This window comes from Pyxicephalus adspersus, chromosome 5 (assembly GCF_032062135.1).
Source record: "Pyxicephalus adspersus chromosome 5, UCB_Pads_2.0, whole genome shotgun sequence".
Classification (NCBI taxonomy): Eukaryota; Metazoa; Chordata; class Amphibia; order Anura; family Pyxicephalidae; genus Pyxicephalus; species Pyxicephalus adspersus.
Genome location: NC_092862.1, coordinates 36,164,466 through 36,297,863, shown reverse-complemented (window position 1 = coordinate 36,297,863; position 133,398 = coordinate 36,164,466). Strand labels below are relative to the sequence as shown.

Here is a 133,398-nt window from a genome sequence, read left to right as displayed (position 1 = left end):
AGTATTACTTACCCAAAAGAAGATGAAGCATTAAAGATTCTAATTGACCTGTAAAGGACTGTAGATACGCACAGAACAGAGAGCAGGTGTGCGCTAATTATTTGCCATGATCTCACCAGTGATAGCTTAACAGATTCTCCTTAATCGCGCAGCTGAAATCTAATTGCCTTAATTGGCAGATTCGCGACCCCTATTGCTCATTATTATCAAAGCAGGAATCCGGCTGGCAGTGAGGAGGCGAGTGTACGAGCGCACTTGACTCCGGAAACCGGCTCGCTGGAAGCGTGAATGTACGCGCGACCAGCGAGCGCGGATTTCATTGATAAATTAGGCCCACTGTGCCTAGGCCTATGCAAATACAGACTTTCAGAAAGACAGTTCTTGCAGTGCCTTTGGCAAAAAAACACATGAACTATATTTACCTGGATAGTTTTATTTTCTCAATACTGCTGCATTATAATGCTATATATATATATATATATATATATATATATATATATATATATATTTGTATAACTTAGAGAAAAGAGATACACATTTAGGAATTTAGGATGTGTGTATATATACATATATATATATATATATATATATATATATATATATAATTTCTATGTATATCTTTTTCTTTAAATCCTTCATACAACATTTATTAAATATTATGTGAAATATAAATATACCCAGTTGAGCTTGCTGTATATGGAGCTACGGAAATTAGAAAAATAGCAAGTAATAAGAACCCACCAAGAAAATATTATTACTTAGAGAAAAAGTTATACAGACTGACAATAGAGCATTTGTTGGAACTCACTGTATTCGTTCTTTGCACAGATGGTTTGGTAGCTAAATGGATGCTGTCAAAGCCCACATTATAAATTACTACACCATATTAAAAGTTCCAAAAACCTTAATATAAATTATTTAACGATGCTAGCATTACTTTGTGTACTGTGTGAGTTCAATAGCAAGTCTTTATTTCTGCAGAAAAAGTGTTTGGCTATGGAGCAGACAGGAATTAATTTACCATTCACAAAAGTACTGAAATGAAAAATAACTTTATTTTATGAAGCAGGCAAAGGAGATATATAATCAATTAATAAAATGATAAACTTCCATTCTTGCTGCCATCAGTCTTGTGTGATTCAAGGCATAGCTGCTATAAAAGTTAAAAGACACATAAACTTAAAATACAAGTTCTATTACAAAAATGCACTTCTAGTATAATTTATAAATATGCATTGAATATTTACCACACCAGTACTGATTTTAAGATATTTAAAATAAGGAGATCCTCTCCTCCCACTGAAGCACCACCAAACTCCTTTAAAAAAAAATCTAAATGCAAAACTTTTTTCCAAGTGTCACTGGTTTGGTTGTATTATATCACTGCTCTTTTGACACTCTACTTTTGTACGAAAGTGAGCACCCCTAAGTGTCTCAAGGATGCACTTAGAGGGAGCAGATTCTTCAAAACTTGGGCTCACCGAAAGTGGGTTGAGTGATGCTAAGTATGATTAAGGAGGACCTGTGATGGATTGCAGATCTGTGAGTCTATGAGGAACAGCACCAGAGAGGGAGTTATTATAGTATGGTTGAAACCAACATGGGCCCATTTTATTAAGCAAATAATTCACTAAAATTGAGCACTATAGAAAACTAGAGGAGGAGATAAATACAAGACCAGTCACCTGGAGCTAAGACAGGGAATCAGAGATTGGTCTCTTTTGCAGCAAGTCCTGCTCAATGGCAGAATTTCTGGCTGGATTACTGAGCAGATCTGGAAGAAATATACAAAGTAGAACAAGAATAAACACACACTAAGTATACATGCACCTCTTATATTAAGACTTTATTTGCTTATATAGGAGTTGTTCTTTCATAAAATGATAGCTCCTAATCTAGCACCACCATACACCTCTAAAGTCCCCCAGAAGCAAGCATGGGCATTGTGCTAGGGTATGAAAAACTGCTTGCTCGCAATAGCGTTTCTTATAAATTGATTTAGAAATTTTAAAATTTGTCTCCACTACATTTTAGAGGAAAACAGGTATGGACATAAGGCAGGAATGCAACACCTTTGTATGCATGCAAAATCTACAAGATACAACAGACAAAAATTTGGTGGTAATTGCTATGAGGATTCTTGCAACCCATCCATCCAAAGCAATAAGAGTGAACAATTTGTTGCTGTAGCAGTCTTGAATAACTTCCACAATTATGTTTTCTACATGTCATATTACTTTGTGTCCTCCCCAACATTTTCTTGAAGCACCTAACTGTTTTGACTTTCTGATATTGCTTCCAGCCTCCAGAACCCATGTTCTGATATGCCTATATTGAAACAGTCTACTGTGGAAAACAAGAAAACTGTGAACTGGGGCCAGGAATAATTCCTCTACCCTGATCTTATAAACTAAACCGGCCAACATTTCCATTGTGTACCTATAGAACCTTTTCTAGATCTGTAAGTTTACATCTGCTTTATCATCACAATAATCCAAAGACTTAACATACACAGATGTACAAAGGCATTGTGGAGCATGGATATCTACCAAACTACAGAGATCAGAATGTCAGAGGGACTTTGCATAAGAGTCATTACTTACCATAGATGTGACCAAAACAGCTTCATCACCCTGAAAAGTGGGCTTAATATCTGAATCTGGTCATATTTGCATTCTGTAATTTTGTTAGAGGATTACATTGATATTGACTAATAATGGTTTTTCAGATACATTTGAATAAAATAGTTATTTTGGTCACAAAAGTGATGAAATGGGGACTAGGTTCATGGTATTTCATGTTCAATAAAGAAAATTATACCCAATTTCATTCACTGATCCCTTACTGTCTAATTCAGTGTTTCTCAATTAGGGTTATGTGAACCTTACAGTTCCTCCAGAGTTTTTTTGCGGTTCCTAGCAGTGAGAAGTTTGTGACTCTCAAACTTTGTGTCTATCTGTATGGGTGGAAGCCTTCCTCCTGGACAGCAATGTAGGAGGCAATCATCCTACTAACGATGAGTTGTGGATGTAGTAATCATATAAGGGGTTCCCTAAAGACCTGAATATATTTCAAGGTGTTCCCTCATCTTAAAAAGATCAAGAAACACTGGCCCAATTGATTTACCAAATCTGTTCCTGACAATAATCCTAATCTGAGGAGAACAACCCTGGACTCACAGAAGATGTCAGATCTTACTAAAAGGGATACTTGCTTTAGGGTAACACTTTTGTTAACAGTATAATATAATGTTTTAAATTAGCACGATTGGTGCATAGCTGTAATGGGAAGTTTTATTCACCAGTGGAGGGGCTCGGAAAACTGATAAGAGGCAGAGACAGGCTTCTGACCCACTTATCTTTAGGTTAATATGAAGTATTCTGTATTGACAGTGCTCAACTGGGTAAATACTCTATATGACACTTTGAGTTGAAATGTTGGTCTGAATTTTTACAAGGCCACCTGTATTTTAATGTTTGTGCTAATAAAATGCTAACTAACATTTCTTTAACATAATGTTATATGCTGGAACCACAATACAACTTACTGTCTAGTATTATGAAAGTAAATGGTTGTGTTTAGTTTATCATACTTTGTTTAAAATCATAACCAATGTTACATTATTAATACAAAAGAAATGAAGCAATCTATCTTTCCTTTAAGCAAAATGTGCAGCAAAGTAACCACTGGGAACTACAAAAGTCATATCCAATTTTATACACCCACTGCATACAGTAAATAGATATACCACATATCACTTCCTATCAGCCCAAACACAAATGTATGAGCTTATATTGAATGTGATAAGGAATAAGTTGATTACCAAAAATAACCAGATGAAAAGTTGAAAGTATTAACTGCTTAACAGGATGTAAAGTTATATCTGGTAGAAGGTAAAGATTGCCTAATACATTTCCATCTTTTAGCTTCTAAAAACATAATTATATTCCATAAATGGCATAGCAATAACATAATTATAAATTATGTATAATAATTCAAAACCAGCTGAATAAAATTCACCGTTTGTTTTAATTCTTGTTGTCTTATATTGTATCACTAATGAACATGCTTTCTTTCAAAGCAGAAATAAACTCTATATGCCTTTTTTGGCATACAAGTATTTTATTTATTGATACATTATTGTTTATTTTAGCGTAGAATTGTATTTTTACCTACTAAACATTTTATTATATTTGACCCCCAAATATATAAAGAACTGGCTCTGTGGAAGTTTCATGATCCTCAAAGCAGTGCATGTTAGGATATGTTTAGTGATGAGCAAAAGATTTTGGTCTTGTGGGGTGGGCAGGGTAGTGCCAATGTTACCCTGGATTCCTCTATCAAGCAGCAGCTCTTCACTGACTGAGGAATGTGAAATAATTCAAAATTTTACACAGGTAATAGGCAGTTGAGGAAAGAAGAAAGGAAGGATTTGGTTGCATCTTTAAAAGATGAACTGGAAAATCCAGCTGTAATAATTTTACGGGGTACCAAAGGAAATCCCTATATGCCAGAAAAAAACAATAATAAATTTGTTTGGCTAGACTTAAAACATCAAAAATGTTAAAACAGCTAAATGTTTAAATCTAAACAAACCCATCACAGAACCAAAACCATCTCCGGTAAACAAAAACGTTTAGTATGCTGGTACTGAACAGTTAATAATGCATGTTTAATATCATTAGGATTATGTTCAGATTGACAACAAGGTAGCAATTCAGTTACTGCTTCCTCACTCCTGCATGTGGTGCCTGCGATTGAATACTACATGTAATATCTCAGCTTTAGCAACCCATAAAGAATGAATAGGAGTAGTAATGAGCAGTTCGCTGTTAAATTTCCAAACACTGGATCATTGAGGGCCAGTGTAGCTGCTGGGGCCTTGAATTGCCTTACTCCACCAAACTTGGCATTTTTTTTTGTTTTGTTTTTATGTATGTATGCTAAATAGCAAAAAGAAAACAGGTATGTGTATAGTATATTTTTCTCTGTTTTCATTATTTAAATGTTGTCCTCTGTTCTCTATGAGGATCTATGACAAACAGAATTAAAGATGGTTAATCTGTTGGAGAACCATAGACTCTGTTATACTTATGTTAGGTTAGCACATAGTTATATTTAGTTAGCACCTTAGTGCATCTGCTATGCTTTTAATAAAATCATCCGCAATATCTGGCTGCTCTATTTTCAAAGCTTCAAATTCTCTTTACATAAATAATCATTTCTTAGCGAATAAAGATTCTGTTAATCACAGGCTTTGAAAAATGTAATAAAGTTATCTCTGTCTAACAAAGCAGGAAGACATTAATGAGACATACAGTATACTCATCTAACAAGGGAACTTTTGTAGCATTAATAATAACTGCATTACAAATATCATTAATATTGAATGAACACAAGACTTGGAAAACAATAAGTCATTTTGACAGTTATTTGAAAAATGCTTCTAAATATTATGTCTACTCCAACAGCCAAACATTCTAACAATCACAGAGGCAATAGACATTTAAGGACTAATCAATAGAGATTTTCTATTACAAACAATGGCTAATGGAGCACAACTTTGTTGCTTTGTTAATGATGGCATTCCAACTATACTTTTTTTTTAAAATTAAACTAATTAGCAATATGTGCAATTTATACATATTATAAGACCATCTAGCAAGAGATAAACTGAAGTATAAGGTTTTAATGAGATTGTAAATGTGCTTTCAAAGCTAAATTGAGCTAAATATGCAGCTCAATCTAAGTATGTGATTACCTTTTTAAAGAAAATTCACAAAGGTATTTGTTTATTATGCTAATAAGAGCTATAATTTTATACTCTCAAGACATAATCACTAATTAAGTTACGCTGCACTATAAAATGAAGATTGAATTGTTGTTAAGTACATTTTTCCCCCTGTCTTCAAGGAGCTTTAAAATACAGTGCTCACTGACTTCATTACTAGCTGCATGGCGGGATTTATAATACACAAGTCATCTAACAAATCATATAACTGTAAAACTATTACAAATTACCCATATATTTTAATGAATAATAATTGCAGCTGGTTTGAAGTTACTAAAATCACAAAATTTGGAAGTAAAAAAATATGTATATATCTGTAATCAAAATTTCCACTTTCACTGCATTGACTTTAGTATCCTGCAGTCTGATTGTTGGACAATACAAGGCTTCCCAGCACACTTACTAGCCCAAAAAAATCCCAAAACAGAATAGAAAGTCAGAATTCCCAAATAATTAGGAATTTGGGTGTTCTGATCATCCATAACACTGAGCTTTGCATGTCCTAACATAACTGGCTCCTGGAAATGAATAAACTCCCATGGACATGCTCAGAAGTTGCTTCATTCTGGTCTAGTCAATCAAGATAGCTAATCCTAAATCTGTAAGAGGACTGGATGAAGATTTACCTCTCTGTTATTTCTGGGGAACCCCTCTCTCTTTTGAAGATTTCACTTAACTTCCTTTTGTATCTATAGGACAGCAATTTTAGAGAATCTTTTGTAATAGTTTACAAACAGCAGATAAATGCCTGACAGGTGTTTTAGCCTTTCCCTACTTGATCCAAAAATCAAAAAGTGTTGAGCTATTCATAGGCTTCAATTTGTTTAACAACCAATACATGTATGGTAATGCATCCCAAAAATTAAGAGGAAAGGAGGATGTAGGTGGTTCTAATAGATGCCTCTCGGGTTCCACCTGTTATTCTGCAGATTAAATAAAGGTTAACATGTGGTTTCATATTAAGGCTAAAATTCCAAATTATACATGAGCCCCATTGTTTAGAATACTCAATTTTTTTATACATTTCTCTTTGTGTTCTGTTTCCTTTCACTGTATATATGATGATGTAATTGCATTAAATATTTTGGCAAATGTACAGTAACTGGGTTATATAAACTCTGTCACAGTTCTTTAAGTTAGACCTATAATCCCAGTCATTTTTACAGAAAATACTGTAAATGTTCTTCCTCTATAATGAACAATGAGGGAATTAACCAATAAACTGTGTCACATGATACAAACAAGATCCTCAATTTAATTAGTGTACCTTTTTACAAGCTGCCTTTCTGATTTTCTTGTGTAATGAGGAAAGCATTTCAAGCACATGTGCACAGCAGAGTAATTGTGTTTCCTTGTTTGAAAGAGAGCTATTTATATATACAATCATAATATAAATAATAAACAAATAAACTTTAAAAATTTACTTTTACCTGCATGATCTGAAACACCTGAGCTCAAGGTCCCCCCATTCCCAATGTTTGATAATTATTGCGGTTTGTTATGTGTTAAAGTAAGAAGCATTATCTGGTCATTCAAAATGCACTGGTTTCTATGACTAAATGTAGTCATGACATCACATACTTAAGTGAAATGCACACATTCACAGATAACTTGGACCACATAAAAACCAGAAGCTATGGCTAACCACTTATAGACATATTTGGGTAATGCAACTCAAAAAATGTATAGGAAAGGAGGAAGGTAGGTTGGACACCATAATAATAGGAGGGTTGATTTCTTTATTTATCTGTGCCTGTGTACATACAGACACAGTCTTTCATATACTATTTAAATAGACTCTAGTAGGTAGTCAACGCTAAATGTACGTATTATGAAGTTCAGCATGCTTAGCTATCTGAGTGTCATTGGTCCATTTTGTCAACGTTGTTTAATCGTGACAAAAAAATATATTATATGTGTTTAAATATATATTAAAATCAATCTACAAACAAATAAAAAAAACAAAAAAAACAAAATGCATTTTAAATGCATTACCCCAATTTAATGCTTGAATACACCTAATAACTGTAAAATCCACATGTTAAATATTTGTAAGTATATGTTTTTTTTGGCAACCACCGCATGTGCTTGTCATGAAGAAGGATGATTGGAATTATCTGTACTTAATCTGCTTTATGCAAAGAAGAAAAAGGACCAAGAATTTAAAAAAATAATTTCTAAAGATGAGAAAAAAGTTACCATGGTTTACTAAAACCTTTTTCCCCTCTGAGAACATTGTTATGAGGTTTTTTTGTTTGATAAAAGCTTTAAAGCAAACTCCATTTCTTTGTAAATAATGTTCTGCTTTCTTCAAAGACATGTAAACTTTGATGAACTGACCTTTTTCATTGTTATAAATTATATCGCAAAACAGATGAAAATGCTACAGAAAATGGTATGACAAAATAAGATGAAAGATTTTAGACACAAAGGAGATTGTTTTATTAATGGATTTTTGTCAAATATATGAGAAATGAGTTTCTTTTAAATGGTCATGGGGACCTCTTTCATAAAATTGAAATGCTACTGTATAATACTGTTATCAGAAAATGTAATATTTAATCACAATATATTCATTGCTATTACTAACCTTTATATATATAAACATACTTGACTGGAAGTTTTACTTTCAATAAAGTTTCAGACGCAACACATATGCAAAAAATATTGTGCAGTTATTATTCTTTTGCAGTATATCTTATATACTCAAAAAGTAATTTTAAAGTTAGCATTGATATCAGAGATTATAGAAGTATTAAACCTTGGATTATATAGTATACAGTTTAACTAAATGAGAGTTTAAACCAGGTTTGAGTGAGTATGTTACTAAGCATATTTAAAGCCTAACTCAACTGTTTTTTATCAATGAATAGTATGGTAAAGAGTTAAAAGAGTTGTCTGAGGGTTTTTTCTTGTCTGTGACCTCTTTTTGGCAATTTTACCTATTTTTCTATCCCTGTGACACATATGCATGAAATTGGGCTTGTATTGTCATCTAAATAAAATACAGATACTATAGATGAAATAAATATGAACATTGTTTTGTTCTAACCCTTTCCCCACACATGTAAAATGTGTTTTTTTTTAATCTGAGTCTCCATTATAGATGTTTTTCATCACTTTTGTTTTCTTGATAAGATATAAAATATTGCCAAAAGAAATTGAACCGTGCTCTTTCATTAGGTTTATTTGATCCATGACCTGCCTCATCTCTCCCTTTTACACTAAGACCTTAACAAGCTGCCTATGTACTATCCAGGCACTGTAAAATATGTGTGGCTATTGTCTTTAACAAGTACATTCTAATTTCTTTTGCAAGATGAAACCTGCTTTGATAAAACAACCTTATGCGTATTGTTACTCAAATTATATACTTTGATATCTGTTTCAAGATAAAATCTGCCCTCTGCTTCTTACATTGCATCTACACAGACTGCATACATTCTGTCCAGCCACTGGACTGTATTTGTAGCTATTGTCTCACCAATAATGCTCTTTATTTATGTTATTGCAAGATAAACCCTGCTTGTTGTTGCCTTTCCAAATGCAATGTCCTATGCTCATGCTAGCCAGTTTATGAAGCACATAGCTGAAATCTATTTTTTGCAGAATATTTTGGAAAACGAGATTTGTTTGAGGTTTGAGGAATGTGGGATTGTAGTCTGTTTTACCACATCTAATATAGTGCAAATAAATAAATAAATAACCTCGCTGTTATTTATTTTCTATAAACCTGTTTTGCCAATAAACAGTTTGTAGTTGACGGATTTAGCTTTTTTTTTTTAGCTTCAACTGACCAATTCAGCCCTATTACCATTTGCATTAAAAAAATTTGTCTTACAGCCAAAGCTAACTAAAAAGCAACATTTAAAAATGTAAATTAGATAGGAGTGTTGTAGTATTTAAACCAAGATAAATCAAAAAGTTGTTACCTGTATCCTGTGGTAGTACCCAACTCCCCATGTCTACATTTTCTATTAGCCAAAATAACCAACAGAATGCATCAACATCCACAACCTATATCCAAGCAGAGAAGTTGCAGTGTATGCATCTCTTTAGTAGACAATCCTTTGGGTGTTTCTGAATAAAAAAATCTATTTTGGGGGACAACTAAAGTTTTGCTTGTTTTTCAGTGCAAATGTATGAGAAAATCAGTCAGCCAGTTTGGTCAACCAATCACAGAAGCAGTATGTTAGGACTCTTTGGGCCTACAATCCCAGGCGGTGCCCCACCAGGGAGCTTCTCAGGCAATGAAACTGGGTTCAACAGGAGTGGTGGCTGCCACAGCAGGACCAGAGTCTTGTCTCTGAAACTCCTGCACAGTTACTCGCTGTGCCCATTGGTTTATTGCACCCTTCAGGATCAGTACTTGCTCTTGTAAATCCTTCATGATATGGGAAGGTATTTTAGGTTTTTTAGGCCAGTTGTAATGTAAGGCCCTGATCAGCACCAGTCCTCACCAGACACCAGTCTTCCAAGGGATGGTGTTTGAGGAAGGGCTGGCAGCAAGCCATGAACCTACAGATAAAACAGTACCAAGATTCCAACAGAGACAAGTCAAGAATATAGAGCAGAGGTCATACACAGAATATCCGTCCACCAAACGAAGTACACAAGGGAAAAACACAAGCAGAGTCAGGGTAACAGGCAAAAGGTCGGTCCAGGCTGTGTACAAACGATAGGTTAGGAACAGGCAAGGTGAGGAACGGTAAATTACATGAAAACACACCAGCAGCAAGTCAGCCTAACTTAACGCTACAGCAGGCACAGAAGACTGAAAGCAGAGAGAGAGGCTCCTTAGAGAGGCTCTAAAGCCACAGCAGCCAATTACAGCATGGGATTACACAGGAACCACTCTGCCAAATCAACTGCAGCACAGCTCCAAATTCCAGTGCAGGGGATGCTGAGAGGAAAAAAACATCTGCAGGGAGAAAAGGATGCTGCAACCGACAGACCACTAATCCTAAAACTCCTCTGCTATTGTGAGCGCAGCCACCGGATGGAAAAGGCCGAGCATGCCCTCCTGCAGTGGGGCACTGCCTGGGATTGTAGGCCTAAAGAGTGCCTCCTAACACAGTAAATGACATTTTCTGGGTTATTTCATACACCAAAAATTATACTAAATTATTTATATTCATAAATAGAAATTTTATATGTAAATTCAATTTAGTTTTCCCTAGCAGTTAGAACTTAGGTTTACCACTAGCCAGTCGAAACTGTTTTAAAATGGACACAAATGAACAACCTGTGCAATTGTTTAAGCAGTTACCATCTTCTCATTTCAAGTTGCCATAAATCCAGATGCACTTTAAAAAATATCACTGCAGGATAATTTAGGAGAATATTGCAGGTAGCAATGTAACATATATCCATGTAGAAAAAAGGAAATCTGAACTGTGGAAGACAATCAAAGAGCACGTGACGAATCACCAGTATTGTCTGTAGACTGCCTATAGCTAAATTTCTTAATCACTTACCATGCCCTTTTCTTTACTATTTCTGTGGAGAAAGCTATCCTGGTAATGTAGAAGCCTTTGCTACCTCATGTCAGAGTTGACCCTGATAACTGGTGATCTGATGACAAATGAGAGAAGATATAAAAAGTCACAGTAAAGATTTTAAAAAATCAACCAATGAATGAAGCAGGGAAATCCTTTACCTTCAAGTTCTGGGTACAATTTTCTCTATAGCAAGCAACAAAGTTGTGACATTACCAGATGTTATTTATATTCTCATGGGACTAGTAGTCCCTCCATTGCAGATACAAGTCTATAAGGTACATGTGTGCCTAGGCACAGAAGCGTGCTATTTTCTTCAGGAAAAAATTCCGAATATTCACAAAAATTCAGAATATGTCCTGGGCACAATCAGCATTTGTAAATGTTCCTTGGTAAATATTTTTGAGTTTAGGTCCACTTCTCTAGAGCTGTAAGTATTTTATCCGTATTCAACTAATATTTGTCTTATATACGGGTCCTAATAAATTTAATCACCCACATGCCTTTTTGGGATTATTTTATTTGCTGTACTAACTGTATATAAATTTAAACAGGGAACTCTGTGAAGTTATCACAGCACTGAGATATATGAAGCTAGTGGGGGTTTCATTCCTGTTAATGTAAAACATTAGTTAATACCCAATTTGGATAAACTTTTTAAGTTTAGTTAGCAATGGTCAATTTTTTATTGTATATTTTTGCAGCTTTATTGGTATGTGGTTAAAATTTTATTTACTAAAATAGCTAGCATCCTAAATACACAACATTTGCATGGCAGTGGTTGAATGAGTTGACTTAGAGAGTCTTGCTTAGTTTGTTTATTATGCTTTTCCCTTTCAAATTACATTCACAAACAAAAGGAGCAAACATGGAAGGAAAAATAAATCCTGCACAGATAACGCTTTACAATACGCCTGTATATGTGTATAACAGATAACATTATTATTATTATTACCAGTTGAGCTTTTATTACTTCAACAATATTTTAGAAGTCCATGAAGTTTTTTTCCTTGTTTTCTTATAACAAATAGCATCTAATATAATCATGCAGCAGTTGTTTGCGGTCTGAAAATGCATAATAAAAGATATTGTGTAATAACAATAGAGATTGCAAAATCAATTCAATGAGCACAATGCATGTATTTTTAGAATAATCCCAAGACACTGCTCAAATGATAAATTATTTGCAGATGTACCTACAACATCAATATCCAAGAAAAGGATTATGATACCAATGGTTTAACTATAATTTGATTTTCATTTAAAAAAGTAACAATTCAATGTCATTTTTATAATTTTAAAAAATGATTTATAATATTTATTGTTAAAGAAAATATATTTCAGTTTACAAGAATGTATTTGCTAAATCCATTTATAACTTAAATGATTACCAAACTTTGAACACAAGTAGGGTTTATAATTTCCTATGAGCGTTACAAATTATCAAGATTTCAGTAATGAACACGACATAATCGACATTAGCTTTATTGTACTTGCTGATGTCAAAAAGGCCATAATGTATGTTAGTCTAACTGATATGAAAGTTTTATTAACAGTACTTAATATACCTTGTACATGCATCATAAGCAGAGGTTTCCAAATTTCATAAAAAGCTGTTTACTTTCTGTTGGCTATTATGATCTATATCAACACTCATTAAGATGTAGACTAATATCTACACAAAAGAAAGAAGAGGAAAAAACAGAGAGGAAAGTGTCATGAGCTCTTCAGGCAGCAGCTTCTCTATCACTGTACATTTACCGTCTGGGGCAGTGCTTCTCAAACGGTTCCATGGAACCCCAGGGTTCCTCCAGAAGTTGCTAGGGATTCCTTAAGCAATGATATATTTGAGACTTTTAGGTTTAACTGACACCAATGATCTTTTTGACTATTTCAAGGGATGATGTTCTGTCGACTGGCCAGCATTTTAAGTGGTACTCTTCCTATTAAACATCAAGCTAATATACTGTGAGCTGCGGATATAATAATTATAGCAAGGGGTTCCTTAGGACCTAAAAATTCTCGTAAGGGTTCCCCCATGTAGAAAAGGTCAAGAAACATTGGTAGAAGGACAAGACTTGTAAGTGTTACTTATCTTCAGCAGAGCAAAATAAGATCTCCTACCCTGCCAAAAAGGGCTTTGCTTAGGCCTATCATTAGTGGCACTTCAGAGAGATTTTCCTGAGAAGAGATGAGCCTGAGACACAATGCAAGAACACACTGAGGAAAATTCAGGCAGATATTGTCAGCAATGAGGGGTCTGTCAGGATAGACATTGCTACTTACTAGTGTAGAAAAAGGTTTTCCCAACTCCCCAAATAGGCTGTCTACTTTCCTGCATGGAGTAGTCAGCCAGGATGAAAAGGTAAGCCAAATGGAGAGACCAGCCAGAATAGAGAAGTCAAACACGATGGAGGAGGTTTTAATTGAGATAGATATGTCACGCAAGATAGAGGAGGGCTAAGCAGGAATGATAGAGGTTTATAGCCAGGGAAGAGAGGTCATCTGGGAAGGAAGACATCACAGCTAGGATGTTGAGGTCAGCCAGGAGAGAGAAATCAACCAGGATAAATCTATCACAGTTAAGATGGAAGAAATCATAGTTAAATGAAAGGGTAAACCAAATTGGAAGAGTTACCCCAGGATGGAAAAATAGTACCCAGGTAGAGGGTTCACAGCCAAGATGGAGGAGTAAGAGCTAGAATGGCGGGTTCAAAGCCAAGAGTAATTACAGCTAGGATGGAGGGGTTAACAGCTTGGAGGAGGGGTTAACTGCCATGACAGAAGGTTCACAGCCAGAATACAGGAATCAGTGTCAGTGCCCAAAATAACCTGGTATGTCAGCATTGGTGTTCAGTGGGCTACATTACCTTAGTAGCCTAGTACCCACTAATAATTAATCTCTTTTGCAATTCCACAATCTGTATTCTGCAATTTTCACTTTTGTATACTTTTGTGTACTTTTGCCTACTTACTTTATTCTTCTTTTTTATTTGGAATTACCTTCAGTGACCAAAATATTTTTTTTAACATGTCACCCAAGTGTGTAATCAAATTCCCCATTCCTAAATGTTCACACTGTCACTGAAACTAAATATACATAGCTAAATATATTTACATTTTTGATGGGTGAAGAAATAGTATTTTCAAACACCCAACCTAAATGTGGAATCAAATTCCTCATTCACAAATGTACACACTGTTGCTAAAACTAAAAATACATAAGTTAAAATATTTTAATTCTTGGTAGGTAAACAGAAATACCAGTGGCTAAAATTGCTTTTTCAAACACATCACCTAAATATGCAATGAGCTTCTTTATTCACAATTGTACATACTGTTTTAGGAAATAGATGTACACATTCAGACATGTTTGCATTTTTGGGGGAGAAAAATCAGTAATGCTAAATGGATTTTCCATTACAAACATATCATCAACATTTTCCAATATTACAATTTCCCATTCACAAACTTTCACCATGTTAGTGGAATTAGCTATACAGATGTACTTGAATTTTTTTTAACTCTCCAAAACTAGGACCACTGCTATTTCTAACACTGCTAGTACTGAACAGGTTCAAAGAGGTTAGAACAAATATGTATTATTGTCAGCACCGGAATAGATGAAGTAATTAATACCAGTTCAGAGTGATCCTACCTGCCTGCAATACTTCCCAATCTTCCAATAATACACAGATCTGCTCTCTCACACACACTTAATCCCAACACAACACTTCCAGTACCCACTGCACCCCTAGCACATAGCGTTTTCTATCCAATAGCACCAGTAGGGTCCCTCCTAATGATTTGAATTATTACAAAATTGTCTCCTGGAGTTTGTCCCTGTGTTTTATATAGTCCGATGGGGCAAACACACCTGCCAGGCTGTCAGCACCAAACATGGTTTCATGATTCTCTCTCTTCCTCAATTGCTCAGTGTTCCTCTATGTCATTGGGATGTCTAGCTGACATTTTTATTCAGGTGTAGCCAAACCAAACTGAATGTCCAATATTTGGGTGGATTTCATAATCACTTTAATTATGACAGCAATATTACTTCACATTGTCCATATAACAAGGTGGATAGATATGAGAAAAAACATGTGATTAGGAAAAAAAATATGACTAGTTCCAGTCACAATGCAAGTTTAGACGTTTGCACAACATCAGAGACAACATACCTCAAAATTTCTGTCAATAACATAAATTTATATGCGAAAATAAGTTCAAAAATCTCCTTGTAGGTCCCTATACAATAATTTAGGCACCATGTCAGTCACACTCTAACAAAAACAAATATATAATTAGCAATTCAAAGTGTTAAAGTGTAAAAAAATAAGTTAAAATATGTATATTGTTCACTCCCTAGGTATGGCCTCTTAAAAATCAAAATTTATGCAATTGTGTATAGCAAATAGAATTATCATTGTCTAGGACATAAACCATAATGATTAGTTATGGCTGTGGTCTAATGCTGTTGACATAATTAGTCCTTCCAAGCCATACACCATAATGAGATTTTCATCATTATTCACTGTATGTATGCTCTAATGTTCTAGAAAGATGCATTACATTTAATGTTTAATGATAAGAATTGCTTAATTCAGTTTATGCATTTACACTACATTATGCCTTAAACAGAGTGCTCATTTGTTTTATTGATGACTTTTTGTTTCTCAGATTGTTGCATATTTTCAAGGAATGCAATTTTTCTTAGCTACTGAGCACTTAAACAAGCAACAGCCCATCTATACTTTATATAAATGAACTTGATTTGCATGTAATACTAGACTGGATTGTTTATTTGCTTTAATATAATAGGGCATAACATAAGAGCCTCAGTAGTCTTTTTTACAGCAACAATGACTTACATATGTTATTCATAAACCCACATAAACAATGAATGTGTGCACAGTTGCAGGGACAAGTTTTACATTTTTCCACTTATATATTTATTGCATAAATACTGTTTTTTATAACTTTGCAGTATTGTACTACTTTTTCAAACCTAAATACTATTATGATGCTTGTAATTTAGACACCAAGACATTTTATTTTTTGTCACACCATTGCTAAATTCTCCTCTTTTACAATCATGTGTCTTGAACTAATCTTTGTTAAAAAAATTTTAAAGTGGAATATTTAATATAAAATTATTTTCATTTTTTGCATGACTTGAAGATGCACATATAAAAAAGAGCCAGTTTGAGCATACCCATGAAATTAATCAAACAATATAGCTAACCTATTACATGTAATATCATTCTTTTTCTTGAACCGCATTATTGTTGTATGTTTTAAACTTTATGTTCAAAATCCTCCTTGTACAGAATATACAGTTTTGTAGAACTGCATTTGAACAGTATTTGAAGATATAATGTGAAAATTTGCTTCCTGTAGCTCATTTCTGAGTTGGAATTGGATTGCATGGGTATTTTTCTCTGACCTCATGTTCAAGCTCTTTCTAATTTAGAAATTTACTTTTGATTGTTTTCCTCCTGCATGCTGAAATTTGCACCTATGATTTGCAGACCTTGGGGTATGGCCCTAAAGTAGACTTATACCATAATTTTACCTTTGAAATCAACCTAATATTTTTTTTCTTTTCCTTCAAAACATCTCACAGTTAGATTCACAAGTCCATAATACTCTTTTCTGATTTTTTATCAGAATGTTTCATATATGGTTTCTAGTCCTTAGAATACACTAGGTAAACAATGTTATTTAGGAAATCACTCAGATGATGACCTGTAATATACTGTAAGGTATTGATTCCTAAAAGTGCAGATTGTGAGCTCCTTTTAAATTTTCTGTAGTGAGCAGTCTGCTTCTTCTTCTGCCCTGAATAAATCCAGTTCGCCCATCTTCCTTCAAGACAGCAGTAGACACAGTTTTAATAAATTTTTACTCTTCATGAAGATGATCTTAAAACCCTTAATTTTCCAAATAGCAGCTGACTCACAGCTTTTGTTTTGTTGCCATTTTGAACCCTGAAAATTGCCTGCAGCAATATCAAAATCTTGAAACTCAGGGATACATGTTACTTGACTTTTTAAACATAAAATAGTTCATACATAGTTAATACATTCTTTTCAACAGAATTTTCAAGTCTTGTCCTTTAGGACATTGGAAAAATTGTGGAAAGATAATGAACTTTGCTAATATATGTGAATAATACTCTGTAAATTAGTAATTCGCTTATTGAATCTAAACCCTAAGATATATATATATATATATATATATATATATATATATATATAATATATATATATATATATAATTGTATACTATATGTTATCTGTATAATGTAAAAATGTATGCATAATCAAAAGATTCACTAAAAACATCATATCAGCTAGAAATGCTTAAACAAAGAACATAATTTTAATTAGTGTTCATTTAGTCTACACATTGTTAAAATTGTGGTCTCAATACCAGAAAACATGACCTATTTTGCCTCTTACATTCAATTACTCTGAATGAATACCTATTCATCGTCTTCTAAAACTATTTGTAGTTATAGGACAATTGCCAACAACGCACTTTCTATGCTATTAAGAAACATAATTCAAGCCTTGTTTGCAGGAAAATTGCTTAAGAAAACATTTTGCTGAAACAGAGCTTGATTCCTTTCAAACTTTTAGGGTTAATTCTTATTTTTATCTGCAATTAATGTTAAACAGCAGCCATCAATCATTTTAATACAAGTTATATTCAAACTCACATGGGGAAAATCCAAAAGACAAATAACTGGGTTATATAAAGTTGAGCACAAGGTCAGTCCAAATAATCCACAGGAAACATTTACAAGTAGTTAAATTTGCTTGTAATTTGTCAGAATGTCTTGTAAGCAGTGTGCTGTTTGCAATATATACTTTAGTTATAATTAAGTGTAAAATAGTACTTGATTCAGTGGGACAAGGTTTGAGTGATCAAATTGAGAAATAATCATATAAGGTAATATTAAGAGAATTTGGGCAGTGAATATAGGCGTAACACTATAACGTTCCTTTCTTTCTTGGTAATGTCAAGGGTATATTATGTAATTCAAACTCAATAAAATTTTAATTTGGTCCAGGGGTACTATAGTTCTGAAAAAACACCCAAAATTGAAGCTGACAAAGTTTACTCTATTGGTTGAAACCCTGTTGAAGGATTATTTCAAGAAGTCCTAATACATCTAAAAATTTCGGGGTTTTTGCTGGCAGTGTAACTATTTAGCGATTTATATTATTTCTCAGTATCTTAAGCCTCTAGACCACCTAAATCATTTTCACCACCCATCTGGTCTAGGTTTTATGTCTTCACCACTCAATTCTGAATTGAATATGTACAAAAAAAGAGTGGAAATACTTCTTTCCTTTACTAAAAATGTAAATAATAGGATCTTTCAAACATTTAACCACAATGCTATTCTTGGTAATACTATGTCCTGTCCTTTATAGTCCAAAACTCTATAAAAAAAAAAGAAATGAAAGCAGAATAATTTTTCCTATAGCTTCATTTTGCTGTATGTTGGTGAGACTTTATTTGCAATCAGGATTGGGTGGCAGGTCTGTTAGCCAAACAAACTAAACTTAATATTTATGTTCTTTTATGTTTTACCCAGCCAAACAATCAAATATATAGTTATAATATACCTATCAAGTATAAAAACATATTTTTTTATACATACATTTTTATTGAGAATTGATCATACAATTACAACTGACGCAAGAGTGAGTATTTATACCTTTTTCTAGACATATTGGAAACATGAAGAAGACCCAACCCTGCTCTACTTGTTACGTCAATGCCCGTTAGTTTGTGTATAATTTCAGCTACTTTTTTCCAATAACTCGCCAACACTGGACACTCCCAAAAAGTGTCCAGAAGCATGCCCACAGCTGCTTTACATCTCCAACACCTATCATCCTATTCTAGGGTATATCTTCGCAAGTTTAGTGGGTGTTCTGCACCAGCAGCTCAGCAGTTTGTAGTTCGTCACTTGGTACTTGTTACTTATAGCAGCCTTATGTCGAAAAAGCAGCATTGTCTCTCTTTGTTCATCCGTGAATAAAACAACTAAGTCTTCCTCCCATTTAGAGACAAATCTAGAGGTTGACTGTGCCTGTGCATTCAACAATGTTCTGTAAGCGTACGAGAGAGTACCCCTGGACTCTGTTGCCTTAACACACACAGATTCCAAAGGGAGTAGCTGACGTACAACTTGCATTGGTGGGGAAAGAGATCTAAGCAGGTAAGCTAATTGTATATCCCGCCAAGGGCCTAGTTCAGGTAGTTCTTTGTCTATTTCTAGTTGCACAGTGTGAACCCATGTGTTATCAACTGGAAAGTGTGGAGCACGATATATGCCCTTATCCTGCCATAACCTAAATGTTGGACCAGAAGGAAAGTCTGGATGACCAAGCACTGGTGACAGAGGAGATGGATATGTGGGAGAGGAAAAAGATTTGAAATATTTAGAAACAGTTAGCAATGTAGGACCTATTACCTTACCTATAGTAGGTACAATGCACTCACAAAAATATTTTACAAAATTTAAGTTATATAAATAATATGTTTTTTTATTAGCAGCAATGTGACGCATAAGGAATAAGTAAGTAGTAGGTGTAAATTGGTATATTTCCTCACCTAAATTATCTAACCTAAATGATCTAACTTAATTATAATTTATATTTACCATAAATAAGTCCTCATTTCTATTCAGTTTAGTAACAGTGAGTAAATATGATTTACCTATTTACTTGTCTATACTCACCTGTCCCCGTTCCATCGGAGGCACCGCTGTCTTCTGCATCCCTCTCTCTCTTGTTTTGACCTTTAACCATCTTGATTGGCTGGACTGGTGCAACATAACTTTCCCATCTTCCTGTCTGAGCCCCCCCCCCCCCCCCAAGTGCTCTCATACTCCTCCACCTTTTCCACTCTGATGACCAATCTCTTTCCAAATGTTCCCATCCACCCCTATGCACGACTCTTATGTTTGGCAGCCAGGGGACCTGTCAACAACATACTGTACCTGTTGAGCTGCACTATCTGTAGCTCCTTTTAATCATTGGAAGCACTGACTCCAACAGAGGAACAGAAAACATTATAACACCAAGCTCCATACCCTTTTCTCCCCGCACAGGTAGACTGCAGGACAAAAAGAGTATTCTTAATCCATCTGCAAGAATGCTAGCACTGAAGAGGAAGCTAGATTGTAATTGCATGTATAATGCAGGCATGTTTGTTTGTATGTTTATGTATAAAATACCGCACTGTGTTTAACATTGTATATTGTATATAATGTAAAGCCTGGATGTAATATGCATATTTGTGTGTGTTTGTGTATAATGTCAACATTGTATGTTTGTATGTATTGTGAAGCTTGTACATATGTGTGATTGTAATGTGCAGACTACATGTGTTTGTGTGTTTATGTGAGGACTATGCATGTGTAAGGAACTTACCCGCCCTGCGAGCCCGTGGTGTCCCTGGGGTTCCCAGCCACAGAGGGAGACGCCGCAGTAGCAGGCAGCATGGCCGAGGCTGCTTCCCTGCCCGCAGCTTGTCTGTCTCTGCAGGCGGAGGGATCCGTCCTGGCCAAACTACTGTTCAGCCAGGCTGCAGCCCTTGCATCCCTTTAGATGTGGTTAATGATGTTCATGCTCTCAGCACTCCTTTGCAACAAGTGCAAAGTAGTGCACGTCCTAGGGGTGCTGTAGGAAGAGGTGCGCGTGTTACTATGCGTCCCTCTTGTACCCCCCGAGGGTGTGGCACTCGGCTGCCTCGCCCGGGGGCAGGACATAGTTAGTTTGAATTCCCTGCGGCCAATCAGCCGCAGGGGATTTACCCAGTCTCCTATCAGACGGTGCCAGGTGGCGCAAGGTCATTGGTCATCCTGGCCATTTAAGGAGAGCCTGTCCTTTACACCATTGCCCGATATAGCCTCTGTTACCACAGTGTGCTTGGGTGTGTCTTTGTGTATGTTAAACGTTATCTGCTTGTCATCTCCTCAGTGACCTGGTCTGAAATTAACTCTGATTGAACTCTGCCAGCCCTGACCTCGGATTGTTATTGACCATTCTGCCTGCTGCCAGCCCTGACCTCGGATTGTTACTGACCTGCATTTGCCTTATCCTTCTGTACCTTGCTTGATTGAAATTAACCCTTGCTGTGCTGTGCTGTTTTGAATAAACCTGATTCAAGGATATCTGGAGTTGGTTGTGGTTTGTGTGCCCAGGCGCATTACAGCATGTGTGTGTGTGTAATGTACAAGCTGTGCATATGTGTGTAATGTACAGAGTGTGTGTATGTGTGTAATATGCAGAATATGCATATGTGTGTGTGCACTGTGCCTATGTCTGTACATGTAATGTGCAGTGTTTGAAATGTTCTTGGCAGAACTATGTGCATGTTTTTGTGGGTGTGTGGTAAAAGTTTTATGCATATTCATGTGTGTTTTATAACAGGACAAATATTCACACTAAAATCAGTGCTAATACCCCCCTGAATAGATTGGCAAAATTTAAGTTAGGAACCTCACCCCTATGTTTCATGCAATGTGCAGCTACAGGCTCCCTCTACCATATTTGGTGGATTTGTCCTCAAATCAGACGTTTCTGGATTGAGGTGTATTAAATAGTTTATACTCATCTAGGGAGAAGCATTAGTAAAGACCCTTTTGAGGCCTTACTGCTGAAACCCCAAGACTGTATGAAACACCAAGTTAAACTCCCTAATTTGGTGTTTATATCCGCTAAACAAGATTACTTGGTTCTTCTCTAATGAACTCATGGCAGCTAATCCTAATAATTCCTTAGAAACATTTTGGAATGTTTGAACACCCTGGATCGCCTATTATTTAAGGACTGATTTAAAGGTAGACATGTCCTCTATTTGATGCCTTTATTCCCTCCTGTGCATGTCGACAGAATTTGATCAATAGTGATGACAGGTCCCAGATGCTGTACCCCTGTGCCTCTCTTTTCCATCCCCCTACTATATTTGTTGTTTCTTTCCCTTCGATTCCCTCTTTTTCTGCTGGTTTTGTCCCCTCTTCTCTAGTCTGTGTCCTACAATGTATATACTTTGGCTGGATATAGAATGGGTTTCAGCTTTTTTCTGCACACAGTAATATGAATCTGGTACATTAAACCTGAATATTCAAAATTAGGTTAATTTATTATGTTATTATATTATCATATTATATTTTATCTATCTTTTATCTTATCTATTATCCAGTGCCATTCATCCCTCTTTTACACAGTACATCATGTCTTGATCCACATGTCCTTTACAATTTGACCCTTATAAAACAGGCACAATTTTGTTAGTTACTTTATTTTTCATATAAAAAGAAAACAAAGATATTCAAGCAGGTTAAGTTACAAGAGTTCAAAAACAATATTAAAAAATTTAAAGAATAATATTTTGTAATAAAAAAAAATACATTGTATAAAAAATACACACAGCTCGTTAGTTTGCCCCTTTTTTCCTGCCCCCTAATCCTGATCCACTTGCACCCTTACAATTGCCACACAAGCGATTTTGTATTTTATTGGTAATAAATTTGACCTTTCTATTTCAATCTGCAGCCACAGTATTGTTTTATAAACTGAAAAATAATCTAATCCAATATTGCAACCTAGACACAGGGCGTGTGTATGTCCCTATACCCCACTATAGCTCTCCTTATTGCACTTGTCAGCAATCCTGGCCATTATTCCTCGCTCCTGTTCTCTTCCTTGTGCTTGTAAGCAAATCCTAGTTCTTAAAATGAGAGCAGGGAGTTGCTGTGTAAGGCCTTGTTCCTATCAGAAAGTGCATGGCTGTCCATTGAGTGGCTGTCCATTTTGATCCTGATCCCATGCATTACACGAAATCGAGCAGAATACAAAAATGTACAGAAATGTGTGCAGCAGTGTCAATGTTGCCTTATTAAAGAGTAGAAACTGGGGGGGAAAGCCTTTCTTTCGGTTGTAATTGACTTGCAATGTGATGAACCAAAATCATCCATTGATACCATTTTGAAAATTTAAAAACAAAATGATTTTTAAAAATAAAAATGTGTTGTATACAAAATCCAAATAGAAAATTATTATCAAAAAATATTTTAAATATTCTAGACATTTTTCTAGACAATATCACCAAAACAAAGCTTTCTTTGTTCAAAGAAAACAAAATACATATATATATTTGCTATCTTCCATAGAAAGTCCATAGGGGATGTACATGGGTGAATTGGTGGAATATTAGTTTTAAATGTGCTCATTTTATTGATTTCTGGTGATGTGCCCTATGAGAGTTGTGGAGATAGCTTCAGAGTTTACAACAATTTTAAGGCTGCAGTTCTAAAAAAATAATACTATTGTTCGGCCATTCTTACATTCAATTAGACAAGCCACCAACAAAACTTTTAACAGCAAATATAAGTATTTAACAGTTTAATAAAGACCATTTGTGTTGTACTCTTTAATATTTTTTTAACTCTTCTACTCCAATTCCAATTAAAATGTTATAGTTTGCATACAATAAACAGTCAAACTGCAATACTTTTTGTGTCATCCAAAGCCAATCACAGTCACTATTGCACAATCATCTTCTAAGTCAGGTCTCAAGAATAGAGGGTTGTTAAGATTTTTCACTAATGGGCCTGATTTACTAATGTTCTCAAAAACTGGAGAACAAAGACCTAGTTTCATTGGTGAAACTAGGTGATCCATCAAACCTGGAATGGATTTCTTCAAAATTATTTGCTATTAGGTAGCAAATGATTTCATTCTTTGACCAGGTCAGAGCAGATAGTAGTGAAAATTACTGAAAGTACAACACTATTGCATTTGTGCAAATACAGTTTTCAAAACAAATCATTTTCTAAAAATCTGTTTCAGGTTTGTTGGATCACCAAGATTCCGAGGTCTATATTCTCCAGTCTTGGGGAATTTTTGATCTGATATATAAGAACACTTGCACATTATTCAAATGATTGTTGCACAGCTGTTGGTAAGATCATACACCACAGTTCATATGATACTGTGAAGATATCATATTTCAAATCCATGGAGTAACATTACAGCCATGCTCTTATAACACACACCAGTGTGCCCCTTGGAATAAGTATATTTTTTTTACACAAATGTCTTATGTTGCCTCCAAACTATCTTGAAACTTACTAAGACAGAAAAATAACCGTTTAAAAACGTGTTCATATATACAGCATTTGGCTGTGTTGAGACAACTTAATAATATAGCAATTTGCCTTCTGTCCTATGGTTTTAGTTCATGCCATGCACATGTTATTAATATTACACAGTATTTATATAGCACCAACATATTATGCAGCACTGTACAAGGTCTATAGTTATGTCACTAGCTGTCTCTCAAAGGGGCGCGCAATCTAATGTCCCTACCTCAGTCATATGTCCCTAATACAGTCTAAGGTAAATTTTGGGGGGAAGCTAATTAACCTAACTGCATGTTTTTGGAATGTGGGAGAAAACCTGCAAACTCCAAGGAGATAGTGTCCTGAATGAGATTTTAACTTGGGATCTAGTGCTGCTAAGGGCAGAGTGCTAACCTCTGAGCCACTGTGCTGCCCATAGTGAATTTTTGCACTGCATGATCTAAAACACTGTAACACATCACAATGTGATACATAAAAAAAAATAAAGGTAAGAGAGTAGTTGCCTTCCCAATTACCATATAATGTAGGTATGTGTTGGTTCAGCCGTTCCTCTTAGTAAACATATAATTTAAGAGTGAATAGAGAGAAGAGAGGGACTTTCAGCTTATGTTTCAAGAATTATATTATTCAAAAGGCAGTGTTCATAATATGGTATCATACATCAGTACATTAATACATGGTGCCATTCATCAGTGCATATGTATATTACATTGTAAGACCATTCCCCATTGTATAGTCATGGGGTGGAAAATCACTGAGCTAGACAGATGAGTTCTGATTTAGATAGATTGCTTGTCACATATGGTGAATAATTGTAAAGAAATGTCTTGTTACTGACGCATTTCGCCAAAAAGGCTTTCTCAGGGGCATTCAACAAATCAACTGTGTGTATGAAACAGAGTATAGATAGAAAATAGTTATACACTATCCATGGTGTATTGTGAATAGTGACATAGTATACAACATATACAAATATAAATACCAGATTTAAAGATGCCATTATGTTAGGACAATCACAAAAGTATCTTATGCAGTATAACATATGGTGTACTGGTATATCATAATTTTGAATAGTATTATAGGGCATTTTTATAAAACGAAGCAAAAGGTGATTGTGTGTTTTGTAACAAGGCAATAAAGTGATATGTCATATCATGGTGTTAGGTAAGTCATAGTGTGGTACTATAGGATATTTTTGAAAGGTATACAGTACAAAGGTAGAGTTTGTTGAGTGTAGTGGTATGACTAAATATATATGTAAAGATGTTTACATATACATAATACATGCATAATTGTTATATAATTATATATACATATGAGAATGGTAGTTGTACTTACAGTTGGTGCCTAAAGTTATGGTGAAGTAAAAACAGTGTTTTCATGTCTTTGGTATATAAAATACCTGTAGAAAAGGATTTTGAATTAAACAATCAATCCCTTTCTACAGGTATTTTATGTCCTTGATTAACACACATGTACACTTCAGAAGTGTTTCAGGCTCTCCCGTTGCAAAAACCAGCAATAGTCGCCCATCATGTTGGGGTTGCACCAGCCTTAATATCTTGTTTCCATAACAGAAATGTCCTGGTGGAACCTCCCCCCTTGTTCATCAGTGGGAAGAAGTCCAGGTGGGAATGTAAGAAATGAATTTTAGGTGACATTCGGTAGCCAAGTTGATGGTATGCTGTTCACATGTTGTTCAGCATGGTTTTAAGCTCTCTGATTGCCCCGAAAGTTTTGTGCAACTAGCACAAATGAATCCCAAGCAGCAAGTGGGTTGAGTTTGTCTCTGAATGTGGCATCACACATCAAATTGCAGATTTGGGGACCAACAAAAATGCCTGCTTTCACTTCAGCACCTGTTATAACTTTTCCAAACTTGTCCTTCAGATACTAAAAACCCATACCATCACGATCCATTGCAATGACAACCTTCTAATTAACCCAAGTTTAATATGAAGTGGCGGAAGGTAAACTTTTTGTGGATCAATGAGTGATTTATGCTTCACGTTGTACTGGCACAGAAAGCACACATGTTTTGTATATCCCAGTTGCAGGGCAAGAAGGAGTGCCAGGTCACCACAATCGTTCCACTTGTCTTCTAAATAGTTAATCAATTTCAAAATGACCTCCATGGATTTGTATGTCTCTTTCATTCCCTCGGCATAAACAAGAGGAACCTTACCTTTATGCAGCAATACAGCTTTCAAACTTGTTTTGCTCGAGTCTATAAACAATCTCCACTGCTCTGGTATGTATTTGCAACCTAACTCTATCATCAGACCACTGACGTCGGTACAGAAGCAAATGTCGTTTTCCAGCTTGTAATAACCTGCAAACTTTGTGTGACGATCATGAAAATGTGAAGTTGTCTTTCCTTTTTGTAGCAAATTCCACTCCTTTTATTATGGAGGCTAACAGTTCAGACTTCTCCTTTGAAAAAAGACAGGTCCCTTACTAGATCATCTAAATCTGGTTGGCTTATAAAATGTGGCTTACCCTCTTCAAATTGGGGTTCATAACATTCATTAACATCGACATCATCCTCCTGTTCCTCATCCGACATGTTACCGTCAGTAACAACAGATGTTGGAGGGACTGGAACTGTATTCTCTGCATCATGTGGCACTGGCTTCAGAACAGATTTACAGTCATGATAGATTATTTTTTGACTTAGTCTTCTTTGAAAACCCAGAAATTCACGCCAAACCATAGGCACAGCAAAAGACATTTTATTCCAGCAGATATGAGATGCCCAGCTTTTATCCTGATCTCCAATTTCACATCCAAAGTAATATTTGTAAGCAAATCTCACCTTCTTGGTTAGGTTCTTGCTTTGATTACACGGGGTATATTTGCCACAAATGCAGCAAAAATTGTCCGGTTTATTACCAAAGCTGCGCCTACTCATCTTTAGCTCAAAACAGATTCACTATGGCCTAGCTGTACTATCCAATAGGATGGTTTTGCACTAGAGACAAGGCCTTGGTCCATCTCCCCCTATATACCTATTTCTGACGTCAGCTCACTGACTTGCCCAGACATGCCCAGCTGCTGCTGGAATATTCATGCCACCAGGGGACGAGGCGGCAGCAGGCAGTGGTAGCTGCAACTGTTATAGTATTCCAGGGCCTGTCACTTTCACCTACGCAACATCTCCAAAATCTGCCTCTACCTGTCCCCTGAGACCACCAAACTCCTTGTACATGCTTTTATCATCTCTCGTCCAGACTACTGTAACATCCTCCTCTCTGGTATTCCACTAACCCGACTCCCTCCTCTACAATCTATTATGAATGCTGCAGCCAGACTCATCCATCCTTCCCACTGCTCCTCTTCTGCTGCATCTCTTTGCAGATCTCTACACTGGCTTCCATTTCACCTTAAAATCAAATTCAAGCTTTGTGCTTTGCCTTCAAATCCCTCCACAGTTATAGTCCCACTTACATTTCTGACCTGGTAAAAAAATTCTCCACTAGCCGCTCTCTCCGCTCCTCAAATGACCTACTACTGACTTCCTCACTCATAACCTCATCACACGCACAGATACAAGACTTTTCTAGAGCTGCCCCAACTCTCTAGAATGGTCTTCCTCGTCCTATTCGGCTTGCTCTTACTTTCTGCTCATTTAAAAGAGCACTCAAAACCTATTTTTTCAAACTTGCCTACCCATCTTCTTCTGTCTTTTGAAACCATCACTACTTCCCACCACTACATATCTCCCATCCTATTGTGTGTAAATTCCCCCACCTACTAGATTGTAAACTCTTTGGGGCAGGGTCCTCTCCTCCTGTATCACTGTCTGTATTAGTCTGTATTAGTCTGTCATTTGCAACCCCTATTTTTTGTACAGCACTGCGTAATATGTTGGCGCTATATAAATCCAGTTTATTATTATTATTATTATTATTATTAATAATAATAATAATATTAATAGTAATGTTCCCATGTATAAATACATTACCCAATTACCGACCATTTGAAGAGCTATAGCACGCCTATAACTTAAAATCTGTACGTGATTTCAAATTCTAAATTCAGATTTGGAATCAGCACACTTGATATCATGTAAACCACATGTGTTATTACCGAGAGCAAAATCGTTTTTGTGCAGTGTTATTGTCAAAATGCCAATAGTGTCAATCTTCATAAATAAAGGAGTAAACATGATAGATCAGCAAGGTAAATAGTAATATAGAAGAGAAAGACTGGACCATCCTTTGGTTAATTAATAAATGAAAATGATCCAGTAACAACCGAAAAGTTAGATAAAGGGAATTATAGGGACTATATATTTTGGATGTTAAATCGTATAGCATGTCTCAAATAAACATATGTGATAAATTAGACAGGATATAAAGTAGATATAATTATAAACATAGAAAATGGTATGGGGTATTTACTTCACAATACTGGTGTTGAGAGGTATTTAAATCTAAAGAGATGCTTGTACCTAATCAATCGTGAAAGAACAGTTTATGGCTAAAGACATATTTAAGTCCCTGTTACTTAGTTGAATACTTCACACTTGTTACCTGCGTGGGAAGGGCAAAAAAAGATAGACCTGGCACTTGGCTAACTGGATCTATCAGAGTGTATTTAGAGGTTTTATGATATCTAAGTTCCTGGATCCTTCCCCTGCCTTGGAAAATAATGATCCTGGGAACTTTTCTTCGGAAAGGGGGATGAAAGTTGCGTATGTAGAACATCTGATGTGGTTCTAGTTAGTTCCTTGGGTATAGCCCCAAAGGTAAATAAAGGCTTTGTGATTGGTATGCCCAAGGGGGCTATAGTGGATGCTGCTGCACCCTCAGTTTCCGTCGGGTGTTCAGGGTCAACTATATCTTGAAGTATGGTAAAAGTATTTACAGAGATATTGCTATTAGGTGGAGGTTGAAGGGTAGTGTTACCTGGGACTGGGTCATTATTTCTTAATGGAGTTCTTTTTGGATCCTGGCCTAGGTCCTGATAGTAACTTTTATATTGTTTCTTTCCTTTATAAGTAAAGTTAGATTCTGTCATTTGTTGAGATAGGACAGGTGCAAGCTGTTTTGAAAGAAACAGAGAGAGAGCCATTGCTTGTTGTGTATCAGCCAGTGAGTTAGGGCAAGAGGATATGGGCGGAACGATCTTCAGATTAATCTTTAGCACATGCCTGGGCATCACCCCTCACGTTGACACCACGCCCCTATCAACACGCTTCCTCTATCCCTCATATGAGAACAGGCTTACCTTCATACCTCTTTTCAGTGAACTGCTTCACATTCATCAATGCCCTGATCTGACGGTCTAAGTATACCTTACAGCCATCTAGGCATTTGGTAAGTCATACTTTCTCATATATATATATATATATATATATATATATATAAATAGTTTTAAAATACCTTAGTTATACCTTTAATTTTACTATGTTAGAATGCTGACAAAGTTTATTAACCAACATTCATTAGTTACCACCTTCACCCCTTCTGTTTCTGATTAGTGTTTAATTGAACTATGACTATCCTATATTACTACTTCCACTATATGAACCTTAATTTCTTTTAGAGTAATTCTGAAATGAATTCTGACTTAAAGGAATGCTTGAACACTACTAATGAACCATCCTATTGTATGTCTCTTTGATTCTCTATTTTTTTCTCTAAGTTTTTTTTGGTTGCCTGTATTACCTGCATATTAGACTTGTACATATCTTATGTTTTCCTCTGTACTTTTTAAGGTATTATAACTATCTATCACCACCAATATTCATTATGTGTTTTAAGCATTGGTATTTGTGAATATATCACTAACCGTGATATATTAATATAATAATATGTATTTTCTAATCTTGTATATTATATGCGATTGCCTAAACATGCAATTTTACTCTGCTTTATTATATAGTCGTTTCAAAAGTCTCTACATGTTTCTTGAGGAAGCCTAATGGGCAAAACACGTCGGAATTGAGACAATTATCATTCCTACGAATAATATTTAGTCAGGTGGCTTTTGTTTAGTAAACCTGGCATTGTCCTTTGTGTCTTCGCACAGGGGAGCCAACCTTATATTACCTGTTTATTATATCATCACTGTAAATATTGTATCACCTTACTCATATGGAATATAAACATTCATACTAATTATATTTTGAAGTTTAGCAACTCAATACCCCTGAGGAAGCCTTTTTGGCAAAACGCATCGAGTAACAAGACATTTCTTTACAATTATCCACCATACATGACAAGCATCTATCTAAACTAGAACTCATCTGTCTAGCTCAGTGATTTTCCACCCAATGACTTTACAATGGGGAATGGTCTTAAAATGTTATATACATATGCACTGATGTATGATACCATATTATGAGCACTGCCTTTTGAATATAATATAATTCTTCAAACATGAGCTGGAAGTCACTCTCTTTTTTCTTTATTTACTTTTTTTTAAAAAATAAAGAAAATAGGTTTAAATGCACTACAACGTGTGTACAAAATACATTTTCACCCGGAGCAATTTAAAAACATACACTGCATGTGTATTTACCACAGGCTAAAGAATTTTCTATGGAGTGAAGAAGCACTTTAGGCAAAACAAAAGTAGAAAAGAAAAAACAAAAAGTCACTAGGAGGTAGATGTTTTTGGCGGAGATGAGAAAAGTCTTGCTATAAGAACATTTTCCCTGGTCTCTTGGTAGCTTTTTATGTGTGCCTACACTGCACGGCGCATGCTTTATATGCAGTACAGCCACAACTGGACCCAGGTTCTATAGACAATGTAATACCTGCGCATATGCAGAAAATACATCATCAGTGGCCGTCCAATGGCTGAAGAAGAATGCCATGTACGAGGAAGAGTCAATGGCACAGATAGCAGCTTTGGGGGATGCAGTGTTGTATCCTGGAACTGTCTTTGCTTCAAGGTGCCTACAAAAATGTGTGCCATAATCAGCAAATATGCACAGTATACTTGCTGATTATGGCACCCTTCCAATAAAAATGTAGTTCTTTAATGAGTAAATGTACCAAAGGTGCCAAAGTGAAGACTTTTGCTGTGGTAAACTGAAAAATGTCATGGATTATTGTGCTAATTCAATATCATCTTTCAGTGCCATTTTACAGTTGATCAACACTTTGTCACTGCAAAAAAATCAATACCCCTTCTTGTTAAAGAGCCATGCCAACATCACAGAATCGATGATCTTCTTAATAAACACCAGAGTCGGCAAAAAAGGGGCTATAGCACTCTCTTATGCAACCTAATGGGCTTTAATTGAGAATTACAGACTCCTGTACATACTGCATGTTGGTCAATTTTCATTACCTTTTATATATCACCTTTGTCAGCCTAGCTGCTTAGGCAAATACAGAGAGGTGTAAAGCAGAGAAATGCTGCAATATAGTTATTGTGGGATGCCCAATACACTGCAATTGACAATTTTATCTTATACCACATCCCACTGCAATGTAACATCTTGTGAAACAGACTAAATAAATTACCCCTGTTAGTTTTTCAGTTGTCAGTCTTGTGCAGAATATAAAAGGAAGTAACTGAAAAACAATATTATCTATCAATACTATGTTTAATATTTTTCAGCCGGATGGCATTACCAGTCAGCATTTGCTTTGTGTTGATTAACTTTCAGTAAATTCAAATAATTTTTGAATAATTACTAATCTGTATTTTTTATTATTTGTAATCTTCTGGTTGTGGATAAACTATTTTTGTGGCTTAAAAAATATATAAACATATGATTTTGTGTTCAGGTATCAGCTTTAAATAAATATTTTTTGGGGAATCTGGCTGTCCAGCTTTTTGTTCATACTAGCCTTAGGCATGTGCCTAATGATGAAAGCATCTTTGGAGAGTATCTGTTATCAGCATGGTAAGTCAGTCATCAAACCTGTGACTTCTTTCCTCTGATCCTTTAGAGCTGTCCCTAGACAAACATGCAAATGTATTTGGTTCTCTAATGACTACAGTCTTAAAGTACAGAAAGTGATGAATGGAACAAATACATACCTTACAAACAGAAGTACATGTGACACTTGCAGTAATAGTATAATAAAAATAGGGATTGTGAGGACTGTTAAAATTTGAATGCTGATTAGAATAATTTAGGACACTTCCATAGGATGCTTAATAATTCTTTTATTTACAAAGTTCTTTAAAAATAAAATATTTAATATTAAACATAAAAAACAAGACCTTGCAGTCTTAATACCCTCTGATCCACAACTAAGATCCAAGGTGTCAAAAAAAATCAATACTGTAATGTATAGGCATATATATTGAACCAATGTAGATAAATATATGTACAAAAGATGGGCATCCACAATACTTCAACATCAATACAAGTAACAAACCGAATCTCTTTAGAACATATATTTATTCATAAAAACAATGTACAATTGTATCTTCCATCCAATATTAAACCAATATATATAGAAGATATGTCTGTTGAATAGCTTCTGTGGGTCAATTTTCTAAACCATCCCATTAATGTGTTTCACAGATTAATTATCTGCTTCCCCAAGGGGTATTACAAGACAGAAAAACCATTGATATTTGTCAATCTTGTCAAAACCACACATCAAAAAAGTAAATATCAACCATATTTAAGTTACATATGATGGAAGTTATGTTAACCAAAGAGATCAATATGATTCCTTTCAATCAGACCATGTGCATTCAATGACAGGGCATGGATGGGGAAAGAGAGCATGGCAAACACCAAAATAGATGATAAAACAATATTTCTAATATCTGAAAACATGTCTACATATTGCTACAATACAATTTCTATTGAACACTTTCAAGCATCTTTGTATCCAATGGGGTTATTAATTGCTTTCTATTCAATCTGCAGTTACCTGGGATAGAACACAGTAAAGGAAGATTACTAAAGGTTTGTCCATGTCTGTTGAAGGTAAGATCTTTGTTGTCAATACGGTTCTAGGTTGGCATATATATATATATATATATATATATATATATATATATATATTGCGATATGAATTGTATCATATCTTTTTTCTTCTGATGAATCCCATCCATGAAATGTGTTACTACATTCTGACTTAAACTGAAACATGACAGATTTGATTTCAGACTATCTACATTGACTAACACCCTAAGCGGTAACCCTGAGTGTGACTCGAGGTAGAAAAAAGATGCTGGAAGCGGTAACCCCTGAGTCACATTCAGGGTTGCTAAACCTATGGGAAAAGATAGCAAATCGAGTCTTACCTGATCGGCCGGCATCCTCTGTCCTCCTCCGTCGTCCTTCTTCTCTTCTTTCTTCCTTCGGACCGTGTTCTCTGCACCTGATGAGTTCCCGGTGAAGTCGGTACGTGCGGACATGCTGTCCGGGGCAGGAAATTCAAATCTATATAAATTTACAAAATAACTCTATTGAATGCAATACAGTAGATTTATATGTGTAAAAGCGGCACATTGTCTTTCATGAAAATTTATTTTACAGTATAATATAATAGTATGAGAATTATATTTATTTTTTTTAAAAAGTTTTTTAAAATTAAAAAAAATTACAAAAATGTGTTTCAAACATAATTATGCTCACACTATTATAATATATTATACTGTAAAATAAATTTTTATGAAAAACAATGTACTGCTTTTAGACTTTTAGAACCGGACAGAAATGATGGAGAGATATATGCTTATACATTACTGTATTGACAAAAACTATGGTTTGTTTTTAATATATTTTAGATCTTTATGTGTGGATCAGAGGTTATTGAGACTTGTTTGAAATATTTTTTTATAAAAATGTTTTTACCAGAGTTTATATGACTAAAATATTTATTGCAGATCCTATGAGGATATATAAAACTATTCTGGTAAACAAATAGAATTTGTCTTTTCATTGTTACTCCCCCCTCCTATATCATATGTATCCTCAGCGTATATCTGAATTGCTGACTTTCACTTCAAAGGTGCAGCTATCCAAGTAGTACAACCTAGGGAAAATGTGTAATGAAACCTGAGCTTCTAAAACGCATGAGAATTTACGAGTTAAATGTTGTATAACACAATTTGTCAGTATGACATTTCTGCTTTTTTAATAGTAACCACAGAATGCAGATACTACAGATATTTCATTATTAATTTATAGAAATTTTCCTTTTGGCACACAACTAGGATTTTTTTTAATATATAACTTCATTACACATACTTGATACATGTAAGCCAAAATCCAGCTATGTTTAGCTATGTTTAATGATTTGGAAGCTGTTAAATTGTAAAAAAGTTTTTTCTTTTTTTTTAAAACCATTTCTTGCTGAAATGTAGCCAAATGTACAAGAAAAAAGACATTTCTGCATCTTTGAGCAGTGAAGAAAAATGAAACTCCACAATTACATATGTATTACTTGAGTCATCTGGTTTCATTCTATTAATGACCTTTAACATCTGCAAAAATATTGTGAGAAGCTAATTTTGTTTGTACTATGGTGGTGTAGAACTGTTCCTGGCTGTCAGTCTAGGATGTGCTATAAAATGAAAATCTCCTTTAGGGAGCTGTACAAGAACCTACTGTATAACCAGAGTTTATTGACAAAAGCCAGAAATGAAAAGAAAACAAGCTTTATGACATGCCAACACACAAAACAAGAGGTGGAAAGAGCCACTGTATTATGCAAGCAAGATTACACGGCATTTAAATATTACACTTTGTGATTTATAGTTATTTTAAAATAATTGCAGGCTCCAAGTAGGTGTGGTGACTGCTTAGACATTCAGTCAGATTGTCACAGTTTCTTCCACGGTTTTATTTATTACAGTGTGAGCACAGGCTTAGTTTGCCAAGTGGGAAATAAGAGTACATTTTTGCTTTTTTTTTCTTAATTTTGTGGAAACTATTTTCATGACATTTTTCAAATCGGTCACACAGTCTGTGGTTATGCTTTTCATAGTATAATGAGCTCGTAGCTTTCAATATCATCTCAATATCATACAAATAAAAAACAATATAAATATTTGTTCTTCTTATAAAATAAATTAGCTTTTGCTTATTGTGGATCCAACAGTCTCATAGAAGGATAGTCTGCGCAACTTTTTGTAACCCTTTTTTAGCCTAATAGGACATTGTTTCAGCCTCTGGTAAGCTTTAATGGCACAGGGCAACAGGGTGTAGTTTTATTTATAGATATAAAACCTAGATACAAATATCCTATGTTTTAAAAACATATTAAAACTTTACAAGTAACTGTGATGTTAAATGATAAAATCAAGGCTAAACATACATTGCCTGGCAAAAATGTCAGTGTTATTATCTCTGGGGGAGTGGTATTATCTTGGATTGCTTCAGTTGTTCAAGTCTAGGTTCAGCAACCTTGGGTCTGATTCTCCAAGACTGGACAAGAGAGACTATCAAAGGAGAACCAGGGTGATCCAACAAACCTGAACAAGGGGAGACAATCATAGCAGCATAAGAACATAAAAATGTCAGATTACCTTTGTACATACAATGGAGCTGTAGAGTATTAAACCAGCTAAATAATATGTTTAACAGGAGTGAAACTTATCACAGGGAGCTAATTTGGGGTGGAGAAGGGGTCATCTGGTCCTTGGGGAAAAATGTACCAACAGGTGAGTGTGTGAACCACAGTTCCCATATGATCATTTTGAATTTTGTGAGTTTATCATTAAGTGAGTTTATCATTAACCTCCCTAGCGGTAACCCTGAGTGTGACTCGGGGTAGAAAAAACTTGCTGAAAGTGGTAACCCTGAGTCACTCTCGGGGTAGGTAAACCTATGGAAGTAATAATAAATACAGCCTTACCTAATCCGCCGGCGTCCCGCGACATCCATCGCCACGATCTCTTTCTTTCTGTTCTTTCTTCTTCCTCCGGCCGGCTTCTGCACCCGATGAGTCACAGGGGAGTTCCCAGTGACTTGGGTGCGTGTGTACGTTGCCGACGGGGCGGGGCGGGAAATTCAAAAACCATTTGTATTGCATTCAATGCAAAATAACAGTATTGAAGGCAATACATTGGATTTATATGTGTAAAATCAGTACATTGTTTTCAAGAACATTTATTTTACAGTATATATATTAGTATGAGTATAATATGTTTTTTTTGTTTTTATTTTTATGAAAAACAATGTACCGCTTTTAGACATAGAAAACCGGAAGGAAATGAACCGCTATAGAGGTTAAACATGATCCATTTAAATTTTGTAATAATGCCTGCCAGAGAGAGGGTCTTGGCCTGCCAGGCTTTTACTAGGGTGGTTCTAGCTGCCAGTAACATATACGATAGGAGGCCGCTGCGTACCTTAAAAAACAAACACACAGAAATTTTACTCCACATAAAAGGGTTGTCTACCCTTTTATGTAAAGTGAAAATTGTGAGTTTAGGTATGCTTTAAATGTCAGATTTCCTTAATAGTCCAGGCAGGGGGTAATTGGCACTGTGGTGCCTAATACTAAAGAGATATGATTAAAGACATATCTCTAGTAATGGGCAGTCCCACCACATATGAACCATAATTGTCTTTTGTCCAGAGTACTGAAAACATAGTGGTGATGTTGAAGGTTGAATATGCTGCAGTCTGTCTGGAACTAGATACCATCTCATTGTTGTATTATCAGTTTAATAGATATTTGAGATAATCTAAAGGCTGTATTTTGCCATTCTTCCAGCTCCCAAGAGAAGTCCAAGTCATGTTCCCAAACTACCCGGTAGCATATATGACAGTTTCCTCCTGGGAGATGAAAGAATATTGCAGATTGCTAAAAAAAGGCATTTGGGCCTGTGTGATAGACTTGCTAAAGCTCTCAAATGAGGTTATACGGTGCTTGGCCATAGCATAGCTTAGCACAAATAAAAGAGGCTATTTAATTATGGTGAAACAGCTGAAGAAATCATGGCTTTCTCTAAGGAAGAATACAGTGGAATCTCTTGTTTGTTCACCATTAAAAACTGATGTATTGTAGGCCTGGGGGAAAATCCAGATTGCCCCATAATGGGGAGATTGGGTGGTGTTTTGAGCAGAAACCCTCTACATGGTGGACCCAGCCCCACACTGTAAGGAAGTGAGCATCTGATGCGGTCAATGTGATCTTGAAGACCATATTATTGCTTCCATCTTTACTGTTGGCCAGGACAGGCCCTCTAGTTTCACCCATTGGGACTTCAGGCTTGGAAAGCTGGTCTAGGTGGTTAAATAGGCCAACTGGGCTGCCTTTAAACTTTTAATATATAAAGTAAATTAGGTAAACAAAATATTGTTAATATATAGTATCAAAATAAAACTCCAGTTAGAATTAAACAGCCAGTAAAACTTGATACCAGGCAATGCACAAGGGGCTAATTTATGTGCAATAATAACTGCACTATTAACATCTCCCTGTTAGTAAAATGGTTGATCATCTGATATGATCATTACTTTTGTGAATGATTATCAGTTCACAAATAAATTGGCAACTACTACTATTTACCAGCAGTTTTATTACTATTTCCAAATTTATGATATGATCACCAGTTTACCGATTGCCAGATTGTAAGGAGATCACAATGGAGATCTGTGCTGTTTGTGTTACTTTCAAATACTATAATCGGTTAATAAATTCAGTTAGTTAAGTTTCTAATTGCTAAGGTATGTTAATTGGGGTACAACATCCTGATCCCCCTTTTAAAAATGTGCCAAGCAAAGAACTGCCAATCTGTTATCAGATCATCTCCTCTTTATAAATGTGTGCAGCAACTGAAGACATTTCAATAAATCTAATAAATTATAAAGCAACTAATTCTGTACTGGTTCAACAAAACCGAAATGTGAGGCAGGATAATACAGTATCTGATAAGAATTATTTCCTCTTTCACATTTTTATCTCCAAAAGCAAAAATCAGACACAGATAAATCACCTTGGACTTCAAATTATGTTTCTGTTTTTTCCCTCCAGTTCTCCTTTAAGGGACAAAAAAATTCTACCCAACACTTTGGTACATATTTCAGCTTGTATTTATTACTTCTTCTTCTATCTTTTTGTTTACTTTAATATTACATTGAGATACTGTAAATAAATGTGATATTGCAAAATGGCTGCCAAATCTTTAACTTTCTACTCATTTTCCTACTGTAATGCTTCTAATGCTGTAATTATTCATTGGGATTGACTGGCATGTTTGCTGAGTAGCGATAACTGAATAAAGTGTAGTGCTGTGAACATAGATACTGTTGCCAAAATCAATGTCTCACTTACAGTAGGTTTCATTTTCTTGGAGTACGTAGCCCCTATGACAGAGAACACACTGTTTTAGGATCACTGAGACCTATTTCTGCACAGTGTTCATTGGCATGGAGTCTCCTATTCACAGAACACTTCAGATTATTCATAGTTTTACATCCATTCTCCGTACAATGCAGAATAAACTAAAATTTAGAGGGAAAAAGGAGATGAATTAACAAAAACATTTACTGTGCATATTTTATTAACATATACTTACACAACTGCAACGAATGTACTGAACTTTATTCATCTCCAAGCTTCTTATATAACTAAAACAATTACAGAGAAACATGAACCAATGCTATGAAAAATAACACATTACTGTTTGTGGTATTGGTACTGTTGGCTCTGTGATGATGCAATGGTGGGGTTGCATACAAGCACAGCATGCCTTCCAGCAACTCCCGACATTTAGCAGGGTGGACACAGACAATATATTATTATGGGTGTCTGGTTTCCTGGTTCAGGTAATTTGCTCACAGGTTCAAATCTTAAAATCAAATATGTAGTTTATATTGTAAAATTTGCCATTTGTAAAAGTCATATTTTTGACAAGTATTTTGACAAAGGACAAAGTAATACATTTTGATCATAGACCATATACCCTTTTTACATCTAAAATTGTATATTGGGTGCATTTATTTTTATATATATATATATATATATATATATATATATATATATATATATATATAGTGGTACCTTGGTATAAGTCCTTAATCCGTTCCAGATGCTTGGATTTATACCAATCAGGACTTATACCAAACAAATTTTTCCCATAAGAAATAAAAAGAAAATGATTAATCCATTCCCATGAAAAAAATCCTATTGTTATTGGCATATTATACATTGATGGGGCTGTATAAAATAATTTAAACACTGCTTAATACTAAAATACATAAATACAGTAGCAATTAAATGAAATAAATGAAAATTTAACCTCACTTTACCTTGCTGAGAAGAGTTGATTGTCTACTAGGATGGTGCTGAGAAGGGAGGAGGAGGAGATGTTATGTAATTCACATGGAGTTATAGAGCGGGATGTTCACTGAATGGTAGCAACTGGCGTACTGATGCTCGTGGGCAATAGTAGTTTTGTCTCGTGGGAGGTAAATAACGGTAGCGTGCGGTTTTACGAATCGTTTGACCCATACAAGTTCTAGCACAAAGGTTGTATACCAAGCAAAATTTTATGTGTCCAAACAGGACTTTTACCAAGTTGGACTTGGATTCCAAAGCGGACTTATACCGAGGTACCGCTGTATATATATATATATATATATATATAATATATAAATATATATATATATATATATATATATATATATATATATATATTTATATATATATATATCAGCCACTAAGATCAGTATGAAACTAGCAGCAAAAAACCAAATAATGCAAAAGTGGTCAGAGACATTTTTTAGCATTTCAAGCAAGTAAAAACAAGTATCTAAATGTCTTTGGGATTTTGTTGCATACATTTGAAAACACATGTAGAAGCCACACTGCCAGTCCATGCAGTTCTGCAAATTTTGATCCCTTACTCCAGACTATTTGATTCCCTTACTACAAGGCATATATAATCTATTCAGATAGTGCTTTCTCCTTCAAGGCTGGCTTTTGCACTTTTTTACTTTTTATTCATTTCAAACTGAGTGAGTAATCAGAGGTTAGGTTAGAGAGGTTGAATGTAAGAATCTGGTTGAATCTGCAATAAAATTACTTACAAGCCTGTTTGACATTTTTTTTAAATACTCTCACCTATCCTCACTCTGTCACAGGGGCTGCCATCTTCATCTGGTCTTTTTCCGATTTCAAGTCTTCGGCCCTCTAAATTGGCTGGGCCAGAATGGTTTAATGGTAGTAAGTAGATTTCCAGGATACCTTTCATTGTACAATGACCTGTGCATGTGCAACTCAGTTTACATTCCAGAAAAGATTACGAACAGGCAAGTAATTATGTTTAATTGCAGAAGGAACATCTCCTATCTGTTCTGCAATACACAATCTGATTGCTTGCAACTTTTTTTTTGTGTATACTTCTTACCTAAGATTACTGAATTTCCTGTGTGGGTATACTATAGATGATGGAGTATGCTTCTGACACAAGAACTAAAGAAACTTAGGTGAAAACTACTTAGATGAGTAGTGAAACATATTTAGCAGTATCAAATAACTAATTAGGATTTCTTGAATGTGACGAATTACTACTAGCAATAATAACTGCCATATTGTCTTTTTTAAGCATCTTTATATTTTCATGGGTCCTAATAAACCTGAAAATATAGAAATGCTTTAAATCGATAAACAGCCAACAACAAGATAAAATATAGATCCTGGTTGTTGGCTGTTTACAGCTAATTTGCTTCTTTACAGATTTCCTTCTATCTATTTTGATACACTTCACATTACTTCACTGTTATTCAGATCTTAAGCCATCATAAAATCTAGATCAAATTATTTGCTAATAATACCGTATTAGTTAGTGTGATGTTAGGAAAGTAGATTCCCTTCACTCTACAACATCTTTCAAAAATAGCCAAAACCACCACTCACTCCCATAGTGTGAATTGACAAATAATGATTATATTGCTGAGAAAGAAAGGCTAGAACAAAGAAATGTTTTTTTGGCAACTCGTTATGTGTTAGTTTCATACACATTACAGATTACAAGTGATCAATACAAAGCAATAATTAACAAACAATGGTTCCACAATTACAGTAGATTGGTCTAGCCCCAATATTAGATTTGGGGTATTGACCAAGAACTTTACATCATTCTTATTAGTTTAACAGCATTATAAAGAAAGAGCTAAATGATTCTTTTGTTTACCCGATGCGTTTCTCCGATTGGCTTCCTCAAGGGTATGATGCAGAACTCATTTAGCTGATACTGCAGACATAGAAAAGGAGAGAGGTATAAAAGCAATTTAGAAAAAGAACATATCAATAGATGCACATTAAATACCTTGAAACATGAGTGAATATAGAAAACTTCTTTGTGTACAGTGTATAGATCTTAGAGCATCATAACATTAGATCAAATTATTTGCTAATATTATCAGTTAGTGTGATGTTAGGAAACAACAGGCTGAATATGTCATTGTTGCTAGGTATTTTTCCTAATATAATGTTAAAAAACAATGTAACATGATTTATAGTAAACATATTACTAAACAATATATGTATTAAGTACAAGAAAAAACTTTTGATAAAACGAAACTCTAAATAACCTACATCAAGAAGAAGCAATGTCGAATGAATTTATTTTTTTAAAGAAAGGAAATAATGTATGGTAAAGTGCTTTCATGTGTTTTTCTTCCTTTACTATAATATATGTTCTTGTAGATTTTGTCTTATGCTGTACAGCACTTTCATTTCCTGATTCTATTATAAAGTAAGTGGCCACCTGAACCTGGCAATGAACTTGTTCTATTGTGTTTTCCTATTTTAATCCCATAAGAGTAAACACATTTCTCATCGGATGTGTTGCAGACTTGTGCATGTTGGTGAGATTTATGAAAGTGCCATTGGGTTATTACAGTGCCATTCATTTAGAAATAACTGTCCAAACTGAAAGAAAACTATGAATGATAACACCATTTTTATCTTTCTACAGATTCATATTATACAATATATCCTCTTTATTTATATATCCTGTGGTTTGCTGTTAGTCAGTTGGTCTAATTTTGAAATGATTTATTTTCGTCTATTCCAAATATCTTACATATTAATGCATACTGAGGTGCAGTATTCCAGATACATCATGATATATGCTAGGTAATATTACAATTAGAGGTATGGAGATGCAAAAACTAAACTAATCTAGAGTTTACTGAAAGTTTATGGCAGTAAAATTCATTAGATCCAAGTTGATGTATAAAACTGCTAAATAATATATTGATTCTACAGCCCAACAACTGAATAGTAACTTACTAAAGAAGAATTATTTGTCACCTGGCAAAAATCAAGCGAACTATGCCGTTGTCATGAAATATGTAATCTCACATATCATTTGACAAAGTATCTCAAATAGTTGAGAAACCACTGTAGAGAGAAACATAGGTACACAGATCCACAGTGTGGCCTGGATTCAATCAAAAGACTTATTGGTAATGTAATTATTGTCTTGTGGTTTGATTGAAAACCTCAGCTGATTCCAGGTGACTCAAGTAGCTTTCTAGTTTAAGGTGAAATCAGGGTTTTTTGTTAGTTTTAATGAGCAAAAGTGCATGTTCTGCATTAGGTGGATTTGAGAACATTGTACTGTACCTAGCGTCCATGTTCTTGATAAACTGATATGTTACTGTGCTTGGACTCATTGCTGTGTTTGGTACCTGATCTTGGCTTGTCCCTGGTTACTGAAGTAGGTCCCTGAATGGCTGATAAGGGGCCATATTTGATTGACTAAATAAACAAACATTGAAACCACTGTATTTTTACCTTCAGCATTGATTCCAATGAATTTTACCAAAATAGTAAAAACTCCTAAAAATACATTTACTACATATGTTTTTCTACACCAAAAATATTGAGCTAACACTTTGAGTTCTATTTATAAAACAGGGAATCAAACATTCCCTGGTGGGAATCTTCCAGATCCCTGTGTTTTTTTTAATACTTTTTATTAAGAATTTTTTACAGAATTAAACAAAAAAATAAAATAATACAAAATATAAATTTTTTGCATTATTTTGTTACTATTGGTATCCAATGCCATGTAATTCTCAAAAATGATAGTGCATTAATACATACAGAATCACCTGAAGGTACCCGTGTTTTAATGGCAGTAATTGATTCCCAAAAGGTAATGTTTAAGGCAATGTCAGATTTACATTGGGTTGTATGTTACATATTTCTAACCACTGGATTCTGTATACTGTGCTGTAAATTACATACCTGCTATACTCCCAGCATACATGTGGTGAGAATTATGTATCATATACCTCAGTATAAAGAGTTCAGGACTCAATAAATTATGTATATCACAAGACACAGTATGCAGTGCTCAGGAATATGTAATGTAGATGCCATAAATATGTTACATAAAAAAGTAAGAGATTTGCAACTGCTCTGCATTCAGGGTATGGCAGTCAGGATTATGTGGACTATGGAACGTTACATAATTCTGATGTGCACTCTGTATGGTGTGCCATAAATGATATACTTCTGAGCACTGCAATCTGTAAGCATTGCTGTAAATTGCACACTTTGGATTACTGCACTTCCAGCATTAAGAGTGCATAGTGTATGGGTACTTATGCAAAGCTCAGAGTGCTAGCTGGCATTTAGGAAAAAAAATTCCAGAAAAAAACTACTACTTCTACTGCTACTTCCTTACCCACCAAACATTTTTTTTTCTGTACCAAAAATCTCCCAAATCAAAAAACCCTTCCTACTTCCCAGTAAGCTTGCTCAAAACCTACCACATACCTCCACATTGTTTTGCCACCTCTGGATTTGTGCTGCTTGCTAATAGGGGCCAAGCTTTGCATTTCACTTTCACTGCTCAGTTCTGCTCCCCACTTGCACAGCTTAGCTTTGTGCCTAAATTGCAATGATCAGTTCTGCATTTACATTGGATCATTCAGCATTTCCTCCTTCTTCAATCGCTTAGTTCTGCACCTACTTGGTGTGCCAAACTTCCCATTTCGATTGCACCCATCAGTACTTTACCTCCCTTGAAACACCCAGTTCTGCACCCCTTTACTCAGCTCTGCATATACCTTGCATAAATAGATAATGCAGCTACTTTAGCAGAGACCATGTGGCCAATGTTCTGAAACCAGCCACATGGCCACACTGGAAAGGCCTTTAGTACCAATTTAAGTTTTATTTAGAGGAAATTACATAAACAAATGTATATTCTATATTTACAATAAACAGGTTCATCTAGAGTAAAGTAAAAGTATATATAAATATTTTACCTGATTCATTTATTCAAGCAGGAAAAGTTCTTAATTAAACTATTGCAAAGTGCAGTAACCATAGCAATCAATCACAGTTGTGATTACTGCAGTCAGAAAACTGAAGCTGATTTACAGTTGGTTTTTATACATTACTATGCTTTGTAATTCATTATTTGCCTTTTTGAGTAAGCCAGAATGTGTCCTGTTGCTAGATAAAATGTTCTATTAATGCCACAGTAGTACACTACAATGAAAAGCACTTAGGTCCTACAAAAAATTTACAGGCCATAAACTTTTTTCCAGTTTTTGCAAAGGTTAACTTTTACTAAATTAAATTTTGAAATAATAGCTAGTTAGAATTTCATTATGACATTTTGGTTTGTAACATATTATACATTTTCTGCATATTTTTATAAAATGTTCCTTGCACTGATGCATTCATCATATTAACCACAATTGCTGAAATGACTAATGTTTAAATTTTAAAGACAATTTATGTCATTATTACGAATCATTATATGGAAAAAAATATGTGGGTGTAATTGTGGTTTAATGGTTTTGTAATTTGCTTTACCTTTTCAATGTAGTTTTCTGTTACATTAACTGAATCATTTCATTTTATAGTTGTAAAGAAAAAGAACAAAAACATGCCCATTAGCGGAGGGATTGTAAATGCACATAGCTAATGGAAACTATTTTGACATTTGTAGCTGATTCCATGGTACAGATACTTGAATCATTCCAGTGGTGCATTTATAGAAAATGTTATATTTTATTTTTCCAGTAAAATACAAGTAATAGACTTTAAAATTACCTTAGCACTAAAAGTATTAGGTTTCAGAAATGGAAAAGCATTTTGCATTGTTATGAACAATATATCAGAGAAATGAAGCAATGTACTATGGAGAGAACTATGAAAAACAGCCACAAAGAAAATAAACAGTGCACACTAAAAATATAAAAATAAAAAATATAAATACAAAAAACTTTTAAAAAAAGGTCTTAGCATAAATTGATGCCGATCGACTAAGAAAAAAAAAATAAAGAAAATGCAAGTGTTCTGTTGATGCCTGCAATTGTAATTTTGTTTTAATGTTTCCATCTGTTTGAAAGTCAATGAAAACAGAAATGTCAAGCCTTCAAATTTGTTTTTATGATATATTAAACAAGAATCAGCATTGATTAAGGACCTAGTACAATACCACCGTCTCCAAATCATTCCAGTACTTTTTAGCATGTCTTTCAGGACATTCTTTGTGAGTACACACACACACACACACACACACACACACACATATATATATATATATATATATATATATATATATATATATCTTCATAAAGCTCATAACCAGACATAATGTGATTTATTTCTTCATACATTACAAATAGAGAGAGTTATAACTGGCAAAGAGATGGCATTTCTCAGAGTGCGATACTTCCTAAAATGTTGGGATTTGTTTGCATCAGCATTCTACTCATTTTAAAGTATGAAAATGTTATCTCTATATATTAATATATATATGCATATATGCAAATAAGCTTTAGGAAGAGCAGACAGAATAAGAAGAATTACATAAAGACTTCTTTAACAAATGATCCCTAGCATGTTTTGTCTTCCCCATGTTTTTGCACAGTTAGCTCTTTTGGAACTCATGTCATGTAGAAAGTATTAGGAAAAGAAGAAGACAATCTCCTTATTTTAATATGTTACTTAAAGTGTTTTTGATAAAGTAGGAAAACTAACTGTCATATATGTGTTGCTATCTGTGTCATATTAGGCAAATACTTCATAATACTAATATTTGGCAAATTGCAATGTTTATAGCCACATACGTCCATTGTTCACATATGTGGAAACGCTGGAGCGCTTTTAAAAGTTCCCCAAAAGATTAGTATAATTAGAATAACTGAAAGGAATGGTCCATGGCAATCTAAAAACCCATGGTTTAGAGTATTTTATTATTTTCATATATTTTTAAATTTTCTATTTATTTGTCACACAGGTATCCAGAAGACAATAGTACAATTGGTCATAGGAACATGGAAGAAAAGGGGCTTGATGTCCTAAAGAGGTTTAAACAGCTTGTGGTGATTTACTAAGCTTAGTGACAGAGGGTTTCCAGAAGCATGCAGGTACAAGAGGGTGCTTAGAAGTTCCTGGCTTTGCCCAGAAAGAAGAGAGCCAGAGTTATGAAATAACACTTTTGTTCAACATATCCCCCCCTGAGACTGATGCACTTGGTACAGCGTAGTTGCAGCATTTCTAGACCACTCAAATAAAAGTCCTTTGGCCGCGGGGACCCGCTGTGGCGCCATTCCTTTGACTGTTCTTTGGTTTCAGGATCAAAGATGTGGAGCCAGGTTTCATCCTCAGTCACTAACCTAGCCAAAAAGTCCTGTGCAGCTTCAAAATTTGCTAAAACGGCTTTGGATGCTTCAACTCGTTCCTTTTTCTGATCACTGTTTAAACATTTCGGCACCCACTTTGCTGAAAGCTTGGGCATGTCTGGGATAGCGGTGATAACAAACCCAACACGCTCCCGTGAGATGTCAAATATCTGGGCTATCTTTTTTGCAGATATTCACCAGTCTTGAAATGAGATATCCAGGTTTTGCCAGTGCTGTAGGAAGGACACTTCTCCCCCAGTGTTTGTGACATCTCAGTGTGAATGTCCTTTGCTGAATTTCCCTGGTGAAACAAAGACTCTATGACGGCCCGTAACTCAAAAGACTGAGTTTTGCTTGTACCTCTGCCATCACAGCTTCTCAACTAAAAGAAATAAACAGTTTTAAGAATTGCAAAGACCTGATATTTGCACAGTTACGTACTAAGATATTAGGCTGTCATATGTCCCCACACTTTCGATTTCATCTGGAAGGGGGCAAAACCAGGAACTTCTCAGCACCCTCTCGTATATGGGACTTGTCATTTTATTGGCCATGGTACTATATGACTCTAGTTTAAATTTATATATTTCAAAAATATACCCTAAAGAATAGTAACACTGGGATTTTGAAGTTGGTGAAACTGAATTTTTTTCTTTTTATTGTGTACAGCAGGTTTATGCGAGGGCTAGGATATTATAAAAAGAATGGAATAATAATAATGTGATAAATGAGATCATCACATTAGACTTTCTCTCCATTATTATTATTGCCTTTATGATTATTATTATTAACATTATTATTATTATTATTATTATTAATAATAATATTAATAGCACAACCCCTTCTAAGAGAAAATTTATAAACACATTATCCTGGCAGCACAGGACGACTTCAATATTGGATTACCTCAACTTTTCAAATAAAAAAAGGATGATTTATACAAAAAATTTTCTGATTGCAGTTGTATAATGTTGATTTGTAATAACAAAAGCTGAATAAGGTATTAACGTTTCCTAATTCTATCCAAAACAAAAGGACTGATGTTTTACTTTAATCCATTGCCCTTTCTGTAAATGTTCTGACATTGAAAATCATTGGGGATCTTTATGTATGTATTAAGGCATGCAATTCCGGATAAAGAATTTTGGGGATACTTACTTTACAATATTATAGTTTTAGTAGTATTTACCCTTATAACAGTACGTACCACCTTCCTTCCTTGTGATCAGCACTGAGAAGCTGTGCCTCTGCCGTCACAGCTTCTCACTAAAAGAAATAAACAGTTTTAGGAATCGCAAAGACCTGATATTTGCACAGTTACGTACTAAGATATTAGGCTGTCATAGATCCCCACACTCATTTTTCCATTTCATCTGGAAGGGGGCAAAACCAGGAACTTCTCAGCACCCCTTTGTATATGGGACTTGTAATTTTATTGGCCATGGTACTATATGACTCTAATTTAAATTTAAATATTTCAAAAATATACCTAAAGAATAGTAACACTGGGATTTTGAAGTTGGTGAAACTGAATTTTTTTCTTTTTATTGTGTACAGCAGGTTTATGCGAGGGCTAGGATATTATAAATAGAATGTAATAATAATAATGTGATAAATGAGAGAGTCACATTAGATTTTCTCTTCATTATTATTATTATTATAACTCAACCTTTCAAATAAAAAAAGGATGATTTATACAAAAAAAATGTCTGATTGCGGTTATATAATATTGATTTATAATAACAAAAGCTGAATAAGGTATTAACATTTCCTAATTCTATCCAAAACAAAATGACTGATGTTTTACTTTAATTTATTGCCCTTTCTGTAAATGTTCTGACATTGAAAATCATTGGGGATCTTTATGTATGCATTAAGGCATGCAATTCAGGATAAAGAATTTTGGGAATACTCTACAATAATATAGTTTTAGTAATATTTCCCCTTATAACAGTACGTACCACCTTCCTTCCTTGTGATCAGCACTGACTACTAACATACCTAAAAAGCACTTCCTGTTAACATTTGTGCTGTTTTTCACTGGAAAGTTCCCATTTCTACAAAGCATTAGCAAGAGCAGTAGCTGGTAATATTTTTTTTTATTTCAAAGCCAAATTTGATAACAAATTTGATTAGGCCCATTCTGTTGTGGGTGACAACAGTCTTTTTACTCTCCTATCTCCTAATTGTCCTAATCCTGTCCCATAGGCTTGCACTAAGAGGCAACAAAGAATAACAAAGTATTCTAAGTAAAAAGGTCTACATTAACAGTGCAGTAATGAACTAGCCATCCAAAGGATTGAAGTACTATGCATCTACTTATCACCTGCAGGTTGCAAAGAGTAACTGTTAGTGTAATGCTTTAAAGCATAAAATATATATTTATTATTTTGGAAATCATAAAAAATACAGATTTCAAATTTAACTAAAATGTGGTTATTTGCCAATGAAAATAGTCTATGGTGATAAGACTGCCTAGGAAAATGTTTAAATGACGAGTAAAAAAATACAATGGAAAATAGTTTATTTTAAAGCCAAAACAAAAACTACAACTACAAGAGTTGCGATTGGTAAAACAGGGTTAATCTTTAAATACTGAAAGGAGTTAAAATGAAGAAAAATATAAAACATAATGTATAACAGGTTCAGGATATGGTTTCTAAATGATTTGAACATCAATCTAGGGATTTATGAGAACGCCAATTGGAAACAAAATGGAATATTTTCTTTATTAAGGCAAAACGGATAATGCATTATAACAGCTTGTTACTTGAAATGTGCAAACTATGCAGATACTTTCACATTTTGAAAAGTTTTTTGGCTGTTCTTTGTAAAAATAGCATTGACAAGTATTGCATCTACCCATTCCAATTACAAGTCCACCAGATTGGGAACACATTGATCTTCAAAAACCTAGACAAGTTTTACTGCACATAATCATTTATTCCTTCCAAGTCTCTATTTAACAATGGCTCTTAAAGCTACCATCTCTCATGTTGGTGTATTGTTCATTTGTTGTGAACGCTAACAAATGCATCTTGCCTGCAGCTTCCTTTGTTGGTGGTATATTAATCAAGTGTCCGATGCTTTTGGTGTATGAATGTGAAAGATCTTCAGCTGCACAAGTTTTTATATATTATGTATTGCTGTATCCTTATGGGCCTGATTTAATAAAGGCTCTAAGGCTCTCTAAGGCTGCAGAGGATACACTTTTACCAGTAAAGCTGGGTGATCCATCAAACCTGGAATGGATTTCTTCAAAGTCATTTGCTAGTTGCTACCAAATGTTTTGAATCCTGGACCAGATCCATTCCAGGTTTGCTGGATCAAGTCTATCCTCTTCAGCCTTGGTGAGTTTTATTAAATTAGGCCTTATGTGCTTATAGGATACTCTTTAGTTAAGCTTGGTGTCACAGTGGATCCCTTGCTATATGTTCCAGTATGGTGGTTATAAAGAATAAAACCACACTATACAGAAGCACATTGACATGGTTGTGTGATTCCATCTTGCAGATGCTTATCTGGGTCTGAGCAAAATGGCACGCAAACACAGTGGGCCTGATTTATTAAACCAAAAAAAAGACTAGAGAGGATACACTTTCATCAGTGAACCTGGGAGATCCAGCAAACCTGGAATAGATTTCTTAAAGGTCATTTGCTATTTTTTAGCAAATGTTTTCAATCCTGGACCAGATCTATTCCAGGTTTTTTGGACCACCCAGCTTTACTGATGAAGGTGTAACTTTATTAGAGCTTAATAAATCAGGCCCATTGTGTTTTGTGTAGGTGCATCTCTGAAGCCTCCTAAAAAGGCAACCAGATTTGGGTCAACTGTAGCATGAACAAAGACATGCAAATCATCTTTACAAATAGTAGCATATTTATAACAAGTGTTGGTGATGCTATAGTTTCAGAATGAAGCCAGCCTCCTGTCCAGTTGAAGTGTTGATTGTAATGAAAATGCACCAGTTTGCAATATTTTTCTCTTTTTGTAAGACACATACAGCTTAGAAACACCTATCAATCCCCCGAACCACTTCAGCATAAACAACAATGGTCAATGCTGATCACATGACTAGGCTTTTGTAGAAGCCCAGATCACAGTTTTCTGCAGGAAAGGTAAGTATATCACATACTTTTTTAGCCAGTTAGGAATTTTATGGAGTGAAAGAGTAGCTGGGGGTTGTTATTCCAGTATGGCTTTGGTTTAATAGCTTTTTAGATTTTAATTTAAAAATGTATACTGTACAAGATATTTTCTTGAAGACTGGTATTTATAATATTCTCAGGATACACTATCAGAATGTTCATTCCACCAAAGTATTTCCTATAGCTCTGCAATTTTAAAACCACTCAGTGCCTTTAATGCTGAACTCATATACCAAGGGAAATTAATTTGTTTTGGATTTAAAGTCATTTTCAACAATAATTTAAAAATGATATCAATGTAATATACCAAGTGACTTGTGATAGCTTAGGAGTAATTGGAATATGTCAGCAGTAGCCAAAGAACATTGACTTTAGATTTTTCCATGTTCTATTCATTGACTTACTCAAAAACAAACACATTTTTTCTTGATTTTAACAAGCATTTATCTGGGCTTCAAATTTCCTAAATTAGTGTTAAGACCTACAGTGGTACAGTGGTCATATGTTATGCTTTTCTGAATGCTATTGTTTTTGTACTTGTGCACTTTATTTTTGTTTAAATATTTCAATGTCAATGTTATTTCAAAAATAATAACTACAGGGACAAATGACCGCAGAATATAATTGAGAACAATATATTTATATTACTAAGCTCAATCGTTTTATTAAAAAAAAAAAAAATCTTCCAAATATAAAATTTAAACCTTCCTGAGTTTACAAAATATTTTATTGTAGGCAGTGCTGGCATCTAAAAATAGAGAGGGTGAAGAACATTTCATGGTGAACCTAAGTAGAAAACCTAATGTTTATGAGGGAAATTATGGCAGTAGAGAAAAAGAGCACTGGAATCCCTTGTGGAAACATGATTAAGCTTGTTCATGGTCATGCATCTTTATCATTATTCAGTATTTATATAGCGCTGAAATATTACGCAGCGCTTCACAAAGTCCATAGTCATGTAACCAGCTGTCCCTCAAAGGAACTCACAATCTAATCTCCCTACCTCAGTCATATGTCATTACCACAGTCTAAGGTCAATTTTACAGGGAAGCCAATTAATCGAATTGCATGTTTTTGGAAAGAGGGAAGAAACCAGAGTACCCTGGGGAAACCCACGCAAACACAGGGAAAACCTGAAAACTCTATGCAGATAGTGTTGTTGCAGAGATTTGTACCTGGGATCTAGCTCTGCAAAGGCCAGGGTGCTAGCTACTAGGCCAACCATGTGATATTATAAATACGATTAATTCCTGATCTTCCTTTTAAATATAAAATTGTCTTATTTTAAAATGCTTTTGTCTGGAAATTTTCTCTCTAGCAGACTAGGATCATAAATTTCCTTTTATCAGGTATTTTTTTATCTGACACCTGGGGTCCTTCCAGACCCACCAAGGCAGGGGTGCCCAACAGGTGGATCGCAATCTACTGGTAGATTGCAAAGGCAACACGAGTAGATCCCGGAGCCCTGCCATTCAAAATAAACTCTACTGCGCACAGAAGTTTTTAAGTTTTTATTGTTGGTAGATCATTTTGACTTTTTAAAAGTAGCTTGCAAGTCAAAAAAGTGTGGGTACCCCTGCTCTAAGGCTTGGTCTACACGGACGTTTTCCCCAGCTTTTAACCTGAGGCTTTTAAAGCTCATTTGAAATCCTTATGCATTCCATTCTACACTATGACGTTTCCTTGCCGTACGCTTATGAGCTTTACGTTTGCTTGCAACATTTAAAAAATTAAAGTGCTGGGTTAAAGCTGGAAAACACCCCAAAACGTGGAAAACGTGGCTAAACCCTTTCGTTGATTTCAGTTGGATGTTTACCTGCATTTTTAAGCACTAAAAACATAAAGACAATAAAAACGCGAGAAAATGTGGTAAAAACACGAAAAACACGGCACATGCATTTTCCAGCGTTTTAAAGGCAAGCTTTAAAATGCTAATAAAAAGTGTTTTAAAATGCATACAAACGCAATAGGAACATGTACATGTGTTTTAAAAATATCTGTGTGGACCCAGTTAGGTCACAACACCTGTTGCGTCTGGTTTTTGTGTCTTGCAAGACTCAAAGAATTCAGATTCATTTTGAGACCAAGAATTAGTCTCCTAGGCCTGAGGAAAGCCTGGAATCCATATTTAGCCTGGTCTTGTGACCCATAAGTCCCAGACATGCCTAGTTTGGTCTCTGTGAAAACCTTATTTTGTGGTGATTAATAATCTGGGGGTTGGTATTTCATAAAACCTGTACTTATGAAATTATTAATAATGGTCAGAACAAGGGCCCTTTGGGAGTGTCTACAAGCATCCTAATCTATGCCCCTCAGACAGCCCCCACCCTGCTGTCATTGGATGGTCCTATTAGTCCCACCTCTGTTGTTGGCATAGAAAAAGCCATGTAAGTCTATCAGAGCTCAGCTCTCACATATACCTTCTTGTTACTAAGGACAAAGGCATTGCCACATTGAGCACTGCAGAAAGCCCAGTGACTCTGGCTAATAACTTGGACTTTACACAGCAACCTGGACCAAGAAAAAACAACTCTACCTAAGTATTATTTCAACATTTTCTCTTTTATTATATGCTGTTGCTATAGTTCTGGTATTTCTCTTTGATTAGTCTTTATTTTTCTGTATTTATTTATGCACTGTTTTTGTATGTTTTTACCTAATAAACACTATAAAAAAATGTAGGCTGAATATCTGAATGCTCTACGTAAAAATAGTGTAACTTTCTAACCTGAAGGCACTACTATAAACATTGTGATTACTGAGACATCCCTGTCTGGAGTGGCAGTGGAGTGGGCACAGAGTAGAATCATAACTGTGGTTGCCAAGGGTAACGGTGCATCTAAGAACATGGTGGCAGCGTACCTGTGATGGTGTGTGTGGCAAGGGGTACCAGAGTGGTTAACTTTGCCCCGTGACGGCCCTTTTCATCCTGCTGGTGCGTGGACTGTTGCTGAGCATGCTTAAAAGTTCATGCACAGGGGTGCGGACTGAAAGGGCGTTCGTCACAAACCGCTGCTCATCCATCTTAACAATGGATGTTTAAAAACAAGGAAAAAATAAATGACCAGGTAGTTCTTGACAGGTACTCAGTAATGGTGGCAAAAATAAAGGGGTGTTTTATGACAAGATCATTAGGAAGAGGTATGTTTCTTTTTGTTTCCTGTTATAAAGTCTACTTGTACACTTCCCACAAAATTGTGTGCCCCTCTACCCCAGAAAAGCTAACTTCCCACAAAAGTCAACTATTACACACTGTATTTACTATGCTTATAGTGAATATTTTCTCAGTATAATGATTTCCTTGTATCAACTTTATTATTTAAAAGTCATATTCTTCTGCTTTGTTTGTTTTTATTTTATATGCACGCATGAGTCTGACCTTGATAGGGAAATTGACATTCCCTTTACTAGGATGTGATGTGTGTTGCACAGGTTTATTACAAATTTCACTAAGACTAGATTTACTACAATGACTGAATGAAAAAAACACAATGAGGTTGATCCATTTAAAAAGCAGTAAGCGTTAACATCACAAAATGTTTTTTCACATAACGTCTTTTATGTAAAAAAATGTAGTCAAAATTTTCCTAAAAATATTCAGTCACATGCAAGGAAAGATAAAAAAAATAAAAAAAACTGATTTTTGCTTGCTTATGATTGGATAATGATTGGATGATGGATCACAACAAAGCTTCACATCATAAACTAGGGGGGAAATTACCTTGCGTGTAGAAAATTCACTTTGCTAAATGCACAGTCTCTTTCAGTGAATCAGTCTTATAAATGTATATAATCTTGGAGATTTTTCCTATTCGCAAGGTAAAGTTTACCTTTCTGGGGCAAATTTTAGTTGCAAAACTTGCATATCACCTGCAGAGAAAATTCCAGTTTTTGTTCATCTCTATTCCTGGATCCAATAGTATAAAAAAATTAAATTACTTCTAGACAAACTGACAATGCTTTTCAAGTATTCATCTAAAAATTACAGCTTCCTAATAATGAACATTATCATAGATAATTACTTTGGGAAACCAAGTTTCCAAATGAATAGTTTTGATAGATTAATGTCAAGATATATTTAACATATTTCTGCAAAATAATTGAATCTACAATGTTGTTCTTTTTATCTGTAACACAAAATAACAGCTTTCTTTTAAAATATTATAATTAGTTTTTTCTTTATTTCCAGATTTGGTTGACTTATGATGATATTGCATCCATAAAATTAAATACCAGAATAAATATATTGTCCCAGTAATTATCTAATGCAATGAATAAAAGCTAAAGAGAAATATTATACGATTAACCAATTCAGTTATTCAACCCTTTTTACCCATATGGATCAAGACTATTTTAACATGTTAACTATGGACCTACGGATCTGCTTACGGTTCTACCATAAACGTTTTCCCTTGGTGATATTGTCTTCCATTAATTCAGTGATGTTCTATATTAATTTATTATTAAGTAAAAAATAAAATACAAACATTTACTAATTTTAGAAGTTATCCAGTTGAATAAAAACTATTGTTACTGAAGGCACAATATTCAAATTGTACTTTACAAATAGTCCTATTTATCGTGATAAATATTAGTTTCGCTAAGGTATTTCAAATTAAATGTAGTTTTTGTTTGTGTTTTAATGTTTTTTTTTTATTATATCAACTTCTGTAAACAGCAAAATACCTTCATTAATTATTCAGAGGTTCTTTAATAGCTAAGGTTAACTATTGGTTTGTTTGGCATTAAAAACAGAAAAGCTCACAGATGGCTGCTGGGTACGAAATTCTATGCACATGCACAGAAGATACGTTATTCTAGCCTGGCCAATCAAAATGGCCAAGGATCCCAAATCCAGGAAAGGACTTGAATGAAGATGCCAGCACTGGCAAGCGAGTGGACAGGAAAACTAAGTTAAAGTATTGCAAACATACCAGTAAGTTTATCTTACTGCAGAAGAAACATTGACGATCCCTTCTACAATACAGACTCTGCCTTCTCACAATTTTTCTTTTTTAACATTTTTATTTTTTTTTGAAAAAAGAATGGAAAAAATGGAAGAACAAAGAAGTCACACAAAAGGTAAGCACATCAAATTCAATTTTATAACTGACATCTGGGATCTTGATTTATTAAAGCTCTCCAAGACCGCAGAAGTTAGACTATCGTGGGAAAACCTTACTGATCCATCTTGAAAACATTTCCAACTATTAGAAAATGATTTTTAAGAAATCCATTACAAGTTTGTTGGATCACCCAGGTTCTCCCCCAAAAAGAAACAGCAGACTGATGAGTTCTTCCCACTGTTCTGTTTGCTGTTTTCTCAGTTAGTACATGTGCATGTAGCGTAATGAACAGGTCCTTGTACTTGCTCTCCCACTGGGATTTTGTCTGTTAGAGAATTACTGCAGCTTAATATAAAAAAAAGATTAGGAAAAGGAACAGGTTCCACCTGAAATGATAATATTAAATATGTTTTACTGCAGATGCAGATTGCAAAACATACAATGTTAAATATTTGATTTTTCAATTTATTTTTATTACACAGCTGACTGTAATCTTTCAACTTTGTCCTTGTATATACATGTCTGCTAGCAATGTCTTTATTTCTAAGAAATATGAATACATCCTCCAAAACATGTCAACTGTACATTGTATAACTTTGAATGAACTAATTATAGGCTTATTATTCTTTGGAAAATTAGGTAGAGTGCCATTGTACATTTAATTCCTAAAATGGATTTGCCTTAGTAGAAGAGGCTCAAAGAGTCACTGGTTCTATGCTCTCTTTATCCTTTGTAACATTCATCCTATAGTTGTTTACTGTTGCAGTATTTCTGAAGTGAGCGTATATCTGTGGTGTGGGTATGTCACAGCTTTGCACTCATTCAGTACAGATTAAATTGGGATCAGTGCTTCATGTAAATTACTTATTTATTGTATGGCCCTGGTCCAGCACCAGTGCCACCTATAGCAAGACACTGCTCTGCCTTTAGGAGGTCAATTACACCGTCCCAGCACATGGTCTTCTTCCCAGGACTTCTGTGCACAAGGGATGGTGTCTGAGGAAGGACAGACAGAGGACTCGGGAGCCCACAGATAATGCAGTACCAAGATTCCAGCAGATAGAGTTCCAGAATATAGAGCCAGAGGTCATACAGGAAATCAATCCACTCTCCCTTGCTGACGTAAACGATGACATCGCAGAGAATAAACAAGGTGTGATGAACCTGTCTCCTAACATGTATATCCTGTCTTTACTTGTGGTAAAGTTTAGGGCAATCATTAAATCGGCCCGAACATTGCACATTTGGTTTGCTTCTGCTAGAACTGAAAATGTTTCAGCAAATTTTGCTTTCAGTGAGTGCTTCTTCATAAAGCCCCAGTGACTTTAGGCAGGTTGCTTAAGGTAGGTTGTAGAGTTATATTTCTCATTTGAATGTTATTTCTCATTTGATCATTATATCTACTAAGTGAAGAAAAAGAGAAATGGTCATGAGGGAACTTTTAGGATAAAAGACAAAAACATTTTTTATTGAAGATGTAATCTCTTTGAGTGCCATATTAAAAGCCTTCTGTCCCGTTTCTCTTTTTTTTTTCTTTTTTTTTTTTCTTTACGAGCATTATATCTACTAGTCAGGTCACTGCTGCAGTGATCAGGTGCTAAGAAAGACACTTCACATTTTTTTACTCTTTACAGTGGAAACTGTGTTTGAATTGGCAGTTATCTATTATATTTCGGTCACCTGGCCCACTTACAAATTCACAATTGGGTATCTATTGCAACTTAGTCTGCATCTGTTTGTAATTTCATGTTTTTTGTACATATGTGAGTATTTTTGCAAAAAGACTCAGGCCATGTGTTTTAAAAAACACTGTCACTAATCCTAAAAAGGAACTAAACTTTAAAAACAAAAAATTGCAAGCAGACACCTCTGTATTGCAGAAGGAACATGTTCCGCCCTTTCTGTAATAAAACAAACATACCTTCCTGTTCACAATCTTCTATCAAATGTATCAAACTACCCTGCATACCACAGTGTCAGGAATTATTAAAATTTCCACTCACATGACCTCTTAGACAGTTAATACATTTGTGAAATAGAAATTGTATTTCTTATTTGGGTGACGTGTTATAATTGTTAAATCCACCTGTACACAGTTTGTACTTTTGTAAATCGAGAATTAAATATTTTGTCACTGTTGTTGTTAATTTCCCCCAAAAAATTAAGAGTAACATGGGTAGAATGAAAGGAAGAGGTAGTGGCACTATGCATAGGATGGTAGAGGATAGGTTGACATGGCTTATATACTGCAAAAGTAAAACGCCTGCCATTTGTGAAAGGTAGTGCTGTCTGTTCTTTACAACTGCAGAATGTTACAAATTAAATGAATATAGAATAGAATTATTATAGAATATATAGAATTATATGAATAAAGATATGGATGATGGGGTAATATTATGGGCACTTAATCCCAATTTGGTATATGGTATAGGCTATGGAGTTAACATGTTTATTTCATTGTTGAAGAAAGATATTCCCCTTTTGGAATTGAATAAGGATTTCAAAATTGTTATTTGAATACACTTTGGTGGATTGAATATACAAAGAAATGTTGGTTCCTCCACTGGGTTAGATCTTACTGCTTCTAATATTGGAGTGCATAAAAAGCTTTTTAAATACCGAAAATTATAATATACCAAATTGGAAAGTAAAAATTATCTTCCTATTTTGGTAAAAAAAAATTAAGCGTAGATGGATTGCTAAATCACAGTATGGTTGACTTTTTGACATTTACAACCAGTAAACAAAAAAAAAATGTTTTCTATCCTTTTTATTTGGCTCAGAAATATTCATGGAGGCCTAACAATGTTCTTCTAATGAAGCTTGTTCGGCGAAAAGCATCAAGAACAGAGTCGTATTGTTTGCTATAACTGTAATAGAGAAAAAGGTGTTCATGCTTATGTTAATTTGGTATTATTGAATTGATTGTAAAGAATGAACTGTTCTTAAATATTTACTTTGTGAATAAATTGTGGTTTTATATATATTTATTGGAGTGTGAAATCATAATAGGTACCTGAAAAGTCCCTTTAAAAAAAATCACCCTTAAGGGAGTTTGTAAACAAGCATATCTTTTGAATTTACCTAAAATCATTCTGTGATGATATGCATTGCAAGCAGTTATTATAGCCCATATAACTGGTTAGTATATAGAACCAACACTATACATAGCTGCTGGGTGGTAAAGCTGACAGTCAAAGACAGCTCTAAAATCAGTTGAAATTGATCCTGGTCATTTAATATTATCTGTGACACAGTGATCACATGCAGACTGCAGCATCATGAACAAAATTAAACTTTCAGCCTTTAGTGTGCTCTATTTATTACCGTTATTGTCAGATACAATTACAATATTACAGTCAGACTTTTAGTCTTTATTACAGCACAGCTGCAAAAAACAAACATTTTGTTGTTGAACAAGCGCATATATTTATTTCATAACCTCAATAAAATTCACAAAGTCACTATAACCAATTTTCAACATGTCAATGTAATATCAAGAAGAATTTTCAGTGTTTCTGAATCTTCAGTGCCCTTTCCCTGTCTTCCAAATGCATTTGTCCTGTTCCAGTAAGGACATTAAGTGGCCTTGCTGATGCATATTGCACAGGTATTTTATGCTGTTACAATAAGGAAAACTACTCTGAGCAACTGCATGCAACTACTGCTAGAGCACATGTAGGTAGACAAGAAGTGGCTTCAGAGAGGCTGGAGGACCTCATTAGGGCTAAGATACAAAATTTGATAGAAAATGGTAAAAACAGAAAACAAAAAAAGACATTTTTTTACCAGTACTGCTGCAATCATTTCTGTATAAACGATGTAAGCAAATAGCTCAAACAATTACTTATCAATTGATAGGATGTGCATTCTGCCTTACATTTATTAATTGGTTCATTACACCTTTTGTTAAAAGTTTCCTTTATATTACAAATAAGAATGATGCAAATTTGTAATAAAACTGAACTCCAGCAATGCTTTAGGCATTAACTTTGCATTAGGTTTTCCCTGCACATTGCCAGGGTTAAAAGCTGTTTTTTATCCAGGAGAATTAAAAAAAGATTATTACTTATCTTGTCCCCTACTTCCCCTGCACCCTGCATGCTCCTCTTCTCTGCAAAGCGCCAGTCTGTAGACATGCCAGCCGTGTCTTCACTTACAATGCACGCCTAGTGGTCCTAAATTTTAGGGGATGACATTAGACCTACTGAGGTAGCACAGAGCACCTGAAAAAAGGGCTACTGGGGACCAGTCATGCAGAGTAGGGGCCTGCAGGAAATTAAACAAACAACAACTGTTTTTATGTCCCCTGAACAAAAATAAACATTTAACCTTTGCTGTGTGCAAAGGTTAGTTTTTAAAGTATTTCGTAAAGTATGAAATTTAGCTTTTAAGTAAAGCATTTTTTTTTATCAAAATAAAATTTATTCTTGGACTCGTGGCTTGTAAGTGTTCGACTAAAGCAAGCTTGTTTTTTTATTTTCAAGAGTTAAAAATATTATTTAGAGCAATAATAATTTAAAATGTTATCTGAGATTAATTATTTTATGCTTTTAGAGGTATATGTATTGGTATACATTTTAATAGGTCTGATTAAAAATCCTGGAATGTATGCACTTTCACAGAAACATTCTAAGTGTTTTGAATGCGTAATGTTTTTTCTTTAGTTTTTCATAAATGTGCTAAGCACATCCCCTAGTGGTAGCAGAGTAAAAATTAAAATCATAAACCTACATACTGGAAAAGAAAAGGCAAATGAAAAATCTAATATATATATATATATATATATATCTTTTATAAAATACATATTCTCTCATTCTCTCTCTGTATAATGTACAGTGTAGGTTTAATCTTTAATATATATCGGTCCCAAATCATAGCTTCAGGCTTTGTGTTGAGGGCATAAAAATATTTTAGGTGATAAAAAATTGCTTTATATGATAAGATAACAGTTTATGAAAAAATAAGGTCTTAACAGCTAAAGGCCAATTTTGTGAAAAAAAAATAGTAACACCAATAAAACTTTGTACATTTTACCGAAATCTATTGTGGAATAAAATAATAAAGGTAGCTGATTTATCCATCTTGATGAATGTGAGTTGTATTCCTCTGCTAAATATTTTAATTGTTCAGCAAAGTGTTCAGGCTCATTTAGAGTTATAAAGCTTAAGGTATGATTTTTATATACAGTACTGTATATCGTAATTATTTTAGTACATAAAAAATGCTTTGCTGAAACTTTAAAGTTGTCTTTTACTACCTTTGTTTGTTTGCACAAAGCGCATCTTCAGTGTGTTTGGGTATGTTTGCTACTGCTTTACCAACTTCCCTGACTTTAGGGCAAATCCCATATAAAAACTAAGCCCTGAATAGCACTTTACTTAGTAGCCAATTAAGGCACACTTACTGGATTGATGGACAGGTGGGGTTTTGAATATTAGCTCCAAAATCAGCAATGTCAATGTGCTACAAATGTTTGGTTAGGAAAGCCAATCGCAAACAGAAAAGAAAAATATTGGTCAAGCTAATAACCTGCATGTGAGACGTTTACAAGTCAGGGCAATTAGCCATACAGATATGCAGAAAAAAGAGAGCAGTAAACCAGAACACATCTAATTAACCAAAGAGTGTTACTTCTAAATATCCATCCATATGAGGGTAAGGTAACATAGAATAATTATATTTTAGGGTTCCCCTCTCTCCTTAACGTCAACAAATGAGAAGAAAATGCCAGTCCCATTTTCAGCAAAATTAAATTAAAAGTAAAAGGAACAAAGAGAGGCTTTTTATGGCATGCAAATTCAGTTGACTTGTCTTCAAATGGTTATTGTTACAATAATGACAATTGTTCACATAAAATAAAATGTGGCCCATTCGGCACTAAACAAAGAACTACTACTGCACCATAAGGAAGTTTCAAGTTTTTAAAATGTATTTAAAATTTGTAATAGTCCCGCCTAAATAAACTAGGCTGATGGCGTTCTGCATGTGCTAATGCGCATCCCCAGGAATTTGTGTGCTAATGCGCATGCCCAGTAATTTGCATTTGCTTTTAGGCAAGACTTCAAATTTCACATTCTTAGACAGTGAACAGCAACACAGAAAACCTGAAGCTGCTGATAGGACTCTGTTGCTATCTTAGTTACCTGTCAGCTTGTCTCTGTGTCACTCCAGCTATTTGTCATTTAGAATATATGTCCTGTAAAAGTAATATAATACTGTACAAACATAGCAGAGAATACTATATTGTGATTAGGTTGTTTTTTTTAAAAGCGTACAGCACCTGCTGTTTGCTTACATTAGAATACAAGCTACTAAGTCACTGATGGCATGGAAAAAAAAGAGATAGGAGCTGCAACTTTAGGCCACTGTTGTGATCTTACTGAAAAAAAAATTCTGTTAATCTTATCTAAAATTACTAGTTCCCCTATCCCCATAGAAGAAAAGAAAAAAAATATTTGTAGTACAAATGAGAAGAGGACAATACAAAATATTACACCATTCCCCTATATCCCTATAACAACTAACAATGCCATATACCATATGAATGCATCATCGCTTTAAACATCACAAAGATGATTAATAATGGGACTTTTAAGGCCTTAATCAACTAAGCAATTTAAATCAATAATATGTAATATACAACAACAAATAAAAACATAATAAATTAATTTAAAACGCAACTCGGTTATATTACAATTGTTCTAATATAGGCAATTTGTTTACAATCGTGTTTTCAAACGCTTGTCACAGAACAAAGTCTACTTCCTCAGTAGTCCATCGAGATAAAAGTCATCCAGACCAGCGGTCGCGAAAAAATTTTGGTGGTTCGCAGCTCTGGCCAGTGCGCCCCCAATAGTCAAGAGAATGATCCTGCTTGGGGGAAGCCCGAGCCACAGACCATGTCTCTTGTATGGATCACAGGCTCAGGGCGGTGGGTGGAATGCAGGCTCAGACCTGCCATGGGTAAAGTTTCTTCCCCTTTGAGTAACACACAACCCCCCGCGCATGCACGGTCGGGAGTCCATGAAATTAGTGTCCATGGCGTCCAAAAGGTTGGCGACCACTGATCCATCATTACCCTTTAAAAATGGCTTTAGGCATCCAAGCCCAAACAGCAGCAAAGAGGTAAGCAAACCCTGAGGATATAGCTTTTTACTTCCAAGAAGAGATTGTTGGATTGTTGACAAACCACAGTAAGATTTTGGATGTCTTGAGAAAAAATAGCAAGTGGCAAATTACCATGGAATGGTCATTTTTGATAACACTGATCTACAAAATTGGATTTGTAGCACTTATATGTGTTATGGCAACTTTGTTAACAAAGTAGAATTTTACGGTTTCTGTAATATGCTAGACCAGTAAAACCCATTAAGGGAGCTGATGAAGATGGCAGTGACCATGCCAGATCCAGGGAATGTGATTTTTTTTTTTAATTAAAAATTGTGGTTGGGTAGGTATATTGTCTATCTTTCTGCAATAAAGCAACTGCCTGGTCACAATTTTTTATTTTTTACATTAAGTTCTGCTTTAAAACATAATTTTCACCACCAATCTAAAAGAGATAACCCATAATATAAAGGACTATATTTATAAAAAATTTGTATAGTGAATTTGTTGAAAGATTGTGTTTGTTCATTCCTTCTTTGACGCTGAGAAGGGCAAAAAAACTTGAATGGTAACTAGAGATGGATGAACATTCTTTAATGTGTTTAAAATACTTAAATAGACATTGGCAGATGTACTGAAAAGAGTTCTACATACATACTTACATACATACCTAAGCCTTGCAACAGTGAGAAATTTGGTTTGAATTCTAACACAGCTTTCTAAATAGAGTGAATTCTCTTGTGGTTGTTTCACCAACAATCACAAAACATACTGCCAGGCTGAATTATACCTGGAAATGGCTGAAATATGTGTGGGTAAGAAGCTAAGACTATAAGCTCCATTCAGACACAGACATGAATAGATCAGTGTATTCTGAAAGCCTTTGAATAATACATCATGGCTACATAATATATGATATGTGTATAAAATGTATTTTTATATTTTTTAATGTTTGTCAGTAAATTATTTTTAATCCAATGTGATGCATAGTAGAAAGTTTATTCTGAAAAATAGAAATAAAGATAAAATGCCCCGTTCAGAAAGGCATGAATCAATAATGATTACTTATTGACTCTTAGAATTTTCTTCCTTAGCTGAACATTTTTTTTTTTCATGCCACATGGTAACAGAGGAAGCAACAGAAAATACAGGAAGGGAGGATAGGAAAGGGAAATTATAAAACAAAACATTACATCAGTTATAATACATATGGTGCCTTTACTAAAGTACAACAGTACTATGCACATAAGTGATAGAGAAATAGATCTTGTAGCAAACGTCACATTTATTATAAATCTGTTATGTCGACTAGAAACACTGGATAATTAGCTGTTATCTACCCATCATTATGGCCTGAAGTAGGAAAACACATGAAATGAGTAGTCAGCATCTATAAAATATCACTGGTTATTAGGCTCTGTGTTACCCTTCTAATACTGAATAAAACATTTTATTTCAATATTATTATTCTAATAAAGCTTTCCAAGCAAAAACGAATTATAAACCAAAAATCCAGGCAGATAAAATATGACACAAATTATTGCAATTTTATATTCATTAATACATTATTAAATGTATTTGTACTGCAAGTTGGGAGAAGAAGACAATCAGTTCTTGTGCTGACTTACGGCATACTGAAACATGTGCAGACTGATAGTATACTAACAGGAAGAGAAAGCAGAGTGTCAGAAGGATAAACTGTGCTGCTTCTCCTTTACTGTCCATTCACAGGCTGGGGACCCGCTAATGACAGCCTAGATTTGGATAATTGAGTTGAATGATGATGGATGTCATTCAACCCAGAAGGCTGATGATATCTAGTTGTAGAAAAGGGAACAGCTCTGGATCAAAATGTAGTTTTGTGTTAGCTACTTTTATAATTTTATTTTTCAACAAAGGTTTATGGAGTTATGCTTTAAGGCAGAGGTAGGCAAACTCCAGCCTTTAGGCCGGATATGGCCTAGCCAGTATTCCAGTCCGGCCTAACGCCCCCCTAGTTATTTATTGTTGGATCCGGCCTAATTGAATTGTCGCGTTATTGCGAGTTCCTGCAATATCATCGATATCCTCGAGTGACCCCAATTACTTTGCCAGCAACAGCTACCAGTCTCCGGAAGGTTAACCTTGAACGTTGTGTCTTCAACCCCCGAATGGACTGACAAATTTTTTATCAACAACACCAACAGCACTTTCAAGCGGTCAAATCTCAAGAGGCATTTCAATGCCAAGCACGCGCACACATACAGAGACTACACCGCGGATGAGCAGAAGACTGAGGCTGCTCGCTTGCAGTCACGGTTGAAAAAAACCTTTCCTTGGACACATTGTTTCTTCTGGCCAAGTGTGCCTTCTTGACCTCCTGAAATGGCCTAGTAGTCCAAAAAGTTTGCCAACCCCTGCTTTAAGGTAATGTGTATGCAAGTGTGAGATGCCTATGTCATCCACAACTGTGTGACTGCCTGTGTATTTAGCCATTTTACTAATACATACTCATACACAATTAAATTTTAATTATTTAATTTTGTTCTAGGCGTAGAACTCCTATATTATGTGCTTAATAACCCTTTTAAAAGGTGGTAACTTTGATCTTTGCTTTTTTACAGAATTACAAACAGCACTTGCAACCAACATTGCTGGATATGTTTGATGCTGCATTACTACTGAGCATAGTAGGGACTTACAAGCTGTTGGGATGGAACCATAGTGTGCTGGCTACAGGAAGGAGATATAGATAGAGAGTGAAGATTTTGCCACTTGCCAGCTAAAAAATGTTTTGTGGTTGCTTTGCTGGGGCAATCCACATAAAACTGCAACTGCCTAAAGTCTGCAATGATCTGCTGTTCTTTTTTGTGAAGCTCACATAAGAAACGAACTTGTCTATCTGCTGAATGTTCTCTTACAACAAATAGAGTAGCCAGAACAGATATCTTTCAAACAGGTTGGAATATGTCCCATCTCTCACTAGTAGTGTTCTGAGTATGGCATTGGATTATAAAAATTAGAACAGTATCATGCTGTTCACTGGCCAGCAATATAGCCTTAGGCTGGCCATAGACTACTGTGGCTGGAAGAAAATTTTCTGAGGCATGTTCTCTACACCTCTACACATGTCTAGTAGACACTTTTGGTATTGAATCTAATTTTTTGTGTGTGATTGCATGGAAGGGAATCACATCAACTATTCACTGAATATCACTTTTTTTAACTTCTGCCAAATAAGGCAACAATCATTGCATGTGGTTCAATTGTGGATTGTAGTCTATAGACTACAGCTACTAATTTAACTTTTTTTTATCTCAATGGGCTTCAAAGTGCTCAAAGCAATTAGTATATGTACTCAAATATACATTATATTACAAAAGGAATAGTGGTTTATAGTTGGGTCACATCAGTAAATGGTCCTGTGTCCTCATGTTCTGCTATCCATGGGTGCCACCAGTGAAGAACGAAGTTCAAGAAAATCAGCCTTGTCCATCCTGCAGAAGCTGTACCAGCAGCAGGATGTCCAAAATGAGAACCTGTGTGATTATGGTACGAGGGCAGCCTGGCCTACCCTGTTCAGACTGCTAATTTAGGACGCATGTAGTGTTTAACCTTCCAAGAAAGGACCAAAATGGAGAGCTGTGACAATAGAGAGTGTTCCTCATGGAGCACACACCACAAATCATTACACATTGGAAGCACAGCATCAAGAGGGAGAGAAAGTATTCCTGGTGTTTCGGGGTCATCAGAAAAGTTTGCCAACTGTCTCTATCCCTTTAAGCAAAGGCAGCAGGGGAAACAGAATGAGAGTTTGAGTGCTCATGGTGAGGAGGAGGAAATAGAATGGGCTTCCAGGGGAACATTTTCCACCTGCTGAATGCCTGGTGTTCTCTGGTGGGTGAGATGAGATTATAATATTGTCAACAATGTTACAAGTCTGCATGAATATATTACTTACCTGTCACAAGGTACATTATCAATCAACACTGAATACTTTTTTACATGTACCTTTTAAAAAAAGATAAGCATTTAAACCCTGATACATAACTTTGCCAAGGCTGATTTAATGGAAATAATCTGTTGCAGGCAGGAAGAAGCATTGTATCAGTCTCCTCTCCCTTTGTAACACATCACATGGTGAGTGGCTGCAGCAAGGGGCTATTCTGTGTCAGGCATTTTTAACACAGCCAAGAATTGTACAGGAATCAAGATTTGGATGACCATGTCATCTCTAAGGAAATATTTATGACCAGGCATCCTTAGTAATGCCTGAACAAAAAAAGGCTTCATCATGGAGAAAAAAAGCAGCCATTGTCATGGGAAGTCCTGTAATCTCTGTGAGGGGTAATACATATCTGAGAATGATATACTCACATTTAGCATGCACACACTTAACTGTTATAACATATTTGATACTTGATCTACCTAATTCATTGTAGTTATGAACATGTTTGTGTCCTCTTTGTCATTTCATAAATTAGGATCTTTAACGTTGATCTTTGAAATTTTTTTTACTACATTTATTAAACATTTAGTAATATACATTACATGGCCAATGCAATTAGATTAACAAGTGAATTATCCATGTTCATAATTGGGAATATTAGGACATTTCCTTCTGTTCGGATTACTCCCACAATTCAAGCTTTGCTACAGACAAGACTACTGCTGCAGCTGTCAGTCAAGGGCAAATTATATGAAAGAGTACAATTCAGTCTTTGTGTTGTAACTAAAGCAGAAATCCCAAAAGTTTCCATTTCTCATCTGAGTGCACTGTAGGGCCATTGTCTTCTCCAATCTAAAGAGAGAATGCAGCAATTATATTACTGAAATTCTTCAGCAGTAACTTCTGAAGTCAGTTATGTTCGAGCATTAAAGCAATGTATAACCCAAGGCAAAAGTTAAAAGATGGGGGAGGGATAGGTGTCACCTTTCATGATCACTTTGTAACTGAAAATTATCTTTTCTTTTACCTTTTCCAGCTAACAAAATGCAATCATTGTGAATGGCCTGTAAAAGGTGCTTCTATTAAATAAGGTTATTACATTTTATATAAATTATAAATGAATATCTTGTTTCCTTTTATGCGGATACAAATGGATTGTTAAATATTTGTTGAGGTCACCATTTGACTTAGAGTACAGAATGTCCTATATAGTATAAATTAGAAATGAGGTACAAACCACAGCCTATTATGGATTTATAGTCTGAGGGTATATTCAGTCTGACAATCAGTCATTTATAATACATGTAACAAGAATATGCATTGCATGATGACCTGTGAAATTCAGAATAATTACTGAATTAAGAATAATTATTGAGCATTTGCCAGCAGGACCGGAGTGTCTTAGTGGGTCAGTCTGTGTTTCCAAACTTCTGTTAAAAAGTGATTATTACTGCAGATATATACTGTCATTTTTTTGGGGATGTCAGGTTGGCTTTTTCTTTCTATATATCCCTGTTTTCTGTATCCCAAACCAGCCCTTGAGTATTAAGCTGCGTACAGACATCTAAATACAGCAGTCATTCTCGTTCAAATGCTAAAAAATGCTGGATAACCACTGTAAATTTGCTAGGTTTTCACACTAAATGATCATGTTGGTTCATCTCAGGCAATGATATTGTGTATACATATCTTTTTTCCCTTTTTATATTTTCCCTACTTTTCTACACTTTTAGATAAAAACATATCTAGCAACATTCGAGGAAGAATACTAATTGTTTTATGTATTATTTTCTAGGTCCCTATAGCCATATGTGATATGGTATGATATGATGTGAGTGTGAAATGTGTATATGAGTAGTTTAGTCTATCATATGCAAAGTTTCATAAAACCCTGGAGTTCTTCCGAAGATTGCTAGGGATTTCTTGCTTAGTGAGCAAGGATAAATCATTCTATTTATTAGTGTTTGTGACTGACATCATTTAGCAGAGCCACTAGTATAGGACCATTAGAGCCTCTTCTACTGTCTCTTGGGTAAGTAACCACAAGCACTACAGACCTTTAGGCTATCTGTAAGTAGCATTCTGACCACTAATGTTTTAGAACTTCTACAATAACTCAACATACAGTATATGTAAACCAAATCACTAAATCTCATTTAAACAGAACTATAATCTTTCATTTAAAAATTACGTACAGACAAGATTTTTATTGCAGAAGGAGCAGGCGTAGTCCCTTCTGCAAAAAAACTAACCTTAGTGTAGGAAGCCGGGCGGCACTGGGACAGAATGAACTCTGGCATACAAGCAGGGGAGTATTACCATCTTGGCCTGGTCAGTGAAGATGGCGGAAGATCCAACAACCAGAAAGTTCAGCAAAGTTCATCTTTCTGTCACTTTGCTCTCTCCTTCTGTACTTTGTTAGCATATGAGAACATTAGTAAAACTAAGTGGTCCTTTATGCTGTTTCATTTTCTCAGTGTGAGTATGCAAGACTCTGATATCAAGTCATATACAAATACACAGCTACATTAATTTGTATTTAATATATCAGCAAATTCAGCTTTAACATGGTAATGTCAGTCAAGTTTTGGAAAAACTGCAATCTTCCTTTAGATAATACCTCCTAGTCATGCATGATGTTCATGTCAAAGTACTTTATATTTTACAGTGACTATATTCTCTGTCTCCCAATCGTGTTGTCTCCCTTGTGACATGTGTGTTTCCTACCTTTATATGAGCGTATAATTAAAGCTGTAAGTAGCTGCTACAACACACATTACAGGCATTGTCCATTGAGAACTGCCATAGCCAGATTGCATGTTGACTGTAAATGCCAAAAAATGCCTACAAGAGATCATATGCCTAACTAAACATCATGAGCTTAGGGTTTATTGTCTTTTAACTTAAACCCCAAGGTTTTCTTAGATGCTATCATCTTTTCAGACAAATGTAAGATATTCTGATTATTTCATATGGATGCTTAGATGTAGATATATCCTTCCACCTCCTCAAAATCATCAAAGTTCCTGATGCCACGAGGATCTGGTGGAGCAGCTCTATTCTACCACAATCCACTATCATGTCTTGCTGTGTATTGTTGTGTATACAGCACATGTGCATTATACTAATGGAGTGCCTAATAGGAATGCATGTTATGTGCACTACGGCACATTCCAGTAACAAGCACTTTAGCACAAGGCATAGGTCAAAATGGGTCTTTAATCTGGCCAGTTTTGTTGCTAAAATATTCTTCCCTGATTGTTCCCAGTGACACAAGAATAAACGAGCACTGTACACACAATGCTATTCTTTTGTATGGAGAGGGGAGGACAAGTATGTGGCGCCCTGCTTTGCTGTCTTCCAAAGGAAAGTACAGCAGTTGTTCCCACTCATTTGCTCATTGATCCTCCAGAACAGATTGAGAAACAGTGCTGGGGGACCTTTTTTTACCTGCTAGATAATTGTCGCCTGAGACAAAAAGTCATGATCATGTAAGGTGAAAGTCATCTAGTGTTTGTACTTACCTTTACTCTCACTCCTGTTAGCATTGCCTTGCATTGCACTCCTTCCAACACAATCCGCTCCCATCTTCATTTTCAATGCATATGTTATGTAACTCTCTGCAGTAGTCATCCTAATGATTCATTTATATTACCATCACCTTCATTCTATGGAATTAGGAAGAGGACTTGCATTCAATTGTTTAATTGATGTTCCAAGTGGCATCCTCATCTGGGCTTCTCAAGTACTCCTAACAGTCTTTATATTCCCGGTTTTTACAAGGAAAACATACGGTTCATTTATCCTAGTCAAATACACGTTAATAATAATGTTATTTAATTTGCAATCACGTGTCTGCTTATTCTTATAAGGCAAATTCACTATGACTTATCATGCTGTGACTTGGCTTATAAATGTTAAACGCTATACTTGTGTTATCGTGTTCTGCAGTAATTTCTTGCGTCGCCCTTACAACATAGCGCAGCTAATGCAAACCTGCATGGCAGCATAATGATGCTTTCTCAATCTCAATTAGCAATAACTAATTAACAAAATTGTCTTATGCTCAAGAATGAGGCACATCTTTCTCCCTCCTTCTCTAATCCCAAGTGTGATATATGGTTGATTGAATATCTAATTACTTCCTAATTGAATGAGCACATTATACATTTTTCACATGTTCAAGCTAATGCTTTTGGTCCAGAAATTAAAGTCAAAGAAATTAACTTGAATTGGGATTTTGCCAACCTTCATAATGAGGAAGCTTTGCATTAAGAGTGTAATTATATGCAAATGTAGGTATTTGGACACAGTGTTTATTATGAAAATGTGAAAAGTTGTTGCAGAAAGCTGCCGCAAATGTCTAATTTGGATGATGAACAATTTTATTGTTGATACTTTGTAATTCAGCAATTGTCAGTGGTTTAGAAGATGCTTTTTAATTTAGGGGCATATAAAAATGAGAATGCATAAATAATAAAAGATGGAAGATTTTGGTTTATGTGATGTTAAATATCCCTGTATGTTTTTGACTTTACCTATGGAGCCTTGGGTTGTGATAAGTCCAGATCCTCTTAGCAATAGCTGCAATATAAAAATGGTGACCCAAGATCCTAGACCCTGGCATCTTGTTGATAGGTAACATTTTCTATCATAGTATGGACCAAAACAGAGGAACAGTGGGTGGGAATGGATCAGGCCAAGTACATCTTCAAGAAAAGTAATCACTATTTGCTTTCTGGGCTTGAAGTCTCTTGACAAATATTGAAGGTTTTGTGAACACACATAAAGGCACCTTAGATGTCTGGACAATGTGTACAAGTGAACATATGTAATATGTGTAATAATTGAACTCATACAAGATATGGAAATAAAATAATAAAGCTTTAATAGCCTCAATAAAGTGAAATATTACGTTGTTGTAATGTATATTGCACTTTACCATTGTACTGTTTATTTATTGAGTGTTATACCAAGAACATTCATTTTTTCTCATATTAATGCAAAAGATTTATTAATCAAGAATTATGGCATATGATTGGATTCATGTTCTCTGACTGAGGATACAACAGAGGAGACAGTTTACTTAATTGTATAAACTGTTATACTCCAAGCATCAGTACTCCTAAGAATTTAAATAATGAACAGCAATGCAGACCTCTGCATAAGAGGAGTCATTTGTGCATAATTCATATGAAAACTGCAAATGTCTAATCAGTAAGAAAAAACATTTTTAGGCTAAAAGAAGAAAATGAAGATCACAATTATATTCAGTTATCCAATCTTTAAGAGATCAGTAAGTATATATGTAAGTCGAGCTAGTATATTAGTCTGCATATAAGTTTCCAGTTATCAGTTTTCTTAAGGGACACTTTCTATGCAAGCCATTTAATGTTATCATAATTCACCTTTTTATTTCAGTCTGAAGCTACTGTTATTTAATAAAACTGTTTTTTTAAAAAAGCAATATGGCACCTCAGAGGAGTTTTGCACATTGTTTTTGTAATAATGTTAGTTTTTTTATGCTCCTTTTTTGAGGGCAGTTATGTGCAGTGGAATTGCGGTGCATTTTTTTCAGATCACGCAGTGGCCTAAGGTCGTTTGCCACCCTCAATAGACTTCAAAGTGAGGTGTCAGTGTTTTAAAGCATTTATAAATTTGGTTTTAGGTGTTCTGGGGGACAGTTTTCACCTTTTTTTTTTTTTTTTTTGCTGAAAGTGAAAAAAATGCTTGTAAATGTTCGCAAAATCAGTTTTAATTCTATATGACAAAAAAGTGAAAACAAATTGTGTAGTTACACTTTTTTGTATGTGTAAAAGTGTAAGTGTACAACTGCTTCCAGGTGCCTATTGCTTGTCACAGCTTTTTACCTCTTAGTCTCAACAAGCCCTAGTTAGTAATGCAGATCCTATAATTCAGGAATATGCGACAAGGTTTGTTATAATCTTTGCAATTTACACCTATTTACCAGAATTATACTTTAAACAGAACTATGGTAATTCTTTTCCTATTACTTATTTAGCAAAATGGGGGCAGGTGGTAACCAAAATGTATTTCTTGCAGCTCACCTACTTGGCTATTGTGTAGGGGGGATGCCCACAATCACAAAAATGCCTAAAAAGAATACCAAGCAGGTTACACATTTAACACACTGCATATTATTTCATATATTTTTTGGTTTTCTTTAGTTTACTAGATTAATCATTAAATATTAGGAAATATGGAGGTTAACACTGCTGACTTGAAAGGTTAGTTTTCTGGCTGTTGTCAAAACACATTGTTTTTTTTACTTACCAAGTCAATAGGCTTAATTTATTAAAGCTTTCCAAAGGCTGGAGAGAATACATTTTCATCAGTGAATCTGAGTGATCCAGCAAACCTGGAATGGATTTCTTCAAAGTTATTTGCTGTTTGCTAGCAAATGTTTTGAAGGATGGATTTTGTTGGACCAAATCCATTCCAGGATTGCTGGATCACTCAGCTTCACTGATGAAATTGTATTCTCTCCAGCCTTGGAGCTTTAATAAATCAGGGCCAATTTCTCATAACAGCATGAAGATCAGGAAAATAGGAGAAAAACTAGCATGCTGCATGCTTTTTTTGGACCACTGACTCAAAGCCCCTGATTCATCATTGAAATCCGCGATCGCTGGAAGCGCGAACGTACGCGCGGCCAGCGATCACGGATCGCCGCGGGCCGGGCTCGAGTATGCGCGTACACCCGCCTCACTACCAGCCGGATTCCAGCCTTCACAATAGGGAGCGCGAATCTGCCAATTAAGGCGATTAGATTTCAGCTGCGCGATTAAGGAGGATCTTGTGCCATTAGAAAGAATGATTTTTTAGGGGAACAGTGACTTTTAATGCATGATCGCCAGTAAAAAGCTGTCGGATAAGCGCGGCGCACGATTCCGGATCGCTAATACGAATGCGCGACCGATAATCCGATTTTGCTTGATGAATCAGGGGCAAAGTATTAAAATTCCAATCCCAATTGCAACTAATGACTTCCTCACTCATAACCTCATCACACGCACGGATACAAGACTTCTCTAGAGCTGCCCCGACTCTCTGGTATGGTCTTTCTCTTCCTATTCAGCTTGCTCCTACTTTCTGCTCATTTAAAAGAGCACTCAAAACCCATTTTTTCAAACTTGCCTACCCATCTTCTTCTGACTTTTGAAACCATCACTACTTCCAACCACTACATATCTCCCTCCTATTGTGTGTGAAATTTCCCACCTATTAGATTGTAAGCTCTTCAGGGCTGGGTTCTCTCCTCCTGTATCACTGCCTGTATTCGTCTGTCATTTGCAATCCCTATTTAATGTACAGCGCTGCGTAATATGTTGGCGCTATATAAATCCTGTTTATTAATAATAATAATGCTAGGCAATTAGCATTTTCAGGAGAAGAGTTCATTAAGAACAACCTCAATGTTTCTCTTATGACAGATTACCTTTAGAACAAATTATGAACTCCCATGTAATCCTCCTGTTACATTAAAGTACAGAATCTTCATGATTGGGTTATGTAGCCAATTTTGACATCTGTGGCTCTAGGAAAGTAAAAGGAGGGCATTGTCTCAGCTTTATAAGTGGTATTTAAGCTATAAAAATCAACAGTTCATTGTTTAAACCAAATTAACTTCTCTGTGAAAGTAAATCTTGTCAAAAGAGTATAGCCTGTGTTTATTTGGAAAGCATAAATAGTTTTCATATTAGATCCCCAGATTTGGCATTAACATCAGAATTGTTCCTGTGTAACAGTGATTAAAAGTTAGGTCTTATGCACTATGGTATTGATTCATACTACAGGAATGGAAGGGTCAGTATATTTTTTCACATATTTTCCTTTTAAGCATCATGATTAGGAGTAGAAAAAAACTATTTTTACATTTTGGGTACAGGGGTTAAATATGAGAAATTACATAAAGATATGTAGTGATCCAGCGTTCCAAATACGTATGTATACTGTTGTGCATAAACAGACCTAAATACAAGGGCAACAGATTACAGGGAGCCAACTGCCAGAGAGTTGCACAAGAATCACTGGTTCCACTGCCAGTCTGAACTTGGTCTAATTGTGACTAATGATAGCCATGGTATGTCATTTTGTCCATAAACTGGTGGTTTTTTTTATTCCCTGGATAACCCCAGAGCCCCTTACACAAAGAGTGATAGATCACTTCCCACTCAATAATAACACATTTAGGGGCCTATTTATATATACATATATATATATGTGTGTAAATTCAATGTTTAATGCTTCTTTGTGAAGGTACATACTACACATTTCCCTCAAGATTGTATTGATGGCCCCCGAGGAAGCAAAATAAGGCCTTCTGTGCAATGCATTGGACATTTTATATGAGCTGTGAAGATGTTTTTTCATTCCTGTTGAAGGTTTGCAGCTTAAAAATGTAATTATATGGTAAAATAATTTGAGGGGAAAATTATATAAGTGCATGTTGTTTGTAAAAGGTTTTAATACTTTGATATTTTTTAATAAAGTTTGACAATGTTTTAGCTATTCAAAATTTCACATTTTTCTGATTCTCATTCCTTTGTGATATAAAAAAAAAAAACATTCTGTCTTGATTGTGATTATATTTGCTATATGGGACTTACATATTACACAGAACTTTATGGAGTCAATATTCATGCCATAACTGTCCCTCAGAGGAGCTCACAATCTAATGTATCAGCCCCATGTATACACTGTCTGGACCTTTGACTCTCAAACAGTAGAAATTTTGCAGGGCATTTACTCAACATATGTTAGAAATACTTTTCTTTTTGCAATCTTTTTCACAAATGTTACTGAAAATGATACTTTGTACAGCTTTTTGGTTTTAGCTCCCTTTTCATACTTAATCTATATTTTGAATTTCAAAATATATGATTTCGTTAACACCAAAATAACAAAAACAAAGCTAACACATTTATGGATTGTGTCTGTAAATGGTTTCATGGAACAGGAAAAGATAAAATACTGCACTGCACTGCGGGTGTTTCCTCTTGAGAATAACTCAATATTATTTCAGCAACGTTAATAGTTTAATAAACATAAAACAATGTAATAAATGTATGTGCCCTATTTTCAATTAAAAGTAAATACTTTGGGGATTTCTAATGATAATTATACCCATGTAACAATTCAAGGAAAAATACCAAAGGGAGGTGTTTATTTGTATTGTACAATACAATTTTAGGTTAAGAATTACATACTGTTGAAGTATATTTATGATACAAGGTAGGAAAGACGTTCTTTAAAACAAAAAAGGTCCCTCAATCAAAACCTTTCTATCAAGCCTAACAAATATGAACAGACTTTCAGACACAAGACGATCTGACTGCCCTTTACATGTCTACATCTAGCCGCCAAAACACTTTTACTGTAACCAACCATGCTGGCGCCAGGTGTATATTACATCTAGTCGCACCCTGAAAGAATCTATTTACCCATTATGGCTATACTGGCACAAAAGTATATGCCAAAGCAGGAGTGCACATATCAGACTTTTAATACCACTTTGTGTTGTGTTATTAGATTTCTCTACATCTGCTGTCTAAAAGTATATTTCAAGGTGCTTTGGTTATAGACCCCACCACCTATATTTGCTGGTTGAACATACAACAGCTACCTAAAAGCCCCTTTTACTTTTCTAAAGTCATGGTGACATAATTCACCAGGTTGTCTTCTCTTCTTACATTGGAGTGGGATGATCTATCTACAGGTGTCCACATAGCTTCCTGGTTGGAAGGAGGGCATCAAGTTTGCCTGAAGATGAGCTATAAAGATGAGATAAGAATGTGGAATGTTTCCAGGGGCTTTTACTTTAAGGTAAGCCTATCCTTCATTATGGATAGGTGCATGAAAAGGTACTAGTAATACTTACAAATATCTTTTATAAATTTTGAATAAATGTACACATTTAAATGTACACAAACAGAGAGGTAAAAACACCTAAAAGTGGATGGAATTAAACAACATTTTAAGGTTTAATGTAGGTGGGAACAGAATTGTGAAGGACATTTTTTAGAAAAAACATTTCTAAATAGAAGTAGTAGGCTATTAATTCAGCTCACACGATAGTAACACTGAAACCATTTATTAACCCTAATTTCATTTTTCCAGGTTCCAGGGAGCACACCTGGGAGGATGGGAGGATGATGCTTACTTCCAAGACCAATCCTGAATTCCATTATTGTGATACACTTGCTTTTTTATGTTTTCTGTGTGTTTTTTTTCTTTTTACTTTAGGCTTTGTTTAAATGAAAGTCAGCAAGTAGCCTGCAGTGACAGGCACAGGTTCCTAGATTGCCACATCACAACAAATGGATGGATTGCTAGGCTGCAGCAATGCCTAGATGGAAAACTGAAGTGAAGAGAAAATACCCTACAACTGTATGTTATCAAGGTTATACTCATAATTATTCATTTTGTCTTCACCAATAACTGTTTTATCACATTTTTATAATTTGATCCTTTACAATGGCAAGGTCTGAAATAGGAGTGAAGATGAGGAGCAAACTCTAACAAACGTTGTAAAATAAAACATGTGAATATATAGAATTCAATACAAGACACCTATAGGCTACAAACTTCCAAATCTATGCAGCAAAAAGTACAAAGAAATACACCAAATACATTTTTAAAAGTAAAATTTGTACTTAATACAGAAATCAACATAAACATTACTAGTATACACAAAAGCTCATCCTATATAAATCCTACATTTAAATAAGCAGGTTTAAATAAAATATTCTATAGGTTTTCAAATTAGAAAGTATTAAAACAAACATTTAAAATCATATTTTTAAAACAAAGAAACATAAATACATAACTGTTTTGCTTAGTTTTGTAAAATGAATGCACTTAAAAAACTAAAAAAATATATAGGACACATAAAGATGTATTAAAATGTATCTGTAAATAGTAAGGATTAGTTAGAAACCCTGTCAGGTTCTTTCTTTTTTGTGCTGTGATGCTGAGATGCTGTCTGCATCCCAAAAAGGGTTTTTTTCTTTACTTTCCGTTGCTGACTTACAACAGGTAGTGCAAAATAGTGCAAAAATTATTTTTTTTTATTTTTTGTTAATTTTAAAAGTAAGTTTTAGGTTGTAGAAGTACAACACCTCTTACAGCATTATTAGGAAATGTGAGCACTTGGTTGGGTTACACACAGTATTACAAATATGCATATACATAAGATCCGTGTAAGCGTCTAAATGTAAAAGTAGTCAAAAAGTTGTGGTTACAAACTATAAAGACAATAGCACAAATGTTAGTTCAAATAAAAGGTCAAAATAAAAATAAAATGATGGTCAAATCCACCACTAAGACAAAGGAACCTACTAGGGGCCTACCAACAGGATCCAGATAAAATTAATGTAGAAAAGAAAATATGAGAAAGAAGAACAACTAAAGAGGACCACTAAAAGCCATAAAGCGGAGAAGGGTTGGGGAAAAGGTAAAGTGTAACGGGAGCTATCTCTAAAACAATGGATAAAATGTCCTATGGTTTCAGGGGTATATTTGTTCACAGTGAAAGTGAATGGTCTAGGATCAGTGGCGTGTAATAGGAGAGGACCAGACACAATGGGATTTTTCCGTGGGGTCTGTCAGGATTGCTTTAATTTTTTTTGTTTAGCAAAAACCAGGTCATTTTATGTTTCACCTGCATTATGGTTGGGTTAGTAGACCACCAGGCCCGTGCCAAAACCATCTTGGTTATGTATTGGTACACTGAGCAAAAAATGTAATTCTTAGGCTGCATGTACACGGAATTTCTACAGGATTGCTAGTTGGAGGCAGCTTCGCTCCGTTAACCCTTTCTTTCCCTAGTGGCAAGTACTTATCTACTGAATGAATGTGAACTCTTGCCGCTGATAATCATATCCTGATAATAAGGGTAATCAGGACAAAGAGACCATGTAATAATCTTTCTACATATTGCAATAAAATCGACCAAGGTCCTATCAATTACCTACTAAATACAGATACACTTTAATAAAAAATTACAAAATTTTCAATACAAATACATAAAACACACAACAAAAATGTGCTGTAGCTATGAATTGAAACTACACCTGTATCTACAAAAAGTTACATCTACTGTCGTTGTTGGGGCCATGGTATACAGCAGATTTATTTGCAGCCCCTTTATGTTTCCTTTTTTTAGTGCTTTCTCACCAAGAATATCATAGTCATATGGAATTGCTCAAACGATTTTTTTTTACGACCTGAAGCTCAGTCACTCAGAATTGCCAGCCACAATAACTTCATTTAGTTTTTTGGACTTTATAGAGCTACAAATTGCTATTTGATTCAATGTAGCCTACAAATCTGCAAAAAAATGTTTGCGTCAAAGTATTGCTGGCGTTAGTGATTTGGAGCGATGATTGTTAACTTTGGATAAATCACTTGCATGATATGACCCTAAACTGAATACTCTTATTCAGCATGACATTAAAATCAGTTTTGTTGGAACTTTTAAAAAGCCATGATTACTTGATTCTGAGCCCTCTACAGAACATCCCATCAGATAAGTAATAATTGTTACCCTTTCCTTAAAACTGTAATTACACTGAGTCATAATTCAATAAAAAAAAACTAAAGTGTATGTGAATATTACAATATAAAATACTCTATCTTTGGTATTACCTCTTCCAGCAAACAATAGCAACCCCCAGTGACTGGGCTTTGCAGGAAATATAATTTCTGTAGGTCTTCTGTTTATTTTAGAAAGTGTAGTTGATCAAACATGAGGGGTTCTGAAGAGTTTCATGCAGCTGCTGTTCTGTATATGAAGCTTCTTTCATCTGCTGTGTGAAAGTGTGAAAATTATTATCCAATGCCCCTGTGGTCATACACATGGATGAGTTCCACTTATTTGTCTATGACTTTTCCAGCTGGGTTTAATCATATTGACATTATCTAGCAAATATCTAGAATGTCTCTATCACTACATTATCCACATATAGTTTTGATCAATATCTGTTGCTACAGTTTTATGCTGCACCGTTAAGGTTGGTGTTAGATAAGCACTGGAGAAGATATAGTCCATACAGAGATAAAAGCATTTGAATATATTCATTTGAAAAAAGTACCTAACATTTAAAATGATTAAAGGAGAACTACAAGCAACATACACCATTTTGTAATAGATAAGTCTTTAGATCTCCCATATTCCACATTTGCCTCACTGCCTGGAGGACAAACTAGTGATCCTCATCAAATTTTTGTCTATCCTAACCTAAAGGCAGCTTGTTCTAAAAGGGCTCGTACATATCCTAAAGGGAAGGCCAGTTACTGCTGTAGTGTGATATAAGGCACACACCCAAATTCAACAATAGCAATTAATATAGCAGCTGGAAACTAGACTCCTGGACATCCATTAAGGAACTCTGGAGTTTGTGTTAAAAGCAAAGAACGCTGAATACACATTACTGAATATCATATAGGTTTACTGAAGACTGTTTTTTGCTTAAAGTTCTCCTGAAGTTAAGCAATACCCTTCCCTCCTTTAAAAAGTTTCACAAAGATATTGTTGTAGTCTTTCTTCAGATATAAAACTTATGACATCTTAACCCCTGATATTACTAGTCTCTGCAGACTAGACTTCTAACAAGAAACATATATGATCAATGGATAAAGCACCAACATTCCTGGCATGGTAGTCATAGGATTTCCTAAAACGAAAAAGAAGCAGAACAAAATGATAAGTATGAAAGTCAAGATAAATTCAGCGGTAGAAACGTAATTAAAAGACAGAAACACTTTTTTATTTCAAACATTTCTGACAAAATGTATTTCTTATGCATTTGCAGCTAAGTGTTAAAGTTGAACTCTAGACATACAGTTGAAAAGCATATATGGTAGCTGTTGAACATCATTTTCTATTGTGGTGATGCAATTTGTAACCATCACCCCCCTCCTCCAGCCAAAGTTTGAATTCGGAGAGGGAAAAGGAGATGCTGTCTCCACCTTTCAGCATGTTACTTGTCCGATCATGTGCAGCATGCTGGATTGGTCTCTAATGCTGTCCCTCCCTTTCCTTGTCAAAGCAAGGATTAAATAAGGATGATACATGTGGCATACTTGCACTAACTGCATTTAAAAAAAACAGCCAGTTTCAATAACTGGAGTTTTTACGGGTTTAGGGGTTGCAAATGACAGTGACAATGGAGCAGGAGAGGTCCCTGCTCAGAAGAGTTTACAATCTAAGAGATCTTTAGTGTCTTCAATTACTTATCAATATCAAGCCTCAAGGGGACTAAAATAAAGTTATATGATCCTCGAAACAGATGTGACATCACAACACAGATAAAAATTGGTTATCGTGGATATTTGACCTTAAATAGGTAATTGCATACAATACACAGACAACAAATAGTAATTATGCAGGCAGCATGTTGGCAATATTTAGAAAACACAATTTAAATTATAAATTAGATCTAGATATTGACAATCTAGATCAGCGGTCCCCAACCGGTGGTCAGGGAGAAAATTTTGGTGTTCACGGTACTGGTCAGTGCGCCCCCGAGCAGGGTCAAGAGAGTGACCCCGCTGACGGGGCACACCTGCCAGAGCCACGGACCATGTTCCCCATATGAAACGCAAGTTTAATGAAGTGGGCAGGGTTCTGGCATCATGACGTCACTCTGGGGGAAGTTTCTTACCCTTTGAGTGCGCGGTCCGGAGCCGGTATTTTTAGTGGTCCGCGGGACTGAAAGGGTTGGCAGGGTAATGGGGAGAGGAGGTGAGGGCAAAGGGTGAGGTGAGGGCAAAGGGTAGGTGAGAGTATGCTGGTGAGGGCAAAGGGCAAAGGGTGAGAGTATGCTGTGTATTGCCACAGCAAGCAGAGCTTTATGCATGACCAAAGACTACCAGTTAGTTTGAATGAGCTGCCTACATATTACTATGGACCAGGTCTCACATGATATCAGACCCAGGACCAACCTGTGTTTTTCTTCAACTGCAGGTCACAAAGGAAAAGGATAAAATGATAAACAAAAACTAAGAGAATTACTATTTGTAGGGTTGTCAGATACAAGAAACAATAAATACTTATCTTTGAGAAAGAGATACTTACAAGTATTTGCCCCCCGTTTACCTACTGGAAGGCTGCTCGAATAATCCTGTCACTAAGAGGCTGCGTAGGTCTAAAGTTATCAGCCAATATTCCATCACTTTCATCTTCCAGATCTGCTCCCTTTACATGCATTCGTAGTCTCCTGAACTCTTCAATCTATACAGGGAAAAATACATTGGATTAAAATATAGAATGTTCTAAAACCAAAAATATTTATTATAAATATACACTTTTATATATGCCTAAGGTTTGTCCGGAAACCTGGTTAACATCCAGCAAAAACATAACACAGAACTGCAGAAACAGAATGTGAGATGTTTGCTGCTGCACATAATGTAATGTATGATTTTATATGAGTCTGTGTGTGAACATATGAAGATAGGAATAAGTGCTTAGAGAATAGAACAAACAAGGCTTACTATGTTTATTTTAAATGTAACTTTGATCACTTCAAACACATCTAATTTTGCACATACCAGCTCACTTGTATAAATTTTATTACAAAGCAAAGTTCACACTTTGAAGCACCAGTTATAAGTGCAAACAGTGATATTACATCTGCAATATAAAGAGCAATATAAACTGGAATTACATCAGGAAAACACATTTCACCAACCTGCTGTCGCCCAATCCTTTCGTTTACAGGTGGCATTATAAAATAAACATGTATTGAGAGAAGTAATTCAAAGGATAACTGTACTTTCCAGTGCCTTCTACATTCCACATTGTGTTCATCACATATTGGTATACAAATCTTACTTGAAATGCAGACATATGTTTGATATGAGTTTTGGCATCCAGCCAGCTCCCAGTTCCAGCCTCTATGGGACCTTGGTTGAGAAAAACTGTACTGGTGCACAAGCCAAGTATGGCTTTACCTTAAAATGGCTCAGGGCTACAAAATCAGCATAGAACAGCATGACCAGGGCCAGATAACATTGTCTAGTTTTGGCATGTGAGGCTACGAGAAAGGATGGGGTTGAGGGTGCTGAAAGTTTGTAACTCTATTGATCCAAAATACAACTAAATTTGGGTTCACAAAAATTCTGCATCTGATTATAAGATGAGATATATAAAATACCAAATTAGAAAAAATGTTGCCACATGTACAGCTCCACATTGTAACTTTTATTATCAGCAAAAACAATGCAGGATCTAGATGTGTGGTGCTGGGGTGCAAATTTCATTAATCAGAACAATATAAGGGCACTTGCTGCAAAACAAAACAAAAAAAATTGGTAACAACATCGGTAACAACACAATCTATGTGTGTTAGCAACAACAGACCTCATGAAATCCAAAAAGGTCCCATGCAACAATAAACAAAAGTAAGAAAACAAATCTCCCCCAATAAATTAACCCATAGAAAATTGAAACACCCCCCACCCAATTTCCTATTTAGTATATTATTAAACTGAAAGAAACAAGTGAAATAAAATATAAATGACAGTTGGTGTGTAGCAGAACTGCGTACCAGCTGTTTAGGAAACATTAGCAGTAAGGGATATCTATCACATATATCACAAAATTATTCCTTTTATACATTTTGGCTCATTACTGAGCTGATGCATGTCTAAGCAATCCTTCATCAATGATGGACTTAATTTCAGAAAGGTGTACATGTGTGTGGCTTGTCTTTCATATATTTGTATTAAAGTAAAGGATAAATTAGTCTTTTGGAAATATACAGCATAGACATCAAATTTTATATACAAATTTTTTCAATTTTCTTGAAACATGTTTGTTGTTTAGCAAACGTGACATAAAAGGCACACTGTTTTCTTATCACTGGTAATTTTCTTCTATATATATCAGTCCTAAATCCTTTGAAGACTGTAGGAGTGCGTTATCGCTTTGGTTGTGTCAGGTTTGTCATTTTAACATCAAACATGGTGACATTTCCCTGTGATCTAAGAGAATTTGTAATGTCCGCAATACAGTTTGCTGCTGGACTAATCTGTAATGGAAAAACAACTTTTCAAATTTTAGTCTGCGCTAATAATTATCACAGTACATACCAGTATTGTAATACATTAAATATCTCTGAGCCGCTCTTCAACTGTCATATATAACCAGTGTTATTCTGACAGATGACAACAGGCACAGCATTAGCATAGATCATTTTTATTGAATAGAGTATTTTCATTTTTTTATTGATAACAATGCCAATGCTCTGTTACCGCTAATTGAAAGAAGACCTGCATTTGCAGGTACATTATATCATGTTGGGTGTGCTTGGAATTGTATGTAGTAATCAAGGAGTTCAAATTCATTAATAAAAAAAGTTTTAATGGGGAGAAAATGTTTACCGCAGAGCATTACATTTTCTCAACAACAAAGTAGAAAGACCTAACCCAGATATACATCATTTTGTAGTGTATAGGTATTACTGAATTTTTGGTTCTTGTTTAAAGTGTATCTCCGCTTTGACTTGGAATTAGTTATCTTTTAGTGTATATGCTCAGTGTGTGTTTAGCATGTTAGTTAGTGTGGTTGGCATGCAGTTCACCAGCATTTATTGAGCATCTGTAAGGCTATGTACACACATCAGATGATTCTTGTCCCATATGCACATCGGGGCTTGTCGTGGATGAGAATCTGACATGTACAGCGGCTGCCCGACATCGTTCAAAGGATCTGTCGTGGTGGATCTACAAACCACCGCAATAGAAGTGATGGAAGGGAAGTGCGGTGGGGTGCCCCTCACGCGTTCTCCCTCCTTCCCTCTTCATAGAACAGTGCATTCATTCTTCTTTTGGACTTTTGTCGGAAATCAGCGACAAAAATCGAATGTGTGTACATAGCTTAAGTGTCTGGACACCTTCCAGCTTCTTAATATTCACCCATTTACTGCCTGTGTTGTTTAACCTCCTATAGATTGAGTAATGAAATGTTAGAGCTCTTGTGAGTTTTGCTTGCTTCACTTACTGCAAATGAAACCCAAAAATATATACATTTAAGATGTATTTTTGCACTGGTATCTGTTAGTGCTTATCCTTTGTCTCTCTCCTAAAACTAAAGAGCAGAGCAATTTACGTTGGTAATTTCCAAGTGGTCAGGAAGAATATCATTTATGCCAAACATTTTACAAAACTGGTCTGCTTAGGTTACACAAGTAACCATATACTGTACACATAAATCAATATACAGTAAAAGTATCTATATAGTTTATAAAATATACGGGATCAAGTTTGGCTAATGCACATTATATCGCCACTACATTTGAAATAATGGCTGACCTATAATAACATTTTTTTTTTAAAGATAAGTGTAAAAGTTTAATTTAAAAAAAAAACATTTACAATTTAGTAAAGAAATCTCACCTGTGTTTGGGACACTGTCAAAGGATACCGGAACAATATCCATGTGACTCCTTCACTACAAGGTGGCATAGTAAGAGAGCCTTCATATACCCAGTAATCACGGAGTAAAGGGTCTGGTATGCAGAAAATAGAACAAATTAGTTAAATATAAATGTACTAACAAATTAATAATTCTAACTGAAAGTAAAACTAGGCAAATACTATATGTATTATCTGTCTGGCAAATCATCAAATTTTCCTAATTGAAAGTTAAGGGGAATATTGATAATTTTACTTCACTCAAGTTTGATTCCAGAAATCCTATCAAAAACACTGGTCAACAAACATTTTCTTGCCACACAGATTAAAGTCATTTTAGGTTATGTTTGATGCATGGATTCCAAATATGGTATTGGTTTTGATAGATTGGCTCTAGTTTTTGAAATAATGACCTCAATAATAACCTCATAGAAAACTAATGAAACATGAAAATAGGCAAATTTAAACTAGATATGCCTACCTATACAAAATACAATGTTTGAAATACTTAATGTATAATATATTCTATATTCAATATATTTACAGAATTAATCACAAAAAAGTCATTGAAAAAATCTGTTTGTATGATTTTATGCTGATTTTATGCTGATGATCAGGACAATCACGTTGAAGGCTCCAGCAGTAGTCTGCCATCATGTGTCTATCCCATCTGCCCTGATACCTTTCTTCTATCACCTTTATATTTAATGGAACTTCTCCCCTTGTTCCCCTCTGAAATCGCAAAGGTTTTCTGATTTTTTTTGCAAATGGCTATGGAGATAGTGTACCTTTGTGCTCATAGTAGCATCCAAATTTTTAAAGTTTAAGAGCAAGTTTTGTACCAGTTTCCATTATTTTGTGCTTTATGGTTAGCCAGTTCTTGACAAGAAGTAAGAAGTTCTTGACAACCATGACATAGCTGTGCCAGGCAGAAGCTTCAGTATCAGTCATGTAACTTGTGAAATTTGAATTATTTTTCAGTTTCTGAATCTGGGGTCTGCCAAAGATTCACGCTTTTAATTTTTTAGTACTCAATCCAGGGAAGAATCTACAAATGTATTTGAAGTTACTTTGTTTGTTCAGAGCTCTAACAAATTGCTTAATTAATCCCAATTTATTTGTGTAGTGGAGGGAGAATGATTTTTTCTTTGTCAACCATTGGCTTGTTAATGATGTTCGCTGCACCTTTTTTAATGCTTTCCCTTGGAGGCCATGTCACTTTTTTCCAGTGATCCTGATTTGTTTTACTATCCCACAAGCAAATGAAACATCTTTTTGTATCCACTTTGCTGTCCAAGTAGGAAGTTCACCATTTTTAAATCCACACATATGGACCATTGGCGTTCATGAAAGCAAAGCTTTTGTAAGACTATTTGGATATTTTCATATTCTTTTTTAAGTTTTGTTGGGTGTCCAATTAGAATTGATGCATAGCAGTTGCCATTATGCAGTAAAACAGATTTTAAACTTTGAACTGCCTATGAAAAGACACCAGTCTTCTCCTCGGTATTCTGGTAGTCCCATACGGGCTAGTAGACCAGGGATGTTACAACAGTACACAAAGTCTCAATCATCACTGAAATATGGTAGAAGTGTCACCTCTCTTGTCCTTTAAACCGTTATTTTAACTTCTGGTCTCAGACAGTTCTTTTCTTTTAGCTTGGATGCTAAAAGTTCAGATGCTTGTTTTGACAGACTTAGGTCATGTATTAAATCATTGAGCTCTTCTTGGGAGAACTGCTGGTTTGATGAAACACTTCCTTCATATTTATTTCCACTGCTTGACTACACTCCAAACCCTGTATATCCTCCATGTCGGATACAGGAATATCAGGGAGTGTACTGAACACTGGTATGGGAACCATGCGGCACAGGTCGTCTTGCTGATTCCAGTTCAGGGTACTCCCACTTGTTTTTCAACGATTGAAACCTTTTACATTCACAGCACAAAAATAACAATCATTATGATGATTTTTGGGCTCTCGCCATACCATAGGTACACCAAATTTCAAACTTTTCAGTTTTTCAAGTTTTGCATATCATATGTGGAGCCCAATACTTATCTAAGTCCCCCAGTTTAATACCAAAATATGCAAGATATGATTGTTTCACAAATTCTGTAATGTTTCTTCTCTGTTTTTGCTGAGAAAATTCCCCACAAATGTAGCAAAATACATTAGGGTCATTTGAACAACTTCTTAAAGAACTCATATTTCTGTAAAAGAAGAAAATGTATGAATAAAAAGAAGGCAATTGAAAGTTTCATGAAAATAATATTTCTACATTTATATAAAAAATGCAAAACATTGGTGTAAATAAAGATTAATATTAATATGCTGTGTTAACATTTGTTGTTTGGTAAAATTGACTATTCCGATTCCTGTATCACAAGAACTAGAGCCAATTCAATGAAACTGATGTCATTTCTAGATTCAGCAGAACTGAAATACACGAAATATATTGAAAAATTCTTTGCAAGTGAAAAAAAAATGTTTTTGTTGAGCTGTGTAATTGACTGAACTGACATCACTCCTACCTTTCCACTACTCAATGAGGTAAAAATCTGTGCAGCCATCAAACATGGCTCAAAGATCTAATCAGGTAAAGTTTCTCATAGCATATAGCTAGTTAAACAGTGGTTGGGATGATTGTGAAATTTTATATATATATATATATATACACTCTTACTACATTGAGACAGTATGCAATCCCCATCCATATATAAAGAAAAGTGACAGGTATACGTGCACCCTACAGAATCCTACTTTTTTACACTTCTGTGAAATATTTTCAGAAATATCCAACGACAGCAAGAACATTTCTCAACCCATGTAATAGTTTAGGTCTGATCCCTAGGTTTTCTTTTTTATCAATGCAAGTTTATTCTTTTTGCCTTTGTAAAAGAGCCTAGAATGAAAAGTGACATTTCTTATATTATTCACAGAACTATATTACAAGACCAAACTTTTATTTATGACGCTTAAGTTAAGATAAAAAAGGCAATTTCCTTTTTATTAAATAAAACTAGTCACGGCCTATAGTTTTCTTTCCACATAAATTGGAGTTCTGAATGCAATTTCTTGTGATGCAATACCCAATAAGGGTAATTTCCATTTTTTTTCTGCTTTCCATTATATATTTGAAACAAGCACTGGTAGAAATGTGAAATGCAAATTGCACACCGACAATTACAAATGATTTAAAGAAACCCGGCATATCAATTTGTTGGGAGCTCTGGCAGTATTTGAGATGCTCTACACCTTCAGTTAGTTATACGAAGAATCATTCCAAACAGAATGAAAGAAAATTAGTTCCATAAAATCCAACTACACATACAAGAAAAAATGTAAGCAGACAGGTTTGTATTGTAGAATGGACAGGTGTTGTCCCTTCTGCAATATAATAAACGTAGGGGACAGGTGTTGCATATGTTCAGTCTGCCTAGACACCGGGCATATCCCAGCATCCTGCACTGAGCAACTCAGTGTACTTGGAAAAGAAGATGGTCAAAAGGCAGGTAAGCATGTTTTATTGCAGAAGGTGTATGTATAATCATGTCAATAGGTAAGTATGGAGGCAGTATTGCTTGGATATGGAATATAATACAATGAAAGGCTAATCAACAAAAGTCTAATGCTAATGAAATGGAGCTGTGTAGCAGGACATACACAGGTACTCACCAGTTTCTTTTCGGTTTTCTCCCTGCCCCCTCCTAACATCACTCATCCCTGTGATGTATGGGCGGCCACCTACCATTCATAAGACTCACCTCATATGAATAACGTAAGTCAGATGCCCACTTATACTCTTTTTTCTATCTATCATTATCAGAACACATAATTAATATAGATATATAGCTATATTATCTATATTATATAACTGCATATCCACTTTTTGGTGGTCTGTAGCTGTTAATGTTTTCTGTATACATTATTTTGAACTGTATTACCTACAAGACACATCTTTATTTTTGCATGTTTATATTGTTATACCAATGTGCTATATTTTTTGCATTTTATCATTACTTATATATATGTAACTAATTATGCTTATAATGTACAGAAACTGTATCCAGTACATGCCTAATGGAAACATACTACTACCCCGTGAAAGCCTTTATCAGTTGAAATGCGTTGGGTACCATGGGTCTCACGTATGCAAGCCTAAACTCTACAAGGAGATAGTATTCTGTACTATATGTGTTTAGTTGGTTGATGGCTAGTGCCTGATGGCCTACATATGATTACATATGGTCCTGTCTTTACAAGACCAAACACAAATTTATACAATTTGTATTGTGTATGAGAAACTTATCATTAATACAATACAATTCACTCTTTTGCCCTTTTTACTTACGTTTATCTGGGGTTAGCAATTGCCCTCACAGAAGAGTGAATAACTAGTTACTGTTTATGTTTCCACCCCTCCACAAATATTTATTGTGTTTATTGCAGAAGGGACTTTTTCTGTCCTTTCTACAAAAAAGAAAAGGTCCTGTCCGCTCACATTTTTAAATGTGGAATTAAAGTTCTTCTTTAAATCTTATGTATGGCAATTTGTGCGTCTGAGAAGTGGGGCTCTAAAATATAATACTTCAGTCTTTTCACACACACATATCACTTCTAGCCTTTTGCTCTACCTTCCTCTCTGACACCAAAACACAAAAAAAAAAAAAAAACAATAAACCTTTAATACTAAAACAAAGGGTGCCTAAATAATTACACAATAAAAATAACCACAGTGAAGCATAATGACTTACAGGCTAATAAACCTGACTCACCGGGTAATAATGAGTTGGGATTAAAACATGGAATTGTCTTTGATTTCCCCTGTAATAAAATAGATGAGATCTTGAACGAGGGATGCAAAACAGTCAATCAGGTAACAGTCTACAGACCTTGGACCGAAGGACAGTTTTTTCATAATGTTACTAATTATAACATCTCTAGTCTGTGTTTTTGGCTGGCAAAATTACAAGGCCATACTACTAATTTTATAGCAAGGACATGAGATATGGAAATAGTTTTATTTTCATGTTTTGTACTATATACTAAAATAATAAAAACATGAAAATTAAACCATATTTTATATATTAGAGGAAAACAAACTACCGGTATATATAGTGGTAATCTTCCTTGCTTGTATGCTAATATCTGAGTTTATCAATTTCTCTCTATGTCTGTTATCCCATAGGTACAATGTGCAGGACCAACTTGGATACAAGTATGTTTTTTTCTAAAATTGTGGTTTTCATTTAATATAACAATCATTTTGGTAAAGAATCCTATTATCAGAAATTGCACAAAATAGGTGGTCCAACTGGGATTATCAGTGTATAAAATTCACACATTAAAATGAATAAGAAATTAACAATCAATCAAGATGTATGGCTGTTTTAGATTAATGTCTTTTGTCAGGTATACAACAATGTTTAGGGACAATTGTCAATAGAACAACTGGACAGTTTAAGGCTATGTACACGGATGTGTCTCGGATGAAATTCTTACATGTGTATAGCAGTCACCCAACATCATTTGTGAATACCTCATGGTGGATCCATGATTGACAATTGGAAAGGACCACTATGCAAGACATAGTGGATCACTTACTTACCCTCCTCCCCCTATTCAGAGATCAGAATGGGTGCAAGAAGTAAAAGCCAATATTTTCAGTGCAAACACATACAACAAGAACAATCATAACAGAGGATTTATTGGACTTTTATGCTCAACAGCTAAATAGAAATCATTTGAAAATACTGGCAACTCTCAGTGCAGTTTGTACAAGTAATATGCCTAGTATTATATGAAAAAATATTTTTTAAAAAAGGACTCTTAAAAAAGACATTGCTACCTTGCAAACCCCTCATATTAAAGTTGATAGGAGGAACTATAACTATGCTTTTTCATGTATTAAAATGGCTTTTCTCCTGGGACACAGCTGTTGTCATATAGCTAATAGGCATCTCCATTTAGCGGCTGTTCTATATAGCAAGGTCATTTGCATTTGCGTAGTTAAATATGGAAAACAATAGTGTAATTTTAGCATGGCACACATATTAGGCATAGTCTCTGCATTGTTCTTTTGCACAAGACACTTGCTGGACAAAGACTTACTTTATACTGGATATCCTCAAGAAGTTCTGTTACAGCTTTTAGGCCTATGTGTTCCTTTCCTATCTAAAACACAGACAGACAATACAAAATGAAATAATAAAAAAAACAGCTGCAACAAAGCAAATACTGAACGTAAATGTATAACTATAAACAATTTTATATTAGTGCATGCACATAATCATCTATATACATTTGTAACTCTGAAAACAAACTAACACTAATTGAACAGTTTATTAATTTTTAGGAAATTACAATTTTAAACATTCAATTCTGTCTCAACAGACATCACAATTGAGTTAAATCTTAATAGTTCACAGGACATTTTGCACAGAAGTTAACTGACTCTATAGGGTCTATTTATAAAGTAGAGAATCTGAAATTTACTCAAACATTCCCTGACTCTTTGGGGTCTATTTATAAAGCAGTAAATCCGACATTCAGTGAAACGTTCCTTGGTGGAAAATCAATAACTACCATTGAAATACATGGAATTGGAAGGTTCGTCATCAGGGAATGTATGACTTATATATAGACCTACATGAAAGAAGCTGCAGCGGTGACACATAGTTGTGAAGTAGCTACAACAAAAAGATTGTAATTTGGCATTACAGCGCTGATCAACTGATGACCACAACACATAGCTTAAAAAGTGCATTACACTGTGTTCCCCTTTGGAAAAAAAATGCCTTTGAAATGTGATTTATATATTTTTTTAAATCACATTATTTTTTTTATTTTTGCTTATCGATATAAATGTATCAGACAATTTTGCAGATCAAAGGAATGGAAAATTTCATTACAAAATATTTTTTTTTTTTTTGGGTAAAGAATACAGGGTCACATTTTTCTTTAAGTCTTGATTTTGCCTGCTGGTAGAGATAGATGAAGAACAATGGGGACAGTGACAACATTTTAGCCACAACACCAATGTTCCAACCCACAGCTGGGGGTGATCCACCAGATTCCTAAATGGTAGGAAAGACAGGAGGAAAGGTACTTATCACAGTCCACCCTAAACAGATAAATGTAAGAGGAACTTTAAGCTGGTGCATTTTATAATTGCCTGCTGCTAAACAAATTGCTTTTTGAATCAAAAGTCAATAGCAGTCATTTTCTCATCTGACCATAGAAGAAAAATGTAGAGCCTTTTGCAAATATTAACTACTTTTATAGTATCTAGGCACACATACCAGAGCTATATATTTTCCCTCATTCATTTCCATAACGTAATAAAATACTCACTTGTACAAATAAGGATATAATAGCAATGCCATGTACTTGTCCCAAGGCTTCCTCAATATTTCTGAATAAAGTGGAATTCCAATGAATGAGGTGGAGCTAAAGACATCAAAGAAAAATACTAGTAAAAAAAAGTAAAAAGGAGACACATATTATATACACTGCTGTTCATCATTTTTCATCTTTTTGTATCAAACACTATTTTGCACAAGAAAGGGAATAAACATAGCTATTCTGTTACAGAAGATTATAGGTATTCTATCAATTTTTCCTATATAGTGCTAGGTTTAAAAAAAAATACCAAACTGAAAATCCCAATACCAATGACACTAAACTGAACATCCAAATAATTTTGTACCTGTAAAACAGAAAATAAATTTACAATTCTACTGCTGGTTGTGCTGCAAAAGAAAAAACATACCTGTACATTTTGTGTCTGACAAAGGTTAAGGGTTTATGCAGTGCATACTTGGGCACCATGGCACAATCAGAACACATCCAGGTCCACTGTTAGTTATTATTGAAGGACTTAGGTTAAGTTTTTGGTTTTAGATGGCAAAAGGTTAAATGTTAGGTATTGTTTTTGGTTGAAATGCCAAGCTATTTAGGTGTTAAAGCAGACTTTTGGTTAAAATAATACCCCATTTTACTACCTACCCAACACATTTAAGGTAGCAGAAAGCATACAGACCCTAATAAAATGTTGTATACCTGTGCCATTTATTAATAAAAGAAAGTGGCTAGTAATATGGCTGCTTTCCCACTGCAAAGAGATATGTAAAAGTGTTCATCTTAGTTAAGACAATTAAGATTTTCCTATTATAAATCAATTACCAATGGGCCTTGGGCTTGTATTGATGGCATTAATTTAACATCAGTTTGTGGTGATTCTGAGATCACTCAGAATTCTATTAACCAACGAAACATAGTAGGTTGTGCAAGGGGCTTAGTAATATGGTTGTTTTCCCATAGCGAGAAGAAAAAAAAAGTGATTGTAGTGAGTGATTGTAGTTTAAACATTTTTAATCTCCTATTTTAAATCAACCATCAGTTAGCTTTGGGCTTGTGTGAATGACATCAGCTTGGGAACAGACCGTGGTTGGCATTGATGTGCATTTTACCAGCAGATGACCTCCTTTTCATCTGCATTTGACCTGCTTCAAGTAGGTTTTTGCATTCCCATTGACTTGTATGGAAATGCAAACACCTCAAACATAGGCCCCTTGACACAAACCCTAAATTTGCTTTGATCTCTAAATAAAATAAAGCCATTATGAGCTGGGCTTATGAAACAATCTGAATACTAGTTATAAATAGCTGTAAACAACTATAAGGTTCGGATTTTAAAATATTATTTTAAACTCAACATTCAGCTTAGATCCAAATATGTTTTCTGTACAAGTAATAGATCATAATCATGTACAAATCTAGACCTCGGTATAGCAAAGACCTACAAAATTTTCTTCTGTGACTCATAAACTTGACAATATAGTAGTCTCAAGCAACAACATGCTTGAGTATATTTGTTTTACTTTAGGTCATTATTCTCCAATCATCCCCTCTGCACTTTGGAAGATGTCACCTTACAGCACTGAAAAGAACAGATGCCATAATACATAGTCAGGACTCTTCTAAATCATCTTACATAATGTTAGATTAGAATCTCATTCACACAAATCACAGCAAACGCTTTATCTATGGAGAGAGTTGTCCTTCATCTTCTGCCAGATAATAACACACACACATACACACACATTTAACTTGTGCCAGTGTTTACTTTCCCTATTTGTTCTGTAAAGATTGTGAATAAATGTTATGCTTGTCACAAAAAATAAATCAGATGCTAAGTGAGGTAATATAATAGGCACATGCTCACTTATATATCACTCTCGGAGCAGGCGATAATACTCTTATCAAACACACAGAGACATTTAGCTATTAAATTCAGGAAAGAGCCAGAGTTTATTGCATGAAGTTGCAGCCAAATATAATATTATGAAGGTCATAAAGAAAAAACAAATTTCACCTTACATTCGAAATAACTTAATTTAGAAGCAAAACCAGGAACTCGGAGGTGATAGGATGTTTGTTTTGTCTATAATTTCTACCTTATGCTTCCCTTTGGGCGCCAGTGTAGAATTCTATTCTGCTTCTCATGCTAATTTGGGTTTTTAATAATTCTAAACTGAAGAAAAATAGACATAATCCCTTGTATTCAATTACATCTTACAAACTGGAGTCATTAATCCGAGTCATTAAAACTGAACTCCAGGAAGATATAAAAAGTCACAAATTATTGCAGCTTTGTATTCATTTAGACATCATTATATTTATTTTTAGTACATGCAACCAATGTAAGAACCTGAATTTGACCTCAAATCAGCCTCCTTCAGTCCCTGTATAGCAGAGCTCAGATTGGGAGATAAAAGCAGCAAAAGAAGCCAGTCAGTGGTGCCCAATTGCAATTGCCTAATTGCAGCATTCCATTTCCCTGTACCCCTGCCATTTTGTCCATTAGGGCCCTGGAGAGGGGGACGCTGGGCAAGTACCCTAAAAGCAGCCCTTGCACGACCTGTATGTGTTACTAAACTTCAGCATATAAAAATCAGGAATCCTGTTCTGCAGCATCCAATAAGACCCTAATAGATTTTATTGACAAATTAGAGTCTTAATAAAACAGTATTGTAACATGTGTTTTATTTAATATTTGATGTTGTTCAGTATGGCATTGTAACCAATTAAAGCAGAATTCAGCTAGTCATAAAAGTCTAATTTATTTAATATTTGGATGCTAAACGTATTTCAAACCAATGTTTTTTGCACCATACAATTAATTGGCCTATTAGTAAAGTATACGGCTAATATTAAACATACCTCCATTGGAAAAGCTTTGAAGTTGACCGTGTGCTCTGATCCTCGCTGGTTCTCTCTGCCCCAGTGAAATTTTGCTTCATGTAACTCATATTCATGACCTCGAGGTAGAGGACCACCTGTTAAAACTAAAACAAATTGTAGGTATTTCACATTCTGGTACTGTGTTTTCTCCTTGTTATAAAATATGATTTATTAAAATAAATGAGTACATAATCTGCACAAGAAGAGAGGCAGTGTGACTTCCTCCTGTTATGTAATCTTTAGACACGTAGGTTCTGTCTTTTTTTATTTAAGTACACTGCAAAATGCAAATACAACTCTGCAAACAGGGTAAACAAATAATGAAACACTTAAGACTAGATTACAGTGCACCTATTCTTTAAAATAAAGAACTCGCCAGCTAATTGAAGGCTGGAGAATGTGTTCTTTTCTGCTTTTGATTTACTTTTGACATGGGTAAATGCAGTGTAATTATGACCAAACCTTTAAGACTGTGGCCCTTGGCTCCCCATCTTTTTCTTATGTTCTGTTGGCTGATTGTGGCAGAAGAATGGCTAGGGGTCAGAGGAGATGGGGAGCATTCAACCCTGTTAGCATTTGCAGCCCTGCAATGGACCACTTTAGTGTCTTTAAAAAAAGGTAATTTTTGTACATTTCTGCAAAGAGTGAGTTTACATCATTCCTCCCCCATGGCATACAAATATGAGATTACATTCATTTTCAACTGGATCAGTGGATCTCTCTGTTTACAGGCTCAGGGACAGTTTCAGACATAATGAGGCCTTGGGCAGCTATGAGGAAGGGGCCCCTAAAGCACAGCATTTCAGCTGCCTATTGATGTGCTGCATTAACTCCCCCCTCAAATCCACCACTCTGCATTGATGTAAACTTGCAAAAGTAAGTTCTTTACACTTGTTTGCTAATGGAGAACTTGGAAAATGTACAATCTTATACACAATGGGGGTGATTTACTAAAGAAATTTAGACTTTTCCCTTACCAATGTGAATTATTACTTTGCAAGTGATCATTCTCATAGCCTAGTAAATGTGATGATAATTCACTTTGCAAAGAATACCCATGGATGCTTGAAATCAACAGAGCTTCATTTCACTTACTAAGATAAGTGAAATATCTCTTGCAAAAAATAGCATTCATAGCACTTACGTTGCTAGTAAATCTATCTAAATGTGTATATATATGGATATATACATATATACAATATATATATATACATATATTTGTTACAATATATTTCAGCAAACTGTTAGGCTTGCATAGGGAAAGTGAAATATTAAAACACAATTATTATAATATTATATTATAAACATGAAGAACATTCTGCATATGTATTGACTATGTATAGATACCTTGTGTACAAACACAAATTCAGAAACTATACAAACATGTCTTTTAAGACACTAAGGACTCTATTTATAAAACAGGTTATCAGAAATTCCCTAAAAATCCCTGGTGGGAATCAATTACTTCCACCTAAATACATAGACCTAGGAGATTCCCATAAGAGAATGTTTCAGGGAATGTCTGCTTCCCTGTTTTAGAGCCCTAATAGTTATTACATTTACATGCAAAACGTTACAAATTCATAGGAAAACTTCTAAATTCTGTATGGATATGCAATGTTTTGAGTATTTAAAAAACAACTTGTCCCAGCCTTTATTTCATTAAAACCAAATATGTGTGGAAATTAATTAGGCATTAGGATGTGTGCAATGCTTGGAAATGCTATCTACATGCTCTGTTTAGCCAAGAGAAAGGAAATGAAGTAGCTGTATAAGAAACATTTTTAACTAGTTATAGTAAATAAAACTCTTCTCTCCTAATTGCATATAGTAAAGTAGGATTAAGTGAGGATGCTAAGGTATTTTATTTTATCCACTTAGCCTAATCATCCAAATGACTCCAAATGACATGAAAATTAGCCTGATCATCAAAAAAGTTCATACAGTGAACATAAAGTAGAGTACAAAATTCTTCATTCTCCCTGGTGGCTCCCCTAGGGCACTGACACACACCATTTTAGTATGAGTACTACAGAGGCTATAGCAGAGGTCCCCTACCCCCGATTTGCGTCTGACAAGTGTCTACTTGTCAGACGGCCACGGCTCTGGCCGGTGCAACCACCAGCGGGGTCAGGAGAAGGTCCTCCCTTGGAGGATTGCAGCGGCCAGAGCTGCAGACCACGTCTACTGGGGACATTGCAGGCTCAGGGCAGTGGGCAGGTTGTCTCTGGGCACAACCCAACCACTCTCCCATCGCAGTCTCAGACTTGCGATGGCAGAGTGGGTGGGTTCTGGGATCATGACGTCACTCTGGGACGAGCAGAAACAAAGGCTTTGGATTAAAAACAGCCAGGTACAAAGGGAAACAGGCAGACTAGTCAGACTAAAGGCAGAGGACAGATTCAAGGCAGATATGAGGCCAAGTGAGGCAGGCAAAAAATAGTCAGAATCCAAGCAGAGGCCATTCAGGGGGAGATAAAGAGAGGTAAAGCAGTGGGGATCATTTAGGAGAAGCCCCACTATTCACATAACGCCACAGCTGAGACCCTACACAGCAGATTAGACCCAGGGGATGTAGGACCCAGCACCATGGAAGCCATGATGGTGACCAACAGGACAGGAGGCATACTAAGGCACAAGCGATACCATAACAGTAGATCTTCCTGGTAGTAAAATACTGGGGAGTTATCTATGTGTAGTGAACTGTCAATCGTACTGGTGATGTGGATACTGGGAAGTGTTCTGTATGTGCTAGAGTATATACATAACTTATACCATGGATGGTGTGCTTTGCCCTTGTTTGAACTTGTACCCTCACTTACAATAAAAAATATAGTATGCATTTTTGGCTATTTAAAAACCATATGGCAATAAAGTGTGGTAATTCTCTTCTTTGTCAGAGGTGCACACAAGGACACTAACCCACACTAATAAACCTTCACTTTTCTACTGATGTGTAACCAAGTTTTGTGTGTCACAGAATTCTATTATTTCCTGAGTACATAGTGCAGCTTTGGGAAATGTGTCTGATGCATTTGATTTTCTCACAGAGCTGAAGTGTCAGGATTTCAGCCTCAGCCTTATAATTCCTCAAATCTTCTGTGCAAGGTCAACACTAAAACAGGAATGTAATCTTAAAGTAAATTAGTTTTTATGGAAGGCAAGAGGAATGTATCACAGGTTTATTTTAATGGATAGGTCAGATGATGCATAAACAATGAAAATGGATTTGATTGGAACACCACGGAAATTGAAACATAAAGAATTTTCTTTGAAAAGGAAAACTACTCATAGAGGAATGCATTAAAAGCATTCCAGCCCAGCTATAGGGAAAAAAAATAAAAACTGTAAATCTGTAAACAAAAACAGTACATAACATAGAATTTTGTTTATGGACATATTTGAAAGGTCACTGCTAAAATATTAAGTAAAGCATAACAATGTCTGGGCAATATGCACCTTATGATTGTTAACACTTTTGAAATTATTTGATTTTGAATAATGTTATCTAAAGTGAATCATTCAAAACTGTAATTTTGGCAGCATAAATTCTCAGTCTTTTCCCATCTGAAAATCTTTCCATTTTCTTGTAGATTGGGGAATATCCCAGTCTCGATGGCACTTGTCTATGCAAATTAATATAAACACTTGTGTATTTCTAGCAAACTATTTACTTCAGCCTTCTTGATACTACGGTTCTCTAATATTCAATCAGTAATTTAACAATTTCTGTATTACATGCTATACAATTTTTTGGAACAATCATGAGAGGCATAACTAAAAATGGCATGGCCCAAGAGCAATCTTTATCTTTAAGAGGTCCCAGAAACATTAAAACATCAACAGCTTGGACCCTGCATCCTGCAGAACTGACCATTTCCTGTATAGACATTATCAAAGCTGTTTAGTAGTAATGGGTACCACCTTCGTAAGTTAAAACTGCTACATGTGGTGATTTTGTGGGAATTGTGGGAAATTTACTGATAGGATCACTTTAAATTTCTGTCTGCTTACATCTGATTTCTTTCTTTTTATCAACCTTACAGGAACCTATCCTTCAAAATACCTTGACCACTTTTTCTTTAAATTAAAAGGTATTACCAACCCCTGGGCAGCCCTTAATTTCCCCATGTTCACCTGCGCTCCATTCTGGGCATCCAACAGGGATGAAATCAGCATGTTTATGGCCACCCTTAAACTGTATGTATAACTAAAGGTTTTTTTTTCTAGTTTTGGATTAGGTGATGAGTCTATCAGGTTGACAGTCATGGTAATCATTACCTCCAGAACTAAAAGTGACACTTTATCCAGGATATTATAGTTGTAAATGTTGTGGATGTACGGGTAAATTAAAGATAAATACTGACTTTTTAGTGTTTTGTGTCGTTCTTTAACCCTTCCTGACACTTTTAGTCCCACAAATACTTCCACTTTGTTAGAGTAATCAAAACACAAGTTGATGATAAACCTTTCAATAAGGCCATTTAATCAGGTTACCCTTCCTTTCTCTATCCAAAGCTAAAAATATACACCTTAGGTATGTATCATGCACACACAGAATTTATTTACATATTTTTTTTATATCCCTTAAAGTCCAACCTAATCCAAAATTAAACAAGGCAAATTCTTACAACAATCAAACTAATAAATGAAAATAATAATAATAAAATAAGTATTACCTTTGCTACTAAACTTTTCAAAGTTTATAAGGAGCTTTAATAAATCAGATCAGATGTCTATCCTGTAACAGCACATTTATCCACACAGGCTTACAACCTTTGCTTTATCCACACAGGCTTACAACCTCTGCTTTTTAGTCTCCTACAAACCCCGACCCTCCTCATGTAGGACCATAATTTCTACAGCAATGCAGAGTTGTGGGGAAATATGGCCTGGCATCAATTGTTATTCCAACTGGTTGACCCTCCCTCCAGCTGAATCCACAAATGCAGTGAGCATTCCCATTTTGCCCATGAAACAGACCTTCTGTCCACCAATTTTTTAAACTTGGTAATCCATTATCAGTCTGATTAATATTATAGTTTGCCATGTTTAGTTTTGGGTTTAGTTGTAATGTCTGCTGGTGAGTTGTGTTTTAGTGACTCTTGACCTCATAATTTCTCTACACTTTAATGTATAGGTTACAGTTAAAGGGTTCAAAAAGTGAAAGGCAGCAAAAAAGCAGTTTTGGCAGACTTAGTAATAGGTAGTGCACAGCCAGTTTAGAAGGGGATCAACTTATGTAAGCTTAGAACAGGGGTGTCAAAGTCAAATCACATAAAGGGCCAAAATCTAAAATACAGGCTAGGGCTGAACTTTTGATTAGGACACATATTCTTAGTAGAAGTTTAGATTCTTCCTCACCCTGTGACACCATATCACATACTGGCCTCGTGCATTAATCATGTTCTGAAAATAATGAATCATAAACATATATTCACATACATATATATATATATATATCCCATCTTTCATTAAATTGTCCACCTTCTGCATCAACTTTTCTCTTGTTGGACATTTTGCGAGTGATAACTTTTTTGAGGTCGGTGTACCTGACCTATCCTGGAATGTGTATGTGAGGGGAGCCACTAACTGTGCTGAGGTGGAGGCTGTGTCTCTGAGTCTGGAGACATCCCACTGAGATTCCATACCTGGAACAGCAGCAGCATAATACTGGCAGCAGGATCGGGACAGTCGTGCTTAGTGCTGGGTCTCGGCAGGAGTGTGAAGAAGCAACTAGGGTCTTTCTGCTTACAGCTTGGACAGGCACTTGTGTGGACCACCCTGCTTCTACCTAGCTTTCTGGGATTGGGTCCTCGTGCCTGTAAATGTCAGGTGCTTGGATGTGGGACCTCAGGCCACATAAACGGCCGTATTCGGCCCACGGGCCTTGTATTTGACATCTGTGGTGAAGGATATGGTTTGCTTGCATATGTTTATCCAATCATCACTTGTCGACTCTTCAAAGAGATTACGGGGTAATTTTAAAAAAATTAACCAATCATTCAACTAATTGTAAATGTTTTCATCTGTGTTGGTCTCCGAAGCTTTAGGCACACATACTTTGCTTTAATTCATTGAACACAATTCCATATTTTTCACCCAGTCTCCTTGCACTGTCACTAGGAATATCCGCATAGTACCATATGAATTTCTTGACATTTATGTAACCACTACTAGTTCTATGTTAGTATACATGTTAGCCAATAGAAATAAAATGACAAAGAATGTGCTTTGCGTGAAACCTATTTGTCAATCTACATAAGGTACGGGTTTATGAAGACATATGTGAATAAATGGTCAATTTTGCAAGAGATACAAGAGGTATACTTTATGAAAATGGGGTAATAGCAGCAAAGATAATCAAGGACCTTTCTCATAATCTCTTGATTATTCTCTATACTGACCAGCTGTTACAAGTGACTGATGCTTTAAAGTTATCTAAGTGTCTTACTGTTGTCATATACAACGGATTCTACAGATTGCTTAATTGACTTCTCAAAATTGATTTAGCCTATATCAGTCTTTAAAATTATATTTCTTTCAATCTTTGGTAATTATAGGTGCATTAAAATAGTATGGGATATCAGGATTGTGGCAGTAATATCTATTTTATGTCCACAGGAGAAATCATGAAAAAAGAGGCTTCAGTGGGTCAAGTGTACTATTTATTGAAGAATGTTAAGCTTAGCAGAGCACTTATGTCTTTCAGCTTCCATTTAGTTTCATTGAATGAAGTCTTAAAGGCTGATTGTTGTATGTTTATAAAGTGTGTGATCTATAGACCCCTTTCCTTTTTCATCTCTTATGGTACTTGAAAGAGCTTTCAAATGGCAAATCTGGTCTGGTCTGTCACCTGTTATATGACAGAACATCTGATAAGTATAATTATCATCCATCTATCAAACAATCTATAGCACAGAAGTATACCTGTGTCCCCTTTTGTGTGAATCTAATCTTGTAAACAACCGTAAAAAACCCTCCTCGGCCTTAATATAGATGTTAGTTCAGCTTCCTTTGTTTTTGTTTTTTCCAATCCTGAAACCCAATTTTCTGCATTATGCATACAGCAACTTCATCCTGGATGTTGATGCTCAGCCTGCTTGTTCTAGCTCAGGTATTGTCTATAGCTATGTTGGTAGAAGGTGGAGGGACCTAGCGTTTATATGTTAGATGAAGCTGTTATATGATATTGTCTGGGTTTAGGGGCTCCCCCTTTAAGAATAACTGCCAACCAATGGGAATGGTTGCCACTTTGTATATTAAATGGGCTCACTGTTTATTTGTGTTCGGGTTTTGATATTACAATTTTTTTAGTTTGGTTTGATGATTTCTTAGTTTGGTCCAATGTCTTTTTGGCCAAACTAGAGCAAAAATTTGAGACACACGATTTTATAATCCACTGATCTCTGGTAGAAGGAAGGAAAATGTATCACTAAATTTCTCAATTAAACATTGAAGAATTTCACAACTTATAAACCACAATGAATACAGAATGGATTTTTCATTTACTCCCTATATCCTTTATGATGTTTTCTTCTCTCCAATGCTGGGACCCAAGTAAAAAAAAAACATTACAGGCACACAAATCTGTTAACTAAACTAGGCTCAAATTTCTGTTTTGTTGGAGATATATGATTGGTAAAAATGTCGTTGTAGCATGTATATTGAACTAATTTATTTGTGTTTTGTATAAAATACATATACCCCTCTGTCTTACTTTTAGTTAGACCAGCCCTTGGTTAGTTGTAGACACTACAGCCAGGATCCCAGGTAGTGTGTATTTTATAAAGTGACATTTTAGAGAGAATTTTTAGCTGAACACAGACTACATTGGAATCCATACAATGTGAGCATTACCTATATCTGTCTGTCATCCGACATGAAAAAAACAATACAGGATGAGTGTACATTGCATTGCCTCCTATGCCCCCACCATAACGCTCACTCGGACCATAGTGCGTTGATAGGTAGGAGATGACACTGACAGATGTCTAACTTTGAAAACCAAGGTAAGATTCTTTATTCCTTTCACTTAGGAAGTCTGCAGTCATTTAGGATCTCCTTTTTCCTGATGCTGACAGAACCAACAGTGCTAAATCTTTCTAAGTATATACTGTAAGTAAATAATAATAGGTAGTTTCCCTTTCCTCAAAATTAGATATCTACATTCAAGTTTAAAGGAAAGGATTTTTAATAAAACTTAAACTCATTTTATACCCGCAATTATGCTTTAGTACTATAGAAAATGATCCGCTATATCTATTTCTCAACAGCTATTGTTTTAAAGAGCTGACTTTTCCAATAGTAAAACTGCATAAAAACTTAAACTGCTGTAAAACTAAAATATTAATCTCCTTTAATATAACATAATGAAGGTTTAACTGAACTAGCAAATGTGCTAGTTTTATGTAATTTATGTATAATATGTATATACAATTTACATACACTCACTGGCCACTTTTTTAGGTACACCTAATCGACAGCTTTTTAATGTAAATACTTACAAGACAACCAAGCATATTTATTGCATTTGACAAGAAAACAAGCTTTAAGTTCAAAACAAGTTCAAACCATAAGTCAAGAGCCAAAAAGGTGATCTTGTTGACTAGTCTGAGTACTTCAGAAACTTCTGATATTTTCACAAACAAACATCTTTAGGGCTTACAGAGAATAGTCCAAAAAAGGTAAAACATCCAATCAGTGGCAGTTCTTTGGGTGAATAGGCTAATCAAGGTTTCCAAGAGAGCAACACTAAATTCTTAATACATTGAACATGAATGTAGATAGGCTACAGCAGCAGGAAACCACCCAAGGTGCCACTCCTGCCAGCTAAGAATAGGCACTTAAGGCTATAATTCACATGGGCTCACCATAAGTGGACAAGGGGTGATTGAAAAAATATTGCCTGGTCTGATGAATCTATCTACTGCAGAGTTTGTCTTGGTCAATAAAGGGTTACAAGCGGCTGCAGAAAGAGCTCAGTCTTTAAGATCACCCACAACCTCAGCTGTGTTTAGCAAAAGATTTCTTCTGTAAGCCATGCAAACCGGCCCCTCCCCCTTGAAAGCCTCCCTTCTGCACACAAGCGAGCAGGGAAGCCTCTTTCATAAATAGGAGGCATCCGCATGTCGGATGCCTTTAACCCGGGGACTACCTGTACACAAATAAAATATCCAGACGAATTGCATGAAGTATGATGAATATGAGATTTACTGAAATCTCAAAATTGACCAACACTATTAGCCAAGGCTACCTAGGATCCCTTACATCTTACGAGAATTGCAGTTTGGGCTTTCTATTTCCTTGGTCTTAAATTTTCTATGCAACATCATGTGTTTGCCATCGACTCAAGGGACATAATTGTCCTCTACTCAACATTTTTGAATGCCTACATTACAACCTCAAAGTCATTTACTGAGACACTATCACTTTAGCCTGCATGGGAAGATCACAACGTCTCTTAAATATGATGCTGCCTACCATTAAACCCATAGGAAGAAATTCTTTAAATTTCTGGGCAATGGACAAAGGTTAAAAGAATCCCCACTTGGAATGATACCCACTGGAAATGATACATAAACACTACTTTTTGTTCACATGTTCTACCAGGCATTACCATGTATTACCACAAATGCATTGTAACGTACAATACATTACAGTCCATTCATTTTGAATGGCACCTGTTACAGTACCAACAAGGCAATACTTCCCATTAAGCCACCTAGGATGCCATGGCCTCTAGGGTCGCATTCCCTGCAGGACTTTTGCAACTTTGGCTCACTATTATCCTGGCTGCCCTCCCATATCTGTCCCTGTATGAACCAGTGGAGCGACGCCGCACTTTCACCTGATTACTCTGAATATCCTGGACATGTGTCAAAGGGCCGACCATATACGGAAGCAGCAAAGTATGCCATCCAGCAGACACATATGAGTACCAGGTGAAAAACATATCCTAGATCAATTGAAATTCTAGTCCTTGGTGAGTAAGGGCAACAACCATTTTCTTGGGGCACCGTAAAAAAAGAACATCTAGCCATCTACCCTCCTAGGATAAATGTGCAAGTGAATTCCCAAAGCCTCTAGATTCCTAAAAAGACCTCAAATTGCCACTGTACGGCTGAGCTGACTCTGACCAGTAATAAGTTATAAGAGCTATGTATGAACAGCATCACATCATCACATTTTCCCCCATGAGGCAAGTTGTGTGTGTGTCGGTGTAAAAGGCTGTTTTTTGCTGGTTGGTTGGGGGGGGAGCAGTAGTAGATTGTGAGGATGCCATTCTTTAAAAAAGTGTCATCTCTAAATCCTGGTGTACATTGTTAGTGGTTACCACAATTTCCACATCCTTATCACTTTTTGCTCCAAAGTCATTTTTTCAGGCTGCTACTCTTATATCATCAAAACCACACAACAGTCAGTCTTTGTCTACAAGCTACTAGTCAAATAGCATCACAGCTGAAAACTCCAGATTTGACCCTGAGGCTGAGGATTTGAAGGTTATCCCAGGGTCTCAGGATTTATGTTCTTCAGCTCAGGGTCACAAGTTCAGTCACAAGTTTTTATGTTTTTTACAAAATAGGTCCTCTTTTTCTTTACCAGTGTACTGTAAATACATTCTGATTACAGGGTGCAAATAGACTTAAAAAGAAAATATTTTTTCTCAGAGATCCTAAAAACCATAACTAAGATTCACATACACATTTATTATTCCTCCTTTATTCATGGAAAATAGTACTGTTGAAGGTAAGGTTCCAGTTTTAAAACTAAACTCAGAACAGACTGATCAAGCCTTAACTTGTAATGAAATAATAACAGGTGTAGAGGAAACGTCCATAAATGGGCCAATGTTCACTTTGAGTTCCTGGAGCCCTTCTGATCGCCCAGAAGATTCTGTTAACTGAAATGATTGTAGCACCTCACTATAAGTTTTGCAGAATATATGGACTCAACCAAGTCAACATTTACAGTAGAAACAGTTATTGACAGCATATGCATTAAATAGAATTCTCTGAGCAAACTTCATAAACCAACAACATTTCAACTACAGATCATGTGACTTAAACTAGCACTGCCTGAAACTCATTGCCAGCCGAATAAAGTAATGTATTGACAATGTTGTGAATAGAAACACTGAGGATATTGACAAGCAAACACAAAATCAATGCCACCATTATTTTTACATTTTAGTACAAATTGTTCCATAAATATTAATATTACAAAACTGTCGTACAATATATGATCAAATATTTTGACATCACACAGTGTAAGAAGACATCACCAGACTCAGCTGACTACCTCCAAAATCAACAACAAAGCTATCTAGGCCACCTGGCCAACTTCTTACCCGCCATGATCTATCTGTATTCTAAAGTGAGGGAATCTAAAATAAGGTGGGTGATGACACAGATTTAATTTTTAACAGTTTAATTGGAATATTGATAATATAGACAAAATATAAGCAGATAAAACCTCAGATTTACATATGATTATATTTTGTTTTTAAAACTCAAATGAACTTGCAGTTTAAATCAGCCAAATGCATTTCATGTGATGCTTGGCAAAAGGGGAAACCTTTGATGCAAAGATGATTTTGCATTACAAGTTAAAAAAATAACCTAAAAACACCATGTTCCTAGTAAACTTTACTTAACATGGCAGCCCTAATTAACTCTTTCTTTCCCTACTGACCTTACCTATTGGGATGATACTGATTTTTATTTTTTTATAACCATTATTATTTAAACTTAATTTTGTCTTTATGAATTTTAGCATTTACTGAATGAAAAATATGTGTCATGATACCCAGATTAGGTAATAGAATAAAATATGCTCTTTTATTTGACAGGAACAGGAATTTTTTGTTTTAAAAATAATACTTTTTTAGCAATTTTTTTTAGCATTTTCAAATGCAGGGCCTTTGAGTTGCTTAAGTTTACTTTTACCTATGTACCATGCATAAACCAAAATTCTACAATAATCCTGGTTTAAAAATAAATCCTTGAAACCATGGATAGAATGTTTTAGTTGGCACGCACCTTGGTTTTTTGGTGAAAAACACAATAAAGAAGTGTTTAGTTCTGCCAGACTGTTGCTGTGCATACTAAATAGACATTCTATTCACCCAACTGATAAAGTTGGACTTTGCTGCTGGCCCTTAATATTTTCTTTCATTCCCTCTGATAGAAGAATGTGAAGAAAATAACTTAGAAGCAATTTCCTCTGTTTAACTGCCAGCCAATTAAGAGCATGTTACAATACAAATTTACTCAAAGTGGTGTGAACCTTTTTATAAGTAATCCCTGGTAGTATTTTAGGTAATATAAATGCAGTACAAAGTATTTTCTAAATATTCTGGAAGGGGTTCCAAGGTTTAACTGCTTTGCAATAACTTTACAAGTGTGAAATTGAATAGCTCGACTTCACTGCCAAACTATATAAAGAGATTTGCTGGCAAATACATTGCATCTGCTGCATTTTTTGTGCATATGACCATGCTGTATTGTAGAAAATGTATTGCTTTACCTGCTGTCTTGTTAAATCTAAACTAGTTGTTTAGCTGCATATTTATTAAGTAGTACCACTTTTCAAAGTGGGTTTTCATTTAGCTTTATGAATGTGCTAAAAAAAAATTCATACAGGGTACCCAATCATGTGCAAAATAGTTTAAAAAAAAACAGGATTTCTGCTTGTACATAATTTGATATCTAAAATCAGCATAGAAAATGTGTCAAATTGACTAAACAAAGTGAATATGTTCTACCACTTTAGTAAATCAGCCATGGGATGTCAAAGGCAGTGAATCATAATAACAGCCAGACAACTAGCTTAACTTTCTTTTAAAGTACAGTAAAACCATTGCATCGGGTTTTGCTACTTTATACCTCTTCTATGATCTAAAAGTGATTAAAAAAAAACACTGGAACTCTTGGCTTCTCTCAGCTCTGTGTGCCCTTCACATTCTGCTGCTTGCAATGTGGGGAGATGCAAGGGAAATTTGCACAAGCAGCGATTTGACTAGCATTTCTTATATCAACTTATAAGATACAGCTTTAGAGTATGCAACACTGGAAAAATGCACCATCAGCTGCCTGAAGCAACACCATGGTTTTTATGTAATTCATGTGCATGCACCAAGATTTTCAACTCTAATATTCTGGTCTAAATAAAACTGAAAAAATGAGTATCAAGCCTGTCAATTCCTCACTTTATTAATGACAAATCTTGACAAAGTTGTGCTGATGTTATAGCTAGAACCTGCAAATAAAAAGAGATAGCATTTTCACCTTTCAGCTCCTAAATGGATTGTGTAACACTAAAAGTGTCCAAATTGAAAGTTGGAAGCGTGTGATTTCACAACAATACGTTGGCTCTCACAACCTTTTTATATGCATTGTGCAACCTGCCAACCATAATTGCTTTTATTGCAGCATCAGTTCTCAGAAATTCGAATCCAACCACTCTACCAAATCTTTGTGGGAATTCTGTACAGGTGCTTGTAACTCACTAGGTAGGAGAGGGGTCTCTTTTTCTTGGAAATGTGCTCAATAAATTCAACCACAAAAATGAAAAATGTATTCATACCTTCCATTTTCAATTGGATCAACATCCATCTGTTATAACAGATATAACGGAAATGTTATGCTATACACCTATTTTGTCATTGCTCTAAGGATGGGATGTGGAACAAAGATTGTACTCATAAAAAACCTATTTGGAATCATAGCCCATTGTTTGTACATTTATTTTTAGACCAATATTTTATTTTTGGAAAAAACTTTTGATTGAGAATACTATTTTTAGGAGGATGTAATGTTCGGGGTTGTGCTTATCAAATTTGCGCATTATGGCACACACTTGCCAAAAAAACCCTTCCAGTATTACAACAGCCTCAGTGTCCCTCCATAATGTTCCATGATGGTCATTGTCATATTTGCTGAATTTATTTCTGCATATGAAGTCTTTTGCTATCCCCACTGGTTGGGTGGGTGATGATGTAGATTCCCCACATGCACACAGAAGGTATTTGATCTTGTCATGAATCCATGTTGAGCCTGTACAATGAGCTGTTCAAGTGCTGCTCAGTATTCAAAAAAAAGTCCTAACAGGGAGGATGAAGGATCTATGACAGAAGAAACACCATAGTCCATTCTACCTAAAAAAAGGCTGTCTTTTGGAACTTTTTTTTGCTTAGATCAATAAAAAAAAGTATTAGATTGATAAAAACAGTACCGTAAAACCAAGATGAAACACAATAATCATTTTACAATGTTTTGTACTCCAAGTATTTCCAAAACTTACCTGATTTTGACTTTAAGAGTATCTGGACAACCCGGCCATCGTTAATCACTTCACAGTCGCGACAGACAACATAATTTGGAGATAGTTTGACTTCCAGTAAGGAGGGATCATATAAGGCTTCTCTTGAATTTATATTAATTGGAGATTGGTATTGTCCATTAGCTTCTGGGTAAAGTAAACCCCACTCAACACCTACAAAAAAAACCCCCAAAGATGGTAAACCTAATTTATGTTGTACTACAGTTAACAGTTGAAGGACAAATATATTAGCTCAGTATATTATTTTAAATATTTTTTTTTATTTAAAAAAAAAAAGATATGAAAAATTAGATTTAGCGTCAATTTCATTCCTGGTAACACTGGTGTTCAGGTCAAAATAAATTAGGTAAATCCTATTAACATTACTATGAATAAGTAATATTTCTTTCCCCCCTTTCTGGGACACCTTTACATGAGTTCACAGTGAAACAGGTAACTAAAATCTCCACAAACACAACAATAATGGGTGGAGGCCTAGAGTAACATACATACAATGCCATCAATGTGAAAACAAACGAGTTGTATATTTGTTACTTGGCAGTCCAAAAGAGACAACTACCATACATGCTTTAACCTCCTGGGCGTTACACTGATGTCTAGATTTCTGTACCAAAAGCGTTACACTGTTTTTCATTAAATTTTTTTTTTTACATTTTAGACCTGTAAGTTACAGAAATATGTCCGAATAGGGGTCTAGTAGATATAATGAATATAAAAAATGTTTGAAACACACAATCATGTAAAAAAAAAAATGTACTTTAATAAAATCCTATCCTATTTTTTTTGCATATAAATTTTTGTTTATATTGTGGGCTTGTAATTCTTAGGATTAACTCCCGGGTATGATAATTATATTTATTTATTATATTAAAATCATAAATTATAATATAATACATAAATATAAATAATAATTTAAAACAATAATGAAATAAAAGACAACAATGTAATCTAAAAATAAAATTAAAAATGTACTTTTATTTTTATTTCATGTTGTGTGGTGTTTTTGTACTGTAAAAACCATTTAAAACCAGATTACATTGTACTCTGCTTTTAAATTACCCTCCCTGACACACCCCCATACATCACCAATCACATCACTGGAAGATGACTCATCCTCCGGGTGATGTGAGGGGGGGGATTTCCCTGCGTGCCTTACACAGAGACACAGGCACAGGCTGGAAGCTGCTCGGAGAGATGCACAGTACAATGCAGGATTTCTGCATTGTACTATACATCTCACTACAAATGCCAGCAATAGGAAATGCGGACACTGGGTGAGTATTTCCTTTCAGTTGTAATCCGATTGTCATACAATGTATGACAATCGGATTGCAACATAACATTTGTTTACATTTAACCACCTGGTGACAAAAACTCGGGGTTAACGAAAATTGCAAAAGTTTTTAGCCCGAGCATGCTCGGGCTTAACGGCAAGGTGGTTAAAGTCTGACAGGTTTTTCATAAATTATACTTTTTTCTTGAAATAATCATTTCAAACACATTTTTGTTTTTCATTTCTTAGTAATGGTAGAAAAATGGTATGTGAGTTGTAAAGAAAAGCATGTAAAACAGGAACAGGTAGTTTGGAGACTAAGTACAAATTTAAACACCTGCTTAACGGTAATATTATGCATTTAGCACATTCAAAGAAAGTAATAGTTAATGCTGGTTAATGCTGCAGTAATAGCATACAATTAGAAACTGTCATATGTTTCCTCCTTAATCCCCTAACTGTAATTGCTGCCTCATCGCCAGATGCAGAGACATAATTATGTGCTTTGGAGTAAAACTGTCAGTGGACTTTTAAACAATGATAACATTCTAATTTTTAGATTATATTTTCAGCCATACACTTACCTTTATTTTATTTTCTTGTAATGAATATTATTGTACCACATTCATTGTGAATTACATTGTATTGCACTGAAGAATAATTTGGTATTTTATTGCTAAAGCTCACAGAATCTCGCTAATAATAATAATAAAGCATAAAGCATTAGGGCCAATGCCAAGGGCCAAACAGTGAAAAGTATGTCATTACCTCTTTTCTGGTAATGCTTGTCTATCTTATTCTAAAGGGGGAATCTCATGTGACATCCTACACTGCTTTTTATACATATATGTATTGTAGGTTCTAACCTCAGCGTAGTGCTCTCTCTGCTCGTTGTCTTGCGGGGGATGGGGCGCACTCATCTCCTATGTTCCTCTATCAGGAATGTGCTGCCAGAAGAGGGAGCTGCTCCCGGCCCACCTTGTACTATGAGATAATCCCAGCAGCAGCGTAAGAGCTGTGTCTGTGTCCATGCTGCTGTCATTATCCCTATGTATAAATCCTAGAAGTTCACAAAACTTTAGGGCGGCATTCAGGTTGGCAATAAGGTTGCGATGTGGTTACCCCTTCCTCATGCCATAGAACCCTGGCTCGGTGGAGACGCTCACTGCCGCTTGCAGTCAAATCTGCAAATGTTGCAGAGCAAACGGACTGAGCAGCTGGCGAGCTGCCTCTTACACATAGCTGGACGCTTAGCTTCTGTGACGCTCAATGTCTCTGGAACAGATGCATGTTGGCAACTGGAAATGTGGAAGCCAGTAGGAAATGCATTTTGTCCCCCCCTTACCTATTAAAATTTTATACCTATCATATCATACCTTTCACACAAAGCTATCCCCTTACTCTCTATGAAACCCAATTACTCTTTAAGAAAGGGAAATGTAACTGCAAGTGCAGAACCCTTGTGGCTAACTCCCCATTAAATCTTCCCATTAAAATCATTAAAATACATTGCAGCACCCTCACAAGATGCAAAAAACTCTACCTGCAATACCATGCTACCCTGTCACACGAAGCTGGCCACTTACCTTCTGTGAACCCCAAGTTCTCTTGTAGAGAAGTAGAGAACAGTAGAGAAAGGGATATGTAGAAGTTGCGGTTCTTGTAGCTCCCCCCTCCCACACACACACAAACACGGTAACATTTTATCACTACTACCCTACCATGGTGCCCTGTCACAATTACATTTCCGCTTACGTTCTTTGAATCCCAAACTCTCCAGAAAGGGGAGCTGTAAGTATAATAAAATGTAGGATGAGTGTGGGACTCTTGTGGCTAACTCCCCCTAAATTTAGATTGGTGCAGCACCATAACAAGATAAGAAAAACTATACCTATCATGCCATGCTACCCTGTCACAAATAGCTGACCACTTACCTTCTGTGAACCCCTAATTTCTCAGGAACGGGGAGATGTAGTAAACTGAAGATGTAGTAGTAGGAACATGTACCCCTTGGCTATCTGTCGCATGAAATGAATTTCTCTGGAAGTATCCATTGCAGAGATTCTTGTCATGTCTTTTATTTGGTGTAATGGTCACTAGAAACATTTCAATACATTCATTTTATTTTTAAAAGGAAAACTTCTAGTTTTAAACATGCATCTTTATTGTTTGTTTGCATTGTGGCCCGCAAGTTTTATCTCAATGTCAACAGCAGCCCTAGGATGAAAAAAGGTTGGGCACCACTGCTCTATGAGATTTAGATCTGGATTCATTGCTGGCCATTTCAAGACTCTCAAGTGCTTAGTCTTAACCTCCCTAGCGGTAAACCCAAGTGTGACTCGGAGTAGAAAAAAGTTGCTGAAAGCGGTAACCCCGAGTCACACTCAGGGTAGGTAGACCTATGGGGCAGATAGTAAATAGAGCTTTACCTGATCTGCCGGCGTCCTGCGTTGTCCATTGCTGCAATCCCTGTCTTCTTTCTTCTTCCTCCGGCGTCTTTTGCACACAATGAGTCACCAGGGGAGTTCCCGGTGATGTCGGTGCGTGTGTACCTTGCCGGCAGGGCGGAGCTTGAAGTTTAATATCCATTTGTATTGCATTCAATACAAAATAACTGTACTGAACGCAATACATTGGATTTTTATATGTAAAAGCACTACATTGTTTTCCAGGAACATTTATTTTACAGTATATATAATAGTATAATATTTATTTTTTTATTTTAAATATATATATATATATTTATTTATTAATTTATTTTTTTACATGATTTTGTGTTTCAAACTTCATTTACTTATACTAATATATTATACTGTAAAATACATTTTCATGAAAAACAATGTACCGATTTTAGACATATAAAACCGGAGAGAAATGAACCGCTAGGGAGGGTTAACCATTCCTGGCTGCTTTTTGAAGTATACTTTGGGTCATTGTACTACTGTAGAAATAGATAGATAGATAGATAGATAGATAGATAGATAGATAGATAGATAGATAGATAGATAGATAGAGCTCTACACTTGCTGCAAATTGTACGTTTACAATGGTTCATATACAGGACAGACAGATAAGCCAACGCTTCATAACACCCTGTCACATTTCTGAAAGAGAAGATAGATGCAGATTACTACATTATGTGCATATTTCTTTGTGACCTTTGTTTATTTAAAAGGAGGTGCTGATAGTAGCTATGAAGTAGCCTGTGAAGCAGACCACATTCAACAGTAAATAATTAACAGGCCCACTGATTCCATGGAGAGTAACATATAAATAAATCACTGGCATTGCTTTAGCTGTTGATAAGATTATCTGCTAAGTGTTACACTGTATACTAACATATTTTTGTGTTTATCTTCATTCCCTGGAATTAATTCAGAGTGTGAAAACTGTCACTTCACAGGGAACAGTTAAATTTCATTTTAGTAGTAACGAAAAAATTTAATCTCCAAGGCCAGTGCCTAGCGAGTAAATATTTGTTGCTGGATCTATTAATTTCAAGTAAACACATGAGAATGAAATTAGGGCAACATATGTCAGCAATTCTTGACCACCTGTCCGGCTGCTGGAGACAGACAACATCATCGATCTAGTCCCCAATACCATAGACAAGGATTATAATATCAAGATTCATATAACTGATGTTTAAAAGCAATGGCTCTTCCAACATTGATTTTAGTGCTGCCTACAATTTCCATTACCTAAGCAAGAATGAGGATTGTCAGGGCATTTCATCCATGTTTGTGTTCACTGCTCTAAATGCGGATGATGATTTTAGGTTATTTGGTAGCTGACATTTTAAATATCTGCAATACTAATTAGCATGATTTTGTTGAACAGTACAGAAAACTACTCAACCAACAGTTGAAAAGGAATAGGTTATTTTTATGCTGAATTCACCTTTAATCTAGAGATACCGGTATTCCTGCAGTACGTTTTATGCCACAAGACGTTCCTAGTCTGATGCACACTATTATTTAACCTACTTTCTGTGAGCCTGGATTGACCTGGACCAGTCTCCACCTATGCCTGGACCTTGTAATGAGAAGTAGAACAGTGATGAGCCTTTCTTTTTCCTGTGTTTTTGGCATGTCTCTTATCATCACATAATTTGTTTATCTCCTTGTACTGCTTCTAAAGCTATGTACACAAGTCAAATTTTTCTTGCCCGATAATCGGCTCAGGGCCTATATCCGGCGAGAATCTGGCGTGTGTACAGCCTGCGTCGTTCATCGTCCGTGGATCCGTCCTGGCAGATCCACGGACGATGAACAACGAGCGATCCTAATGCAAGGGAAGGGGGAGAGCGCGCAGCAGGGTGCCACTCTGTCACTCTCCCCTCTCCATAGAGCAGAACGGTGCTATATGTACAGCACCGTTCATGCATCGTGCGGTTCTTATTGTTGGAAAGGATCGTGAAAGGTCCTTTCCATCGACAAGAATTGCACGTGTGTATGCGGCTTTACGCTCAACCACCAACCCTGCTGAGCAGAGATTACAGGAGTCTAATGCCAGGTCAGATTCAGGTTTTACACTGCTTTTATTAAAAAATATAGTACATCCAATGATGCTGTGAATACCTGAGTTTATTCAGCTTTAGGCCAAGTCATTGGGTCCATTTCTGACTAGACTTCAGGCATTGATTTCTCTAACTTAGAGTGGATTTGTAAGCATTAGCAGCAAGAGAGTTAAGAAGGGACAGATTTTATTAAGGAACTTTTTTTAGTGGCAATCATTTTATTACCTAAAGTATATATATCTCAAAATAATAATGCCTGTTATTAAAGATAAAATAAAGTCTAGTAAAGCTCTATGTATCAAAAATAACTGAATATTTTTACACAAAAAACTTTTTCATGCTTTGTTGTATCTCAGTATAGTGATTTATTTCCTAACAGTCTTGCTGCACTTTGTTTTACTTTCACTTGTAGACTTGCAGAACATTGTACCCAGAGATGATATGTCTGACATCATCTGCATGTCATTCTATTGCTGTGAGTCCTGTGCCAGAATTGGATACAGAGATTCATATCTGTTTTGTCAGCTGGTGACCTTGTTCTGCATAATTCTTATGGGTGTTGTAACCCACTCAGTGACTACTGGCCAACCAATGTGAGTTTTGAATATTGCACCTCCTTTGCCCTCCTGTCCTACCTACCAAGTAAAGCACTGGAAACCTAGGGCCCTTAAGTTTTAGGAACTATAGGTCCTACTTAGCAGGGGTCCAAGTTCCCCTGTTAACCAAGTGCTGCTACAATGATGAATGTTATGACTTTGAGGTTAGGAGTCAACTTCCTATCTCCTAAAAAACACCATTGCAATAGTACCACCTCATTGCAGGCCGACCCCCTTGCATTGGACTCACTCTAATGATGGCTACATGGTGTTTTCTCAGTGTGGTTTATCTGAGGGTGACATTGGTACATCATACCTATTAAAAGTGTGTTGGAATTGCAAGAAACACTGGAGATCAGTGGTGCTTTTCATACTCTCTGATCACCACTTTTACACTGATTTAAAGCCATAACAAAAGTAAATGGAACAAGTACACCACTGTGCCAACCAGTTAATCCATTCAAATAAATAGAAATTCTGACTGTCACTTTAATGTACCACGGGATCTCCAATTTTTTTTAATCATGTGGATGAACAGTACAACCTGATGCTGCTGCTTTATTGGCAACAAGTAAATTATGAGTAGGTATTAGATTAGCAATCTACGTTTGCATGGGATTTTAAAGATGGTAAAGATGGAACCATCTCGCACTGTTCACTCAATTACCAGAAGAAAAATGGCCGCCCTTAGCTGAAAATACTTTACTACAGCTTTGCTACAGAAACCAAGCTTCTCACAGGCACAGATTTGCTTTATATACTGTTTATATGTACCATTTACTGAATGGGTTTGTATGTCTTCCTGTATCAACAAGGGAATCCTTTCTTAACATAAAAGCACACTGGTGGATTGGTTGGCTATCACCCAATCTGTCCCTAGTGTATGTAGAAGTGTGTTAGGGATAAAAGATCCTTGAGACATCCTTCGGGGGACAGTGAGTGACAAAAATAAAGTGCTGCATTATAAGTTGGCACAATATAATTACTGTATACAATGAATAGTAAGCTATCCATTGTTAGGCTGGTGTTTAACAAAACAGGAATGTACTGGCATCAATAAAATAATACACATTTTTTCACATATGGATCACTCTACAAATAGTGTATATATTTGATTCAAGTCTTTCATAGCTTTTTAAGCACTTCTGCAGCACTTTACAGTGCAAATACCATTGGGGTCAGTGGCTTCTCTAAATATAGCTTACCATTTAACATTCCTATTACAGTCATACAGAAACACAGATACACTATTGCAAATTTGGGTGAAAATTGACTACTCACTAATATATTTTAGGATTGTGGAAGGAAACCACATCTTCCAGTGGTAACCCATAAAAACCTGGGAAGAACATACAAACTCCATGCAGGCAATATCCCAATCCAATCTTACCCAAAGCTGCAAGGCAAAATGTAATCCAGCCATTTTCTTTTCTACTCAATACTACACACACACATTATTTGTATATTTAGCTGTTCATGGATATCCTTCCTTAATAATTACTCAGCTCATGTTATGTTACTGCAACAATAATCCAAACATGAAAAACTGAATTATTGCTCACAAAAGGGGTCATGCTGTTGAGTTTCATTTTATTGTATCTACAGAAAGAAACTCTTGTGTATACCGGTAAAACACAAAATAATGTAGCAGATGAACACTGCGTAACAATAGCGTGCATTCTTATGAAAACCTTTCCAGAATTCTGCTGCACAATAAAATACTATTTAAAAGGAAAAGTGGCACAACAGGTTCCTTAACTCTTTCATTGCTTATACGCCAAAGAGTTAAGTAAATACTTGGATTCTGTTTCCGCTGGTATTTACTAAAGTGAGAGCATAGGAAACTGCAACATAAAAGAGTCTTTTATTTGCAAACATTGGTTTAACTCTAAATGGTTACAAAATGGTAAAATAAAAGTACATTTGTGTGTGGCACTTGGCATCAGAGTAGGATACAAACTTTTCTGTGAATCTGTTCCGCAGGGATGTGCATAGAAAAGGAAAAGTAACAGATTTTAACAGTTTAGGTAATTACTGACCTTCCACATAGCCCCACTCTTGCTTTTCCTTGTCTGCTTGCAGTTCAGAGCTGTCTATATACTGCCGGTCAGCCATCTATGTCCTCTCTCTGCTCTTGGGATGGAAGAGTATAGTGAGTTGCAGAGTTTAGTTGTGAGTGTGACAGGACATGCTGTGCTGTATTCACACTCTTCTTTGCATAGCCACTGGGAGCTGTCACTCCTAGCTGTGCAGTGGAGGGGAGGAGGTAGGGCTCCTAATCACTGCAATTATGTGATGAACAGAACCACTAAATACTAGTCTGAAACTTCTACCAGGCAGATTTGTAGGAGATTGCCTGGAGATGTCTTTTGGTAGGTGGTGCCAGAGAGGGACTTGGCTGCAGAAACACAGATGATCTGTATTCAGGAAGGTCCTGGATCTTTGGCACTATACAAAATGTGTCACTGCCAAGAGAGATGAAGATTTCCTACTTAAAGAGGACATAGCCTGTTCTTTTAAAAAGGAATACCTCTAATTAAAAAAAATTACAGTATCAGATTTTTTATGCAGGTGAAACTTTACCTCTTTTTTTGCTATTAAAATTTCTGCCTGCTTTTCAGCATTTTTTATGTAAGTGTACACCACATTATGCATGTGCAGCTCATTTTATCAGTGTACAGTCTCGGCCAGATTTTGTACAGTGGTTTAAAGCAGCAGTGATTGCTCCTATTGGTTTATGGTGTCAGTGGCAGTGCCTTCCTCTGACAACCACGAGCAAGTGAGAGCACTAACCACTGCATTCACGCTGCCTGTCAGCATCTCATCATGGATGTCTGACCAATTTTTGAAGCTCAATCTGGACAAAACTGAACTCATCATCATCCCCCCCTCAAACTCCAAATCTCCCCCTGACATACATGTAACCGTTAACAACACTGTTATTCATCCCTCCCCTCAGGCACGTTGTCTCGGTATCACCTTTAATTCTGCCCTCTCATTTACCCCCCATATTCAGAACATTTCCAGGTCCTTTCACTTTCACCTACGCAACATCTTCAAAATCCGCCCCTACCTGTCCCCTGAGACCACCAAACTCCTTGTACACGCTCTTATCATTTCTCGTCTGGACTACTCTAACCTCCTCCTCTCTGGTATTCCACTAACCCGACTCTCCCCTCTACAATCTATTATGAATGCTGCAGCCAGACTCATCCATCCTTCCCACCGCTCCTCTTCTGCTGCATCTCTTTGCAGATCTCTACTCTGGCTTCCATTTCACCTTGGAATCAAATTCAAGCTCCTGTGCTTTGCCTTCAAATCCCTCCACAGTTATTGTCCCACTTACATTTCTGACCTGGTAAAAAAAATACTCCACTAGCCGCTCTCTTCGCTCCTCCAATTATTATTATTATTATTATTATTATTATTATTATTAATAAACAGGATTTTTTATAGCGCCAACATATTATGCAGAGCTGTACAATAAATAGACCTACTAATGACTTCCTCACTCATAACCACATCACACACATGGATACAAGACTTCTCTAGAGCTGCCCCAACTCTCTGGAATGGTCTTCCTCGTCCTATTCGGCTTGCTCCTACTTTCTGCTCATTTGAAAGAGCGCTCAAAACCTATTTTTTCAAACTTGCCACTCATCCTCTTCTGTTTTTTGAAACCATCACTACTTCCCACCACTACATATCTCCCATCCTATTGTATGTGAAATTCCCCCACCTACTAGATTGTAAGCTCTTCGGGGCAGGGTCCTCTCCTCCTGTATCACTGTCTGTATTAGTCTGTCATTTGCAACCCCTATTTAATGTACAGCACTGCGTAATATGTTGGCGCTATATAAATCCTGTTTATTAATAATAATAATAATTCCTTGATACAGCCCATTGTTTAGAGTTATTAGGAGCAGGAAAGAGCTGGTTAGGAATGTACACAGCAGGTGAAACCTAAGGGATAACAAATCTTATTTATCTTGCCAACTTTGACCTACCTTGCCTCTGTTTGACCGAACATCCCTCAAACCAAACTGAGCTCTGTTCCAACATGTTTATTCCTTGACCTCTGTAATTTCAGGTTGTACGGAAAAAGGTAGGTGCAGGTTTGCGGGATCACACAGGTTCACTGATGAATGTGTATCTTCCCCAGCTTTGGAAAGATTTATTAAATAAGACCCATTGGTACACTTTCACCAGTGAAGCTGGGTGATCCAGCAAACCTGGAATAGATCTGGTCCAGGATTCAAAACATTTGCTAGCAAATAGCCAATTACTTTGAAGTAATCTATTTCAGGATTGCTGGATCACGCAGCCTCACTGTTGAAAATGTATTCTCTCCAGCCTTGAAGAGCTTTGATAAATTAGGCACATTATGCAACATCTCCCTACCTAGGACACTGACAACTTTAAAGCAATTTTTTAGTTAGAAAGGGTTTGCAAAAGGGGTACATTTTGCATGTGGTTGTGTGAATGTGGAGTCTTCACGTCTCGCTGAAATTATGTTGAAATGTAATATGTTGGTATCTGGATTTTCAATTGGTCTGTTAAATTGTCTTTTACCTTTTACTCTTTTATAAGTGAATTTGAGAGTTTTAGGTTTTATGATAAAACAAATTAAGTGACACATTTTGGCATTTGTACATTTTTAAATGTGCAAAATATGCTGTGTTTAACCATCCTCAACTAAAATATTATACATCCTAACCCCAATAGTCTATGCTGGGTAATCCCCGTGAGTAGGGGGAAGAAGGTAGTCATGATAGTCATTTTTTATTGGTATCTGTGTGTAGATATCTACAACTGTGATGACAGGTGAAAATATGGCCACTAATAATAATGAGAAATTCCTCTGACTTTTGGAGATTTTCTCCAACTTTTTATTGAGCCTTTGGAACAGAAGTTGAAGGTAAATTTGCCTAATGTTTCACATACTGCAAAAAAACAATCTGTCAGTACTTTCACACTGTCTCACTCATTCAAATCACTCTGGGTTAACAACCAAGTATAAATACAGTTTTTATTTCCATAAATTCATTACCATGCTTACCACTGAACCTTTATTATTTACTAAGAGTTACTCTCTGTTACATAAACACAGCCAGGACACAGTACAAAACATGGATCTTTTTTGATGTATCAGGTTTTAATAACTCCAAGCATATAACTGGTATCATAAACATTATTTTCCAAAGTAATACAAGTTCTCTTTTTTGGAGCTCTAGTTAAGCACTTATACTTCTAAAGCTTAATTGCCCCCCTTGGCAGGTAAGCATACCATTTCTACTCAAATTGCATAACATTTTTAAAAAATGTTTATTTAAAGAAAGAGAAAGATGACTGCATTGATTTTTTTAAAGAATATTTACCTTGTAATTCCTGATTAATCACTTCTGGCACCGTTTCCTATGGGTTAGTGGAGGTGCCATGTAAGTAATTTTTTGATAGCTTTGTGAGACTGATGTTTAGGTGAGGGAGAAAACTTTATATTTATTCTGCTCCTCCCCAGTCATTGCAAGAATAAAAAGAATATAAACCACATATGCCTGGGATTCTGAGATGGAAGTGATCTAACGTCCTTGCCCAGTCCAACTCTTCTGCCAGTACATGCTATGGCAAATTTAGTAAAAAAAATGTTGGGATAGAAAGTTGAGATTGATTAAAAAAACAATGTCTCCAATAGTCATCTCAGTTTCATATTACTGTATAGGAAGAGTATTGAAAAAGTTGGAAGAAATATTTTCAAATATTAAGGGCATGGTAGGTCCAAATAAATAGCAGTAATGTGAATGATAAAATAATATTTTACCATGGGGAAGAATGGACATAGTCTATTTAGGCAGTGGTGATCCTATCTCTATGGGAAGCAAAAATAACTCCCAAAAGAAAAAGACACAACTTGTTTCTCTGTCCCAACATTAGACGCTGATAAAAATGAACTTGTTTAAATCCTATTCATACAATGAAAAATGTGTTGTCTCACTAAGGGGTCTATATACAAAATATATAATAATAATATATAATTATACAAAAGGGATTTAGACATTCCCTCATACATTCCCTCAGGGGAATTGATTCTGTTTTATAAATAGAGCCCAAAGTTTCTGTGATTGTTGGGGGTGCTATCCACTAAATATGACAGGTAAGGCATACCATTGATTTGTAAATGACCCCTATACAGCAGAGTTTGTGTAAGTGTTTATGTTTCCCACACACAGGTTATACTATTTATTGTATTACTAATTCTCTCATAAGTGGTTAAATATCAGTGGAGCATAAAAATATATCAGCATCCACAAAAAATGGTTGCTTTTGTAACTTGATTGGTCACCTTTTGGAAGAAATGTAATCAGAAACAGAATATTATACATATAACCTTTAAGACCTCAGCATGATCTGTTGTGCCATCAAACATTTTTACAGTACTTACTGTACATTCTCCAAAAAATTAGACTTCAAGCAGTGATGCATTTAACTCCGCTTACATGTCTTATCATGCACGGTATGTTATATTAAAAACTAACCAGAAGACTAACCAGAAATCAACCCCCTATCTGATACACCTGTAGATAAGAAAGTAATATAGTTCTAGTGTTATAAATGTCTCAAAATTCTTGCAAAATAATCCCAGAAGGGCTCACAAATTACAGCTTCATCTACAGTAAACCATCTACAGTAAACTAATAAGCAGACCTTTAACACCTTTATAATTCAAATGTCCCTTTTCACAAAGCCAATACACCAGGATAAGTATTCTTATAGTCAAAAAGCCTAAAGTCTTATGATGTCCAGATAAAAAAAGTCCTAACAAGTAAGATACCAAATGTACTTTTCTTCTTTATATTTTGGCAGCAAAATCTCAATAGTAGGAGAATGGAAAACATTTAAACCATTCCTCTCCCAAAGCAAACAAAACAAAAAGACTTTTGGATAATATACAATATTTATTAATGGCACATAAGAAATTTGCTAGCATAATTACAAGACAAGAAACAGCAGTTGGAGAGCACCTGGGACCCACGGAGCCAATACATATGCCAAATATAATGGTAAGGCACTTTTCCCACAACTCTTTCACTCTTTTTCCCCTTCATCCCATTCTTCCTAATCATGTATTTCGTCTTCTTTCACATGCACACAGAATGCAACTTTGGAAGACAGATCTATGTGATAAGCAAAATAATGACTCTCTGACTGTACTCCAACTTTATTAAAATGTCAATAAAATTTATTGAATGTAAAAAAAAATTACTTTCAAGGATAGGCAATTAGAGAGCACATTGCAAGTCCCAGAAGATAGCATGATGGCACCAGTCCTGGCCTGCAGCTGACAGTTAGGAATTCAGAATAGGAAAAGCTACGATGGTTAGCAGATTACTTGCTATAGTAATGGCCACTGGAGGGAGAATGTAAGTATACCATACAGTATATCAAATACAATAACAAAATAAGATACACCAAGCAAGTAAAAGTGTAATATTCACAGAGAAAATAGATTTTAGAAAATATGTAAAATTCTAGATCTGTATTTTCTAAAATATATGATAGCTTCCATTTTATTATAACGTACATGGGTTTCTTCCTATAAACCAAACTAACTTTTCTTCAGTTTTTTATTTGGCCCATACAATGTATTATTTCTTTTTTGGGTTAACATTTTTTGTTGATAGGTATCTGTTTTACTTTGTGACATTTCTCACACTGAACTTATTTAGAAGTTATAACGGACACATTTAGGTTGATGTACTAAAGCTGTTTAGGTTGTTTATTTAAATAATTTGCTATGCTCTTTGGGGCAGGGTCCTGTCCTCCTCCTGTGTAACTCACATAACTCACTAAGCTTATTGAATGAGATAAAACTCACATATGCAAAGAAAATCCACAAACATAATTTTTTTTATGAACATGATTAGATGTGGAGTTTTATCCATTCATTAGACTAAGTGAAAAATCCCTTGCAAGAACTTTGGAGCAAATGAACAGCCTCAGTTCCTAAAATAAATCAACCCCATTGTTTGTTCATAACTGTTTTGATTCTGTCTCCCAATTTTCTCTTCACTGCTTTCAATATTTGTTACTATTTGTTTATGTATATTTATATATATTTATATATATATATATATATATATACAAGTATATATCAACTTTTTGACCAAGAACAATACAATTGATCTGACATCCATTAGATAGATGGGTGAGCAGGAAGTGAACAGGCAGAAGTAAAAACTTAAAAGGCATTTGAACTCTTCCGCCTTTCAAACTTTATGTCAGGACTTTTACTTTAATATGAGGGGAACTGCAGACTTTTTATGCCCCATTGTCTGTGGACAAGGAAGCAGTGGGCTTACACAGATGGTGCTTTAAAAAGGAAGCGCTGTTATCCTCAAGTTTTGAAATAATAAACTCAGAAGTTTGCCAGAATGAAAGAACCATTAAAATAGGCAGGAAACATGCATATTGTACACTGTGTTACCATTCTTTGTTAATGGCGCCATAATATACCTTCACGATCTATGTTTATTGTAGCACAAAGCAATGTCTAATATCGCACTACTATGCATTGCAACATGCTGCACTGACCATATTTACTGCAAGTCTGCATTTTAGACTGCTGGGTTGCCTTGGGAGTCCAATCACATTAACCTCCCTAGAGGTAACCCTGAGTGTGACTCAGGGTAGAAAAAATTTGCTAAAAGTGGTAACCCCGAGTTACACTCGGGGTAGGTAAACCTATGGGAAGGTTAGTAAATAGAGCGCTTACCTGATCCGCCGGTGTCCTGCACCGTCCATAGCCGCGATCTCCGTCTTCTTTCTTCTTCCTCCAGCCGGTTTCTGCACACGATGAGTCACCGGGGAGTTCCCGGTGACGTCGGTGCGTGTGTACGTTGCCGGCGGGGCGGGAAATTCAAAATCAATTTGTATTGCATTCAATACAAAATAACTGTATTAAATGCAATACATTGGATTTACATGTGTAAAAGCAGTACATTGTTTTCAAGAACATTTATTTTACAGTAAAAATAATAGTATGAGTATAATATGTATTTTTTTTTAAAAATTAAAAAAAAAATTTTTTTTTTTAAATATATAGATTTTTTAATTTTTTCAATTTAATGTTTTTACATGATTTTGTGTTTCAAACTTTATTATACTATTATAATATACGTAAAATAAATTTTCATGAAAAACAATGTACTGTTTTTAGACATATAAAACCGAAAAGAAAGGGAGGTTAATGGCTGTTATAACACATCACAAATTGGAGCATGTTAACACATAAACACACCACAGCTCACCCAGAGTGCAGCTTTGCAGTAGATTACAGAAGGCTGATACCTAGGGCCTGGATTAATAAAGCTCTCCAAGGCTGGGGAGGATACATTTTCATCAGTGAAGCTGGGTGATCCAGCAAACCTGGAAAGGATCTGGTCTAGGTTTCAAAACATTTGCTAGCAAATGTCTTTGAAAAAATCCATTCCAGGTTTGCTGGATTACCCAGCTTCACCAATAAAAGTGTATCCTCTCCTGCCTTGGAGAGCTTTAATAAATCAGGCCTCTAGACAGATCTAGAATCTCAGTAGAAATGTTCTTGCACACTATTAAATCCAACATAAATAGAAATAGAAATGAAATAGAATCTTGGGAAATGCATCCTGCAAGGCTCTGTGTGGGAGATTTATGACATTTTGGAGGATGAGGTATTCAGTATACCATGATGAAAATTTGGCATCCCCAGGTAGGTGACCTTGGGTCACCTGGTCTTGGAAACCTAATCACATCTTTAGTGTTTTATTTTTCTTGGACCTAACTACTTTGTTATACATTGTTGTTTTACTGCATAAACTGCTGCATGGCAGTTGTACATGCTAACATTTAATTCTGCAAAGTAATATGACAATTTGGCCTTGTTAGACTTTTAAAACTATTTGAAACTAAAATTTACTGCACAGAATGAACCATTTGTTTATGGTTTTATAATGTTTCCATTCGAGTCTACAGTGAGTAGTGGTGTTCTATAACTGCCAACAAATTTCTCTTCTTTGCAACTATGGCAACAGTACCCAGTCTATTATATAACTTCCTAGAATCTATCCCCCCAGCTTTTGTATTTTCCGAATAAAATGCCATCCATATCCATTTTACAAGAAAATTTCTCATTGTTTCTGACTGTATTGACTTTTGACTTTTTTCCTCAAGTCATTGTGCCAGCAGTGAATAAAAGCCTGTGCCTAGTATGTCCCAGAGGATGTTTCAATGCAAATCATGGAGCTTGGAGACAGGAAACAGCAAAAGATCTACAAAAAAAGAACTACAAAGAAACATGAGAATCAGGAGGCAGCTGTAAACAATGGATTTTTTAATATGTCTGTTGAGGCTGACATTTCACATTCAGTTATGATGTATGTTCCATTTATTTCATTTATTTATTTTTCATTTTTTTAATAATGCTAGGCATTTATTTTTCCTGTTGGAACATATAGAAGCATGTAGTAACAATAATGCAAAATGTGAATTATTCCCCTGTGATTTAGACTTGTCTGTCTTCATGGCTAATCAATATCCAGTACTGATGATTTTGCATTGGACATTCACTATTTGATCAAGATCCAGACACTCGGTGATAACAGTTTTAATGTCCATACCCAATACTCTGTTATGAGTAAAATAGGAGTCTGTTTTGACTTCTTTGCACTCATGCCCTATGAAAGAAATGCAAGGTGTCTGGCAGTAATGATTTTAAAGTGTGCATTTAAGGATTATTGAAATAACTTGTTATATGCATGGTCTCAGTCACTCTTAAAGAATTTACCCACAAAATAACCACGCAATTATTATTTTTAGGATAGCTCAGGTATGGTGGCTCTATTTTTTTAAATGACAGATTTCCTATCACTCTTAAAGCAAAAGTAAAAGTAAAACAACTGGGAGTAGGCAGGTTCAACGTTTCAGAAGGGACAGAATATGTATCTTTTGCAATAAAACAAACCTACCTGCCTGATCAGAATTTTTTACCCAAACTCACTTCTTGCTCCTACATTGGCATCTTCACTCAATCCTATTCCGTGTCTGGAATCTTGCTTGACAAGGGTGAATAGATGTAACTTGTGAGCATGCACAAAACAGTTCATTACTCCCAAACAGCCCGCTATGCCAGGATTGTATAGTGAGCTGCACATATGTACATTTTAAAGAAGCTTGTGAACAGGCAGGTCAGTTTGTTTTATTACAGAAGGGATATAGCCTGTCCCTTATATAATAAATAACCTGTCTACTCACATTTTTTTTACTAAGTTTCAGGTAATTGCCCAATAAATATACTGGCAATATAAAACACTGAATGTGCTGTAACTGTAAAAGATTTCTGTATTTAAATGTTTCTAACATTTGTGCACTCCAGCATACAACAATCCTATCTATACCTCACTTACAAGGACATTGTTTAAAAAAAAAAGCCCCAAAACTTTTTCTCTAAAGAAAGAAATCACAGTATGTGTTCTCGTTGGTCCACCCTTCTTGACCACATTCAATGTGAAAGCACGTAAAATAACCCACCATATCCAACAACTAAAACATTTGGCTAGAGTTATCTTTGACCATGTGTCAATATGCTCTATTTTAGCTTAATCACATCACTATATACTTCCAAGCCACTTCAATCAAGTAAGAGGGCTCTTTTCTGCTTACCTGTACAATCCCTGTGAAAATTACAGCTTGACCTGGTAATTGGCTGTAATTACCATTAAGAAAGCTTATTATTAGCTCGGTAGACAAAAATTCTTTAGATTTTTTTATTCCTTTGATTTCTTCCACGCTGAATCTCCAGACTGATTTTTGTAAAAGCTGTTTTTATATTGTAAATTGACATATCGTGCCAAATGTTTAGATTAGGTGTGACCTGCTCTGCTGCAAAATAATCAATACACACTACCTTGCTAGAAGAATCACAAAAACATGTTAAATGTTATACTTTAAAGTAGGGCTGAACTTTTTTTCTGTTAGAGTACACCAAGTTGTGCATGCATTGAAGTAACCTCATTGCGGCCCAGTCAATCAAAAGGCCAAAGACTACAAGTCTACAACACTGATGCAGTTACACTTTAATGGTTTGAAAATGAGTGAGTGCTACTAAGTTGACAGAGCAAGGCAAATGTGTTTTCCTGAATCATCCCTCCATTGCCTCTTCTATTTGCAACCAGACTGTGTGAAAAGAAATTGAAGGTAATAGGAGACAGAGTTATAGTGACATTATCATAAAAAACTATTAAAGCACTTGTCAAGACAAAATACATGAACATTCCCTTATGCTTTGTCCTTTTGTATACATGCAAGTACAGAAAAATAAATGTTAATATGCCAAAAATCTAGTGTGTTTCCTAATACTTTATTCATATGACAACATATTTTTGACTTTAAATTTCTAGGCACGGGGTGTTATTCACTGCTGGCACAATGATTTGAGGAAACAAGTCAAAAGTCAATAAAGTCAGAAACAATGAGAAATTTTCTTGTAAAATGGATATGGATGGCATTTTATTCGGAAAATACAAAAGCTGGGGGTATAGATTTTGGGAAGTTATATAATAGACTGGGTACTGTTGCCATAGTTGCAAAGAAGAGAAATTTGTTGGCAGTTATGGAACACCACTACTCACTGTAGACTGGAAAACATTAAAAAAATGGAAATATTATAAAACCATTAACAAATGGTTCAATCTGTGCAGTAAATTTTAGTTTCAAATAGTTTTAAAAGTCTAACAAGGCCAAATTGTCATATGACTTTGCAGAAGGAAATTAAATGTACAACTTCCACATTCAACAATGTATAATAAAGTAGTTAGGTTCAAGGAGAATAAAACACTAAAGATGTGATTAGGATCCAAGACCAGGTGATCCAAGGTCACCCACCTGGGGATGCCAAATTCTCATCATGGTATACCGAATACCTCATCCTCCAAAATGTCATAAATCTCCCACACAGAGCCTTGCAGGATGCATTTCCCAAGATTCTTTTTCATTTCTATTGATGTTGGATGTAATAGTGAGCATGAACATTTCTATTGGGATTCTAGAGAGTTTTCTCATACAACTACTACCCATACCTGTATCTGTCTAGAGGCCTGATTTAATAATGCTCTCCAAGGCTGATGAGGATACACTTTCATCAGTGAAGCTGGGTGATCCAGCAAAGCTGGAATGAATCTGGTCCAGGATATTTGCTAACAAAAAGCAAATGACTTCAAAGAAATCCATTCTAGGTTTGCTGGATCACCCAGCTTCACTGATGAAAGTGTATCTTCTCCAGGATTTCATAAATCCTCTCCAGCTTTCATAAATCAAGCCCTAAGTGTCAGCCCTGTCTATTTTAATCCTGAAGGGTTACAAAAAAACACAGACTACTCCTTATCTCCTTCCACCCACCTCATATCCATAACTCTTCTTTGTGAACAGGCAAAGAGCACAGGAAGTTATTAGCTTTTAAGATTTCTGCCAAATTCAACAGGTATTTGTGAAGTCAAGCAGATATGACAAAAAAAAAAAAAAACAATAAATGGCAGCAGACCAAAAGGAAGCAAAGAAGAGATGTTCATTGTTAGGGTTTACATAAACTTTAACTGTTTTTTTATTAGTAAATGGAAAGATGAATGATACCTGTAATGACAGAATATGAAGGATGGCATAATTGTCTATCTGTCCTGCCAAGCCATTTGTCACAATACCTGCAAAGATCTGTAACAGCAGAAGTTGTTATTTTTCATGTTTTTATACTGAAGCCAGAAACAGGCAAGTAACGGGTACAGAAAACATTGTTATCAAGATTCCAGGTTTTCTTGTATAGCCAAAGTATGTGTAGCAAAAATGTGTTTTTTTTTTAGTTTCAGAAAGTTTATTTTTTTGCTGTCTGTGTTGCTTTTGGAATATTTCCCACTTCCTGTTACACAGACAGAAGAAAACGTTATTGGAAATCTCTGCAAAGTTATAATGGCCATCAGAAATGGTGTGGAAGGCTTAAGTCTCAAGGCTTGATTCACTGACATCTATAAAATGTTGGATTCCCTGTCAATTTTTGTCTCACCAGAACTAAGAGAAAAGAGAAATCCACCTGATGGGGATAGGGTCATTTGGGGTGTACCTTTTTCCTAGCTCAGGTAATTCATTGCTGAGGAACACTGCTGGTATATTCCACTGTATAGGTGGCACTGAGGTAGTCGTGAGAATTAGAAAGTTATTTGAATACTGTGGGGTTAGAACTTTGAGGGATACCAGGATGCCTTTCTGATTTTATTCAAGTTTATTGATAACCTGCTGGTGCCTAAAATTCAGCTATATACTTTTTTTAGCCTTTTACCTGTAGTGAAAGATCAGCCTGAAGGGTGAGGATGAAGTTTCAGATTTAGGGTCAATTTACAGGTTAGAAACTTTTCTGGGTACTGCTAATTACCCAGGGACTGAATGTTTCGCAGTGTTATGCCTAAAACTAACATACAGTGCTGTATGTGACAAGTAGTAGTGAAGCACTCCTGCCCTTACAGACAATCAAAAATGTTTGTTTCATTCTTAGGCAAATCATTTTTTGACATTGGAAATGTAACATTAAATTATGGTAGAGTCTGTTCTGACATATAGAGGCTATCTTCATTAACTCTATCTTGGTGAGCGCCCTCTCCAAGATAAGTTCTCTGGTCATGAGTTGTCAGTCATGTTTACTTGGCAGTAAAGGGCACTCCAAATTGTTATGTCTGACAGTGTTGTAAAGAATAAGTTTAGGTGATGGGATCACACAAGGTCTTTTGAAAAAAATTAAACAATTACAATATTTAAGTTACCTATTTCCTGATAATTCTTTATGAAAAAGAAGGAAACAAGCTATTGTCCACCTATCATCAGCTTCCTGAGTGCAGTTTAAATTATCTAAAGTATCTGTACAAAGTAGCACTATCCTTGGCTAACTCTGCACACTAAGCATTCATTAGAAACTGTTGTTGGCAAAGAACACTGTGCATGTTTATCTATCAGCCGACAAGAAACCGGTACGGAGTTAGTCATTTTGTATAGGAAACAATATTCAGCAATAAATGAATTAGGTAACATGTACACAAACAGAGTTGAAATATGAAAATAAAAGTTTAAGCAATCCACCACATTTTCATTAATTGTTTTTAAAAAAATCAAGAACAAGAAATCAAGAAACAAAGTTAATGAGATTAGACAGAAAACATATATTTATGTAAGTTGAAAATTTCAAATGAATTTGAAAATAATATGCTGTTTTTACCCATAACTACTGAGTACTTTGTGCTTACTGCATTTCACCATGCAGTTTCTCTTACTGAGCATGGTATGTCTCTTCTCCTTGAAGTTGCCACATTTGTATTTTAGTAGCATACATACAGTATGGTACCAGTACCATAAATGTTAACGTTTGGAAACTAATATGAGGCACACATTGGAAGAATCAAAAAGGAAAATGCAGCTCATGGAACACATTGGAGAACAGTTAAAGTAGTTGAGGCTCCTTGGTTTATGGCTTTTAGTGTCGTACACTTTCCCCTTAACCCTTACAGAAATGTCCACCTTTTTTATCTAGATTGCTTATTTTTCAAAACCCAGAGGCCCAAAATACCTGAAACAAATGGTAGCAAATGTAAATTGTAAACATAGTATATAATGTTATACAGTACATATTAAAAAACAACCATATCCAACTAAAGTCTCTTAGCAATACCAGATATCCTATTCCTATTTTATCATCACAATAAGATTATATTTCTGTCAAGAATACTCATGTAAAGTAAAACATACTGTAATCTGATCCTAAAATTATAAAAATAACATAGTATACCTATATATGAGTCTTTATGCCACATCAGTGCACCAATATGCATTTACCCAACAACGGTACTCACTTAGAGATGAGTGAGCGAGCTTTAAAACCCGATCTGGCTGCGAATTCGACCGTTCTCGCTTACTAAAATTGTAATTTTGCAAAACGAGATAGAATTTAAAAAAAAAGTTTTCAAGAACAAAAAAGATCGCGGGCGGTGCTGATCAATGAATGCAGCTCCGGCTGCATTAATTGATCAGCTCAGTGTGTCATCCCCTACACTAGAGGGTAAATGATGACAAGTCTTCCTATTCAAAACCTCTGGTGCTCTGAGCCAATCAGAGAGCACTAGAGGTTTTGAATGGGGAGACTTGTCCCCATTTAACCTCTAGTGCCGGGGATTGCATACAGGATATCCAGGGCTGCATGAACGAATGCAGCCCTTAGAATCCACTGCAATCCCGGGGTTCAAGAGGTTAATTAACCTCTAGTGCCCAGAGATCGCAGTGGAACTCTCAATGGAGTTCATCTGCAGTTCAGTTCCCACCGTCACCCGGCTGATAAGTACAGACCGGTGACCTTGGGGTCGCAGTAGATTCCTCGATCTTCCAATGGTTTTGCGAAATTGGTTTGTCGAAATTCCCTGGACCCATCGGAAGTTTAAGGACATTTTTGCAAGAATGCCAGAGGCATTCTCGCTTATCCCTATACTCACTTTTTTATTATTATTTTCTATTATTATTGTTATTATTATTAATAATATTAATAAACAGTATTTATATTGAGCACCAACATATTACTCGCTGTACATTAAATAGGGGTTGCAAATGACAGACAGATACAAACAATGACACACGAGGAGAGGAACCTCTTACAATCTAAGAG

The 133,398-nt window shown here is 35.5% G+C and overlaps 1 protein-coding gene across 2 annotated transcripts; it reads right to left on the bottom strand.

Moving 5' to 3' along the window:
* Positions 1–74,846: 74,846 nt before the first annotated feature.
* Positions 74,847–119,052, bottom strand: CA8 (carbonic anhydrase 8). Of its 2 annotated transcripts, XM_072411148.1 has the most exons (9): positions 118,721–119,047; positions 110,255–110,446; positions 95,930–96,054; positions 93,059–93,154; positions 91,817–91,879; positions 90,481–90,529; positions 85,683–85,795; positions 82,360–82,515; positions 74,847–80,956 (listed from the first exon to the last, which is right to left on the bottom strand). In XM_072411148.1, the coding sequence occupies exons 1-8, from the start codon at positions 118,794–118,796 to the stop codon at positions 82,381–82,383; spliced, it is 849 nt and encodes a 282-aa protein (XP_072267249.1). In that variant the 5' UTR covers positions 118,797–119,047; the 3' UTR covers positions 74,847–80,956; positions 82,360–82,380. The 2 variants fall into 2 exon arrangements, with proteins under 2 accessions (XP_072267249.1, XP_072267250.1); XM_072411149.1 differs by lacking the exon at positions 110,255–110,446 and having other exon boundaries at positions 118,721–119,052.
* Positions 119,053–133,398: the final 14,346 nt, after the last annotated feature.

Excerpts from the sequence above, each read along its gene's own strand:
- CA8 (XM_072411148.1), bottom strand. The coding sequence starts at position 118,796 with ATGGCTGACCGGCAGTATATAGACAGCTCTGAACTGCAAGCAGACAAG. Across the intron at positions 110,447-118,720 it reads AGAGTGGGGCTATGTGGAAG|GTGTTGAGTGGGGTTTACTT; the intron begins GTCAGTAATTAC and ends TTTTTTTTGTAG. Across the intron at positions 91,880-93,058 it reads TTATATCCTTATTTGTACAA|ATAGGAAAGGAACACATAGG; the intron begins GTGAGTATTTTA and ends TCTGTGTTTTAG.